A 129159-nucleotide genomic window follows, 5' to 3' on the forward strand; every position below is an offset into this window, starting at 1 on the left:
AAAAAACCTAATTTCTAGGTGGAAACTTTGTATTTGTTACAGATGGAAGGAAATTAGGTATGAAGGAGCGAGTAGAAAGAACAGATTTGAACAAAAGGAGCTTATGCTCTAACATAAATAAATGAATTTATATTCTTTATAGTAATGAATAACTTACCAGTTATATATAGTATATAAAGAATAAAATCAGCACAAGTTAATTAAAATTTACTTTTCCTTGAAGTGTAGATAGGTAGAAGAAGAATTCGAATCAATCTCGAGGTTTTATTGAATTTCTCGAATGGAGTAACACATTTCTTCAAAAACTCGAAAAAAATAAATCTAAAGTGACTACTGTGGAATGTCGAATGGCATGTTATAAGTTCAATTGCATGCAAAAATGGATAATATTTTGAAAAACAATAAAGCAATCTCCAATTATAAATATTTGTTTTCATTTTTCACATGTCAAATCTATACTAGCAACCCACGTAATTGTTTTCAAAACAAAATTTCATGTATAAGAATTTTCTTAATCACAGCGTTTTTTTAATAAATTTTCATTATTCACTATTCATCTTTGTTGTTTCAGTAGAATACAATTTATTAATTAAAACCCACCAAGCATTCTTGACATGACAACATTTTACGATAATCATAATATTAAACAAATTGACAAAAATGACAACTACAATTTTCGTTATAAGGTAATTCTTTCTTCTAATGCAATATCTAATCGAATTCCATATTTTTCAGTTGATTGATAATTTCAATCAAATATCGCCCATCAACGACTCCTATCTATAAACCTCTTAACTATTACATTTTGATATAAATAATTTTTCTTATTACAAAGAAAAATTACGATATACGTGTTGAAGAACGCTCGTTTTCTAATCATATCCACCCACAAAAAAATGTTACTTTTAACGCTTGTATCATAAATAACAACTTCGTATTCTTGTATTCATAATCATGTCTGTACCTACTTCAATTTTGAATAACTGTTTTAGACACTGGTTTGTTTAGATAATATTAAATGATAAATATCATGTAACATTAGTCAGTAGTTTAATTGTGATGATTAGAAGCTACTTTTGAATATATATTACTCCTTGCATGTTTATCAAATTACATACAAATCCAATAAAACAACGAAGTATTTGGTTTCCATGCGGGTTTTTAATTGAAGGAGGTATAATAAATATGCTAGACATAAATCAATAAAATAATTATAAATTATACACTGAAAAACCTTGCGTGTAAATAACCTCGCTTGTTGACTTCTCTATAAATTTCCATCTAATTGTGATAGTCTGAAAAGTTGTCTCGATAGTATAATACCATATAAGTTATGAATTTTTTTTTAATTCACATTGAAGTAACTGCATATGTATTGGCAGTTTTCCCATAAGACAAAACCGCAAAGATACACTAACGATACCGAGAACGATACAGAAACGATATCCGGAAGGAAAAAATTGAATTTGAGGCGTGAAAAACCATTTAAGTGGAGGAATTTAAGGTTCAAAGTGTTGAAAAGCCAGATATTATTTCTCCATTATTTTCGAATGAGCAGACATGAGATCAAAAAGAAAAATACTAAACTTAGACTGAGCTTGCTTAAGACAGTGAAAATATGCTTAAATAACAATGATTAGATGACATCAAGTCACTGTAAATATATAGCATTGTTCATACAAGATTGTGTAGGAGAAATAGTCATTAATTACACCTTTTCATTTAAATTTTCACTAGTTTTTCGTAAGACCAGCCCTAAAAACTAATATATAGGGAAACTCTAAGGGATTGAACAATAATTCTGTAAGTTAGTAAAGACTAACATAAAATTACTGTAACACAAAAAAATAATGAACTGCCACATTTATTTTTAAAGAAAAAGTATACTAGAAATTGAAATTAATAATAAATATGTATACAACCAAATTTATACGCGTTTCGTCTACTAGCAGCATATAAACTCATTTAGTGAGGATTTGTCTTGATTTTAAGTCTATTTTTATAGAAAATCAGTTTAAAATAACATGTAAAAATTTAATGTTTCGGCCTACTTTATGAAAATATGACTTGAAATTGACATTTTGCGTGATTATATTAATCAATACATCACCTACATCATGGATATCATAATAAGCTGGTGTATTCATGTATTTAAATAGAATAACGTTGATTTTTGTAAGATTTAAACAAAATGTTGAATAAAAGTCCATCTACTTACTCGCCAGAGATAAATCCCATTGCAACTTTTGACTCTTTTTGCAAATTAAAAAGAGTGCTAGAAGAGAAACGTTTTGAGCACATTGCTAAGGCCCAAAAGAGCCATTCGGCACCTAGGAGTCAAGATCACAAGCGCCAAAAACTTACAACAAAAGGTTCCCAAGTAGTCGATCGATAGTAAACTACGCATATACAAAACAATCGTGAGAAGTATAGGCAGGAGACACTCGAGCGGACACAACAAAAACGAAGAAAATGTTAAGGGCAGCAGAGTTGCAAACATTGGAAACTATTAAATGAGTCTGAAAGGTCAAATAAGAACTAAAACTATAAGAGAAGATATGAAAATTCAGGTTATAGTACGATCCACGAGATCAAGACTACGATATTGGAGGGACCACATTGACAGAATTATGGTAGATCGATGGACACAGGATGAAAACCCAACTTCAAGGAGACCTCCAAAGAGATGGTACGAAAGAAAAGAGAAAGAAGAAGAAGAATATTAGCAATTAACAAATTAGGCTTTTCTAATTACAATAAGGCTCATATCAAGTTAAAATAGTTTTTTTCTTTTCATTAATTGAAATTTCAACAAGCTTTTAACAATATCTATTAATTTGAATATCATATCACTCTACCATCACTTATCTATAAGATACTTATAACCAAAATTGAACAAGTTCTGAAGTGAATTCGTTGAAGGTTTGATGGATCATGAGTAATTGAGTTTCTTTAATGTTTATATCGGAAAATAAGTCGTCAATCAAGTTTCGTATGCTCAACATCAACCGGTCTATTTTTCTGGAATGACGTGATAAATTCTCCAAGCAAACACTTCATATCGATAAATGAAACATGAAATTAAAAAATAAAACTTGTCTACCGTACCGAAAAACTCGGCTTAGTGGAATCAAAACATATACCCTCTCTACAGAAAGAGATTTTTTACGGGGAAACAAACGAAGTGGATGTAGTTTATGAATAAACCGAGAGGATTAACTTGCGTTTCTCTCTTATTATCATACTTTACACTATGCAGCGATGGAATAGGTATGTTGGTACTTCAATTAACTATTTTCAGTGCAAATAGGTTGAGATAAAACACGCTTGGTTTGTGTAGGGTCAATTTGAAGTCTTGTATAGTTGTCATATTTTACCGTTTAAAACAGAGTTAATAAGAAAAATGACATACATGGAATGGCAACAAGAAACGTACAAATTGAGTCTCAAAATTTCATCCCAATACCTTATAACAATAACCGGCGGCATTTTAATATATGAAAAATAATTACAGACGATTCAAAACAAGAAGTATAACAAAGGATAACAAAGAGAAAGGACTACAACAGCAGACGGTAGATAGAAAAGATAAGAAAAATATATATATACAAGCATGGAATGATTATATCAAAAATAAAAGTGAAGAAAACAAAGAGACATACAAAGTTTTGAGGTGAGGAATAAGGTCAAAAAAAATGATAGATCAAAGAAGAAAACATATAAACTGTAGCATATAACTATGCAGGCAATGATAAAGGCTTCTAAAACAATGCGAAGAAAGAGAAGTGAAGAAAGGAGAAGAATAATAGATGAATGGAACAACAGAAATATTGGAATAAGTTTTTTGAAAATTCAGAGACAAAAATATGACAAGAAGATAAGAGTTGGTGAATGACGAGGAGTTTTACGATGATAGAAAGATAAGAGAGGAGATAACGAAAGTAGAAGAAGAAATACGGGAAAAAATGGAGATTGTGGAGGTTATAACATAGATGCAGAAATAATTAAATAGAGGAGAGAAATAATAATATAGTGAATTGTTCAATCGAATTTTATAGAGCTCATGATTATACCGGATAGTTTTTGTTTTAGGTATATCTACAAAAAAAAATCCAAGTACAGTTAATATTTTCATATCTTTAGACCTTTTCATGTTCAAGATTCGCTTATTTATTATTTAATCCACTTTAAAAAGTCTCAGTGATACATCATCTCAATATGCCCTTTTATAACAAAGGAATGAGCTGAGATCCATCCCTGCGTTCCAATAACATGTTTCTTGCTTCTCTTGGGGCAATAAATTCTTCGTCGAACGCGGTCTAACGACATGAAACGTCTCTTACTTTACCGGATTTATCGGCCCTACAATCATTTACGGTTGTCGAGGACGTTTCGGCCTTTTTTTATCAATGTGCCGATTGATTTGATGATCTGACATCTGGTAATAATGTGTGCTCGACTGAAAAAAATGTAATTCGAAGACTGAGATTGATGAAGTGTGAGCTTAGTAAACAAAATTTCAGTTCTAGATGGGGTATCCGAGAATATCGAAAACTTTTCGTCTTTTCTACAATAAAATTTTCTCAGCCAATATTATCCGGACATATTACTTCTACAGGGTGTTTAGTAGAATTCAGTTTTTTTAATAATTGTAGAGATAGAACCTTCAAAGAGTATAACGTTGGGTGTACTATTGCAAATAAATCTTAGGACACTTGGTTAATTTAATGCATGAATGTCAATGTAGCACCATAGTTGAAGTGTGTTCTTAAGATTATACATATCTTTATTCTAGATAAGTTAGCTCACGCAAAAAACTGGGGGCTTCTTCTTGGATAGTTGATAAATTTCTCTTTGACGAGTTAAGTGTTCTAAATGTTGAGAGCCACTTTACCATTCTATTACTTTTAATGAGCTGTATCAGATCTGAATGGGTCCGGTAGGGAAGATGGAACGTCTGTAGATTTTTCCTAGGTTTGCGAGATCGTCTGCTCTGTCATTTCCTTTAATATGAGAGTGTGCTGGGATCCAGCCGTTTCAAATGTCTTTTTCCAGCTGATACAACAAAAAGCAAGTATTGGAGGATGAAAAATCAGTGAAGAATATAGCATTGGTGATATTGGAATTTGATATTTTTTGTTAAGCAATCATGATAACATAACATTCTACTGAATTTGGAAAGTAGTTGATCACACAAGGATAATAAACTAGAGCACACATCAGTTCAAACTGAAATGTTTTTGAACAGTCAAAACATCGAACTGATTGGTCATACGTCGAGCAGTTCTCGTTTATCATGCAATGATTTCTTCTTATTCCCGCAGATAAAGAAAAAATTGCAAGGTCAACGTTTTTTTACAGCTTGATGCGCTTAAATCATATTTTTGGAGGTAGCTCAATCGTAATAGGAAAAATACTTCAACAACATTTTCAAACGAATACAATACACCAATATCTAATTATAAATATTTGTTTTCATTTATCAATCTCAAATGTTATTATTCATAGAATGAATTTGAAATAAAATCAATCTCTAGAGCCACTAAATCATGACGTTGCATGTCATCCTGATAAAAGAAACAAAAAAAAATAGAACTCGAGAGTACGTATTGATTTCCTGGGAACTGATACTGACGGACCGTCATTTATCACTTATAAAACAATAATCTTCCATATAGAGTACAACATACATCTCTTTTTCATGCCAGTTCCCGTTATTGTATCATATGTATAAATCTACTTCTATGTTTTGGCTGTTACTTCACGACAAAATAAAATACTCGTAAGAGGAATTTTCTGTGCTGTCAGTGTTTACAAGTAGTTTGCATAGTGTTGATCTCGTCTGATGCCTTACACATAATATTAAAAATACTCAACGATACGTAAGTTACAATTTCCTGTTTGCATTTACCTATGGGCGCTAGCCTCACTTAGTTTAGTTGAGAGGTAGTACACTAAATTCAAATTTACTATATATTCATCAACAAAACAATATACACAAAAATATTTACAACGCACGAACTGAGTCTCTGGAAACGGCGTAGTTTCGCTGAGATCTGGGCGTTCGAGATCTGATCGCTTCGCTATCTCGAGATTGAATGAATGTCTCGAATCCAAACGCCTCGCCTGGGTTCGTGTGAGATGGGGCAATGAACAGATATAAGATATTGGTTTTTCACGTCAGATATATCGGGGAGGATTAATTTAATTGTATGCTATTGGGACATTAAGAAGGTTACTTTTTTCCTGGGTCAGGTATCGATCAGTCAGATGTGGACGAATGTTATTGAAGGAACTGGTTCGAAAAATTCTCTCTGTATCAAGTTTTAACTTTCACTTTTCAGAATCCTATTTACAATCAACCTGATGATGTGCCAAGCGTTTAGTAATTTTTTACCAATTACGAAATATTACATAAATAATAAATAAATATAAATTCGGATGAAATTCATTTCATACAGATGATGGAAATCCAAGAATATTAGCTTTGAGTCTTATCCAGCCACATCTTTCGAGAGATCCAAAATTCGAAATTGATCTATGGACATAAAACAGTTTCTTTGTTCATTTACACCCATTGAAGAGGCAATAAACTAATAAACCGACAGGAAGATATATCGTGTGATGAAGAAAAAAAAAGAACGCCAATGATTTGTTGGCTATTTGTTGCAAATAACCAGCATGTAACGAACGTATTGCTTAATCGGCTTAATGAGGAAAACATTTTGGAACTTTAGAGTTTCTTTGTGAATAATATGTATATATTTTCATTTTTATAGATACATAGAAAAATCTGCTTTAATCCTTTTGTAGCGAGTAGTCTACAAACTACACCAAGCAACCAGCTGTATGATTTAAAATGTTGAGACCAATTAAGGGTTAATAACAGAAACCGTTCACGGTGAGTCAGGGTTATGTAGACAACATCCTATTTAATTGAAATAGCTGCTATCCAATTATTGTTTGTTTGAATGATTTAAGAATTGAAAAAATATTCTCCTATCGTTAAGTGATATGATTCAAATGATCACACAGATATTGTATATATTATAAAAGTTATACCAGCAACATATAACAACATTTGAACGTGAAAGAATCTATAGAAAGTACGCATTAAAATCTGACGTTAATTTATTCAGAGAAAATCTATTTAGAGACGAGTCAGTAATACTGATCGATAAAGTATGAATAAATTCAGCCCGCCCATTACTTCGTATTATTTTCCAACGCTCAAATCGGATTGTTTTCGAATGTCGGGTTTATTCAGCGCCATGATAAATGGGTAATTTTTTATTTTTATACTTCAGTAAACATCCTGATAAAATTGCTATAAATCATTACTCAATATCGGATTACAATGGATATTATACGGTATAATTACAAATCGACTATTCACTAATTACAGATGATTTTCAATTTACACAAATACTTGTATATTTTCAAGTGAACAAGCAATTTTGAAAAATGAAACATGTATACAGTTATCTACGGAACCGGCATGAATTTCCATATGAACACCAATAGTAATTTACGTAAAAAGTCCGGAAAATACTGTGCTTTTACAGTACGAGTCAGAAAACACAATTTTCGGTCGTGTTAAGTACATTATTTTTTCGACAACCGTATGGATTAGATATTAACATTAATATGGAAATAAGTAAAACACATTTCTTCATATTATTTATTTATAGAACAAAATTAGAAACATTTTAATCCTTAGAGTTAAATTCTTGTTTATATAAATATCTATATTGAAATTTGAGCAATTGACAATAGATCAGGGTCGATAGTTTTTTTAAACCAAAAATAGTAGGTTGAATACCATTAGAAAAAGAGAAGAATATAATAAAAAATAATTTACGGGCGCTCTGAGGTCGGGAAGAAGGGAGAAAGTTTTTAGAGTCAAAAACGATCTATCTATTTCCGGAAAAACTCCAAGTCCTATGGAAAAAAGTTAAATAGAATTGATAAGGTAATAAAAAGATCTACAACTTTTGTATCCACTTGTTTTTCACATAACCTCAAAATTTATTTGAAAAATTGAAATAACCAAGTATATGGTTTTAATTTTTAACTCATATAAAAAATATCAGCTTTTTTAAAAATGTCGATGAATCTTAATTTCTTCGAGATCTCTACTTTTTGATTTGGAAACAAATATTACCATTACAACTATATTAAGTTTACTCAGAAAAGGCTTTACACTCTAATTACACGAAAAACGTGAGATTCCATGTTAAATTGATAAACATAAGTAATTTTGGACTAAATAATAATAAGTAATAAAAAATTGTATATAATGATAGAGGTAAATATATTATTCTTCCATAGAAACATATCGCCAAATATACTGAATTTATTTCGTCCATTATAATCAAATAAAAACAATTTCTAGCAACCATCCTATAGTCCAAAACATACATGACATCAAACACATTCTCATTGCTCATGATAAAAATATCACAGTCTTTCTTTTTTGGTTGCCTGGAATTACTTTAAACGACTCTGCAGATCGCTACGCTAAAGAATCCTCCAACGATTCTTTAGAAATTCCAACTCAGCTTTATAATAATGTTAAGACTATATTCAAGATTCTTGGATATACGGAGCAACACTATGAAAGCGCTATACGACAAAAATCCATTTACTTCTCTTCTTCCCCTAAAAAGAAACTGTGACAAAAAGAAGACTTCTTCTTCTTCTTCTAATCATAACTTACACATGGTTATTTTATATCTTCTTCATATTTTTTTCGAATACCAATAATATTGATGCAAAGGAGTGGGTAGTTTATAAAAAATATCTTGTATCTACACCATACCATTTTCAATGTTAAAAAAAATATAGATAAATTCATTTTTTCAAATCTCATACGGAGTATTCGACTAATTCTTGTCATAGTTAAATGTTTTGTTAACTGTAATGGTAACGATTGAAAAACTAATGAAGAGGGTTTTATATATACGGTAGACCCTAGCTGTGGTGGAATATATGCAAGAGTTAGACAAGATCGAACAGTATCTAAGATGGAAATAATTTATTTTTAGAAATTACGTGGGTGGTGGCGCCTTCTGGTTCTAATACATAAATGATCTCGTTATAGCTGTAATTAAAATTATGAGTTATCTGTACGATAGGTAATGAAGCATGATTATCTTTCAAAACGTATACGACAGGAAATGAGTTATTATATGTACCTGGTTGTTCAATAAGTTTTGTCGTTCAATAGCCAAATCGAAATGTCAGTGGAGTGAATTTATACCAATGTTATTTTTCACTTACTTTAATTTATTCATTCTCTTACATTGGGCACATTAAACTAACCAATATTTACTAAACTATATACTAAGACTTATCACTTAGATGATACTCAACATATATTTAAACATACCGTCTACTTCTCTATCTCGATGTTTTCGGGATGACAACAGATTATTTCCTTTTGACTAGTGGTGCAAAAAGAATTTCTCGATAATTCGATTCTAGAAAGTGAGCAAACAAAAAGTTTTTCCTAGGATTGATTCTATGAAAACAATATAAACAAATCGCCACTGTAAACAGATCGTAAAAAAACGATATCCAAGGTTTCCGATTATTTCCATTCGTACCCGGCGCGTCCACCATATTTTCCATTATATTAAAATTATCGAACAGTATCTGCTTCACTAACGAATTCATTACATATATCATAATTTGGAAGATTCTTTATATTGTATTTTTATAAATGAGAGAAGAATAAAATTATGAAGCATTTCTAATCCATAGGCATATCACTTCTTTATTGTTTCAAATTATTATACATCGACTATTTTCGTATGAAATAACATACTAGTTATATAGGTATAAGGGTTTAAACTTTGACTTTTAAGCGTTCTGAAAGTATAATGTTAATATAAAAACTCACCAGTCTGCGTAGAGCTACTTCTCATAAATTCAAATCAGAATCCCAATCAGAAGATTAACAATTGCAACCATTATCCACAATGAGTGACTCCATCATTTCATCAACAATATTGTTCGACCTCAACATTTTCTCTGATGATATGATTAACTACTTCTTCCTAGTTTGCAGGCATCATATTATTTACAGCCTCCAAAAACAACGCTTCAACATCACTTATTTTGAGAGAATTATTTTTTATTGTGTTTTATATTGCGTTTATCTGTGCCCATATCAATTCAAACGGGTTCAGTTCACAATGATATGGTGGAGTTATAACCTTCGTAATTCCACGATTTATGGCAATTTTATCAGTTTCATATTTCTGAATTTCTCTTTACGAAGGGAACACAAAGAATACAGGTCTTTTCTCACAGAACCGAATAGAACTTGATATTCTTTGAGCAATTCTGAAATTTTTTCTAAATCACTCATTAATGTCGCAAGGACCGATCTTGTGATGTGGTTATAAGTGCTTGGATTTATTATTTGATCTTCTTTCAAGTTGTGGTAAGCTGTTATTCAAAAATTTATACAGCGTTAGTATGCTTGAGTCTTTTACCATAATTTTACTCTACCATCATCTCTCCTCATTACATATTTAGCCTGCCTTCATCTGCCCTTGTGTGAAGTACCTTGTATGTTCTTGATAATTTCCTTGTCTTACTATATAATTCGTATTTCTATTTCGTTGTTGGTCCAATTCCTATAAATGTCGGTGACTCAATTCTCCTTTTATTTTACTAAATAATGCTCTGTTTCGTTTAGTTAAGAATATTTTCAAATTCAACGAAAATCATAAATCAATCTCCTGATGAAAATAAATATTACAAAAAAAGTAACTGTACTTTCCATAATCATTAATTCGAATAAAATGATTTGTCATCAACATTTCATTTGATGCTATGTTACCTGGATCTCTCCGATTTGTGAAATAGCAGGTGCAAGCTACGTTGAAATATACGAAAAAATAAATAAAGAGAAACCGCGTTTATTTATATCTCATTGTATACAAATACACTATCAACAGCATCTCGTGTCCGTCCAAGCACGTTTCATACTCACTGCCTCTGTTTTTAATATAAACGATGACAACTCAGTAAAAATATGGTTATTTATTATTCTTTATTGTTCCACACAAAATATACAGAATGTAGAGAAACTGAATGGTAAAAATTTGAATAGCGCGCCATGTTTGACAGTCATAAGGTCACATGTTTATGACACGACAAATCGAAAGTTGACAGTTGGTTAGTAAACATTACACTATAAAAAAAAACAAAAATTATCATCAAAATGGTGAAAGTCTAATTGACGCTATTCGTAAATTGCGTCCAATGTTCGGTTAAAATAGTGTGGCTAATTCATCTACTGTGAAAAGAATAATAAAGGAATTCAGAAATACTCGTTCCGTTAGTAATGTGAAACACACGATACGAGCCCGTAGAGGTCGTTCAAAACAAAATATCACGGCAGTTCACGAGAGTGTGATAGAAAGGCCAGAGAGGTCAATTCGCCATCGGGCACTAGAAATGGGCATTTCAACAGCCACTCTTCAGCGAATATTCAGTAAAGATTAATAGCTGCACGTCTACAAAATCCAATTGACTCAACAACTTCTGCCAGTATACCAGGGATGGGGAAACTACGGCCCGCAAAGCGGCCCGCGACCATCAAACAAAAATCAAGTACAGCTTTCTTATTATCAGAAATTACATTCTCTTCAATTGGCAGTAATTGCAGTGCGCATCGTACATAAAACAACATGTGTGTGCGACAGAGGACGGGGATATGAGCGAAAACCAAAAATGAAGCTCGAGTAGGTGCATTTGTCGTCGAACGCACTACCCATTTGAAGCAACTATTTTTGAACATCAGCAAATTGGAATTTTATAAGTCTTTATCTAGGACACAATACCCAAATATAGTTGTCCATGCCCAGAAAATAATGGCTACGTTTGGTACAAGCTATTTGTGCGGAAACAAAAACAGTTCCACATGTCAAATGTTCCCACAAAGAACAGCGCTCCATTACCTTTTACTTCGCAGCTAACTTGAGTTCATTTAAGTGCAATTGAAAATGTTATTTTTTAATATCGCACAATAAATTGGTGTTTCAGAAAAATTACAGTAATACTTTTATTTTAGTAAATAATGTAATGCTACAACTATATATTTCGTTAACAAAAATTGGCACGCGAAGAAAAAAGTTTCCCCATCCCTGCAATAGGCCATAAACCGTGAAGAGAATTCCCCAATTGAATCCTTGAGTAACCAGCTGATTTTGCAAACAGAATCATTTTCAGTTATAAGGCGCAATTTCATCTCAATGTCTTCGTTAATAGGCAAAACTCTCACATTTGGGGCTTAGAACACAGTTTCTTGTGCCTCTTTTGGAAGCTGTTGATCTCGACGACGGTTTCAGCGGGACGGTACCACATGTCGTGTCATTCCCCAATTTTTTTACTACAATTGGCCTCCACGCTCAAGCGATTTAACGCCTTTAGACTGCTGGCTGTGGGCTGTGGGGTTATATACAATAACCATCGTAGCATTGAAAGCTGAAATTAGACATTCTATTCAATAAGGTTATTGAAAATTTCGTCAAAAGGGTACGCATATGCTAGTAAAGCCGTGGCGACCATTCATGGCGGTTCATCTCGAATGCTTTCAAATCAAGAAACTTGTCTATACCCATTTAAACTATTTACCCATTGCTTTTAAGCTACATGAGTCGATAACGACTTTTCTTTGCACTTCTACGTTTGTCCATTCCATATAAAAGCACTGTCTAAACCGTTGTAAATTAAGGTAGTTCTTACAGAGAAACGTTTTCATAAAAGTACTTTCAACCATAGCTAGTCCATGGTTAATCTGCACAAAACTCAAAAATTTTTATGAGAAATTTCTAAATGTTAAAACTTGAACTTATCGTAATAATTTGATGTATAGACTAATGCTGTATCATTTGATATGATTATTTTACTCATAAATGTAGTATATACTTTTTCTTATACGTACAATAATTAATTCAATTGAATTAGTGACTCATTTATTGGCGTGTCGTTTTCAAACTATTTCCTATCAAAAATTATTAAAGAAATTGCCTAATCAAAATGCATTGCGCCTCGTTAATTGACCTAAGCTTATCCTACCATAACGTTCTCCATTGTGAATAATCACAATTTAATTTGATGATTAATGTCGAAAAATAAGGTCATTGAACTCCAAAATGTGTATACCGTGTATAGAGTGTCGAAAGCCGAAATAATTGCTTTTATGTTTGGAGAAATTTTATAGTCCTGGTTTCAGAACGCATTTTCATAAAACGTGTAGACTTATGGCACGTTTGTAATAAATTCCGAAAAAGGCTATGAATAATAACACAATCTGATTTTATTACAAGTTCACTACTTATATTTCATACTGTTTTTTCCTTCTTAAACATCCAAAAGAAATTTATGAGGGCAAAGAAAATATAAGTTTTCAAATAGTTCACATATTGTTGCAGAATTCTGCAGAATTTCAAGTAACAAGAATGAGGAATTTCACATACATTAAATACTAGGATGTGATAATAGTTTACTAACTTTGTTCTGATGTAACTGCTACAAAAGTAACTTAGTGGTCAATGCAGATACTATACAACAAAGTTCAGTAGATTCCTGTCTCAACATAAAGTTATGGAGACACGTTGAAATCAGTTTCCAGATCATTGTTTGGTGTTCCATTTATTTTGTGTTGACGAATGGAACAAGTTAATTGAAATATAGCACAGACTGAATTAACATCGATGGAGTTGATTTCCAGTGACGGGGTGATTATTATATACGTAGTTTAGGGTTTATTTTTTATTTTTGTATAAAAAAGACTAGAATATACGAATTTCATTAGTTTTAACCACACAATACAACTTCTGTAACAAATTCAAAACATTCAAAACAAATTTGATCACTCGAAAAAGCAGAAATAAATATATTTTTAAATTGCTGCCATCATAGACAGCATAGTAGTGCTAAATTCATTCATTTCTGACGATGCCAACTCTACTTATGTATTCACTATGTATACTGCAAATATGACGTCCTAGGTACCATGCCATAGATTGGTTTCTTGATTTTTATTATTATTGTTTGCCATATATTTCTCCCATATTAAGCAAAAATGCATCAAACGTCCGCTCCTGAAGGTAGCTAAATCGAAGATATCATATTACTGACTGTAATCTCTGTGTTGAAAATGGTTAAAATTATCAATTACAAGTTAGTACTCTCAAATTTCTTATTGTAGAAATGTGAGCGTTTTAATTTATGATTTTAATGGATTTAATTCATTGTAACGAAGCTTTGGAAAAAAGGAATAAATTGGATAAGAACTTCTATTTGTATTAGACGATAAGTGAAGAACCAACTCCAGTGATGAACGGGAGGCTACTCCGATTGTAAATAAGTTTAGAGAAAATAAACGGTTTCATTTACCTCATACACACAGTGAAACGTTACCAGGTATTATTTAAAGCCAACCTCGAGATCCAGTATAACGAGGCATGACCACCTGGACCAAGAGGAAACAGCCCCGATAGAAGTTCTAGATTCAAAAAGCCAAGGGAATAGCTAAATAGAAAACTAGTATATATTGGTTTCATCTTCATCGTCATTTATCTTCTTGATATATATTATTTTATACTCTTCTCATTTTTCTTTCCATTTCCAAGTCAAACATTTTAAACCTCCATGCTTTTCATTTTTATTTTAATCATTTTAAATTTTTCGCTTAAGCTTTTGATTTCCTCGGTGTGAAATTCTAAGAAAGAAGTAGGCAGATTGAGTCACTGGAATCAAGCAAAAAGGGGTGATTCGTTAAGTGGATTAGTCAGATTGAGACCACGGAATCGGACCACTTCTTATCAATGAACGAATAATTACTCTATTCCCATACCTCTCATAAAGATGGCTTCAAAGTGGGAGCTGAAACATCGAGACTTTTCAAAATTCCAACGCGGTTCAACGCGTGAACTTAGTTCTTTTGTTCACATATATGTCTGCGACGTTGTCCGATGCCCATTTGGGTTTTCTATTGTTGCAGTCTTCCTCTCCTAGTCTACGCTCGCTTATTGATGTCTTCCATTCGTGTTTTCTTTGGTTTTTCTCTTTTTTGGTGGAATCTACCTCATTACATTTTTGGTAATCTTGCTTCTGTCATTTGGTGGTATTGCTTATATATTAGGAACTTTCTTATCCAAGTCTTTCGTTATTGCTTGCTATCACCACTCCTTCTCACTTTGACTCTCTCACTGGAATTTCTTATTTCAAATAATAGTTTAGAAGTAATTGATAATTTTGTTACTAAGTGTATTTATTAAGTGAGAGAAATTAATACATAATGCGGCACTTTATTTGAACATATTATTTGTAATATAAAATAAGACATAGACACTTATTTATCTGGGTTTTGGAAAATATATTTTATTTTTAACTCATGCTTTAGTCCGGAGAAGTGGTTGACTAGTTGCCAATGACGCAGCCTTGAATGTCAGTTGGGTATATCTCAGATTATTACACATTACATCATTTACCACTTAATATGTTACAGTCTGTAATAATAAGTTTGTTATAGTAAAATATAGTTAATCATTTCGAGCTGTTTTTCAATGAAATTTCACCTAATAACGATCTACAGTTATTATTTTCCCCATATAACAAATGAAATGCCATTCTTGATCGTTGGTAGATGAAGAAATTGCTTCCCCAATGTACAAAGTTATAATGTTTGGATGCTTAGAATTGATTTATATAGTATTGTATATTTATACCACCCCATACATAACAACAGTTTATTATTTCTCAACTCTAATTTATTTAAAATATACTTTTTATCCTAACCTATGTGGTAAATTTGAAACAAACGTTGTATTTTCATTTGATTATACACTTAACTTAATTGTGATTCAATTCGAAAAATGTACATTCGAAATTTAAATAATTTTCGGAGCGTTTTGAAACCGAAACCCAAAGTTTTTTTCAAATTTTCTCCAACTATTGCGAAGAATACTTGATAAGGAACCTATTAACAGAAATTTGTGATATAACTATTTTTAATAACGGCAAAACAAAAATTCATGAAGTTTACGGTTGAGCGCAGACGCGCATCATTATTTTCCAAATCGAAGCCCCGAAATTTTCCCAAATTTTCACCAACTATTGCAAATGACACTCAATAAGGAAACTATTAACACAAAATTGTGATAAAAGTATTTTTTAGAACGACAAAACAATGAATAACATTCTCGTTCTCGACCACTCAAGTATCTTCTGTGGGTGACTGAAAGTCCAACATTTTTCAAACTTTTTTATTGAACATTTAAATAAACGTAAATACAAAATTTTGAATATGAACACAAGAGTTTAAAAAAAAAGCGTTTTGATAAGTTAAATTTGCAGATATATAGTGATCTTAATTCTATTTGAATGGTCTAATTCTTCACGCTATTCTTGAATAGCCTTCAAATAATTTCACAATTCGATGTAAAATATTGTTTCCGTAAAGAAACCTATCAGCTCCGGTTGTTTAAACACGACAAATCTAATAAAGAACTGTCGAAACATAAAAATAATTACGTCATTCCATTAGAACTACAAATAAAAATTACTTGCTTGTATAAATAAATATTTTCACGCCGGATATGGAGTGACTTATTTTCGGATGGAGATTTATTTTCAGACACTTCCGTTGTTGTACTTGATCGGTAAAGTGTAAATTTAGTAATAGTTTTAGAAAAGGGTTTATGTATCGAGTTAGTGATATATTGGTAATGATTTTTTTTCTGGCAGAAAAAAACTAATTGATTGAAATATTTTATTGTAAACACTTCAACCAAGTTTCCTCGGTAATCAGAATCGAAAAGAAACAGAGGGGAATATTTAGGTCAAAAGATTATTTGTTGCCGAACATTTCAAAAACTATTCATCTTCGAATAACAGTTGAAAATTTTTGTTTAAATGATTTGAAAGTTGATAAAAAATGAGAAATTTCAGAAAAAAAGATAGTAAAAGATTAATACAAAGAAGTGAAAATGTATTGAAGAAAATTTATTGAATAATTAACAGTAAAACTTCCCTATTACCATTTATTCATTCAATTCCTTCACTAGTTTTTCTTAGTTATAATCGCATTGACTTACATACATATATCCTAGCTCTTCCTAGAGCAAAATCATCCCCTACTTCAATAAAATTTTGAAACAACTATCGTTAAAATCTATATAAAACCATAAATTCAATACCTGGTACCTTCAAAAATGAGTTTAGCTCAGGATGATCCACAATCAACGCAATCCACACAATAGACCAAATAATCCAAAAAAAAAACATGGGAGCTCAATAGAGAGCTACACATAATCTTTATAGATTTTTGAAACGCGTTCGACTCAATAAATAGACAAACAATGATCGAAGATTTAGAAACACTAAAGGTACCCAGAAAATTACAGATTTAATAGAAGTTATTTTAAAAAACGCGAAAGCCAAAGTAAGATATCTGAGAACACTAACAGAAGAAAAGAATAAACAAAATAAACAAACAAAGCGTCTCGATCTCTGCAGCTCTATTTTATGTGATTATAGCAGTAGCTTACACAGACGATGTAATATTCGCTAATACAATAGAAGAACTAATAAAGGTAATCAACAAACTGGAAATAGAAGCAGAAAAAGTCGAACTAGACATAAACCAAGAAAAAACCAAATACATGTAGATAACATAACGAGATGAAAGGGGAATGGACCATCTAAGGACACAGAAATACGATAACACCATTGATTGCGTACGACTTGGTAATAACTGTCAGAAATAAAAAGGAAGAAGAAGATCTGAAGATAACCGAGAGAAAAATACTGAGAACTATTATAGGAGATGGATAGAGGAGATTAAAGAACAATGAAGAAACAGAAGGAGAACTGGTAAGAAAAAATATAATAAGGTAAATAAAGACTAAATTAGGTAGAACACATCATGAGGAGAAAAGCTATAGAAATGGTGAGAAGGATAACACAATGGATACCTCTATGGCTAAGAGGAAGAGGCAGACCAAGAAATACCTGGAGCAACTAAATTGAAAGATATACCAAAATCCTAAAAATAGTAGACTTGGAAGAAAAATGCAGAAACAGAAAACAATGGAGAAAGCTGAACAACGTAGCCAGGACCAGCAAAAAACTTCAGTAATCCACCCCAATAAGATTGCAAGATGTGTCCCAAAGCAAGTTGTTTATGATTATAATATTCCCAAAAACTGAAACATTGCGAATTGTAAAATCAATGAGAGTCAAGAAATAAAGTATACTTAAGCCCTCGAACGTTGAGTAGTGTTGGGTTATTCATATTTTCCTTGTGTGGAGACCGTTCCAGCAATCCAATGAAATCAATGAAAATTTTCCAAATACCTACAAGGACAGTTGTAGAATCATTACAGAATACCTAAAATTTTTCACCACAAGCAATGACTTGTCAACTTCCTTCCATTTAAAGATTTAGGTTGTATCTGCCTCAGATAGAAAGTTGATAATTTCTTCGGTGAGAAAACTACAAAATGTCTGAAAAAGTTTGAAGTGGTGTTGTATATTCTTGAATTTGTTATAAAGGCTAAATTATAATAGGATTTCATATCAATATGGTTACAGCTTCTTTGACTGCTACTATAATGAACTCATTTGAAGCGTGACTTCATTTTTAAAAATAAAAAAGTCACAGGGGATCATATCGGGAATTTGCACCAGAGCTGTTCATTCGGGTCACTATTTAATCGACAGGAGGTTTGGAGGTCATAATTAGTATTATTTGTTCGGTCTATTTCCATGAAAATAAAAACATTTTTTATTTTATGGGAGTATTAGAACTAATCTATTTGTCAGATGTACGTGAAATTTTCACAAATGAATTTAGAAACTTGACAATATAATTACTAAATCTTTGTTAAACTCCTAGAAATCATTTTTCCATTTCATGAAAAAATATAAATTTCCTTTTTATTGAACCCTTTTGCACTAAAGCTGAAAACTCTTTAATTTTTTACTTACTACCAAATAAATTATTCTAAAAAACTTATTGTTGGCATTTTTCTAACTTAAAAAAATTGCTTTTATTACACGCTTTCATTTGCAATAGATAAAACCGTAAATGTGTCACCTTGTACCTGACTTCAATATAAAGAAGTAACGATTACCATAGTGTTCTAATTTTTTGTTTGATTCAAACCGTCGTGATTTATGGTTTCCTTATATTTTCGCTATGCAAATTTCACACTCGACTTGAATATTAAAAAAATTCGAGTAATCGAGGGTTGAATTTCGCGTTGGGTTCCGGTAATAAATTCTATTGCAATTTTATGTCTTCATTTGTCCAATTCAATGAGGTCATTTAACAACTTCGACAAACTAAGTGACTATCAATTGAGTTAATTATCACCTAAGCGGTTCCCCTTAGGGTTAATTGCAACACGTGAAGAAATACTTGATTATCCAAACAAGTTAACTTTGTTGTTATTAGTTGAAGTAACTTATATTTTCGTATACTAGTTTTCGATTTAATGATTTGACATTTATGCATGAAAACAACTACAAAACAAATCTTAAAAAAAAGAAACTGATGATGGAAAATAGTAATTTTAACAAAATTGGTGTTATTAGTATTTTTTCAATAATTATTGAATGGTATTTAATTTACGAATATATCAACTATTCTGGAATATTGAAAATTGTAGGAAATACACAAAAAATTGGATTTTCGATAAATTTTTCTTTAAAACAACATCAATACACATACCAGGCAGTTGAAAAGAAAAGCATCAAAAACAATAAAATCGAAAATGAAAATGAGTTGTCGCGATGCAATCTAAAAGTAAGCTTCTACTGGATACCTGGATAGTACAAACTGAAATGGTACAACTGATAGAATTATTAATTTATAATATTGACACATGATTAGTAACCAATCAAAATATGTAGTCAAAAAGAAGCGATTGCACAATATCCATAGCGATCTGACCAATGGTTGATAAAGAGAAAACAAAACAAGTAATAAGATTTATAAATACTCCTGAAGTCGATTGAAGTGATCACTGAACATCTGACATTAAAGTGTTGTCACATAGCTCCAGAAATGAAGATGATAACAAAGAACGATTGCAAAGAGTGTAAAGAAAAAAAGGAGACGATAGAGCATTCACTCTACCAATGACCTGGCGTGGGGAAAACGATGTCAAATGCTGGGAGACGATACTGTAGATTGTCTCGAAAAAATAGCAAAATTGAGAGCAAAAATCAAGTTTTAAATTTCATTCATTGGATAATTGATTTGTTTCCATTTTGTGAATTATATAAGGTAACACAATGGGCTTCGGATTTCCAAGTGGACTATGGTCAATCTAGGTTGAGATTAGCGGTACAAACCTCACCTAACATAAAGCTCGATACATGGTAATTACATATGAAAATGAAAAAATGTCGTCTCGGTCCCGTTAATTCTCAAAAAATTAAGTCTTGCTCCCGTCTGTTTGCCAGTTGTCTCACCTCGACTCGTCTAATTCTAAATAATGAGTATAAATATTATATAAACTGAATGATAAATAATTTTTAATGTTATAATTCTCTATAATAGATACGTTACTATAAGAAGCGTTAACAAGTGGAATTAAAAATACGAAAAAATCGGTTATTGCCGAATTTACAAAGAAGTATTTCACAGATGGTCCCAAAATATTTTGATAAAGACTTAAAGAAAAGTCGAAACGTCAAAATTTATCTTTCTTCTAAGAACTATCAAAAAAAAACTAATTTTAGAGGCCTAAAATCAAGAACATTTAGATATACATTCCAAAACGTTTCAAGTGAAGCCATAATGACCATTACCTTGTTTGTGGTGACATATTATTTATTATTATTATTTATCACGTAAAACGGTAAAAAAAATCAAAAAATAATGTTGTTGTTAATGAACAGAATGATAATAACAATAACAACAATAAAATATATTCATCTATCCGAACTATATAAATATGACTCCAATTTGTCAACATTATTGTTTTCGTGCATAGATTTCTAAGTGTCTTTATATTTTATGAAACATTATGTTAAAAAAACAACTAAAAACGGATATAGATGAAGAAAATGATTTTTCTCTAACCCCACTAGAGAAGCTGCTGAAGTTGCCTCATTAGATTTATTACCGGAAAAGTCAAGGAAGTATATAAAATGTCATATGAATCGAAAGGGATTGTTAATAACTATAAATTAATACCATCCTTACCATATTTACTAAATATTTGTTGGAATAAAGTTATAGTGTTTTTAATATATCTCAATAAAAACCAACAAAAATATTCAGTAGTCGTGGATAAAGTATAGTATTCTACTCGCGTATACTGAATATTATGTTTATGTTATCTGCCAGTAAACTTCACCTCTTGAATAATAACCCTTATACACTCCTGAATATACTATTATTAACATATTATTTTCTTTTATGACAGTTTTCCACAAAATAACTTTTATATATTTAATAATAACTTGATTCTATACAGTGATGGTTTACATAATTCGTAAAGGGAATTTGATTCCGAAATAACTTGACTGCATCGGCGATAAGACGTAGGTGAACTTATAATAAATATGATGTCACTGGAATTTATAAATTCAGGTTCCTCCTATAATTTTACGAAAATAGAACAGAAATACTTGGCACACATAATTATGTTGCATATAATGGTTTATGGATCATTACGACATGAAAAACATATTGCCGGAAGAAAGACTTTTACCATAAAATCAGACAGACATTTTATAGTTTCATTGAGTGAACAGTGAACATGAAACTCGCAGTAAAATAAAAATATTTCTACTAATTCAATTTTTAGATGTGACGGTATTTTCTGCGAGTGATTAAAAATATTTTTAACGATTTAGTTTTGTATTATTTTTATTCAGCTACTTCCATAATAGATGCATTTATCTTAATAAGTAGCAGTAAAAATTAATCATAATTTTACTAATACGGCCATGTTCTTTATGCTTACTCGGATAATAAGGAAAGGTTTTAAGCCCATGTACGATTGTTGAATAGTAAAAAAGATGAGAACTATGTACTCATAAATACTTCTATCTTCTGTATATCTCATCAAAGAGGTACTCCACTCAAACAGGCGCGAAATTCGAGTGGTGACTGTCTATGTAAAACTATATCTCCACACTATGGGTATCATCAACGGAATGCCGCTGGTGCATGTAGGAGCAAAAAACTGTAGACCAAGTCATCGATGAGTGTCCAGCACTCACATTTGAGAAGATCAAATATTTGGGCAAGCCTCAAAAGTTCAAGCCAAAGTGCTTGATTGGCAAACCAACTAGCAGCTATGATTATTTTCAGATGTACTGGTACTAACGGATATCCACTTGCAGCTCTTTAAGCATCTTCCGATATTCCATTGCTTTGACGCCTGAAGTCTTACAAATCGCCTGACTTTTGAAACCTCCAGAAAATTGGTCACATAAAAGTTTAGTGCTACTTGTACTTGTGAAAAGCCTAATTACTGTAATAGTTGCAGCATACTCTTCGGGAATAGGAGTATGATTTTGCGATCGATAGGGATCATTTGAAAGTTTAAATTAAGATACAGAACTACCCTCGGTCTATGAATTCGACGCCGGGTTTTTAGCGAACCCAATATATTCAATTTGTATAATAAAATGTTTGTCCAGTGAGCAGAAGTATTCAGATCCTTTGCTTTGTATGCTAATTTTATTGTATTCAGTACATTTGGAAAATATAAAAAACACCACTTTGATATTTTCTATTTAGTAATCTCAGTAATCATATTTTATATTTCCTATTTATTATCATTTCTGTAAGCTTTACCGTATTCAATTTTACATTTTTATCAAACTATTGTATACCTAAATAAAAATATGACGTAAACAATTTCTTGAAGTACTTGAAGTCCAACATTTATTTCAAAGGTGCATGAACTACAATTTATCAAAGAGGTGATAAAAGATTTTTATTTTCTCCTAACTATAGGTGATAAAATCAGAGATGTACTAGCATAATAGTTATATAGTGTGGTTTACGGTTTGTGGTTTTTTAAAGAAGTTGCATACGAGTTGCAAAGGCGGGACAAATATGGGTTACAGCAAACTTCAAAACTGTTCTTTAAGGTTTTTCGACAGGTTTTCGAGCACCAATAGAGAAAGTAAACTAGTATATATAGTCCTTTTCAGAATATAGTATAGAGATAAATTGGGAAATTTCGTCAAGTTCGGCTCAATTTCGGTATCGGCCATAGGTGTAGGGATTACTTGGGTAGTAGATTATACAGTTACGTATTGCGTTTAACAAGTACCGCTCATCCTTCTATTAGTTTTATTCGGTGTTTCTGAATGGATAACAATAGGCTAAGCCCATATATTGACCCCAACCCGGGTGGTACTATCTGCACTTGATAACAAGATGGAATTTTACAATGAAATCAATGCCGTATTATGAAAGTGGCTAAAATATTCGTTGGTTCACTCTGTGATCTCTTTGCATACCTAATGAGGTTTTATTACTCTATACCTTTCTGAAATAAACTATAGTAACGCATATAGTAGAGGACAGTGGATAGAGGAAGATAGCATTACTAGGACAGCGCAGATCATTTCGAACTATGGTGTGATTCCTGCGTCCTGCGATGTGTAGAATCAATCTATTACGGTAATAATTAGAAGTATCAATACTTGTTTAATTCCCTGGTGGAATTGCGGTAGAGCTAAATTGGATCTCGAGATATAGTAGATTTGGTGGCAATGAAATTAATGACAATCAAAATACAACACCAGTTCTTTGACAGCGGCTATTATCTAAAAATAATAATAAAATAATGAGAAGTATCGGAATTTTCTTTATGAAATTATTCCTTTCGATTTGTTGGAATAGTATTCACGTGTATATTTTATTATAATTGTAGTACGATCCTGGGTACTAACGTCTCGATAGTTTGGTAGATATATAACTATAACCAGAAATACTGTTTAACAATAAATTCAGGCTTCCTCTCATATATCAAGCGAATGTATACATGTTTTTATATAGCGGTTATCAATGAGTTTTATCGGTATCATAAATATGCATGTGTATACCCAAACAATGTATTGGTTTAGTTGAAGCTGGCTCGTTATATATTTACTCAATTTTTATTTTCTATCTGTTGTCTAAATAATGTGACAAGAGTATTTAGCAATGTCATATATCTAAAGTATGGTGTTCTTCGCGATAAATTATGTAATTGTTAACTTTGTGCTGCAATATGAATGTGGGTCTCATTTAAAAGAAGATGAGCATAAATCTGGTTACCTACAGAGAGTAGATATTTACAATATATTACGAAATCTACAATGTACAGAGCTTCGTATGAAACAAAAAAGTTAAAACTAGTATTTTTTCAAAATAATTATTCAAAATATGTAATGGAATATCCTCATATTTTTGTTTAAAGTTTAAGTTTAAAAGAAGTACACAACAATTCTTATTGGGTTGGTGTGATACCGTGTGAAACCGTTTAAACCACCACTACACGAACACTCACACTAAACTGTCTGACGTGCGTTTCGATAACCAAGTTATCGTCTTCAGAGACTGAAGGTAAACTAAAATCTAATAACTTAACTTAACCTGTTTTATACTAAATTTTTTCACCAATAAATCTTCTCCCGCGAAAATTAATTCCAGCGGGTAAAAAAATCCTTGGCGGGAATATTCATACTCATTCTTTGACTACTAAACAATAGAGTGGACTATAAGGAATTGGCCCTTTGTCCCTATTTAAGCTACTCTTACATCTAGCAATTTCAATGCTCTCAAATGCATCAGACAATTTATTATTGGATACATTTTTTAACAATTTTACATTATTAATATTTATATCTTAATTGTGACTGGCAGCGTGATCGGCAATACCTGATTTTAAGGTCCATCCATATTTCAATTAAGCTATGTGCTCTTTAAATCGGACAATAACGGATCTCTTAATCTGTCCAATATATTTTCGGTCACAATAACCACAGCTTATTTCATATATACCACTCTTTTCCAAATTTGGTATTTTATCCTTAGGATTGCCCAATAATCGTTTTAATGTATTGTTGGATTTATAAACCAATTTGAAACCCACTCTGATAAATATTCCTTCCAATCCTCTTGTATAAAAAGGATTGTTTCAGAGTATCAGAGCAAATTTTTCTTGTTTTTTACTTTGGGTTTGGAAAAAGTTGTTTCACATAGAAATTTCTTAAACCAATGACGATTAATTAAACTATTTACAATTCTTTTTTCATAACCGTTGAGTACAGCTACATCCTCAATGAAGGACTTTTCCTTATTGTATCTCTCGAAGGTTAGTGGAAAGTGGAGTAACCGATGTACCAGGAAATGGAGACTGGCCATCTTATGTTGGATATGTTATTATTATGTTATTATTCCTAATTACCAAAGTATGTATCTAAAAATGGTAACTGTCCATTATTTTCCATGTCATAGGTGAACTTTATCGATGGATATTTGGAGTTGAGTTCCAAAATGAATTCGTCTACGTTTGCCTTCTTTGTATTGAATATGGCGAAAATATCATCCACATACCTGTACCATACCCTGAGAAAACACTGAAGCTGTTGACTGATTTGCTTCTCAAAATGACTCATGAACAGTTCAGCCATGAACGGTGATAGGCAGTTTCCCATTGCCGTTCCTTCGTCTTGCTTGTAGAATTCGTTATTGTACTGGAAATAGTTTTGTTCCAAATATATTTTTGTTAACTGTAAATATTCTTCTATCACATCAGCTCATTATTAGATCTCAGTAAGTCCTCAAGGTACAAGAAGGTCTGCGGAATCGGCACGTTGGAAAGATTTTAGTTTACCTTTAGTCTTTGAAGAGGATAACTTGGTTAGACAGTGTAATTGTGAGCGTTGGTGTAGTGGTGGTGTAAACAGTGTATCCAGTATGAATTTCGCCAACATTTCCAGAAACTCCAACTTAGTTGGATTGGTGTGAGTTTAGCTACATATTTAGATGTCTCCTAACATGATTGTGCACAGAAATTTGATTTACTTTCTCAATATTTTTTAAAATAAAAATTTACTAGATATATAAGCCGAGGGAAATTATTGATTAAATGTATTTTTATAAATTATATGACAAAAGTGATATTTGGAGTACCAAAAATAATCGATTCGTATTCTAAATGCAATAATAAAATTACACTACTTCCTTATTTTAATGTGTTCTAATGAACTTACATTTCACTCTAAAACTGTGAATTCTACATAATGCATCATAAGTTACGTATCTGATTTTATTTTGGATATAAAGACAGAAAATTATTGAATGAACTTCCTGTTATTCAATATATCTAGAATTTTAAATATAACTGTTAACTAACCTACTAGGTATGCAACTTGCTTACCAGTCGTTTAAAACGGCATGGTCATAAAAATCAATTGAATAATTTCATTTTCAATTTAACTCTCGAGTAATCAAAATTAAATAAAAACTTTTATATTATTAGTGAATGATAGATTGAATAATAAATTGGATATCATTAGTGAATGATAAATAGGGAAAATACATAACATCTATTAAGTAATTGTCATGAACCAAACTTATTTTGGATAATGTATAATTTGCAGGAGATGCTGCTGCCTCAGCATATACTAGTCCTCCTCATCCATTTCTCGGTTGTACCCGGATTCTTTTCTTTTTTGTCAGAGACAACTTGGCTTGTGTTAGCGTCTCTCTGAACTTCTGGAGGTTTCTTCACTGTGATATTTACAGCCACTCGCCTTTTTCTTTTAGATAAGCGAGAGAGAGATTCGTTGGATAACTTTTAGGTAGGATAAGGATCAATCAAACCTAGCTGGTCTCTTAACACACACTTTGATATTTATTATTAATACTGTCTTCTCCAATGTCGTACTCGGAACAAACTTATTTACAATCCACCAGTAGATGTTTATAATTCAAGTTTTAATTATTTGTTGATATACGTCTTACCTGATATTTCAGTAAAGAACCGTCTTAAAGAGGATACATATTCACATGAACAAAAAGCTGAAGGTCAACACGTTCAGAAGATCTAAAAAACCTCAGAATCTAGTGAGATTGTATGATTTCGAAATATAGAGTGGATATATTAGTAAAATATCGTGGGACGTCACTGTATCACAAAGAAGCAGATTGTGACGCTGTTTTTTCTTTTGAGCACCGTGTTAGTAACAAATTTAATTTGTGGTGTAAAGGTCTCTTCAAAGTTATATTCTGTTTCCCGCAGTAGAAGAGACTAAATTAAGTATTGTGTGTCAATTACGAATAATTGGACAAAATATGAGGTAATAATTCTTTCAATATACGTGGTAAAAAGAGGTTTATTCTTTCTTCGTAATTTTCAATATCGACATTAAACTATTATACCACAGAATAGGTGATTAGTTATGGTATTTGTTTCAATATTAATTATGTTTCTTTTGAATATAGTAGGGGAGTTTTGGACTGATAACATTAATTGCATTCTTCAAAATTGATGGAACATTGTACAATCTTATCAGATACATTAAGACAAATCAATAAGTATTCTGAAACTTTGCCTATAAAATCAATTACTTGTAATCAAACCATTCAAATGCAAATATAGTTATCATTTGTGACTTTAATGTTCTTGACGTCAGCTGGTTTGTCAACAGTCATGGACTTACCCCATTTAGTAATAAACCAACCAGTCTCCGATCGAGATGATGACTTTGTTAGCCTCTTAAACCTGTTTCTGACCATGATGTGTACAACTTGACCGTACATGCACCACCCGGAGCGTTAGATCACAAATTAATTACAGCAATGTGTGAACTAGATCAAAACTTAGGATCCACCCAAACCACGTCGAGTTTGTTATTGTAGATCAGTATATAGAAGCATCCAAACGATTTCCTTTTTATGTTTTCTCGGAATGATGTTTGCTTCAACTCCAACTACAATGTGTGCAAACGAGATTTTGGAAGTAATCTTGGCAAGTATGGAGGCCAACAAAAATGCTCTTTATCTCAAATGTCGCTCAAATCGTAGTACCGAAAATCTAATCTTTCTTGTCTCAAGAAATACCTGCAAGCAGACCATAGATGCTTGCAAGAAACGATATAATAAGAGAGTGAAAAGTAAACTTCTCAATTGTCCAAGTGGATCAAGGTCTTTCTGGTTTATAAGAAAAGCGGTTGGACGGAGAAGATAACTTAATAGCAATGACCGTAAAAGAGAAAGCGAACTTGTAGCGTCGCATATTTGCTTCGCGGCAAAAAACTACCAACCAACCTGCCTGAAGTTGGTACATTTCAGAATTTCAGATTTCAGAAGTATAATTTCGACACCAAGACGTGGCAAAAATTTTCAAAGGCTTAAATATCAATAAACTCTCTTGCCCAGATTAAATACCACCAATCGTATTGAAGAAATGCGTAGCTGAACTAACAACTCTTCTCTCTATCATATAAAAGAGGTCTCTTCATTGCAGATTGGAAAATTACTCGGGTACAGCCCATACTAAAAAAAGACAACAACAACTAGCCGATTGCATTAGTCCCAGCCGTTACCAAGATCATGGAAAAAGTCCATAACAAGCAAATCTTGAGATATCTTATAACTGATAACATCACCAGCGACCATCAATGCGGCTTCCGTAAACATCAACCGGGGAACTCCTGTTCCATGCAACCAAAGTATGGACTGAAGCTATAGATAAATATGGGGAGTCCAGAGCAATCACACTGGACATATCGAAAGCTTTTGACACGTTTTGGCATGCCAACCTACTAAGATCGTACGGTTTATCGTCCTCACTTATCAAATAAATTAGTAGCAGTCTCAAATACCGATCCATTTAGTTCGCTATCAGTGGATATGCCTCAGAAAGGCTTACGATCAACGTTGGTGTTCCCCAGGGATGCATTTTGTCACCTACTCTCGTTCTCTTGTACGTCAACGATCTACTTCACAAAACTGAAAACCAGATCTATAGCTTCGCCGACGATAGCATACAGTGTGTCGGCGTTCAAATCAATCACCCCGATAAAATCGACTAACATCCAAATACGTAGGCATTATAGATCACTATTATCAATACAGACCTTCAAAACATTCTTGGAATGGGGTGGAAGCGATTTGATCGAGCAAAGACCCATGCTGCTGGTTTCACAAACAAGGCAGGTACTACTGCTCAGAATTTGGTCCTTTTTGCACATACAATATTATCATCACCGCAAATTCGCTTGTTGGGTGTTTGAGATTGGAAACTATATGTCCTGGCATAGTTAAGTGGCCGATTTAGCCAAGGCAACTTCACAAATACCTGGAACCCTAAACCTAAGAAGATATATACTGTGGAAAACATCCTCCTAAACAGTCTTACGCTAGGAATGGTAGAAATACAAAGAAGAAAGTAGATTTTGATATAAATATAATAGTTACTCACACGAAGTTATCAAAATCTTCATGATGTTTGTGAAATGGAAAGCTTCCGCCAAGTAAATATGACGCCGAACTACTTAGTGCGGTCCATGTGTTCTTAGTCTGACATGGAACGAAAAGTCGTTTTTTTCCAATGTCTTTATTTACTTCCTACACTCTACTTCTAGACTATTATTTAGAGATCCCATTGTTCTGAAACTAACTTTCTCATTCATCATTCATATTTGTTATCAGCTCTCCCAGATCGTCGAAAGACTCAGCTTTTTCAAAATGATTTCTCATTTATGTTCTGAAAGTTCTGTTATACCTCTGATTGGCGGCTTACTTTTGTAAATATAGTTTGAAATATCTAAATTGGTACCATCAATAACCATAAAAATTTAACGATTTCCTGTGAGTCATTTGATTCTGCCAATTATATTAATTATACTTTTAATTGCCAGCTGAAGTAGAAAGAGTGTGTGGGTGTAGCACATTATTTGATTGCAGCCTCTGCAATGAAGTCCTGCTTAAATGCTGCAATTATTAGAAGCACTTTTTATTCAATTAACAAAATATCATTGGAAATTATTTCGTTGTTCATCTATTGTTAAGAGACTTTATTCATGTGTTCATAACATTTAAATACTCAAAAATCATATCGCACACCTCGACCCATTATCATGAAATTTTTTTGAATAGCTAGTAGGTATGAGAATGGGCCGTAAAGTATTTTTCATTCTTCCACCCCCATTTTGTAGACGCGATATTACCAGAATTTTCTACAAATTTAATCGTGATTTATCAGCGGATCGCGTTATTTCGGTCTGTGATCTATCATAAACTATGCAATTTTCATCCAATGGTCCAAAACAGGAACCAAAATCAACTCTAAATAAGCTGCAAAGAGCGGCTAGTTTTGCAATAGCAAGCGCGTCACGGCAACTCTATAAAATTTCTCATTCGAAGACTTTTATAGAAGCTCAAGCAGTAAAGTGGACAATAAAGTCATACAAGGAACAGAACAAAAAGTCCGGCGATTTGGTATTTTCGCATTCTAAAAGAATGTAAGGTGATTGATATGATTAGCGATGCCATGTCTTCCAAACTATGCTTTATCAAAAACTATAAAGTCAGGACAATTCGATTGTAATAGGCAAAGGTAGAGGTTTCATTCCCACTAAACTCAATGGTATTCTCCTTGTTAATCACAGAATCGTCTATGTTCAAGACGGTAACATAAGCCTTTCATATATGTAAGATATTTATTAGTTGAACTGGAAGACAACTTTTGTCACCAGATCTCAACTATTCATAAGGTTTCTAATACGCCATCAAAACCATGGTCATAGAAAAGAAATCAAAAACAATGTAAAACAAGTGAGACCCCAGGTCTAAAACAATTAAAAATAATTCTCTCTTATTCTGAAAACTGATCCCAAAAGGCCATTTCTTCAATTGAAGATGAGCTAAGAAGAAATGGGGATATGCTCCTTGTGGTGAATTACTAACTGAAGAAAATCAGAGAAACATTTCTGCAAGGATCCAAAGGAAGAACCAAACACCTCATTTGAGTCTGTGAGGCTACGGCAGTTACTTCAAGTTTCAAGTAAACAGTCCGGGGTAGATTCACAGCTTTCATGCCTTAGCTCATCAATTCTTATCTAATGTCTCTAACAGCAGAGGACTATCGATTTTGTAGAGTATTGAAAGCTATTGTTTATGCTGATTGTGAACCATCCATTGGTTAGGTTAGATCACGGAATGTCTTTAGAACGTAGCGAGACGAAGACATAAAAAAAAAAGAATTTCGAGAGCGACTATCAGACCTATAATGACCTATACATCAGAAACAAGACCAGAAACATCAGAAACAAATCAATTCTTAGAGATGACAATTCTCAGGAGGATATCGAGAAAAGCACTGCTAGTCCGAGAAAGAAGCGAAAAGATTATGTGACATACAAACATATTGGACTCTATTTTATTGAGGGATACATTAAATGATGATAGATATTTACAACAACAGTACCAGAATTTATTTGTTTGTTTCCCAATCGTATTAACCATTTACAGAAGACATTTGGTTTCAGCACGATGATGATCTACCCCATCATGTTGTTAAGGTTAGACAATACCTGAACACTGTATTTCCATAGATATAGGTGGGCCAAAGAGGTTACGTTGAGGGGTGGCCAAGGCCACCGAATTTATCTCCACTGTTTTGTTTTTCTTTGGGGCTATTTGAAGTCTACAGCTTTAAAGGATGCTACACTCTCCAAGAACTAGAAGATCGCATCAGAGCCTTTGTATAGCATTTGAGTTCTGAAATGATTCGTTGAGGTTATTTGTGGACAGATTCAGATACTATCATAAGCCGAAAGTTTGGACTTTGGACAATTGTTGTAAATAAATGTTGAATTTTTAATAGTTGTTAATTTTTTATTAAATACATATCATTGGATATATAAATGGTAAACTATAATCATTTTGTGACATAAACAGAAAATCTGCAAAAACTATTGCATATTATACGATATAAACAAAAATATGGGATTATTTTTCATAAGTCATGTTAATCTGATTAATTATCTAATATCACGGCCATGGCCATGTCGCCTCCTAAATCCTCACAAAACCACACAGCATATAATTCAATCAAATAATTATGGACCTTAACAAAGATTCAACGGTTCACAACAATAAGTTAATCCATTGAGAAAAGACTAATTGAGAAGATGACTATTTTAAACGTTATAGAAGGACTCTCGGTGCTACGAGTAATTGTTCGACCATTGTGACTAACGTCGGCGGCTATTCTTCACACGGGCTTAGAGGAATTATACTTATTTTTATAATATTTTAAGAAAAATCATTTAAAAAGTTCATTACCAAATATCATTTAGTAGTTTTAAAAAGTTGATTAGTGTGTCACGAAATGGCAAACTGTGAAGGTTTATTTTTAGTATTAGTAGTGGTAATAAGTTCCTGTGTAGGCGATGATATGATAGAATTTAATAGTCCTCCGACGACAGTTAAGGCCAAAGAAAATAACACAGTTCTGCTACCGTGTTATTTAAATACTTTGTCTAATGGTAAGTTGTTTAAATACTAAAAAGCACCATGTACCTAACACAAAATAAATTCATTCAAAAGATGTTTAGAAAATGCCAAATATATCGTATGGGTATAAGATTGTAGATTACAGAAAATTAGCAATATATACAAGCTCTAACGAGACCGCACTATAAGTATATTCGAATAATCTAACAGTATATACACTGGAGATTAAATTAAAATTTAAACTATGGTTTGAACTCTAGATATTTTCTCTTGGTTTATTCTTAGGACATTTTTGTAGCCTCCTTTGTTTTAGTTATGGGAGCTAAATTGTCTGTATATGCAAATATTTGCTGTTTAAGGTAATAAATAAGCTCTGTTGTTTGTATCTGGATATTTCGTAAAAGGTCAAAAGCCACAGTCGATATTGGATCTTATTTTCAACTGTTTGGACCTTTAATTTCTCTTATACAGTCGCTCGTTAGCCTACTGTGTGTTGTCTAATGACGTTTTGACTAGCTTCACAATTTTTTTGGGATTCCTAACAGATTAGAGTCAATAAGGATCCTTATTGACCCTATCTCTATCTATTGTATCAGTCTGGTAGATCTCATCCATACTTTTTTTCGTCTTAAACCTGCTTGGTATTCTTGATACTCGTTCAATCTGTTTTTCACAACTCTAGCAAAACATTGTACACCACATCCAGAAGAGGCATTATCTCCCTTATTAAATTTTATTCCATTATCCACCTCTCAAGCATTTGCTCTTCTTGTTAAATTCTCCGTATTATTCTGCTTATTCTTTTCTTGTATAATTTATACTGGAAGCTCATTCTCTCCTGCACTCAATTTCTAAATTTTTTTTCGGTTGTAAGATTTTTATTGGTTTCTCTACGATATTCACATTTTCTATTTCCTTCTCTATATCTTCTTCCGATTCTTCCTTTTGTCCATTCAGCACCTCTTCAAAGTATTGAGCATATCATTCAACTTCTTGTTTGTAGATCTGCTAAGAGGCTTCCCTCATTGTCCCTTGATAATTAACAGTACCCTCTTGTGATTTTTTTGCCTATGTTATTCTCAGATTTATGGTAAAAGCTCTTGTTTCTTCTGTCTCGCCCCGTTTTCATGTATCATTGATACGTTATACTTTTTTGTTCTATTGATTACTTCGGTATTCTTGGCAGCTGCTGCTTGATGTTTCCTACTACTAAAAAATTATCTCTGTATTTAAAAGTATCAGTTTGAAGATTATCAGTTGTGGTTGAATGTCTTTACGAAATCACGTAAATTTGTTCTGACTACTGACTCAGCCCTGTTTTTCACTTTTATAATATGACTTTGATTTAAATGTGGCTTAAGTTTTCACACTATTTCCTTCACTTTTCTTTATTGTTTGTTCCTTTGTGGGTGAATCCGCAGTCTCGTGGCACAATTCTGATTTAAACTTTCGGGTACTATCTGTTTAAAACTCAAAATATTTACTTAAAATGGATATTCTCTATTTTTAATATTCTCTCTGTTGATTTAAAAAATCACTTCAACCACAATAACTAATTGAAACAATTATATTTCGGGAAAATGATTATTTTTTGGACAAATACACATTTGATATTGAGCTTACATTTAACATTAAATATATGTCATATATTTAATACCAATTTTACTTTAGAAACGCAATATTCTTTCAATTTTTCTCCAAAAATTGAAAAAATTGAAAATCTGTAAATACACAAAAGTATATGTAATTTTTTAGTACAAATTTGTGTTTTTCTGAATAATTTAATATTCTGCTGAATAATACACAATATTCAATGAATTTTTTAATAATATACAAAGCGATTTTGGTTTATTTAACTGACATATATTGAAAGAAAAGGTGTTATTTTTGTAAACAATCAAGTTCTCAATAAGTTTATTTGTCAAAAACATTTAAAACGAAGCATCAAACATATTTTCTCTTAATTCTATGAGACTTGCAGTGCCAACAGGACAGAGTTTCAAATGTATCAATTTGATGCTTTTCAGACAACTAAATTACCCGTATTACTTTAAGTAGAAGACTATTAACAGATTTCTTACTTCCTTATTTAGTTATTTGTTTTGTACTTGTTATAAGCAAACATTAATATCCGATGCAGCAAGGGATCCTTGTATTTCTTGATCAAATATTTTTTTAACAATATATTGTGTACCATTCTAGATAATTTTCTAAAGCGTGGAGTTTAAATAAACAAATTGAAAGGGAATAACTCAACAAAACAATATACTGCTAATAGTACTGCTCTTTAACAGACAGAAAGATATAAACATATTGTTCTTTTGTACAAAATATGATTTAAATCTCCAGGTACTACCTAATCAATTATATCACAAGCGCATAGATTCGATTATATATCGATACTAAGAAAGCCAGTGATAATTTTGAGTGATATAACAATTTGTAAAAACACGCATCTGTTTATTATTATTCGAATTTTTTTTACTAGTTTTTTGGTAGCCTCTCAATCATCGATATAAAATTAGCAGATCGATTGGACGATAATAAGAGGATGGGAGAACATCCTCTACATGGGTGATTCCATTATAACTGTGATATTCAATGTCCTGTATTGTTTTTTTGTACTAGTCATTAATTAATAATCAATTAATAAAAATTTTGTGTTAATTGAATAATTCTTAAGATATTTAAACATTATTTTTATACAATATAACTTGCCACTTAAAGAAAACTTATACTACATCACTTGAATGTCAGTACCGTGTCATGTCCATTCCTAGAATTTACCGATAAATTATTAATTTTTTTTGTCGTAACAAATGATTTAAACTAATTACCTTATAAATTCTAATGTTTATGATCAAACTGAGGAAAATTGATGCACTTGTTGTTTAATATCTTAAGTTACCCAGTACCGTGGATAAATGAGTCAGTACCGTGGAACTCAAAATCCGACATTTGTGTCTTGCTCGTGATACTTTGAAGTTGTAGTAAATTCCTCTTAGAGTTTTATTTTTACTGTAAAATAGATGAATAATATGCATAAAAAAGTTAGAAAAGTTAAATTTTAAAATCTTGAAATTTTGAATACAAAAAATCACAGTTAGAACGGAATCACCCACATGTTGCGGATACAATGAACTTTTTATTATTCAGTTGAACTTAATTTGACAATAGAGAAGAAGAAAATAGAGGTTCTAACTACCCGGAAGAACGACTTGATCATCTCTTATACCCGCTCTTATTACGTGACCTCTATCGCACAATAACTTATGATAGTGATAATTTCATTTGAGTCTGCTTACCGATTGCTGAGAATAACATAATAATGGTTAGGTTAGGTTAGGTTAAGTTAGGTTAGGTTAGGTTAGGTTAGGTTAGGTTAGGTTAAGTTAGGTTAGGTTAGGTTAGGTTAGGTTACAAGTAACAATTTTAGTTGGTTATCATATTATTTTCACTATAATATTTTTTCACTTGTTCAGAACTATCCCGTTTTCAGGAAATTTGCCATTGTTGTTGATGAAAGTTATGAAAAGTATTAAAATTATAATTTTCTTTTTTGGATATAAGAATAGTTGAATTTGCTCAGAATTTTCTCTTTAAATCGAAACAAATTTGACACTTTAAATTTTATTATGATAGTTAGTATTTACAATACTAATAGACTTAAAGAAAATACTAATATTATTGCGATAAAAGCGTGGGGACGCTCTGTCCCATATTTCTTGTACATCGAGTATTATTAGGAAAAAATTGTCGGGCGCTCGATGTACAAGAAATATGGGACAGAGCGTCCGCACGCTTTTCTCGCAATAATATTATTATTTTTCATTCATTATTGTCTTAAGCTTACTTCAAAAAAGAACTGAATTAAACCTTTTAGTTTGATGTTCTTTAGAAACGTGTTTTTTAATTTTTTTAAACTATATTCATATTTAATGAATATATGTGGAAATGATTTTCTATTCATTTATTTTTAGATGCAGCTTATGCGAAGTCCGTTCGATGGTATAAAAACGAAGATCTCATTGCGGATAGTGCTAACGAATCTATGGCACTTCCAGATAGACATATACTATGGGAAAACGGATCACTAGAAATTTTATATGTACAACCAGAAGAAACTGGTGAATATACATGTGAAATAGAAAGACCCGAACCATGGGGACCTGTTAGACAAAAGCATGCTATTGAAGTAATGCGTGAGTAAATATTGAATATTGTTTTATATAATGAAACATGGTCACTTGATCAGTTAGATATATATTACCAAAAAAGGTAATGATTTTTAATGTTTCCATCTCAATTATTAGACAAACTACTGAGAAAGCTGACTCATTGGTGTTTGTTGAACATGCACTAATTGATGCGCCTAGTCTCCATTCTGATATCTTCTTCCGATATTTAATTTCGAAATACCTCAAAGCCCAGTTTTTCGACTGAAGCAACTTGCGATATCACAGCCAGTCATGGAGTGCAGTCTAAGTTGAATATTACATACATTTTTACCAAGAGATTCTGCGGTTGATTGTTCCCAAAAAAAAACGTTTTTTCTTCAGTAACTTCTCCTATCCCCATCAACCTATATTTTCCAGTAGAAACTAAAAATAAAAGTACACACAAGAATATCCGTGTCAGAGTTCAGAATAATTATACTCAATTTTCGCTGCTTTTGATCAAATGGGATATTTGTTTTGCAATTAAAAATATTTTGTGGAGTCGTCAAATAAGACATAGTTAATCTAATTGTTTCAGATCCTCCATCGGTGGAGCCATTTCCACCTAATGGATTTTTACAAGTAAAACTGGGAGAAGAAGTAAAAATCTCTTGTAAGGGAGAAGGCATTCCCTATCCAATTATAACATGGACTGTTAAGGTAAAAAACATTTGATATAATTTTCAGAATTGTACAATTTTCAGTACGGTTTTTATTAATGCGAGATTAGGGGCTCTCTTTCAGTTTAACTATTACATTCACTTACTTGAATTTGATGGTGTGATTGAATGAATGACTCACATTAGAATCGAGATTCAATTTTTCGTGAAAATTATTCACAAAGTTCAATGAAAATGTGTATAAGTAAATGCAAGGTTAGTTCTGGTCTTGAAGTATAATAAGTGATATTAGTCTTTCAGTGTAATATGTGGTCTTGGTCTTGGGTGGGTCCAGTTTTTTGTCTTGATCTCCTCTTGCGAGTCGTTCACTAATTTGTTAGATTTTTATTGGAAACAACTTTTCTACAAGGAAAAAAAAATAAGGATTGGAGTATTTTTGGTGTGAATATTATAGAAAGAATAAACTGTCTTATATAGGAAAATTATAATAGTTTTTTATTAAATCTGTGAAAATATCATCTTCTTTTTTAGATAGTCCTGTAAAAAAAGAGTTACTCAGGGTAGTAGTACAAGAAAAGGAAACAAAAATTTAATAACTATATGAAACCAATAATTTTATCAAATATTCATATTTCGTGTGATTTGGAACATTTGTTCACTACTCCTACAGAAATTATCTATGGAATCCATAACATTACCTAATTTTTTATCTCTGGGAATAGTCATAGGGTTTCGAATTCTTCTATAACTTCAGCTAAATACTATAACTATTTTCAATTTCAAAATATCCACTTTATACCAGGGAGAAGAAATGAAACTCATAAATCATCGGGAAATATTAAAATTCACGGCTTCAGATAGACAAATGGCAGGTGTTTACGAATGCATCGCCTCAAACGGAGTGGGAGAACCTGCAAAAGCTTCGATCGAACTCAACATTATTTGTAAGTATATATTTTGAAAATTAGGTGAAAGGGAAAATTAACAAAACCAAGCGCTCTTTTGGAAAATTGACCATAACGTAGGGGAAAAATATATGACCACGTCACATTTAGGTTTGTTTAATTTTTTCTTTTTCCCAACTTTTTCTAATTTCTAGCTCTATGCATGAATCTTTCACTTTACAATATGAGCCTCAATATTTTTCAATAATCATATAAATGATTATTTGTTTTTAACTAGAAACTCTTTTCTAGCCTTATAACTAAATATATATGTGGGTCATTTTTTCATCCTTCAAATGGCTATAATTTGACAGCAATTTGACACAGGGTTTTCCAATGCCCTTTTCAAAAAAGTATTGCCGCTAATGAATTAAAATAAACGTTTTTTTAGTTTGTTCGCGCTGTCATCCTACAGTTTAACTATTTTCCACACTCATCAATTCATACTAGAACCATTATTATTAGGTGCTTTCCAAGGCGACCTCGTAAGGTAGCCACTAAGGAATGTTTAGACCACATCATATTCTCATTTCTTTTGATTCCTTTGTGACAAAGACTCAGACTAGAGATTACATCTGGATTATTATAGTTCTTTAATTTAGATCCACCAGAAATGATGACTACAAGATCTTGGATACATACAGCACCAGGTCATAGAGTTCAAATTGACTGCAAAGTATCAGCTGATCCTCAAGCTACAATAACATGGCTAAAAGGAGAAGTTCCTGTACATTTGGATACTCGAGTAGTGCCTATGGTAGACGGCGATAAAAATACTTTATTAATAAGAAATGTACAGCGAAGTGATTTTGGAATTTACACTTGCAGAGCTATTAATGAACTTGGACAAGGAGAAATAGCCATACAACTCTCAGGTAAGATTCAAATATTCAGTATACGAGGATGGTATCAGAAATACCTGGCCTAGATATGGCGGTAGTTGCTTGAAAAATACCAGTATCGCAGTGGTCGACCAAATGAGGTGACGTCTACAGAAATGATGAAGAAAATACACAAAGCGGTACTAGATGCGTGAGTTAGCAGACATGTTTGGGGAGGAATTTACTTCGATACTCGTACGGAATTCGTCCCTATACGTACGATGTCCACTAATGCCCAATATTACTTAGACAACATTAATGTTGATCATGTAATATCTTTTGCTGGGTTTGTTGAGCCTATTTTTTTATTCATGCAGGCCACCTTAGAGGATATCAATCCAATAGAACATTCAGGAAACTATTTCAAAAAGAGGATTCGAAGTTATAGTCCCTCTGTTTCTAATCATAACCAACTCATAGAGTTCGCTATTGAAAAATGGGAGAATATACAGCAAGCTCTTGCTGAACATTTGATTTTGTTTGTTTTTCCAGGAGTACCAAACCCTGGTGTTTTCAAGAGAACAGAAGATAAAAACACAAACTCAAAAACTTCCTACACATTAATTTGGGAAGTAGATAGTTACACGCCCATAATAGAATACAATTTATGGTTCAGACCGTATAAAGCCAGAACTACTCATCCTCCAAATTGGACCAAACTAACTATACCAACTGAACATAGTTCGGGACCAGTGTATTCTAAATCATATACCATCAGAGGACTCAAAGAAAGGACAGTGTATGAAGCTCTTTTGGTATCCAGAAATAGGTATGGTTGGTCAAAACCATCTCCGATATTGAGATTTGCTACAGCAGGCGCTGGTAAGATTTTTATTTTAAAAGACAATAATTTTTTACGCATTTTTAATAAATAGGTAAAAAACTTTACGAAAGAAATAGTAAAATATATTCAAGAAACATCAGGATCTTTCTTAGATTAAATCTCTAAGTGAAATAGAAAACAATTCCTGTTATATATTTAATTTTATTCCTTTGAGTATTCTGCTTTGGTTTATTCATGAACCTACCATAAAAAACACAGCATTACAGCAACACTTTAGATTGCGTGACGATAGTATTTAGATTCAATATTTTATTTCTTTAGTTTGTAAATTTGATAATACGTAATTTTTTTCACAGAAAAAATCTGTTGGAGAAATTTAGAAATGGGTTTAAAAGATTACTACAACTATGTTTTCCTTTATCAAAGATTTAAAAGTACTGAGATGGCAAATGAGGTGTCTAGAATCAAAATCCGCCAAGTCCATATTTAAGTTGAGTTTGATATTGTTTCTTATAGATTTTTCCATGGATAAATTCAGTACAACTGTTATTTTGTAACAAATCCCGCCACATCCTAGTGTATTTTGAGATCAGAGTTGAGGTTTAGTTGCAATATCCGCCAAGTCTAAAGGCAGTTACGCCACTTTCAGTTCCAAAATACGCCAAATCCAAAACGGCCAATAGGAGCGCCTAGTTTTATCACGTGACTACCTATGATCTCTGCGAGTTGTTTACCCTTTCTGCTTTATTTTCCACAGGGTGTTTGGATTGATTGGGAGAGATTTGAAAAAGGTTACTATTCTTACTCCAGAAGAGTATGAAGTAGTTCTGGGGAAACATGTATCTGTTCATCATGGTGGAGTCACTGTGCCGATTAAAGACTGGAAGTATGAATCTGAAAAAGTGCAAAAATAACCGAACTGTGGCACTTCAAGTTCAATCCATCAAAAAGGATTATGCTACAAAAGAACAAGAAAAATAACATTCTGGTCTCTTATAGAAATAATACATATATAATATGTATTACATAAACCTAAAAGCCATCAACAAGGGGGTTAGCCTTAAAGCTGCAAAAATAAAGGATGCTAAACTGCTAACAAAGCACTTTGGACAATTTTATCGAGATTTGGAAAACCAAAAAGCCGAAGGTCTCAACAATGAAGAAGATGAAAACATTGTTGATGAGGAAATTAATACAGATATTGTGTGATCTAGTATAACAAAAAATACTTTGTTTACTTTTTACAAAACATTAAATTTTATTTTATGATACTTTGCAATAATTTTTGTAATACTTCAAAAGTCAAGATTTTTTAGTAAAGATTTGATTTACTAAGCCTATACGTTACGTAAGTAAAGTGTAAAACAAGTGAAAATTACAATTAGTATAGCTTTTATAGCTCAACCCCTTTGCAGTCTAAGCTTATTTTTGTTTCAATCCCGCCAAATCCCAATCTTAGTATCAAAATCCGATAAGTCCAAATATTGATTTTAAATATTTGTGAAACTTTTTTGGCGATCTCGATCATACATAAAGTAAAAATTGGTTTTTTGGTTATGTTAGGATAGGTTAGATTAGATTAGGTTGATTGAAATTGATTTTTTGGTAAAAAATAAATAATTACATATGATTGGTCTGTTTGATATATTACATAACTTCATTTTCATAAAGGTAGCTGTAACTTTTTTATTCTGTCTTGTGTTTATACGATTAGATTTGTCACAATCAGTTCAAGAAGTTTTTATTTTGCAGAATTAAATGAAGAAATGATAACAACTGTTCAAGTGAATCTACAAAAAAATGTATACGCTCTCCAAACCAGTTCATCAACAAAAAGCTGCTGCATGGGAATGTACATATTTTTTATGTTTAATGTAATAAAATTATTTGTATAAATTTGTTTTTTTTTTCAACATTTATTTGATATGCTTATGTTTGAACGAAGAATTTTTTATACACTCAATTTTCAATTAATTGTTCACTTTTCTTAAATGTAATGTATACTGAACTTCTGCTGATCTGGTTGATAGAAAGAACCCAACAAACATTGTTGGTACAGGCAACTGCTGGCACAGTTTATGAAGTGCTGGGAAAATAACACTTTACTGGCCCGTTGATGAACCTAAAGCAAGCGGCCAGTTCAGCTTCTTGTTACTAATGAGGCTTTAGTCCAATGTCATTAACCAACCCGAAATTGCAAATTAATGCAGGGTCAATAAAATCCGAATTTCTGAATGAATGAAGTGAAAAGTTTCATTAATCACCAGTAGGTGATTATTATTTTGCTCAAAAAGTGACGATTCTGCGCAATAGATTTTAGATTTTCCAACCGGGCGGTTACCGTTATACGAACGATTTTGTTTTGTGTTCCAACCGACTTAGGTACCGTTTGTGAATCTTTTCAGGAACGGCCTTTTCGATTCTTGGTTGTACTGTTACAAGAACCGTACATAGCCGGAGATTGCGCAGAAAATATCTATAAACGCTTCCAATAACCGTTCCAAGTACGGTCCCGACTAGGAGGTTGGAGGAAACCTAATAATTTCTAATTTTACAAAAATGATTAATAATTAAACATGAACTGAATTAACATAAACGCGCTAAATTTCAATACAATTTCGAAAGATGGTTCAACTTTTCCACTTCGGCATGTCTCCCGTGCTTCCACTACTATAAAGTATCTCAAAAAACATGATAACATATACCACATTATTCCTTTGTGCTTTCAGTTTATACTGACTGACAGGTCTGCATTCACACTGAATTTTGAGAGTTATCAGTGCAGGCCCAGCATACAGTATAAGGGCCAATTTGTAGGCATGGTTTGGCTGGTTCTGAAAGTTCTGTACAGTTGGCCGAAGTAAGCCTAGCCCCGGCCTGGAGAACAAACATTGAGTCATTTTTTGCCCAACATGTTTTGTTTGTTGGGCAAATGATTTGTGAAAAGTATTCTGAAAATAAAGAAAAATATGATCTGGAGGTAAATATATGTGAAATAAAACTAAAAAGTAAGTCATTTGTGTACCCATGGATATTTAATAATTCTTATAAAATACATAAATAGGTGTTTGATAAAAAGAAGTGTTAATTATTACAGAATATATGGAAAATTTATTATTTTTTATTGTTATAGTTGGCTAAAAATATACTCAAGCATGTAAAAGTCACATTAAAAATTGGAGAGGTAAAAAAGAATTAAATAAGTTATAAAAATACGGAGCAAACTCATTATTTCTTCAAATTGCCAATAAATAAAATGTTTAATACAAATCATTGCAGATAGACTAATTGTACCTCTAGTTGATTAAGTTTGGAATTATTTTAGTCTATGCCCAGTTCTGCAGCTTCTTCAGGTGTCAATTCTGCAATATCATTTTTAAGCATTGTTTCTGATTTTGCAGACTCTCTCATAATTCCATATTCCTCAATGTCCAAATCATCATCATCTCCATTACCATTTCTAATGTTTTTGAATATGGTTTTTTTGGTTTCAAGCTGATCTGGAGGTGTTGAAAGGTCACCTTCATAATTGATGACTTCATTTTGTGCTATTCTCCATTCCAACAGTTCAGTTGTGAATTCATCTGTGTTTCCCAACTGGGTAAAACCTACGATTTTATCTACCATAACACCTGAAAAACATTTCAAAGTTCATGACTCAAAAAAAGTCAATCAACCCACAATTATAAAGAAGATGCAGCAATGACAATTAGCATGATAATAACATTAGCATTTACTGTTTTTTAATGGAAAAATTGCCCCTATTAGTATTAAATTAAATGATTGGAATAGTATAATACTAGATTAAAATTGAGTTTACTGAAACTGGCCTAGGCCTTTAATCATCATAATTGCTACAGATAAATGGTTAAGCAGCTATCAAATATATGAGTAATAAGGATTATTTCGGCTTTAGGATGTATCAATTATTACTCACCATTTTGGATTAATGCAATAGTAGGTAAAGTTTTAATTTTCAGTTTTTCAGCCAAAAAGGGGCACTTTTCAGCATTCAATTTTGTAAATCGCGTCTCTATATGCTTAGGTGCAAGTAGTTTTAAATGTTTATCAACAATAGAACATCTAGGACTGCCGTTTCGATAAAAGTGTAAAACTACTTTATCGGACTTCTTGATAACGTCAAAAAACGCTTTTTCTTCCGGCAATTCCTCGTATTTCCCGTGATCTCTACTCAACCATATTCTCTTTTGTTCTTCCAACTTCTTTAGTTCTTTGATTCGGTTCAATTTTAGCTGCTCCAAATCATTGGTATCCAAATTATCTATCTGTTCAATAACTGCGTCAACTTGTTTTTCGATTGCTTTTGTCACTTGTAATAAATTATTTTCCATATTATTCATATTTCAAATATTATCGATGAAGTTTCACTTCTAATTTAAGCACTATTTCGGCAAATTTAATATCAGATGTTTGTGTTGAATTATGGGTTAGATTCAAGAGAAAAAGAAGACATATGATTATAAATTGACAATTGGTTGACAGTAGAAATAATACATTTCTAGATGTAGAGAACCAACATTACTTAAAGCAGTTCGTACCCTTCACAGTCTTATATATATAAGACCGTGGTACCGCTTAATATGATACTTGCATTTTTTAAAAGTATTTATTTTTTGATTTATTCTATAAATTCTTGATATGACATAATGTCAGAAAGTAAAAAAATATCTGAATACTTGATTGGGAATCGCAAAAATATCAACTTTTTAACTACATAAGAAAACGATTTTTATTGGTTTTCAGTTTGACACCATAGGTTTAATAAAGTTGTCCGCTTGATGATCACGAGGTTATCGTTGCCGGCAACATAGCCATAATACTGATTTTATTTATTAGTTACGTATACATAAAACATTTTTTTATATATAAGAATAACGTGAATAAACCTTTTATATGTTGTTTTTACATTATTACATAATTACGTAAAAAATTAAAAACCTAATAAACTTAATTACTACAAAATATTAGAATAAGTTTTATTTGAATATTACATTACTTTAAAATGATGCTTGCAAAAAAAGTAATTACATCTTGCAAGATAGTCAACACGACAACACTTTCAATTATTTTTGTTGTAGTATATTCGAATTTTTTGGTAACATAATACAACTCAAATATCACGTGTGTCACTTACTGCATAGGCAGCTACTGTTTTTATCTGTTTTACATGATCAAGCTCACGAAACGAGCGTTTTGAAAACCAAGTTTTATCTTCAGAAATAATTAGTTTACTTTCAGTCTCTGAAGAAGTTAACTTGTTTATCGAAACGCGCGTCAGGCAGTATAATTATGAGTGTTGGTATAAACAGTGTGCTCAGTATGAATATCCCTAACGGTTCCAAAAATTCCAAATTTGTCGTAGATTCAGTGTCTCTGCCGTTTATATAAAGGCTCTGCAAATTTCCTTAAGCTAGTTTTTCGATTTTGAAAGGATTATTAGATCGTCAGAGTATGAAAGTATTTGAATTGTTCTTGTTCTTAGTGACTCTATTCTGTTCAAACCGATTCTAAGTACTGTCTATTCTTATACTATATTGAACAGCGTAGTGGATAGCAGATCTCCCTATTTCAATCCTGTGTTGGTCTGGAAACATTTTGATATTCTTTGGTTTATATTTGGGCGTCGATTTGGTAGGACTTATTAGCTTTCTTGGAATACTAAGATCATACAAATAATTTTTGTTGACAGTATCGAAAGCTTTTTAGAAATCTATGAAAACTGAGTAAATTGGCAGATCTTATTACCTCATTCTTTGCTTTTGCCTCAGAGTGAAAATAGTAGTTTCTGAATCTTCTTTCCTTTCAATCTATATTATTATAAGAAACAATTGTTTACTTGAAACGTACTTATTTCATAAAAATGCAATGTCGATAGGACAGCTAACGATACAGATACAGATAAACATCTGTTATTAATTGGTTCCTGATCGTCTAAAATTGGCAATAAAGTGAGTGGACCATGAAAGGCCATGTTCCCTTGAATTTCAACTATTAAAAAGTTTATCAAGGGACAAAGAATAGAATAGTTAAAGATCAGGATACTAAACTAAAATTCAAATGTTTGACAACGTTACGTATCTTCAAGACATATAGCGGCTAATTTATGTAATAATGAAATGCCACTTGGTGATTCATCAAAAATTAACCGATATAATTAACAAACTGAAATACTAAGGAATGAGTATATACAGACAATTAACAAAATATTGGTGAATCTATGCAATCGACACTTGCGTTACATCCGAGTTAAAACTATGATAATTCGGGAAGTAAATCTGACGCGTATGATGCTCGGAAGATCTTCAACCAGAATCGGTCCGAATAGGCAACGGCGCTAAAAATACCATAAAAAGTTAGAGTATTATCAGTCAAAATCAATTGTTGACACTTCTAATTACACTGTTTGAAGAGTGTGTAAATAACGAAGTCATCGTCTTTATTAAATTTTACAAATCTCATTTTTCATGATTTATTTAAAAAAGAACAAGCAGGTTAAAGAAGAACAACAAACACAAAGTATGTGATAATAAATAAAATACTAGATTATGTTAATTGAACAACAGAAGGTTGGACATCTTCGACCAATAGTTCTTTATCCTTTGCAGTTATAACTTCTTTCTTGAAATTGTTGTTTATAAAGTCGATAAGTAATTGTACAATTTGGTTAAGGATACCTAAAACAATAAAAGGCTTTTCCCAATTCAATAAATTTAACAAAAAAACTTTGAAAATTATAGAAAATAATTAGGAAGTCTTTTAGAGCTCAATCAATACAACAGCTTTTCATCAATTTTGACTAATATGTAGAGAAACATAAGTTGTATTCCACTAAACGTTCACGGCGTCAGAAATACTCTTTGGGCGTTCCACATTGAGAGTACGAAGGTTGTGGTCGCGGCGAGAGAACTTCCCACATAACATCATGACTAACGTTCACGACTACCCAAAAGGTGGGTCAAAGTGATTGTTGATCGCAACCATAGGAATCTATCTCATTATTTGATATAATATTTGGTATTTGATATTATGAATACTTTCGAAGCATGATGATAAACAAATATTTTACTATCGCCGCTCGAAACGCCTCGTAATTCATTTGGGTTTACATTTATAATGCTTTGGACTAAGTGGAACGGGAAAGATCGTGGTCATGAACGTGATCGTCGTGAGTGCTAATAGTGAACTGTTGTTACGACCCCGTAATTTTAAGAAATATGCTATGCAGTGTATTTAACCATATTGGTGTGTTCGACAGTATTATTTATTACCTGAACAAACAAAAACTCCTCCAATAATAGAACACAATCTGGAGAGAAAAGTTCCCAAATGATCCCTTTCTTGTTTAACAGTTACCCTTAGTGCGGATACGTCATACTTGAAAAACAATCCCGGAAATCCGTGGCTACCAGCATCGTGATCGATGGGTCTGTTTAATGCTTTAACACTGTACTGATAAGTGTTTACAGACGTAAGAAAAGTATTCACTTTAGTTGGTACTACTTCAATAAAGTAGTTAAATAAGGTACGCCCTGAAATTAATATGAAATTACATTAAAAAAAATTGCTATTCCAAACTTACTTTGCAGTTTGGAGTTCTGGAAGAGTTATTGATATTCTGTACAATTTTTACTTTATTATTATTTATTATAAATTAACATATTCATTTGTCATCTCAAACATGATGAAATGATTGAGAGAACTGCGGCAGTTTGTAGTGTTAGTGCCAATCCTCGGGGTGCGCGATACCCCGGCAGGGGACGCGACGCGAGCGCCATCTATTGAACATTCATGACAACAAAGCGTCGGTGATGTTGATGCGTTTCGAGGAGAGAGGACATAGCTGAGTATTGCTATTGATTATGGTTTCATGAAGTATGCTCTTTTGAAGAGATATAGAGAGAAACTAACTCATCATGACCGTCAGCGCTAGCAGAAGAAAGTTCAGGAGTGTGGTTGTGACCATTTTGAACTGCGATTCAAAGATATGGAGGAAGATAAGGACCAGTGGCAAAATGTGACCGTAGGTAAACAGTTTACTTTCAGTCTCTGAAGATGAGAACTTGGTTATCAAAACGCTTCAGGCAGTGTAATTAATTGTGAGTGTTGGTGTAGTGGAAGAGTAAATATTGTATTCAATATTTGTAGTTATAAGCAGTAGCGTCGATACTGAAATGAGGCGGAAGAAAAATTATTCTGCCGCGACTCATATTCAGAGACTTGAGCAGAGGGTGCGAAAAATAAATTGTCAGCCTCCATTCTGTGTTTGATAGATATTTTGCTGAAGAAGCCTCAGCTGAACACCTCCTTTGCAATTATGGAGCTGTCTATCAGATGATAAATAATGTAGGGCAAAATGGATCTTTAGTTTAATGTGATGATAAGGTTTGCATAATTTCATGTTCTCACTTATACTCTATTGTCAATTTAACAAACTGATTTATCTAATACTTATTATGCTTAAACTCACCATACGTTCCTATGACCTCATCTCCTTCCAATGGATGAACAATTCCAGGACTGGGGTCGCCAAAACTAAATTTGTTTATTCTGTGAGAAAAATTGTAGTCTCGGTCTGACATAAAAGCATTCATGTGAACATGTCCTCTAGATAGAGGTAGGCTTTTACCAGCAGTTATATGAAAATTTCCGGCTACTTTATTCAATATGAGATTACCATAAATCCTACAAGCGTCATGAGGTCTGTCTGGAGCGTCATTTCTTGGAGGAAGTTCTCCAAAATGTGTTGAGAATCTGCTTCTCCATAGCAAGTCCTAAACAAGATAATTATCATGAAGATTTTTTGCTCCAGATAACCAATCAGTACATTACATTGAAAACAGATCCCATGGTCTCTTGAAGTTTTGAATATTTAATATTTCAAAATGTCACGATTTGGTTATAACACTGACGAGATTATTAATGAAATTATAGAATCAAAGATACAAAAAAATTGTAAAGTTTATAGTAAAAGATTTGTATGGAAAGCATTTATGAGATGATAGAACATATCAATTAGGTGGAAATCGGACGGCGGAAGAATCGGCGTTGATTTGGAATGATTGGGTTGTGAACATGAGAAGAAAAGATGGTGCAGTGTTTTAAGAAATTAGACATCAAGTTTCGAAGAAATAAGAAAAATTCATGGAATGAAAATACCCCTGAAGAGCAGCAATAGAAATTCTATCGCATAGCTCGGCGAGGTGGGCAAGCTGCTGCTTGTTTGACAGACTTTTTTTATATTGAATCAAACAATGATGATTCTGTAACAAATCAAGTTAAATATAACCCTTATTCAGCAAGACTTGCCAAAGTGGCTCAAGAATGTGTGCAAAAAGCAAATCTTTAATAGAAAACAACAACAGTAAAGTCTTGTCAGATTATTTAAAAAATTGATGTAGAAAAAATTTTATTACTTGCTGCCAGAATGTTCACATGTTTTTTCCGAGAAACCTTTTTATTTGAATAAATTACTAACAAACTGCTTGAATTTTTATTTATAGACTATGATTCTCGATTCTGGAATATCAGCAAGGTTTGTATGTGTTAAAGTGACAGAATGACGACATTAGTGTTTCTCTAGCTTGATTTCTACTTGATATACATACCATAAAAGAACAATTATGGTCATTTCAATCAAACCAAACTTGAGATATTTTATATCTAAACCATATGTGTTTTATATCATTAAGTTGAATGTACATATTTTACTTAAAGATATATATCAAATTAAATTATGTTAAAAAACATTTGAAGTAAAGCTACGAGTAACATCTAATCTATATAATATACTAGTCATTACCTTTACAGCATGATATTCTTCTCGTAGATATGAGTTGAAATGCTTTTTATTATCAAAATGAATTTGTTGATTGGGAGCTAATTCAAACCAGGTATCTTCTTGATCAAGAGCACCAAATTTGAATGTATTTTGATTAGTAGAATCTAGTATATCAGCTCCTAAAACTTCAAATCAATCTATATCAAATATCAGTTCATCTGCTACATGATCATCAGATGTTTTTGTTATTTTATTACCTCCCCGAGCATAAAAAATATGAAGGACACAATAAGTATGTTTTTTAGCAATAGTTTGCCACATAGTGTGAGTTTCTTACAATTCATTTCGTTGTCCAGAGATGTCTTGAATTATTGTTGTTTAAATTTCTCATTACATGCTTGAAAACAAAGTGTACATTTGAATATTTAATAAATGGAAAATGTACAAAATATCTATCAAGTTTATTAAATTTTCGTTTTATTTTGCAAACAAGTAGGACTTAAATTTCAGAAAGATAAAATTATTTCAAAGTATTCACAATAATAAATTAAGATTCCCCCATATATCAGTATTTCTTGAATGAATTTTGTTTATTCTGTGATTGGAAATTCTTTATTGGTTATTTAAATGTGATACAATTTTGTGAATGGTCTTATATAGGAATTGACAAACAAGAAAAAAGATGTTATATATATTTTATATAAACTAGAAATGTTGATGTGTAACAAGTATCTTGAATTAACAAAAGCACAAAATAATTCAGACAAACACTAATTTTATGTTAGGATAACCTGTGTGCAATTGTGAGTATGAACATAAAAGCTTAGAAACTGGATTTTGTAATATTAATTTCTTATAAAAGTTTGGAATTCCAACAATATATTTTGTAATAAAACTAAACATAAATAAATACTTACAATGACAAGGCATAGCTACTGTAATGTCAATATTGATTTTAAGCTGTTCGTCTAATTCGACATCTGGTGAAAATTTGAAGATAAATTTGCTATCTAAATAATATTGAATTTCAGAAAATACAAGCCATATGATGATAAGGAATCCAAAAATGGAAACTGGAAAAATCCATTGATTATAGACATGTGATATAAATTTTATATAGTGTGACTTGTATTTATCACATAGTGATACTTACATGTTCCTCCAACAGAAGAAGTTTCTTTAAAAGTTTCTTCAACTTTTGGAAACATATCCAGTTTTTTCACTTTGCTCAGTTTAGAGCCTCTATAACGCAGCATTGTAACCTTTTCTGCCTCCATTATTTGATTAAATATTTGTGAACTAATTTAGAACATCCATATTGTTTGTATATTATAATAATAGTAAACGTAAATCCATATCTGTGGCTATTGTTAAACTAAGAAATTTGAGGTTATATTATGACATCTCTGTCTTCTTTATTACTTGTACAGTATGCCTACGTTAAAGGTACCATACACAGGGACGCCCGATGGTAAGAAATTTCAAATGAGGTCCGTAATAAGAAAATCGTTTGAAACCGTGAAATTTGGAAATAAAGCTCCTGTAGTGGGAATAAAATTTGAAAATACGAGTAATATTTAATGTCCCTACTTTTATGAAAATATGAACAATAAGTGCTTGAGTAAAATTAACCAAAACTCTAAAACAAAATAAATTTGAAAATATATATTAAATGAATAGTATGTAGATAATGTAAAAATGAGATTTCATAAAATAGATTTATTCAGTCCGAATCTGAATCACTTTTTTGGGTATATATTGCCGTAGAATATAATTCATTTGTTAAATTTGTAGAAAAATTGAAGCTGTAGCAACAATAGCTTTTTAAAACACAGCCTTTTGTTAAAACGAGCCCTTCCAACGTTGTGGTTTTACAGCGATTCCTCATATAAGTTTTGTTTAGATTTATTTCTGAAACTATTCTTCCGGTATTAGCGTTGGAATGCGGTAAATAGTTCACACGTTCAAATGTAGATGTATATTTTGAAAACATGTTGTTATGGGGTTCTATTCTTATTCTTCTATCGAGGAATGGCATTCCCTGAGTGATCTGAATTATTTGCTCTCTGTCAGACAATTTATGACAGCCCGCTTCATCTCTCGTAGCACACCGATAATTCTTGTTCCACGACTTATAAATAGGCCCCATGGACTATTGGATACTGAATTTTTCTCCTTGTACAGATAATTAAATATTTTTAGTTTTGTTTCAATGTTATGTCAGTGGTGCTTAGTATTATGGATATAATATGTATATTTTCAAAAATCGCAAGAATAAGAACAAATATCGTGAGATAGTGAGACTGAACATGAAATCGTGAGATCTTACGATAAATCGTACGGTTTAACATTTCTGACCATAGAGGAGAGTAAAGCACATAAAAATTAAATCTCCATTTGCACCAATATTCAATAACAGATAACAAGTACATAGGGCAATTATTTTTTATTTACACACGTACAAGAGACATATAAATTTTAACAAATAAAAAATTATTACAATGATTTAACTTAATTTGAACTAAATATTACTTTTTTGATTGGTTTTTATCAATAATTAGTTTATTCAATTCATTGATGAGTTTGTTTGTTTTAATTTTTTCTGAAAATAAAAATAAATATGAATTACATTTGAAATTTTATGCGAGTATGTGTAATGTTTCCTCTCTTTGGGCATCGTTAAGTGGGGTGTAATAATAAAGTTTCTTAGAACAAAATTGGGTTTAATTACTTTAGGAACTATATGATAGAAATATGAACTGAAACTTACCTATGTCTTCGTAATTAACATCAGACAAAACTTCCATTTTATAAAAACCTTCGATGAAATTCGCGAATGATTGGGCTTGACAATATTTCATATATTCGTCAATAGGTTCTCTAAACATTATGTCAGATAAATTCGTCTTCTTAGTAAGAAATTTGTATGGGGAATTCGAATAATCATCTTGATTATTACCATGTTTTTGATCACCTTAAATGAAATAATTATTTTTTATACGTATCGCAAGGGTCCAATAACAAAATTAGTTTTAGTTAAAAAATCTATCAAATTTCATTAATTCTATATTCAATAGAGTTTTGTCTCAATTTTATGATTAAAATTACAAACTATCGACACTTTCTTGTCACTTACTATGTTCGAGACTTTGACTTTCCACGTTATCGATATCTTGATGATTTATAGAAACTTCTAAAAGTGACCTAACAATACTTTCAGCTAATTTCTGCTTCTCTTTGTCTTCCAAAGTTTTATTTAAATCATCGATATGCCTGTTTCGACCTACAAATTTAATAACATAAAACACTCAATGCTGCAAAAAAACTCTGCGAAAAAGTAGGCAGTGACATCCGAGGAGACGGATATAAGATCACCATGAGGGGCATATCCGGTTTTCCCCCGCCCAGACTCAGCCTAACCATGAACACCACAGAGAACGTAGTCAAGCACCTATTCCCAGCATATTAAGACGTGATATTTAATTGTGGTAATAGTAATTTAGCTACAGGCAGCAAACAGAAAGCTCAAAATGGTAAGGCACCATGACTAGGTAATATACCGCCCGAAATATCAAAGGCAGCATCGAAGGAAATCCGGAATGCCTTCTAACAGTGTACAATAACCTAGCAGGCTTTGCATACGTCCTGGTGCATAGTGGCAATACATTCTCTATGTGGAACAGCTTGAATGGTGGGCTCTTTAGAATAGAGATGCCACAAGGAATTACTCTAGTTGTCTTTGCTTTAGTGATAACGGCTGTAGCATAACAGCTCCTGATTAACCTGGCTAGCAGTGCACTTGTAGGAAACTGTAAACGTCTAAAGCTAGCGCCAGAAAAAACAGAAGATATCCTCTTGACACTTGAGAAGAAAATTGGGAAAATATGTTTCAATGTACAATGCACGACTGTCACGTTTACTAAAGCAGTAAAGTACCTAGGCGTTTGGTTACCACGAAACTTAGCTTTAAAAAACACGAATAGAGGTCAATACAAAAAGCAGAAAAAACTCTTTGAGCTCTTGCGAGTGTAATGCCAAACATTGGCGGCTCTAGTGAATCTAAGAGGAAAATACTTTCGAGCGTAGTCCGTAGCCTAATAAGGCATACTTTCTACAAAAGAAAAACTTGAATTGGAACAAAATCGAGGAAAACCTCATTAAATGATGTGAATACTTAAATACGAGAAATGCAGTCTTAATTTCACCTTTATCAGAATAACACCGCTTAGGTATTATATGAATATGTTTCTCAGACAATTTAGCAGCCCCTTTCCCACTCTTCATAGATTTATCATCACCTTCACTTTTATTTTCATCTGTAAAATCATGATTTTCATTTTCTGCGTCAATGATATTCTGCGAGACTTCCTTAAATGTATCTCCAATATTTTCTTGTTTGGAATTCGTGGATAAAGTATCGATCTGGTTGGATTCTTTTAAATCGTCACTGTTATATTTATTAGACTTCTTAACCTCAGTTGTTGTGCTGAAGTATTTCCTTTGTACGCTGTTCATAGGATTAGTTTCGTAAGAATAAGCAGCATGGTACTTATTTCGGTTATTTCTTGGTGTCACTGAGCTCATACTCAGTGATCTGTGATGGGAATAGCCTATTAAAATATAAAAATCATTCATTATTGTGTTAATTTGGTAAAGATAGTAAAGATAGTTATTTTTCGAATAGAAAATGAACTTTATTTTGAATTGAACAAACACTCAAATGAAGTCATGAAAGTAAGAATGTTGTATGTATTGGAAATTAATGTAACCACTACACATAGAAGTTTAATTCCAATTTTGGTTCTAAACTCGATTTTTTTAGTAGTAGTTTAACACTGGACATATTGCAAAGTTTATATTCCTATTTATAAAAGCTGTAATACCCTCAAAGTAAACAGGAAATCGATTAAAAACAAAAGGGACTATCAAAAAAGAGATGGATTAGACCAAATAAAGAAAATGAAGACAATAAAACGAGGAATTCGGAAAGATAGTACAAAACAGAAGATAGTAGAACAAAAGGAAATAATAGAGAATAGAGAATCCATTCAACCCATCAGAAAGTAAAATATACTTATTATATAAATAAGACGAAGAATGATGAGATTAGTCAACTAAAATTTGTCAAATTTGAAACGATCCAAATGCAAAGTATACTTGGCAAACTCTAAGGGGTCTGGATGTGCGACTCACGTATTGATGGAAGAGCTTTCACGCATATTAATAATATTGACGTAACTTTTAAAACATAATGTTTACCTATTAACGAAAACAGTTAAAACAAATCTATCTGTCGGTTATATTAGTGAAATTTTAACAGATAACGTAAAAATTATATTGCACTGGTCAATTTACCAAATCTAACTGTTAATTACTAATTGTATGAATCTATTTAGGAAAATGATTTACCTTGGGAAGGATTTTGAGTGGTAACAAACGAAAATGATCTTTTATTTGGTGGTGGACAAGTTATAACTCGTGGAAGATCTTTACATTTCTCCTTAGGACACTCGGATTTGTCACCCGTAGTCTTTTTAGTCGTTTGATTAGAAACTGAGGATTTTGCAGACATCTGGCAGTTTTTCGGTTTCAATTCTCCTGGTTCGCAAAGACAAAGTCCTGCTGCTTTCGCATATCTTTCCGCTTTTTCTCTAGCTGCTTTTTTCTTCCATTCATCTGGTGGTGGGCAGTTTGGTCGAGCTTTGAAATAATCTATTATCCTCCTCCAAATACTAGGCGTTTTTTCAATTTTACATTTTTCTTTTGGAGGAGGTGCGGTTTTTTCGCAGTTATTTGTAGATTTTGACTTCTGAGGGACTTTTTCAGTTTTATTACATTTGGGCTTACAAGAACCAACTAGTGAAGTGTTTTTCTTGGAACCGTCACATATATCTTTCTTTTTCGCAGTTGCACAGTAACCTTCTTGAGGCATTTTTTGTTTCATAGTTTCATTGCGTTCAATTTCTGGTTTTGACGCTTTTTTAATTTTCAATTGGCCTGAAAATACAATATTTAATAACTTCCAAAGTTAATGCCGAATTCTAATAATATATTTGATAAATATTTTATATTAAGAGGAAATAAATTTCAATTTTACCTGAAGCTACCGCATCTTGGAAACTGTCACAATCCAAAGTTACACCAGTTTTTGGAATACCATATTTGTGTCTCATATATTCAACTTTCACACTTGCATTTACTGGTTCGGGAAAAAGAGTTTCATTTGTTGCAACTCTTTCCAACTCTGGTAAAATGGGGTATTGAGGTTGTAATAGTTTTTCTTTTCCATCAACATACGAACATTCATCAGATCCAGCGAATTTAATAGATTTCTTTCGGTATTTTGTAAGATATTTGGAATATTTCTTGTCTACTCGATGCGTAACCGATTTCGTAGATACCAATTGCTTCTGTTGTTTGAATCCTCTCGTTGTGGCGAGCATATCGTTAAATTGCAAATTTCTAGGGAGTTTTTTACTCTCCAGTAATTTATCGTATGCTGTTAAGATATAACTGCTCGATTTACCGGGAACTAAAACTGGCAGAGTAGAAAAACTTTGCGAAACGTCTACATTAGTCATAGAAGAATAATATCGTTTCATTTGATTGTACGGACAATTTGTGAGTTTGTTCAATCTATGCCACTTGTGAAAGTTATTTATTCTCCATTGTAGATTACGTATTTTGGTGAAAGAATTGCCGTCTTCTTCTAATTCGGAAAATTCATTTCTGAAATCTGATTTAAATTCGCTTTGAGGGGTTAGCTTTCGCTCTGCTTTTTTGCATAAAAAGTGATAACTGCGTTCCGAATTTGCATTGACAGGCAACTTTGATGCATCATCATCTTCTTGTGGATTGCACGCCATATTATATAAGAATCTTTGTTGTATTCCAAAAACCAAAAACAGTTGTTTTGGCAGATAAGTACACATATTTTTAATATCCCCAATTCTTTTGGTGAACGTATTCAATGAAATACATCGATTACTATCTAGAGAATAATTTTGTTGTTTAACTGGATTTTCTACTTGATCGGGAGCTTCTTTATTATTAGTATAATGTTCCTCATCATAAACTTCCTTTTTATCAAGTAATTGTGGCTGGCATGTTTTTTGATGGCAACTAGTCTGAAACATAGCGTATTTTTTACTATACTTCGTAGACTTTGATTTCTACAGGGACACACGTTACGGAATCACCCACTTAAATGATTTATATTTGCAAGGTTGGCTGCTTTCATGTTGAATTGGAATTTGGATACCGCTTTTGGCGTGTTTTTTTATTTTATTTTCATAATCAAAGCAATTTATGAAAAACGAATTCATTCCTTTCAAATAATTAGCTGCTAATGAGCCTGAACGAATTATAAATTAGAAACAAAACTGGGAAAAATACTATCAATAAGAAATTGTCGAGAGATCAATTGCCTTATTAATGAGAAAAACTTTTGGTATCGAGTGATTCGGAAATCATTATAATTTTTAAGGTTAAAAATTACACATTCCAACACAAACCTTGTATTCAACATCCAAATCTGATCTAATATTTATAATCTTACTTTCACTCCATAGTTCATCTCTTCCCCAACTTTTTCTGCTCCTTCCGCTAAATCTTCTGTAATGCAGTCATCCAAAAGTGCATACGGAAATTTGATTTCTGAAGATTTTTCTCTTAATGAACCGATTCTTCTGATTGCGGCATTATTCTCTGAACATTTGGCTTTGGAATTGGTTTTCGTAGTGGAAGACATTCGTTTCTGACGTATAATATGTTTACTCTCTAGAATATTAGTTTATTCAATTATAGTGCAAATTTGATGATAAAATTGTTAGCACTAGACTATATATGTTCATTAATTAAATGTGATAGTTTAGCATAAAATAGTTGTGATTCTAGCTTGTTTTCAAGAATGGACTATTAACACGCTTCGATGACGACTGTACCTGCGAACTCCGACTTTTCATTCTTAAAACATGCATCACTTTCAGAATAGCTCTCTGATTTATATTAATTATAGTTCTGGGTAAAGTTATGCGAATAAACCGAACATATCTATTATTACTAAACAATTTAAAAGCTGGTTTAACTAATTAATCCTTATTAAAAGTCATAAACTTCAAAGCCAGATAATAAATATAGATATCTTCTAACTGAAAAATAACATAATTCAATTATGAACATCATAAACCACTTCAACCTTAAAAGAACAAAACTAATCGAACTTTTTCAGATAGCGATCAATAATATATTGAGCCATAACAAAAACTAGATAAAGAACGATTATATACTAACATTCTGGTGATATCCTCCAAGGGCAAGAACATTCATTTAATCCTGAAGCACATCCAAGGAACTTAAGCCAACTCCAAAACTGGTCTAAACTTACGTGACTGCAATTTCCAACTTAGAATACCAAATAGATTTTATTTTATAGATAATCTAATTTTACACTCTCAGAACTAAAACTTAACAACAATCGCTTAAAGTATGTCGCGGAATAAGATTTCTTGGAATGATTTTCGGCAAAAAACATGTCAAAAAATCATGCCAAAGCGATACAAGCAAATTCTGGAAATCTGACTATAACTTTTTAATGCACATATATAAAAGTATATGCAACTGCCAAGTAAAAATTGCAGCAGAAGCATTTCGTTCCAACCAAATAAAAAGCTTACAATGGGAAACCGTGGAACTCCTTTTACATTTCCGAAGAAAATACCTTGCCGCTTCATGAGCACCATTCATCAGTCCAAACCAGAAGAATACAGTTTACTCCAACACACAGAAATTTCCAATACCCTGATTATAAAAGATTTGCCTCTAGACTTGATAATGTTACGAAAAATTTCGCGAAATGGGTCCTTTGGTTGGCACTGTCCAGCTACAATGAAATTTCAAAATTTGGCGAATTCACGCTGTTTTTTAGAAATGGCGGACGCGTCTTTGTTGAACTTTTTGTTATAGAAGGTGGTTTATTATATTTTTTCAAATAGTTTCTAGAAAAGTCTATTTATTTATTTCTTGGGCTTCTTTTTGTTCTAGAGCTTTGTAGAATTTTATTTGTTGTATATGAATTTATAAAGTTTATGTAACGCAGAAAGTTTTAAAATAAATATTCGTAGTAAATAGAACGAATTAGTAAAGTAAACGCAGAAATTATTTAAGCGATATTATCATAAGTTGAGTGTATTGTATAGTTTGTGAATAAATAAATCAAGAACGTAAGAGACAGTGTTTATTATAGAAAGAGTGTAAATCAATACGAAAAACGTTGCAATGAGTTTCCACAATTTTACTTGGCATCTACAGATGCATCCTCTGACCTCTGAAGGCTCAGTAGGCTCGGGAGTGAATGTACAAAACAGCACACAACAATTTGAGATACTTGCAGCGTCTGTACGTTATTCTGCATAAACTGATTCACATGAAAACAAACAACAAATATTTAAAGATTTCTTAGAATGACGGACTACTCTTAACTTAATCCATATGATTAGTCAACTTTATCCCACACACGCAATGGAACTTCAAATTAAAGTTGAATCATCCCATTTACAACAAATGAATAATTGTTTGAAAATACTTTGGGTTCCTTCTCATACTGGCCAACGAGGAAACGAAGCCTACCATAATGCTCGACAAGCAGTGATTAGTGAAATCTTAATCGAAGTGCAAACGATTCTATAAAATAAAAAGTTAAGAAACGAGTGACAAATATCGAAATCGAAACTATGCGATTTGAAATCCCGGTCGCAATCAATTATTGAAAGAGCACTCTAAGTTAGATTAACTTGGTTATGAATAGGCCACGCTAAGCTTACTCACCGTTATTACCAAAATGTGAACTATGCAAGTCACCGTAAAACACCTTACTGCCCAAGACAATAACCTTAATAACACTATTGAAAAAACACTCAACAAAAATTATAATTTCCAAAATCTCTATAACTCATTTATAATTTCTGTCGCTAATTACCCCAGTGATAGATGCGATATGTTTGCAAAATAAAGAAAATATGAATTTCCCATATAAATTAACTGATGCTACAACTTACTCTGTAGATGTTTGGACGTTGCAAAATTCTTGGATGCAGTAGAAAACATTCTTGAATGTAGTGAAGATTGGACTATATAAGTAGGTGAACTGATAGATGTGATTTTATTAGAATTTTTATTATATTTTTCAAAATCCAGATGATTACTTTTTGCGGCTTGTAATTCTGTAAATAAAAATTTAATCGAATTGAAAGGATTTATCATAAATAAATAATAAAGTATAGTATAATCTATATCAATACTTTTCAGAAATTCCATGATATTATAGTGAAGGGTCGAAGTGGTTTAACATTTATATGATATTTTAGAACTAACGATTTTAATTTAATCAGTCATAACAACTTCAAAGTAAATTTATTGTGGGTAGATTGTTTGCATCTTCCGTTTCTAGTAATAAATCAAAGGCAAAACTGTTTTAATGCTTCTCTGAATTTGGTTATATCCAAAAAAGATAATGATATACAGCTCCGTTTAACGTTCGATGATCCATCTTTCATTTTCTACTGCCAGTTGCGGATACCAAGTGCTGTATGTTGAAAACCGTCATAGACACTTCAAGCAGAAAATTTTATTACTAAAGCATCCAAAAAAGGAATATTTTCAAATTTCTAAAATGATTGATTGAAATTAAATGATGAAATGAATTTTGAAATATCATTTTCTTCCATAACGTCGGTGAAATAAATGTAATTCTCGTTTCGATAACCCAGTTATCGTCTTCATAAGCTAAAGAGAATCAGTTGATTCTTGAATAGGGTCTAAGTTATTAGAAAGAAATTGTACAATAAATGTCTCGCCCCTGAGTGAATCCTAATGAAATAAAAAATTTTTAAACTTACTCTTTGATATCACACCATCAAACTGACGATTAGATAGACATTTTAACTGATAATTTTCTCCAATTTAAATAACCAAATTATTGATATGAATTATATTAATTTTCTTAGAACATGAATAATTCGTGAATTGAAATGAAAACTGGCATTTTTGACGTTTTATAATAATTTTGACTTATGAATATTAGTGACACTAGAACTAAGCATGTTTCACAATATTACGGTTTTCAGAATATTTAAAAAATTAAATTTAAAAAAATGGTATAATCATGATAAAATTGGCCAATTAAAATTGATCCTACGATTACGGCAGCGTATAGGTATGCTTGGAGATATGGTTTCTCAAAAAGACAGAAAACGAGAAAATGAAAAAACGACTATCTATATAGTAAGCTTTAACTCATTGACTTGATGCTTCGAAAATAATGTACAATTATGCGCTCAATATTCATAATAAATATAGTTAAAAAAAAAACTAAAAAACACACTTGCGGAGCACATTATACTGATGTAGGTAATATAGAAAATCTACAATTGAGGGCAGACAGTTTTAATATTTGTTTCGATGCAAATTATTTCTAAAAAAATTTTCCGAAAAAAAAAACGGAAGTTGACGCCTTAGCCCGCTCGACTAACGAACGCAATTAATGTAGTGGGATATACTAATAGCCACAAAGGATAGTTACAAACAAACAAACAAACAATCAAGCTCACAAACCCAAATACAAGTGCAGATAATTTAAGCGTGTTAAAAAATGAACGACTTATCATTATCGGTCAATTCGTTATAGAATCTTAATGGATACTACTCGAGCAAATTGAAATAATCGATTATTTTCCTACGCTAACATGATTTATCGCAGATTACGTAACTTTATTCATGATATAATCTATTATTTTCGATTCTCCCGTGATATAATAACTAGAAAAATACCAAATCGAATTTTGTAACATTTGGAACGGAGCTAATTACATAAATTTTTCTACGTCCTATCTTTAAAGTACCTTGTATTTCATCAGTTTGTAGCACGTAAAGCAGTTGTTAATGGTTAGGGTAAACAAAAAGAAAAAGCGTTTGATAAGTAGTGTTAGTTAACTTTTTTTCACTCTTTTCATAAGCTAACGTCAGTGCAATTCGTCCACACTTTTATTTAAAAAAATATCCTTCGATTTTGACAAGAAAGCATGATAGCACATGAATTGATTTGTTTTAATTTAGTAGTGACTCTCTATTATTATTATTGTTAAGATGAAAAGTGAAGATCCCGACTTTGAAATATGTACTTCCAATAAAATCATAGAAAAGGCATGTGGCAGCATCCAGAATAAACTATCTAAAATAATATAACACTTTTTTGAAATGACGGAACCAGAATAATATTCACAGCTGTACAAAACACGTACTATTAGCTTATTTTGAACAAAGGTCTAGTTGAAAGCAACCTTATTTATAAATGAAAATGTAGGTTTAAGTAAATATGCCATATTAAAAGTATTTCTGGAAGGAACCTGAAAAATCTGATACATTCTCAAGAGAGCAAATAAACAAGTTTTAGCAGTATAAAATGAAAATTGATGGGATTGAAAATAAGGGGGGCTTCCACTCATTACGGTTCCAGGTTCAAAAATGCTTACAAGTCGTTTAAACATGAATTTGATACATTTATGCTAATCTGACATCGAAAAACGCAATCAGCAACTACTTTTTCCCATAATATAGAAAAAAAGTTGTTGATATAACCACTTTTTCGAAAATTTCATCGTTAATTGCACAATATTCAAGTTTACCACATCCAGAAGAATGAAGAGGTCATGTTTTGGGGGGAGACATTCTTCAGTTAAAACAACATGGAGGATGGATATCCCCTGCAACTGCCGAAGGATATGTAATAAATTCTCTCCAAAAATAAATGGTGCTTCATGAATTTCAAAGGGAACTAATAACAGAAGTTTATTAAACTAACCTTCTACATCATATGAGAATCGAGAGACCAATTTGACTGTTACAAATATTCAACACTTAAATGAAGCTTTATTTGGTAACAAAACAGACACAAACGTGACTGTATCGAAAATTCACATAAGTCAACCCAACAATTGGGTTTTTAATATTCACATGGAACGAATATCTATAAATTAGGTTTTAGTTTGGCTGAATATCGTTGTCTATAATTAACTTTCAATTCAATAATTTTTATGCGTTAGTTCTCAATTGTAATTTATCGTAGGAGCTTAATTAAAATATCCGAAATTTCTATTCGAATTTTATTTTTTTGTAATGTATGCAACATATGCATAAATAATTTTTTTATTCACTCATGGAGCTGCTATTTTTTCCATATGTAAAAAAAATGCTAGTTTAGGCACTAGTTCATAAATTATTATTTACTACTATCGAGCGTAAAGTACGTACTTTAGATACTTTCGAGTGATTCAAACTTCACTTTAAGCATTAGTGCATAGAGAAACATTCTTAAGCAGTAGTGCGTAAATAAAATTATTATCAAGATCTCTATAACGTAGTGGCTAGAGTAGAAGGCACACATGCGGGAGGTCTCAGGTTCAAGTCGCGTTCATTTTTTTCTCTACTTATGTAATAATTATATTTAGGTGGCATTTATACATGCCTAAGAGAAGAGTTGACAAAGTTAATAACACAAACTCGACTGCTGTTTTGTTAATTTGTTCTAATCTCGATTAAAATGTTCAAAATATTAATAAATATATAAGGTATTTTATAAGGAATTAATAAAAGCGTTATAGTTTCTTCTAACGAAGAATATTACCATTAAATTTTCGTATTTTGAGAAAATTTTCATTAGTATTGTATGAAATTCGTGTGTAAAGGCATTTTTCGATGAGAAAAGGCCACTTAACACACTTGTTACATGAATAACTGTTTTAATACTAGAGAAAATTTTAAAATAATTTTCAGTGGGATGACTGATATACTTGAAAACTGAGTTATATCATGGAACATAAAAATAACAAATTTTCAAAGGAACAATGAAGAGAAATGACCAAGCATGCAAATGGCTTTACTGGAATGGTGAAAAAAGTTAGAAAGAACATTCATCGGTAAAAGTACGACGAAAATTTAATTACATTTCCTTCGAATAAAGTTAAGCCGATCGATTCTTTAGTCGAAATCTTCAATAGTTCACTATTGCAAATCTTTTTTGATCTTTTTGGATAGCTTTGGAATCTACTTAAGCTTAGTCATTCGGAAACTTTAATTGGAACTAAACACAAAGTAATTTTATACTTTCGGCTCTAGAAAATCGAAATATCATCCGATTTTGATTAAATTTTTTTTTCAAAATCTTCGTTTTTACGGCGGATTTATGAGAAAAAATATGGGAAATGTCTCTAACTTCTTTGCATATAACGGTTCATAAAAATTTTTACAAAGCATCAACCGCAATTCATATATATTTTTCGTTAATCTACACAAAAAACGAACATTCTGGGAAAAAATGGAAAATGTTTTTTAGAAAAATCATCGAAATCGGATGATTTTTCGATTTTATAGAGCCAAAAAACGAGGGTACCGCGAAAGAATAAAATTACCCAAAACAATACCATCCAGCACCACTATTCGGTTCGTCTAGTTATATACTCACTAATAGAAGCTTTACGGCGCCATCTCTAATACCAATTTAGAATCAGTGAGGTATTCTAAGCATATACTCAAAAATAATCGTTTTTATTATACAGAAGATTTTTTTGAGCCCATTTTAGTTTTATTGACAATCTGATATATGAATCTATCAAATGAAAATCAAAATACATTTAGTTTCTCAACATTTGAAACTCAATTTTTTTATACCATCGACAAGCAATAACAAATTTAATTTCTTTATTATAAAACGTTAGGAAGATCAAGCTATTGAGCAAATAAAGTGTGAATGAAAAACACTTACCATCTAAATAACTTGTATATTCTGCAGTCTCACAACTCAGACCATTATTATTGTGTCTATGGACATAAGTTTCGAGCTTCGAATCATTTGAGAATTCAGATTTTTCTACACCATTAGAAAAATATTGATGTGGGAATGGTTTCTTCGTATATTTGACGTTCGACATACAATCATCATCGCTATGATAAGTATTCTTGCAATCTTGATCTAAACTTTTCTTATGGTTATTAATATCGTCAAAAGTTGTTTTTGAGCATGAATTATATCCTCTTAATGACATACTTTCCTCATTCAACTTATTCAAAACCAAACTCTCTTGTATAGCTCCTAATTTATAGATACTAGGTGAGCTATCAAGACTCGTCTTCAATTTTTTTATTTGCAGTATGTCATTTGTTCCTGATAATTGTGATTTATCAATGTTTCTCATTAAAAAAGTCTTTTCAGGTTTTAGAAGAGAGCAATTTGTAGGTAGACTCAATTTTTTTCCAAAGCCATCCATTTTTGAACTTGAATAAGAATTTTCTCTATGTGGATACATTTCAAGTGTTAAATCAGAATGAAGTAAAGCGGCTGGGTAGTTTTTATTAGATTCATTTGCAATAGGGAATTCTGTTTTCACCAAACTTTCATTTGCCTCATTTTTCTCATCACTTATTTTAGAATCTGATACTAGTAACACGTCTTGCTGACAATTTTTTGGCGATTCATCTTTTGACTTTTGATTAACGAAATCATCTTTCTCTGTTGGTTCCAACATCTTTGGCGATTCTGAAATTGGATTCAATTTTTCAGATGGAACCGAGGAAGAAATAGTTGCTGTAGTTTGCAATATATGATGCGACATGTGACCAATTTTCTCTTCAAATTCACGAATGACAGAATTCGGTGTTGGTCCTTTGGTAATAGATCCACATGTAGACATTTGATCATTAGTGGAGAAATCTTTACCGTCTTTTAAGGAATTCTGACAAGGAGCTTGCTGTGGTGTTGCCGTTGGTCTATGTTGTTTTGATAGCTCATCAGTATTCACTTCTATTTTTGAAGAATCTATGAATAATGGTTGATATTCGGATATGTAATTCGTAATTTTTTTAGCTGCTCTTGTTAATGTATTTGAAGTAGTACACTGTGCGTCTTCAACTTTTTGTAGCTCACAATCATATGTCGATTTATTATGATTATTAAGGGTTGGTAAATTTTTTGATATCATAATGTTGTGTTGCAAATCACGAATAGCCCCCCCTTGGGGGGCTTGGACTAAAAAATGCTGTTTATTACTCACAGATGTTTCGATGACAGTTGATGGTTCCGAATTTTTTCGTTGCCCCTCATTACTGAGGGGCTGCTCTAAAAAAGACTGACACTCATTATTATAAGCAATTATTTTTTTTGCAGCTTCTGTTAATTGATTGACAACTCTTGTTTCTTGTGTACCAGACTTAGGGGGTGGTTTTTCTATATTCAACTTTGGGAGTTTATTTGAAACATGCTGTTTATCTGCTGTTAATTTCTTCGACGCTTTATACTTTTCAATATCAACTTTTGATGGTAATTCTTGTTTACCTTCCAGCCTGCTTGATTCTGAATGTTGGTAATTATCAAATTTTCTCGACATAGCTTTTTTAAAAGATTTTTCAAATTGATTATTTTGTACATTCTTATTTAGAGTTAATCCTCGCTTTTCTCTTCTTGGGATTGAATCTGACAAAGATTGTTCTCCTGTTTTTTGAGAAATTGTTCTATTATCATAATCGGTTAATTGTTGATTATTTTGGGAATCGTTATTGTAAATTTTTGAATGAGATTCTCTTTTTTGTGGTGATAATTTTTCAGATTTGTACGATATAGATTCTGTTGACAATTGTGTTAGTTTAGTATCTTGAGTATCTATTTTTGGAGGGGATTCTTGTCTATTTCCTTTTGGTATCGAGTTTAGAAAAGTCTGGTTATCAGATTTGTGTGACATATTTTTTTTAACAGCTTCTGTCAACTGTTGTATTCCATTTTGTGATTCCTGCCTACTTTCCTTTAGAGGTGTGTCTAAAAAAGAGTGCGCGTCATATTTGTGAAGCATTATTTTCTTAGCACTTTCGCTAAGTTGTTTTGTGTTTTTGGATACGGAATTATTCACTTTGGTGGATGATTCTTGAATATTTGCTTTTGGATGTAACTGTGGAATATGTTTACGGTCAGACTCAGTTTTATGAGTTAGTAAATTATTTGCCGCCTCTGTTAATTGCTGTATGTTATGAGTGTTCGTTTTTGAAAACTCCTCTCTGGAAACTGGCTCTAAGAGAGGTTTTTTGGAAAAATTATTCACAGTTTGTGAATTGTATGAAAATGATTTAAATGACTTTATGTCGGAAACAACTTTACCCTCACTAATGTTAGGTGTTAGATTGACATCTGTTTTTGATTTATCACCAGATTTCTTATCAGTTGTTGTCAGAATAATTTCTGTCTTTGATGCGTTTTTAGAATTCTTAGTAATGGATTTATTTCTGGTTGCAATAGGTAAATTGGACCATGAAGATTTAGATTTCTCATTTTTTGTGGTGTCCTGAAAATTGATTTTTTCTAAAGGCTTAATCGATGTCGACTTCAACCATCTTTGGTTACTCCTCTCAGAACGCGGGAAAATATGATTGACTATATCCTTGAAATTATGGGATTCAAAGTATGCTTGACATCCAGACTTAGATATCGTCATTTTTTTCTGTAATTCCGGCTTTGTAACTTTATTCACAAGTTTGGGTTCATAGTTTCGATTTTCATGTAGAAATTGAAATTTTGATCTTCTATTTTGAGAGCTTTGAGACACATTTGGTTTACATAACATCGATTTTGGCTTTTTACATTCCTGTGACTGTACTGATGTGAACGTTTGTTGTTTTACAGTTTCAGATGTATTGGTGTTATTGTTGTTTTTTATGTCTGCGCATTCAGTCTCTTGATGCACCGTCAATAGTGACTTTGCTTCTGTTTTAGGTTTTGAAGTTTCCGTAGAATCTATATCGTATGTGAAATTATGGTGTTTTTTCTCCACGTCACCAACAGAATCGTTGGTTGATTTTGATTGTATTGGTATATTCACATTATTAACAGGTACTGTGGTTTTCGAAATTTTTGTTTTCAAATTGTTTGTCTGATTCAACGCTTCTTCATTTGTTGATATTTTACTTGACTTGAAAGTGGGACTTTCAGGCTGAGTCGAACAACCTTCTTGATTATTCTTAAACGTACTAGAATCAACATAATTCTTTTTGAAATCTTGAATAGGCTCAATTAATTCTTTTTCGTTAGCTATTAAAATATCTCTTTGTTCATCGAAAGTATTATGAGTAGTTGTATGTTTTATATTACGTATATTTTGTTCTCGTTTCTGTAAACACAAACTGTGATTGCTTTTTTTCTCGTTCATCTCAAAAAGTTTCGCTGTATTCAATCTATTAATTGAAGGTACATTCAAAACTGATAGAACGGGGGAACTAGAAGGAGTTGTATATTTTGTTGTTTTAGTATTATTAATATTATTAACTTTGTTTGTTAATTGTTTGTTCGTTAATTTGAAATCATTTGATGTTATTCCTTCCAGGTTTTTAACATTTGCTTTAGCTATTTTAGTTTTACGATTTCTCTCAATTCTACCGTTTGAAATAGATTGTTTATTCTTGGCTTTGGATTTCAGTTTATCAAACAATGATGAATTTTTCATCTCGATAGGATTTGAATGAGAAAAGGCTGATGATTTTTCGGTTACCTTCATAATATTTCCATATTTGGGTGATGACGAATTATGTTGGATTATTCCATGCTGTGATTTTTCCTCGATATCTTGTTTTTTTGATGAAGAACTTTTCAATTTGTTTTTTTCTTTATCCAAGCCACTATATTTTTTAATTTTAGATTTATTACTGCTGAATTCTGAATTCAAGGAGATGTGACTTTTTATAGGAATCTTCTTTTTTATTGCAATAACTTTAGGTTGGAACTTCTTACTAGATACAGTTTTATCATCTTTTTTTGAAGGGTGTTCGATTGGGGAAAGTTTGACATTTTTCCCCAATTTTGTTATTAAAGGTAGTTTTGGAAGTGATTTTGAATTTTTATTGACTGTTAGAGCTTTCAAATGCAACTTTCCGATTTGCGGAGGCTGCTTTATATCAAGGTGTTTCTCAAAAGGTGGTTTAATTTGAAAAGTTGCACTTTTACTTTTTGTCACGTTCGATGGATTCGCATTGGCTGCGAAAGAAGACTTCATTCGAACATCAATATTTATATTAGATTGTGCAAAAAATTTTTTTTTCAGACATGGTGGAGGCTTTGTTGCTGTAACTTTATTCGTTTCGGTAGTAGGCGGTTTGAAATTCTGCAGTTTCTTAAGGCTCTCATTGAAAAGATCGTCACTGAAAATATTTGTTGAAGTACTATTTAGCTTCTTTTTGATTCTTTCATTTGCTTCTTTCTCCTCTAATGACACGCTATTAGTTTGATTTTGAAGTTTGAATTTTTTAGGTTTTGGTAGTATTCTACACTTATTATAACCAGCTAGTGGTAAATTGTGGATTAGGAAAAATGGAGTCTGATATTTTTGTTTAAATATTGACGATGTTGAATAATTTCTTCGATCATTCTTATTTTTGTCACACTTTGCGCTTGTTTTTTTCTCTTTCACAATTTTGGGCAGCGTAATCGAATGAAGGCGTTTTGTTTTCAACATAACGGGGCTAAATATTTGTTTTGTACCGAATGGTCTCATATTTCGTGGCTGCAAATATTGGGTAGCCGGTTCACCATTTTCCTTTTCCAGCTTTTTCATCTTTTCGAAAATATTTATTTGCGTATCTATTTGTCGGGGTCGTGCTGCTTCTAGTTCATATTTGTCGCCAGTTTGAAATTTGATGTCAAAATGAGATTCTTCATTGTATTCTGATTTGTCATGTTCGCCTGGTCCTCTACTGTATTTTTTTTCATTTTCTACCCGATTTCCATTCCCATATTTTTTCTGATATTCACTGATTTGGGACACATGACCTGGAAATGTAAATATGTAAATGTTTTGTTAAATTTTGTTAAACAAACTGACTCTCTATTCATCATCGCTAAGATGGTAAAGACCATTGGAGGATATTATTCCTTTGAGTTGGTTAATAGAATTCAAGCAAGCGTCAATTTGAAAAATGAATTTTGAAATTTATGAACTTGATGTTTATAAAAGAATAACACAATTTAAAACCGCCGAATCTTAATTAATTATTTTCCGGACGTTGAATACATAAGTATTCGAAAGCCAGGAATATATTAAAGTTAGTACACTTTGCCCAATACGAAAACGCTCATAATCTAATGATGACAAATGACAAAGACTTCATTCCAATTATGAACAATGATTAGTTAAGATTTGGCGGTTTTGAATTGTATTATATCTAGTAAAAAACATTAAATTCATGGATTTCAATATTGAAGTTGACGCTTGATAGAATTAATTCCTTGAAATTCTGGTTACTATAGAAATTTTCATTGGTTATATTATGAATGCCGTTGAATTTTTATAGGTTATATAAGGTTAGATTGTTGTAAATGATACTGAATTTGAAGGCTGAAACTATATTTTCATAGCGATATCGATCATTTAGAAAAAAAAATTTGGTTGAAGTTTCATCCGACAATAAATTAGAAATCTATTAAAAACTCGAATTCAATCTTCCTTATATTAACATTCGCTGGAGTTTTATACATAATACATAGAAATATTAGTAATTAGCATATATACTTACGTTGCTGATTGCCATTAAGTTTAGATAAGCAACCATCATATAGAGATTGACCACTTTTGGATCGCGTACATGATCGGGATCTTGATATATTTTGATCTACAATCTCTTTTTCTATTCTGTTACTATCGTATCGTATCGCCGGAGATACAGATCTAAACAGGCGTGAACGATATCGATGAGGCGAAACAGCCTAAACAATGAAAAATGTATTGTTTACAATTCCCATAAGCAATTAAAATATTCCTTGTTTTCATTCAACCTATTTGTGAGAATTAAATGTGTTAACTACTATTTACCAAATCTATTTGAATCAAATAAATAGGTTCGTTTGGATTATTGACTTAAAACAGAATAGTAAATCTTCACTCAGGCATTTCTTGTAAATAATCAATGTTGCGGTTTTTTGAAATTATGCCAAAGCACTCTGGCTATCACTAGTAAAAATAAACCTTTCTCATTTTTGTGCGGTTGCAAACTTTTTAGAATTAAGATTGAAATAAATAAATGCCAGGAACAAAAGTCACGAACCAAAAAGGGGATGAGAAACTTGATTTTGTAAAAGTGCTCTAATCGATTAGTTTAGCAAGTGCAATATGTTGCATACATCAATCAGCTGAACTTTATATGTGCGTGCTTTTGATCAAGATGATTTATGCGTTAGTAGTAGCCTTAATTGTCTGTATAAGAGTGTTACATTGTTGGGAAATAAAATGGCATATGCAAGAATACTCATTAATGAAAAAAAAAAATAACTTTATGTTGAAATTTTTTATATTTTACCGTCACAATTATTCAGATAATATATCAATTACATTAGGACTTTAAAGACACTTCTACTTTCTTGAAGCTTCAAGTTTTTCTATAGATACTAAGCCTAAATAGGAGGATAATAATTCGTCAAATCAGATCATGGTTATCAAAAACCTACTATATTCTCAAATACATCTAGAATTAAGTTTTTAACTCATTATTATAGATCGCTAATACCGAATTGACAACATTTTAACCTTATCAAATCTTCAAGAGATATAAGAAATAATTCCTCCTCTCAACTCTCCCACTTAATTTCTCAATTAATTCTTTCCGGTAGATCACATGTTCACAATGTGTACCATTTAGAAATTATTCATAGCACTTCTGGATAAGTTTGTACCGCAAAAAACTCCCGCCTTCAATATTCCCTATGTGATTAGGGTGTCATATACACTGCAATCCAAAAGCAACTATTGTGTCCCCTTCTCTTTGCGCGACACTGGGGATCCTCAGTGTTTATATCGCTACCAAAAAGGTCGTGCCGGCACCTGATTTGATCTGTTTGATAACTCAACTTTTCAGGATTAATAAATATAGTTGACATTGCCTTGTTCAAAGCATCCCCAAAAATCTGTATGTATATGCTGCTAACCTAACCATAAACCGTAATTGAGTAAAGATATTTGACAGATATGGGAAGCTTGATGCGAGACCCTGTATACCCATCTAGTTGTTTCCAGACAAATTTCCGTACGATCGAAAATAATGCTAGATTACAGACACTTTTTCCCAGTGGTTTGATTTATTCTCAACTCTAATATCACATAAAAACGTTCTTTGCACTATTCAAAACACACAACGTTATTACTATTAATTATTAATTTTAAGTCATCGTGGACCGCAATTCAGTGCGTATATGTATATTATCATGTCATAAATTTATTTTATATTATTAAAAATTAAGGTGTACTTACGGTCCTGGTAGAAAAACCTGGTAAATTTTTAATAAAATATCTCAACATAACAGAAATTTTGTGAAGACTATAATTATAAAATACGTCTAATATATTTAACGTACGTCAATTTACATCATTTTGATTTGACACTCCAGTGATAGAACGATAATTATTTACTCCGTTGATTAGAGCCTAGTATGGACCTCAGCGGATATTTTGAGTTCCAATGATGAAAATGAAGATAATATATGGGTGATTCCGTTCTAACTGTGATTTTTTGTATTCAAAATTTCAAGATTTTAAAATTTAACTTTTCTAACTTTTTTATGCATATTATTCATCTATTTTACTGTAAAAATAAAACTCTAAGAGGAATTTACTACAACTTCAAAGTATCACGAGCAAGACACAAATGTCGGATTTTGAGTTCCACGGTACTGACTCATTTATCCACGGTACTGACATGGTAACTTAAGATATTAAACAACAAGTGCATCAATTTTCCTCAGTTTGATCATAAACATTAGAATTTATAAGGTAATTAGTTTAAATCATTTGTTACGACAAAAAAAATTAATAATTTATCGGTAAATTCTAGGAATGGACATGACACGGTACTGACATTCAAGTGATGTAGTATAAGTTTTCTTTAAGTGGCAAGTTATATTGTATAAAAATAATGTTTAAATATCTTAAGAATTATTCAATTAACACAAAATTTTTATTAATTGATTATTAATTAATGACTAGTACAAAAAAACAATACAGGACATTGAATATCACAGTTAGAACGGAATCACCCATATACAGTATTAGGGTTGGTTCAACTTATCCATCTCGACGGCAAGCTGCCGTCCTTCGTGTGTCGTATTCACACTTTCCAATAGTTGACACTCACTTTTTTGGTATACCTAATTTCGTAACCTGGTTTGGATTATTATATGCGAAAATCTATCTAAATTTTGCGACAGTCTAGTATAAATAGTCTGCACTGATAAAGTTGAAAATAAAATCTATTTTTTTTACTTCATGAGAAGTGTTGGAAATTCTTCTCCTTTTCCTTGAGCCCTTTCTTCCTTACATATCCATTTCCTTAAATTGTATCTAAATCTTAGTTCTTACCGAAATTTGTGTCTAAATAAACAATATTGAAGATTTTTTCAAAAGAACTGACTTTGCTAATAAACAATCAAACTTTAAAACTTTAAAATTATTGAAAACCTTAGTAAAACCATATTATTATGGAGATGGATGAAATATAATTCAGAATTTCATAATAAACTTTAAAAATTTAGTATTGTAGAAATGGCTGCACTGGTTATTAGATTCGACTTTTAAGAATCGTAGAGAACAACCGGAACCGCGTAAACAATTAAGAAAAAATTCACACGCTGGGAAGTTTGCACACATCTCCTGCAGCAGTTTTAAGAAGAAGAAGGAAATTTATTGTATCGACCATTCACCAGAAACGCGCAGTATTATAGTAACATCCAAAAAATACGGTAAAACCTGTCTACAGTTCCAAATGATGCGATATTATAATCCGTAGTGTGATATTACTGCAAGACAACTTCTAGACAGCTTCCGATGAAAACATTGAAAAAAATGAGTTGGGAGCACCCTCCTTATAGTACCGATTTGTCACTATGCGACTATTATTTATGTGGTCCATTGCTAGAGGTATTTGGCGGACTGCGATTGGAACGTGACAAGCCGAGAAATTTTTACGACTTAGAACTTTGGTATAAAATTTCTTCAAGAATCAAGACATGATCTATTCTAATTTGTTTTCCTTGCAAATGATACGAAATAAGAATTAGAAAATTTGGCAGTAATTAACAACTTTGCGAACCATATAAAAATGTTTTTTTTTTTGTATCATTATTATTTTATGCTAAAAATCGAGATTGCAATGACTCATTTTTGTTTGATTTTCATAAAAAGTGTTTCGAAATACATCAATTTATTTTGGCTTCATTAACCTTCAACTTTTTCCCCACATGAAATTGGATAGCGTCCACTATTGAAAGTTTTTGATAGAGGTTATGTAATTCTTTGGACATTTTCTTTTTGCTCCTCATTATAAAAATTTTTGTCGCAAATCACCACGATGATTAGTCTGCATTTTTGTATGTTTACTTGGTACTTAGAAATATTTATTATTCCATCTTATCTTCTATGAAAATCATATTCCATCATTTTTGACAATGACAGTTTACTAGTGAGTTTTTTTGGCATTCTTCATCAAAATTATTTGTAAAATGTTGCGGGGTCTTATAGAAAAAATTCCCAGTTTCATAGTTAAAACCGTAAGTATTCATTTCATTACAATAGTTATTTAAAGTAAAGGCCAACGAAAATTAAATTTGAACGTCAGAGAATTACTAATTAAAGTTAGAGATTAGTGGCGATGTAGCTATAACTTCGACAACCAAAAAAATATTAGAATTCTCATACTTCAGCAACAAAACTATAAACGAAAACAACGTCGAAATAACTCGTAATAATCTCATTATTCAACACATATTTCCAAGAAAGCCACATATCCAAATCAATGAAAATATTAAACTTCTTAAATATAAGTAGTCGATAGTAAAAAAACTGCAGGATTATATATCGTAGTCATATCCTGTCCGATCTTATTAAAAATATTTTGTTTTATTAAATCTAATGCTTGGTGTCCTAGTGACTGAACAGACTTTCAACCGTATGGACGATTGGATTATTCGCAAAATCTTAGTTAAGCCGTATTCTCTTGATAATATTCGTGCACGAAATAATCGGAAACCTAACCAAGAAGTTTGCAAATCACACATGGGATATAGAAATATGGAATTAATGGCTCTCTCAGAATGAGCTTTGGAAGGAGATAACGTCGTATTATTACATTATAGACAAATGAAACTCAAAATTGGCAAGTATTATATAAAGATCAATGAGCAAGAAATGGATGAGCAATAAATAGAAGATTAAACATGAGAACTAGCACACGTTTATAAATAGGGGTGGCATGAACGAGACAGTTCATGCCACCAACAGTACAAAACGGAACAAAAAACATATTTGTAATAGTACAAATGAGAATTATTTTTTCTTAAATTATCAATTATTTATTTATATCGTTAATCTTATACATAAAAATCTCGATCCTTGCATAGTCAACAAAATATTTATTTTAAAGAAATGTTTCTTCTGGCTCTTTTATAACATTTCAGTATTTAAAGAGGTAATAAAATTTACACTAAAAGAGTAGAATTACAATACATAGTAATTCTGTTTTATTTTTGAAGGTTTCGAATCCACAAGTGAATCATAACTTTATTAGATCTCTATCTAGAGCCAAGAGAAGCTGTAGCTGTGCAGATGGAGATTTAAGTACAAGAGCTTCAAAATTTTCATTGTCAGAACGAGATAATAATGAACGCAAAGGTGGGAGTATGGATGTTATCAATACTAAAAGTAAGCTCCCCAGATATAAATTGTCATATAATATAATATTAGTGTAAACTAATTGTGAGAGCGTTATTTTGAAATTTACAATATTGGGGAAACCGAAATATTTTCAATGAATAATATCAATTATCTTCCGTATCAATAACAATTTGTCTTGTAGTATGCATATTTTCGATTCCGGGCCAATAGAAATCAATTGATTTTTGAGGAAAATATAGTCGAGATAGCTTTTCCATTTGACTGATTCACTCGATTCAATTATTCCCAATAAAAATCTGCACAGATAGTTTGTCCATATTTCAGCACTTCAAAGTATCAATTTTAGGCATACTTCGCCAAATATACAGAAGTACCTATTTAGAATTTTTTTGAAAATTTTTCGTCTGCAGTCGTCAAGTTGGATACTCACAAATTTGTTCACAGCTTTTTGCGCTGTAATTGATGTTTCTCTATGCTGACATATATTTTTGGCCGCATTTGTTGCGTTACCCCCATTTAATTAGCATAAAATGGTGGATATGGTATCTTATTTCAGATACACCGTAACATTATGATCTGTTTGGTTATTTGTTTCATTACAATTTCTAATTTTCAGGCACTGCATTCAATAGTATTCCATTCTACTCAACCATATCTAGAGACGGTTCAAATAATCAACAATTTAAATTACATAAATCAAGAATAGATGAGGATATTCGTGAGAACAGAAATTGCGAAAGATATCAACTTGAAGCAGCTAGACCGAAACCTCGGTATAAATTTAATGTTGAAGAATGTAACGAATACAGTTTTTCGAAAGATGTTTTACAACCAAAAAATCTTAAACCATTTCGATCACCTCACATGGAACTTGCTTTGACCGTTGGAACAGAACGTTTACCTTTGATAAAGAAGGTATCAATGATTGAAACTATCAACAATTCAAATGCTACAGATATCGATAATAAAATATCTGATGAAATAAAAGGAAACGACTACTCACACAAAGCTATAAATGAGTCCTCCAATTCAAATGATGAGGAAATCCCAAAATACGACTATAAAAAACTTGGATACACCTATTCTAATAACTACATTCCACGCCCTTCTTATTCAGAGTATATCAACTTGAGAACTAATATGACTAATTCACAAAATAAAAACATTTTGAATACCAAACAAGACATTCCTGCTGCACAATGGCGTGGTTATAGTAATATTTCCAATGTAAATGAAAAAAATCCAGACGATCTTAGCTATAAGCAAAATAAAAAGGATTCCTATGAAAATATTTTAGTTGAGAATAGCACCAATAGAAATATTTTCACTAGTGGTATTAAAACTACAAGCAAATCTGTTTTTTCGAGCTCACGCTTGAGGCGATTATATATTAAAAGCGGACAGACAATTCCATCTTATTCCGATTATATAAAATCTCAAACTGCACAACCTATATCAGTTCCAAATGAGCTACCAAATAAATTTGATAATTTGGGTACCGCAACAACTCGCACTCTATTGGTTCAGAATAATACAGATGTTGAACAGAAACGACAATTTTCTAGTACTCCTCATTTGGCCGTAGGAAAAAAAAGTTATACAAATTCGGACTTTAATTCTAATAACTCTTACACACAATCTTCAAACACAGGTACTGCTCTTTTACCATCTGAGAATGCGAACTCTGTGTCTCTAATATCCTCCAGAACATATTTTATGTGTCCATCGTATTCCGATTATTTGAAAACATCTCAAAAACATTCCATCGTTGAAGTTGAACCCAGTAAAGACATTAAACATTTGTTCAGTAGTAAGATTGTTAACACCTCAGATGTAGGTCAAAACCGTCCGTTAAGTACGAAAAAATCAAACAGAAATACTCCAACGGTGCAAACAATAGTAACCTTGAATAAATCACAAAAACGGGAAATATCTTCAAATGAAACCAGTATATTCCACAGAAGGTCCAGCGAGAATAGTAAATATACATCATTAGACGATAATCATTCTGTAGCCGCCAGGAATCCATTGTTGACAACTTATTCAAAACAATATTCATCCAAAAAAAAATGTAAGCCAAAACCAGATCCATGCGAGGTAAGTTTAATTCATTAATTAAATGAATTACTTCAACTTATACCTCATTACCAGTTCCACTTATTCTGAATTATTGCCAGCTGATCCATTGCACCATTTTAATTTCTCTTACATAAGATCATTTAGTGGGAAAATATTATACCTGTGCAGGTTGTGGAGTAAGCAACACTTTTTATTTAAAACTGCTTTTTTGTAGGATACATTGTACCGTTTTTCACCTTGTTATCTTTGATTTAAAGCTTCTAACATTTCATGCATGTGAATCTATTCATATTCTCTCTTCAAATATTTTTATTAATGTTTAAATTCACAGATTTACTTTGTATCTCGTTTCGCTTGCTAATATTCAGTATTAGTGACTGTCCCACGCAATTTTGACCACTATATATCTCGAAAAGGCAAAGGTATCACCAAAAAACAACTACAATGTGTTAGTTATGAGCAGAATCTACAGCTGCACAGCCAAAGCCACAGCCCACACAAAGTTGTGTAAAGCAATAAAATAATTTGGAAGAGAAAGTATGGATGTAAGAAAACGAAATATATGGCAATCAATTGATTAATAAAAGTATACAATGGAAACAAATACTGTTTCAAAGGGGTAACTTAATCACAATATACAGAAATTGAATGTTGGAAAAAATAGTTGAAATGAGAAGCAAGATCTCAGGAGCCACAAAAGCAGCAAAAAACTTCCCAATAATATTGCAATCAGTGAAAACTGTAGTTTACAAAACAATTCTCGTCCAAAAATGATTTACTGCTCCGAGCTATGGATTTTATGAGGCTACGAGTAAACTGGAAATGTATTAGAGAACATATTGAGAAACATTTTTAGAGAAATTCAATCAGATAATGGCCGTTTACGACAGACTATCGATAAGAGCAGTTGAAGAGAAAGGGAAAAATGAAGAACAAAAAAGAAATGAATAGAAGAGGTGGAGAATGATATAAGAAAGAAATAGAAAAATGAGCCATTAGCCGACGCGATGTTTTGGAAGTTTTAAGCCGTAGGTAGTATTTTAAGCGAGCAGTTACTTCGTTACAACTTTCAAGCCGTAATTTTTAGAAAAGTTAATCGTTTACTTTACGTTTTACTTAGGACGAGTACGTCCATATGTTTATTATATGTAAGAATATGGAATAAATCGTTACCCTGACCGAACAAATTTCCCAGCAAAACGTAAAAATCGTAGACGTCAGACAATTTTGCTTGTATACGATTCAATCCCACATTTCAACTCCATGTCTGCAATTGGAATAGAAAGGAGATTCTCTTTAATCACTAAAATTTTAGTTAAAATAGATATTGTGTATACTAGAAAAGCATATTGGTGTGGTTTGTTTAGAATTGCTCAAGCAGGCCGTGTTTTTATGATATAAATTTGACAGGTGAAAGATATATTAATTTTACTGAGAATATTCTTTTCAATTAATGAAAGAGCTACTAAGAATCCAAGACAGATGAATTGAAAGCAAGGGCAAAATACTTTAGCTTGCTCGTTCACCTGATATAACCTCTATTGCTTTGTTTAATGGGGATATTTAAACGGATTAGTTTATGTTACAGTTCCTACCAAAGTAGATGATTTGGAAAACATGATAAGAGCACGTTGCTAATCTTTTATAACAGAGAGCAAGCATAGGAAATTTACTGTGAATGAAGGTGGACATCAATTGAGCATCAACTGCAGTTAATGTGTGATTTTATTCCAATTATCTTAGTTTTTGATCTCTCTCTGCTTTTCAGACGAAAAAAACTATATAAATATTTGTTTGTCCAATCTTCCAGTATATCTTTCGCGATCCTGACACTATAACTTTCACTGTGGGTAGATTTTACGTTCATACATATCAAGCTCGAATAAATATTCAAACAACATTGTAGTTTATGAAGATAAGAATATTATTAAGATAATTTTGATATTTTCTTCTAACAGCCTGAAAAACCAAAAAAATGTTTCCTCCCGTCAACAGTGAGATTGCCCCCATTTTCAAAATGCAGTCCCAAATATAAACCTTGTCCGATACCAGACAAGTGTCCGCCGAGAGCCGATGATTGTATGTGTGTGAAAGCAAAACAGCTGCCAGTCCTCCACCCTGCAGGGTGCATCTGTATTGATCCATATATTCCAGAGAAAGCGCCTGGTTTGAAACGACTTAAATTTGTTGCTCCTGATCCACCCAGGATTTGTCCTCCACCTATATGTGCCGATGCGGTCAGAGCTGACGATAATCTTGTCCAGAAACCGAAGAAATTGAGGCCCATTAAACCCAAGCCTTGTGACTGTATCGAGCCTCCTCCTATGGTGGATGTACCTCTGATTAGACTGAAAAAAATTTGCGAAGATGCAGACGTGAGTATATAAATAAACAGTTCAGTTTTGTTTTTGAATTGAATCAATAAGCTCGGAAATGTAAGGGAATAAAATTCATATATTTAATAGTTGGATCGAACACTTTTGAAATAATTTGAGGCATAGAAATTAATCTATTTCGGTATGCCCGATTGTATTGCAAAAAGAATTGGAGAACGAAAGGAAATACTCAATTTCGGATCGAAATTATGTTGTTTTCAACTAGGTTAGTACATTAACTAATACGAAATACTGGAGATTCTCGAGGATTGGCGAAATAGTGATCAAGTACTAGATCAAATATTATCAGGGGCTAAATCTTCGACGAAGCATATGATGATGTTTCTCGACAATTATTTAAATCCTCCATATATTGTTCCTAGTCCCCAGTTGATAAATACTCAAAAAAAATTCAAAATTCAAGCTTTTTGTTTATCTATATATTGGTTTCCTTCACATAGTAATTTCGAATTAAAACTTAATAATGTTATTTAATTTCCAAATAAGGTTTCGATACTCATTTTTCAAGTACACCAAAGCTGAGAACATCCTCGTACAAGACAAATAGCAATAAAAAGTTTATCGATTTTTCACTGACTCTTCTCTTTGACGTCCGATAATTAATTAGTGGTTAGTGGTACAGTTTCAAACATTTTTTAAATATCGTTGACGCATGAAATTCCAATTAGATTATAAACTTTTTATTCACCAAGATGCAGCATTTTTTCTTTTCAATATTTACTTTATTATTTGAAGGAATATCCGAAAAGTAGTCTAACCCTTGAAATTCACATTAATTTCATTCAATGTACCAAATATATTCCACAAATAGATGGTAGCTGTTCATTCAGAAAAACCAATGCTTCGTCTTTCAGCTTTCTTGCGAAACTCATCATGAATTTCAATACAAAAGAAGATGTTCATGATCACTTCCCATTTCTTTAGTTTGATATGCTATTTGAAGTGTGCTATTCAATGGACGAGATTTGATGTACTTGAAAAAATTTCGAGACATATTAAATTTGGAGAAAAATTTCTTTAGATTTTACAATCTTTGCTATGACTCGAGTTAAATTGTACTGGGACCCAGTGTCTATATTATTCCATAGTATATCTTAGAATGTACCGAGATAATGAAGTAAAATGAATATATATTGAAGTTTATATAAATCATTTTCAGGATATATGTTACCCCCCAAAACCATGCCCTCCACCTCCACCTTGTATACGAGCGGATGATAATCTCTGCGTGAAACCAAAGAAGCTACCCATTCTTGTAAATCCTGTGTGTCCGTGTATAGAAGAAACGGTAAAGGACGCACCACCTTTGAAGAGATTGAATCTCAAATCTCCCGAACCACCAAGAATATGTCCAAGACCTTGTATATGTAAAGTAGATTGTCCTAGAGCAGATGACAATTTAGTGATCAAGGCTAAGCCACTTCCTCCAATTAAACCAGGTATTAAAAGATATCCTTTCATTGTTCTTTATCGTTAGAATTTGTTCTAAGATACTGTGTATTTCTCAAAGATGATCAATTTTAGTATTTATATAAACTAGGTCTTAAAGATTACCCATGTCAAGATAATTTTGTGGTTTGCTCCCAGTAAATACGAGGACTACGTACATTTCCTTACTAGCTTTGACTTATTTTTATAAAAGGGAAGTGCTTTGAGGGCTGCTCTGCTACTCCACCTCAAACGGACAGAATTATCCTCACTCCACCAGACATTGAGGGATTTATTCCAAAAATTTGTAACCTTCCTTCTTGTCAATACAAGGAGGCGCATGCTATTTTTGTAATGTCAATTTTAGTCACCACCTTTTAAGGGGGATATCTCTGAAAGAGGTGGAACTAGGAATTTTTGTTGAAGACACGTACTCCAGCGACTTTTTAGTTTTCAAACCATCCAAAAGTAATATTTTGGAAAGTACGCGTTTTCTTCACCTCTTTATTTGCCTGAAATCGAATTTTTTGAAGCTTGAAAACCGAAAGGAATTGGGGTAGCCAGATCAGGTGGAAATGAATTACTTACATTTATACACTAAGTAAACTCATCTATTCATCGTTCAGTAAACTATACACTAAGACTTAATACCAAACACTTTTCTAATACTTGACATATTAATTTATTTAACACACCGTTTACTTATCTATCTCGAGGTGTTAGGGATGATCAGGTGGTCAGATTATTTCCTAACTTTTTAGCTGATAAGCAATCTAGAATTTACACCCAAAAAGAATTTCTCGAATAATTCGATTCTAGAAAGTAGACAAACAAATAAAAAGGTCTTTCTTGAAATAGAAACATAATCATCATCATTCGGCCTTATCTCGTCCACTGCAGGACAGTTTCCAGTTTTCTTTGGGATGGGACAATGGTTTCCCCCGTATGGTCTTAAGAGATAAACCAAGGCTCGCGTGGGCAGGGGTGCATTCCTGAAGGAGATCGGTCAATTATCGGGACCATAATTGAGTATCTACCCGCGACACTAGAAATATAAACAAAGCGCCGCTATAACCGGTTTCACAGTCTTAGTCGTGGACGAGTTCGTAATAAATTGATAGAACTATATTTTTTTGTAATACTATTAGAAACGATCCCCCATCCATATCAATAATTCAATACGGTAATTAACAAATCAGCAACAACAATGAATAGAGGCTGTTAGCTGTGAAAAACTCTAATTTATATAATTCAAAAATGGTTGAAGTCGATCGATTTTTTAGTAAACGATATCTTGTTGTCGATGATCGATGATTTTTCTAACTTTTCTTTAATATGTATACACTAACACTGTAGTAATTGAGTTTCAATTTATGTGGAAGAAATCACACCCTCGCTATAGTAATTTTGATTTTTAGGTGAATGCCCCTGCATAGAACCTGAAATGGTGGATGTAGAATATAAAAGGTTAAAATGTATAGAGGATCCGGAAGAATGTCATTACACAGATCCTTGTGAAGTACCGCACCCAAGAGCAGATTTTGGATGTTGGGAATATTATGTTCCCGAACCAAAGCCAATATGTCGGGAAGTCGAAATCAAATCTCCGAAGAAACCTTGCAAGAAAAGTAGGAAGAATAAAACGAGGACATAATGTATTGTTCTTATATTTTTTTGTGTTCCAAATTAACTGTTTAAAGAATTTTGAGATATATGATTGCCGCAGACTTATTTTGTTCACTATATGATTTAATCGAAATCGAAATTGTTTCTCAAATGTTGTTAAGTTTATAAATTTAAGATGGATGCTTGTGTGTAGAACAACATAATCAAAGAATTTATTAATAGTAAAGAGCACATTTGATGATAAGTCAAAAAGAATCTTTTGATATATGAATTTGAATAGCGATGGAATTAATTTACTAAGTATGAATTAACTTTGATATACATACTGATAGATCGGCACCATTTAAATTGTTACAGATTACTGTTTATACCAAATGTGAAAGATATGAGGTAGCTATTTGATAGTGTCAACAAAAATTTAAGTTTATCTATAACAATTAAGAAAATTCTTTCTGAGTGATTGTGAGTGCATTAGAAAGATAATTTGATTAGAAAGTGGTATGTTGAATATTTCATTTGATTCTGTTGAATCTGGTGTCTGGTGTGTAGTGAGTCTCCCTTTTCTAGCTAGTGGCATTGTAATGTACAGAATGTGTCGTCATTTTTTTTATTCTAACCACAAAACTTTGTAGTGTCATTTTAGAAGATGAAAAAATATTCTTCTAAAGAAAGAGTTGACATAAGATTAACTATAGGCGATTTTCTAGGATTCTTAGACACAATTCTTGGACGCAAATACCATCCATATCATATTCAGACTTTTACCCCAGATTAGGCTTTTGCTTTTGGGTCATAACTTCCAATCTTCTTATATTCAATAATAAAACAACAAATATGAAGATTGATGATTTGAGTATCCTTAATTATTGTTAAGCATTCCACTTTTCTGAAAATGGGAATTCATAGAACGGAAAAACCTGAGAACATGAAATTTCATTCATCGTTGACCTAATTTGCTATTTAGAATTCAAAATTGTGATCAAATATAGGACACTTTATTTAAAAAATTGTATATTTGTTCCGTTTGTCTCCTTTTGAGACTTATTTTTAATACGATTGATCATAGTGTGTTTTGAGCTATATTTGAAACTAAATCAATTACCTCCTAACAAGTTTTTCCATTCACGCACCAACTAAGAACCATATGGCGCTAAATTCTAATACATAAGTTTGTCCAGTAACAAACAGCCAAGAACTTGAATAAATGACAACATGGTTCTCCGTATTACATTCTATGCATCGATAGAGGAAATAAAATGCATCTCTAAAAAATGATACGTGCTCAGGAGCTCATGAAATATATTTTTTTTTTGAGCAATTGGATGAGAAAACACAGGTAATATCCTTAAAAGGTTAATATTTAGATAGGGTTTGTCGGAAACCATATCATTGGTGCTCTTTTCATTTGGATGGCGACCATCATTTAAAATTATAATTTATATCCTGATCGAAGGAACCGTGTAGTGAATGCGATATCATTCCAACCTCTTAACAATTTTTCTCAATCGGCGAATAATAATAGGGAGGTGTATATAGATATAACGGGCAGCGCCACAACATAATCTTACTAAGCTGGAATTCCTGGAACCTTTAATATTCATAAGATGTATACGGTGAACATTGTGAACATCTACTTTATTACATTCTCAGTCCTTTGCAATGTATCATATTTTATTATATTTCACATTGAATTTTATTTTTTTGATAAGAGAATGAAGAGTAGGGTAGAAATTGAAAACGAGTTATCAAAATATTAGAAATATCATACAATGGATAATTTGTTTATTACATGCGAATGAACTTCCTTCAGGCACCTATTCGAGTATCTTGATGGACAGACTACGAGCTCTAAAGGATTTTCTGGTCCAATAGCAAATTTTAAAAAAAATTAATTGAATTTGCCAAAAATTGATTGGGAAGAGTTAAGCGCTGACCAGAAGTACTTGTATTTGAAATTTGTCAAGCAGTATCAACTGAAGTACTGCCCGAAAACTTAGCAAAAAGAAAATAAGGAAAAGCTGCCCAATTTCGCTGGTTAATATCTGCAAATAAAATTTTACGTTTATATGTCCCGTGTGAAACTCCTCGAAATCTTTTCGCCGCATTTATTATTAAGGTTTTGATAACCAAATAACAGTAGCTGAAGGTAAACGCGCGTCAGATAGTGTAATTGTGAGGGTTGGTGTAAATAGTGTGTTCAGTAGACAAATCTAGCCCAATTTGTTAAGATTTATGTGGTCAACATCTTGCAAGAATGAAGCTATTAATTTTTGGTAAACTATAAAATATACTAGGTACCTACATAATAGAGAAGTCGATGATCCAGTGATTCAAATAAATGCGTTGTTTACCAACTCAGAAAATATTCTTGCAGGAATGGTAACTCACTCTAGGAAATATATTAGGAAACTCAAGTTTAGGAGGATTATAGCGGCTAGATAGATACCTAATAAAAGTTTTATGTGTTTTGAAATATCCCCTTCCTATTTTTATGTATCTGAGTATATGGATTTGATAAATTGGAATCATTGCAAATGCAGTGAACCTCCTATTTTGTTGCGACTGACCAATGAAGGAATTAAGAAAATGGTTCGGACAGGATATGACCCAGAGCTTCCAGCATTTCTCTGCCATTCCCAGGGTGTGTGTCAAAATTGTTACCCAAGCCGCACTAGCTGTATCAGGACATGGTTTTATTTTGGAAAAACTGAAATCAGGAAATAGTATGCCAAAGTATGAGACAAAAAAAGATTTCAAGACGGTAAATTAGACAGGGTGTGTTGGAGCCTCCTTCTCGTGGTGACTTCTTTGGTAATATTTAGCTCAGTATAAGAAAATATGAGTTGAAAGCTTTTTTTGACAAGTTTTGGTATTTTTTTGTTCCATTAACAAATATTGACACCTTTGCGGCATCGAAAAGCGAATTATTTTGCATTGTATATTTAATGTACTAGTTTCAATAACAAAAATGAACTTTTATTTCACTATTACAAGTCAAAACGAAAACATTGTTTATGTTTGTCATAATTAAGTTCCATCCTAATGGACAGTCTTTTCATACGATATATTTCAAGCCTATATTTCCTATTTTAAGAATTATGTGTTGTACCTATTATTTAAAGCAGGCTGAAGGCAGAGATCGCATTTTATGAGTACTTTGACGAATCTCAATTCGTCTTCATTTTTCTATTATATGTATAGCAATCGAAATTAATTTTTCCTACTTCGCTTTCACACGTCGTATTTAATAAGCTCTTTATAAACATTAATATGCCTAGCAGCAAAACTTACCTAATAAGTATACATTGTTTAGTTGATAAATGACTTACAATGTCTAGAAAGGATGTTCATTGTTATCTTAAAAAATATATTATATTATATATAGTACTAGTAATAATTATATTCAATGTTATATTTGAAAAGTTACATAAGAACAACAGTTTAGAATTGGAGCGATATTATAATGGGAAATACAAATGTTGAAGGTACTTATTTCAATATTTTTTATATGTACTTAGTGTAAATTTATTATTCACATAGAAACCTGGAACAGTATTTTTACCTTGATGTACAAAAATAATTTATTACACTTAGAAAAACAATGTTGGCAGTAGAAAAATATTGTAATAATCTACTGATCGTTTTTAAAAATAGGTTATTTTGATTTCCGAAGATCTGATCAATTTCCAAAGGATTCCAATACAATTTTATTTAACACATTACCGCAAGTTGAAGACTATATTCTATTTACGACTATAATAGTAAATAGGTATAATACCGATCATCAAATAGCAAAAATGTTATCAAAGATGATCTCAATTTGTAAAATAATAATCGGCTCACAAACTTAGATAAATAAAGAGCCCATCATTAAGAATTGTTTTATTACAAGCGAAGCTAATTTCAGTAAAATTAAATACAAAGATGAAGATTGTGCAAATTGCTTACAAAATAAATCTGCCGCGGAAATTGCGTGGTGTGGCAATGGATCAACCTGATGTCTATAAGAATTTTTCATTTGCAGTGACTTTACTATTGTATTCAATACAATTCGATATTCTCCAAAACTTCACGGGGCAAAGAAAACCCTATCACTGCATCTAAATTGTTGACATAAATCAACAAGCCAAGACAAGTGTCCAGTTCATCTATTTCAAAAGATGTTCAGGAAAAGAACTCCGAATATTCATACGGATTGATCTCAACTCCTAATCCGGATTGGATGAAGAAAAAAATTTGATTTAAAAATAGTCCAATAGTTCTTCATCTGTACCTAAGCAATTTGACATAGTTTGGAACCAAGGAAGTCAAATAAGTGGTAATTCTTCGACTGAGTCTCTTAAGTCATAGTTGAAGATGAACAAGGAATATCATATCAATCAAAAACTGAACAAAAGCTGCCGTGCACTACCAATAATTGTACGTTCAATATCAACACAAAATAACCGGTTTATTATCATTAGTCTGTTGATTATATAATCATAACGAATACCACTCAAGCAATCGAAAATAATCGATTATTGTCTCACTAGTATCTCGATCTACATTCTGGTTATACATAAATTACTACTGGTGAAATAATCGATTATTTTGAGGCTCTTCTGATATATTACATATTTATTTTCCTTCTACCTTCTGAAGTGTCGGTCAATAATTTCGGTTCCCGGTCTTATAGTATGCAATTTACTCTTTCTTACCTGTATCCTACCAACGTTGTCGTTTTTTCCCATTATTTTGAATACCACAGTTAATACAGTGTGGTATTGATGGTATTATTATCTTCATAAACAAGTAATAGATTGCTATTATTCTTTCCAGCTTCCAGTACATGTTGTCGAACAAGAGACGTCCTCTGGCATCTCGTATTCATCGGTTTCGCCGTGAATTATATGATACGATTGAATTTAAATATAGCTATCGTATCTATGATACGACCGAAACTTAAAGATAATATCTCAGTGACTAGTGAATGTCTTGATGATACTATTCCAAGTAATAATACAATCAATGCTGAATATGAACACAATTACACGTTACCCTTCTATCTAGTGAGTTGAACTTTTGATGAGGTAGTCTTTTGAGCATGAACTCTTGGTTGCTATACCCAGCTACCAGTTAATTTTATTATTAAATTATAGATATAGAAGAATTATTATTTTTTTAAGGTCAACTTCCACTTCTTGGCAATATCTCACTTATTTTATACACTTTACTGTTTTTTTTTGTCGTAAAAAAATCAATTTTTCAGATAACGTCTTGTATAATAGCCAAATAGAATAAATTAATAGTGTCAATCGCAATAGACGAAAATATTATCTTTTCAGGTTAAAACCTTGAGATGGCGCACAGGATTAATTTATGGGACTTTATCATTTCTAATAATATAAACAGTCTGGTTTAGAATTTTTATTCAATTATTTTCAAGGCTCTTAAGTTTCCATTTACTTCACAAAAAGCATATTTAATATACAAAATTTATAACGAAATCAAAAATAATTTTGTAAAGGGCTAGTTTCCGAAAAAATTGGAATGGATGGAATGTCTTGCTTCTGATGCACAAACAGATATTGAATCTTCAGTGACTACAGTGACAATTGAGCGTAATAATCATATTGACTGAATTTATTTCCCGAACAATTTTCACATTCGACCAATTGATTTGGAAGGTACAACTGGCAAACTTTGTTGTTTAAAGCACAAACTTTTTCTTGTTTCTAATACTTTTCAAAAAACCAATTCTCTTATTTCTGATGTACAATTTTGCAGCAAAACCAACTAATATTTTTTGGGTGCGCGAAGAAAGGATGTCTGTACTTAGTTTTCGAAATAATCTCTTAAATATATATGTCTCTTTACCATGCTGCAAACATGAACTAGACCATGCTTACAATATGACTTTTGCTCTGTGTCAAACCATTTATTTTTATAATGAGGAGTGCTAGATGTTCCAGGTTGTCTTCAAGGTTAGTTCAAATTATATTTGCGCCATTAAACCAGAGAGAGAAAGAGTGCAAATTGTACAGGGTCTCTTTCAGCTAAACTTGATGAAACTATTTTTCTACTATTTACTACAAATTTCGTCAAATATATTGCTGACCTAACCAGTGATTATATTTGAGAATAAGAAGCAACCCATTGCAATTTTGTTTTTAAATGGTTTTCCAATGCAGCAATTTTTGAAAGTAGACAAATAAAAACAAAAACATTTAAGTGGATATGGCTTTATTGTTCTACAAAATATCCTTCATTAAGATCAATACAATTTTGCATGCGTTTGAAGCAATTGTTTAAGGATTTTTTACAAACATAAGATTCGAACGCATAAATCGCTTCTTCAGGTGTAGAAAAACGTGGGAATTGTACGGCGTATAACCCATCAATCAATCCCTTTCAATGTTTGAAAAAGTATTCCCTCACTTAAATGTCTTATAGATATTTCAATTATCAAATATTTGACTGCCATCATCCACGCTATGTTTCATGATGATCTCAAGAATGTTTCGATTTGGAAATACTGACACCCAACGAATTAGCTTTAAACGATAGATGTGAAAATACAGGGTGTCATTGTTAAATGTTTCATGAAGTTGATTATCTTGGATAATATATATTAACTATTGTGAAAATTCTCAGAATGCAACGGCGCTTCCAAAACTAGAGAATATAACTTCATCAACAGAAGAATATTTTGATTGGGATGAAAAAGAAGTGGGATATATTTTGGCTAGTTTTTTCTGGGTACACTGGATTACTCAAATACCGGGAGGAATCCTCGCTACCAAGTACGGAACCAAATTTGTATTCGGTGTGTCAAATTTTATTGGAGTTGTAGTGAACTTCGTTATTCCATGGTTCGCTAGAAAAGGAGCTATATATCTAATATTGTTAAGAAGTATCCAAGGCTTCTGTTGCGTAAGTATATACTTTTGTTAAAATCGCAGATCTAATTCAGGGATTAAACGAATCAATTGCACATCGTAGATATACCACTCAATTTAAAAAGAAACTTACCTATTTGTTTGAATCTGCTTACTGTATTATCAATTACATGATAAGTAACAATCCATTCAATTGAGATAATTACAGCGCAAGGGGATCAACTTCACGGCCCATATTGTGGACGAGTTCCTTGTTCTAATTTGTTATATATAATGTCGTCGATGTAACCTTTGGTAACTGCGCTTGATTTCCAGGTTACTATTATTCCACAGCTATGATTTCACAAGCCTCGCTTATACAATAAGTAGGAGCCAACTTATTCATGCCAATTCTTTGTATGGTATATTTATATTGAAGATACACCACTACTACACCAACACTTCGATAACCAAGTTATCGTCTTCAGAGACTGAAGGTAAACTAGGTAAGATAAACAGTTTATCTTCAGTCTTCTGGTTATCGAAACGCGGGTCAGACATTGTAATTGTGAGTGCTGGTAATAAATGATAATGAATAGTTTGTGGCGGCATGGAGTGGTCGTTGTGAAAGATATCTCCTACATATTTATTACAATTTACCATGTAAACTATATAAATGTGTTTTAGTGACAGATGTATTGACTCTAAGATATCCGTTGTAATCTTCTATATTTTCAATTTTCCAGGAATTTAACTATATAGGATGTCTCATAAATAATGAGGGTTTCTAATGTTCAATTTTTTAAAATGTGTAATGGCATAAAGAAAAGTTTCATTATTTGAAGTATAGCCCATCGTATTCTATTGTTTTCACCCAACGTACAGCAACCTCTTTCAGACCGTGTTGAAAACATTCTTCAGGCTTAAATGCAAAAAAAAGCCACACTGGATTGTCGACATCAACATACATTCAAGTTAGTTGTCCACTATATACTTCGATATTGTTATACACAAATATAAGCTTATGATACTTCAAAGAATAACATATAAATTTTAGATAGAGAGTAATGGTATATTTTAACGTATTCAAACGGCAACTTTCCTCAAATATATCTTTAGTTCATGGTCAGACTCACCGAGGAAATTTTAGGCATTCCTAAAATATATTTGGTCTGCTTCCCACTGGTTTTTGAACTAATAATTCGAAAATCACAGTCATTATCGCTTATCTGTGTGACTTACTACTTGGGATTCATTTCGCTTATTTTTCAGACAGTTAGTTTTGATTTTAGTGTGTAACGCAATAACCTAATGTTTCTAGCAACCCAAATGAATTACGAGACTTGATTAAAGTTCAATTTGATATAATTGCAGGGTTTTTCTTTACCTTCAATACACAATCTTGTATCAAAGTGGATTCCTCCGAATGAAAGAAGCAAGTTCGTTACTGCATATACGGGTACGTGAGAATTTCTCATTATTAAAGTTTATATGAGGGATAGGGATAACGATAAAAAAAGCTGAAAACAAATGAAGAGAAAGTTTGTTTCTCCAGAGAGAGAGAGAGAGAGAGAGACCGTAATCAGAAAAAATTCTCAAACGATTTAAGATAATTGACACACAAGGAGTTTAGCAAATTAGTCTAGCCCTGAATTGATGTGTCCAGATCCGATACTCACAATCAAATCGTAGAAGTTCATTGTTAGGAAGCAATGATATTGATTTTTCCAAGGTGTGTGCCCATTGGGATATATCTGATGGACACAAATGTTCACGATTATAATGAAATCCCAAATCCTTTCTGTATGATCATTTTGTCTTTCAATACTTCATAAACCACATCGTTGTAGGGAAGTTGCTAAATTATCGACCGAAATAGTTTTAGTGACAATTTAAAAAAAGTTGTTGCGAAGTCATGCGACGCAAACAACAGAATGCAGGTGCCATCTTACTGTATGACATCAAGCCGCATTGCTATAGCAACGCAGTACACGGTTCTATTAAAACAGTGATATGAAAATGCACTGAGATCAATCTGAATAGAAAGATATTTGATTTCTTCCAGGACTGATAATAGATTATGACGAAAAGTACTATTAGCTGCTATAAATATCCCTGTTGTTCCACTTAATCACTCATCGCATTTTCAAGTTATATTTGGATTATTTTTTTATTTCATATAACGAAAATTGGGGATTACAATTAAATTATGTATACGCAAACAATCATTTTTCTGAAGTAATTTTAATGGAATCTCTACATTTTAGGTAATTCTATTGGTGCAGCTTTGACTTATCCTTTCTGTGGATTCATTATAGAAAGATGGGGCTGGGATAATGTGTTTTATGCTTGTGGAATATTGGGAACCATATGGTTTCTTGCTTGGTGTTTTTTTGTATACGATAGTCCAGCTGAACATCCTCGTGTATCACATGAAGAAAAAGAATACATCGTATCTAGTTTGGGTGAAACTGTTTCTAAAGTAGAGGTGAGAAATTTTTTAATTCGCCAGGTAGAAATATATTTTTTAATTTGGAACAAAATTATGAATAGTAATTACTAAAGCTGATAGTATGCTTAAAGTTGTCTTTAAAGTATACGATGAAGATACATCCAGTGAAAGGATTAAATTGGTAAAATTATAATGCAGAGACAATCTCATTGATATTATTTTCAAATTACTGTCTTTTTATTCTGCGGGTATTTACCTATGGAAACCTAAGAATGACTACATTAGAAACCTTTTAGCCAGATCTTCATCCGACCGCAATAATGATGGATTTGGAAAAGGCATTAATGAGAGTCGTGCATTTTTACTCATTTTAGCCAATGTATCTGAAGGCAAATCCAAAATTGTGAACCACCAAAGCATGTTGACGAAGCTGAATTTTCTACGATCTGGACACTTCTTGCATGATCGGCTTATTCTTAAAAATGAGTACGTTATGTTAGGTTAGGTTTGTATGTGATGAATTGCCGTTACAATGAATTGTCGAAGATTCAATAACGACGCCTGTTGATAAACTTTTAGCTTTCATATTATAATGATCCTTTCTCTATAACTCTTGTTTTGAATAATTATTCTCCGTTAACATCGATTTCTATGCGTCGTATTCTTCTTCTTTTCTTTAGCCAGCGCTACATTTATTTGAGAACTAGGGCCTTTTCAACAGTCGACTACCAGTCCTTTCTGTTTTGAGCATGGTCCCTCCAACATCGAACCCCAGGCCGGATCAAATTCGCCTCAACGTCCTCCAACCAGCGAAGGTGCTGACTTTCTCTCAGTCACCGTCCTCCAGGAACTCCATAGATGGCTCTGCGCGGGTATCGATCAGAAGGCATCCTCTCCATGTGTCCCTGCTACCTCAGATGTACCCCCCGGATGAACGCCTCCAAATCTGGATCGTCATACATCTGTCTCAACTCAGCATTCCTCCGGATCCTCCACGCATCGTTCTCGCAAACAGGGCCAAAAATATTTCGTAGAATATTACGTTCCCAGCAGTTTTTTGATATGTGATTATTCCAATTTCATTCTTTATAGTGATAGGAAGTTATTATACATTATTAGTGTCTACAGTCTTCGGTCTGAAGATGGTTATCGAAACGCTTGTTAATGGAAGTTTCTGATTCATTCATCAAAGTACATATTTTAAAAGTGCAGAAATACTATATTCATATTGTATGACGGGAGAAGCATCATAGTGTATAATGGAGGAAGCTAGTTTTATGTTCCGTAAATTATTCTAGATACCAACACCTTGGAAAAGTCTTTTGACATATTTACCATTCTGGGCAACAGTAGTGGCTCAAATAGGTGCTAACTGGGGATTATTTACAGTCACGTTGAACGGACCTGCTTATATTAAGTTTATTCACGGATGGGACATTCGTTTGGTGAGTACTCTGAATATTTGTTTTGTACGTATATTCTTCAATAATATGATATTTAAGGAAACTCACAGTTACACCATATCATTTAAGAAGTTATTGCTTCCGAGATTCTAAGAATTGGAATCCATTAATATATTTTTTGAGATGGTGAAGTTAATTTCTTTCTTTATTCTCAAACAGCTTTGATACAAGATTTTGTGCATTAGTCAATACTAAGTCAGAACGTCTCATTCTAATTAAATAAATTTTGGTATCGCTAGGTCCTAGCATAATCCTTATCGTTTGAAAGTTTGGCCATAAAATTTATATTGTCAGTTGTATTTGTATGGCATGTATAATTTCTATCTATGAATGTCCTTCAGTTTCATTTATTTGCAGACAGGAGTCCTCTCTGGAATGCCACACTTATTAAGAGTTTTATTTGCTTACTTTTTTTCAATTCTTGGCGACTATTTGATAAGAAATGAGAAAATGAAAAGGACGAATGTCAGGAAATTTGCAACATTCTGGGGTGAGTATCCTTTTTTTAGTCATATTTTTACCTAGGGTGGTTTTTAGTGTAGAAATTTCACTATAACTGAAACAAATTTCGAGTTAAAATGTCAGTCAACTTTAGGCAACTTCTAAACTTAACTTCAACTAAAATCCATTTTTAAATATGAGAATTTACTAAAACTGTTAAAAAAATTGTTGTAGTTCAATATTTTAGGTGACTTGCCACTTTTTTTGGTAAAATGAGAACAGAAATGAAGTAATATTTTGAACAAAGCTCAAGGAAATATTTCTTTTTATAGGATCTGAAAATGAAACTATAGGTATATGTATCTGATTTGATAAGGTATTAAAGGAAAGTGCTCATGATAAAAATATTCAAAATGCTGAACGTTGTAAGGTATCAGAAACTTATTGTATTAAGTGCTGAAGATTATACTTGACGCCAAATTGAAGTGTATACAGAAATATCTTAACGTCGGTGTTAACGCATTCTAAAAAAAAATACCATCCATGAAAAATTCAATAACATAAAGAATTTAAATGATGATCACGATCGCTGTACGCAGTTTCGAAACATTATTCAAGATTTATGTAATCGTATTCCCCGTTTTAATAAAAAATTATGTCTTGTGATGAGGTTTCGATTTTCCTTAATGGATGAGTAAATTGTCAAACTTGTACCACATTTCTTAAAAGGTCTTCGGGATGCGATTCATATATAACCCTCAGGCGTATGCAAACTTAAAATCGACTCAAGACTGCATTAGTTATAGCTCCAAAAAATTTTTGAGATCAACAAGGGTCGGAATTTGGTTTATTACTTAGTGGGCAGTTTTTCTGGAGCAATATAGCCTTACAATATTCATTTATTGAAGTAATTGTATGTTATTTATCTATAGAAATCAGAAGTATTGAACTGAGTGTAGAATTTTTGAAAAATAATTTGATTTAAAGCTTGTTTTTTTCTAAAAATGAGATAGAAACAAAAAACTAATGGTATAATGTACTTTTGATACATGGAAAAGTTTCACTGATCCAAAATACCACTAAAATTATTGACAAAAATAGATTTCAATTTTGTACCTTTTGTACTGTAACTGTTTTGTGAGCTCATTCATATTGAGGTGGGTTATGTTTGTCCTAACAATATGCGGCTCAATGTGAAGCTATTTTTTTATTTCACCCTGGATATATGTCCAGAGTCGAGCATTGTATATGTTATATCATCTATTTTCCAGCAAATGGAGTTCAAGGAGCTTTCATGCTTGGCCTAGCTTACTCAGGTTGTGACAAAATCACTGCAATGGTTATGTTGACGCTTGCAGTTACTGTCAATGGAGCAATGTCTACAGGAGCACTAGCAGGACTTGTGGACATCAGTCCAAATCACTCATGTTAGTAATATATTTCTTGCAAACTCATACAATTTGTAGATAGTTTATTCCAAAAAATAGAAATATAAAGGTTCCAGAGGTGAGAAATTGGAGAAATAATTATTTATAGAATTTAGTTGGGTTTGAAGATAATTGAGTTTAAAAAGCTTTTCAGTCTCCTCTTAATTTGTACTTTGAATGATTGTTAATTGTATATTTGAAAAATTTGGAAAACCACCTGAATAAATGTGATTTGGATATCGCGCTCTCAGAGAAAATTTGTGAATTTTCTATAAGATAATTTATCATATGAAAGCCTTGATAGCAAAATATTTTTCTTGCTTCTCGCTTAATGTTTTATAGGATTTTATCTAAATTCTTTATGCTTCCCTTGGTTTCATTTCCATATATATATATATATATCTCCAGGTTTCCACTTCTTAGACCTTTTTGGATGAATTCTCTTGAATACATCCACTCTACTTTATATAAATAAGGTATTTTCAAGTAATCTAACAATTCCAAAAATAAAAATCTAGATAAATCTCAAACATAAAGTATCATGTAAAATATGTTTCTATTCTTATGAGACTGTCATTTGATGTATGTTTTTTAGCAATATTACTGGGTATAGTAGGTACTGCTGTTGGATTGGTTGGTTTTTGTACACCAGCTGTAGTAGGACACTTTACATTCCAAAACGTGAGTATATTTTTGACGTAGCAACAAATTAGTCATCGGGCTCCACTCAACTTGTATAAACGTGTGCGTGGCGTGTCAAAAAGTTGAGGGTAATCGACCCACATCGGTCGAATTCCCAGTAACTTCGATTTTTTCCCAATTTTTGGGTCGCAAGAAATAAGGTCGCGGCCTAATGCTAAACAGCCTTAATATACTATCTATTACTAATTCAATATATTCTGATCTTCGAACCATTTGAATGTGGATCATTTAATTTGATTTTAGCAAACAGCGGTTCAATGGCAGAAAGTATTCTGGGTGAGTGCAGCCATTCTGTTCATCAGTTGTACCGTCTACTTTATATTTGCAAATTCCGTAATAGCTCCTTGGAATGCATCAAAAGAAATTCCAGAAAGTGAAAATATGGTTGTGAAAGGAAAAAATAATGAAACAATTAATGGTGAAGTTAGTACAGAAAAAGAAGAAATAGAGAAATATTCTGTCTGATGACGAGGCTATAGTTAAGACTATATATAAGAGTCAAGAGCTAGAATAAATATTTATTGTTTTGTTTCTTTCTAAAAAACCATTGTTTACACTTATATTTTGTTCATATTAATGCTCCCACCAACTTCCCCCATCCAAATTAGTTTTTTAGCTTTGTATGTTACAAATTTCAACCAGAGTATGATGAATATTTCATATGCCTTACAGGTACCACTGTATACTAAGATATTTCCTCATATTTTTCCAAAAATGGTACATTATGAGCTCCTTTAAAATACTTAATGGCAAGTTAACGAATGTGCTCCCCAAAAATTCTCTTGGCAAATCTAGTAGTATAACTAAAAAAATAACTTGCGTTTTTTTGCGCTAAAATTAGTTTTCAAGGCACTAAACTTATCAACCTTTACAACACCTTTATATCACCTTTTTCATGTCGTATCTCCAATATGCCCTTCCTTTCTAGGAAACGTTTTGTACGACCCAATTTGAGTGAATCTTCAAACTACAGAAGAGAGCTTTTAGGTATTTGCTCGAGTCGAACTGTAGGACAGGGTCTTTTCTAGAAGAATCAAAATATTTACTTTTCATTCTTTATTTAGTAAGTTAATTGCACTGCTATCTACCTAGGAACGCGGAGGATCTTTACCTATGCCACGTTCAGAATTAGTTGAGGGCTTAATACTGTACATTGAGAAAAAAGCACCATCATTTGCCAATTGAAATCTATAAAATCCATTCCCATTTTTCGCAAATCATTATATATTTTAGGATTGTAGTTTTCGTTTGTATACTGTGAACTTTTTTTATTTTCATAACTATATAGTTATTTGTGTGTTTATTTTCTAGTTATTTATAGGCTCTTGTCTACAAATTGTGAGCAATTTTTGAACATAAAGCATTTTCTCTCTCTCTTTCTCTCTCATAGTTGTATGATTTTTGTACATATATTGACGTCTACGGGGTTATAACTTTATATATTTCTTTCTAAACAATATTTGTTCAACAGCGTTTTAAAATGACATTTCTATTACTCTACTACTTTCTTTTCGTGAGTTTTATTAATCCCAATATGTACATCCTTTTAAACTAGGCTGGAGACACTTCTCAATTCACTTTAGGATTGCATAAAATTTTCTGTCTTCTTTCTTTTCATTTGATCTCTGATCGCGTCCTTTAGACTATTTCTTTCATTCTTCTTCAAGATTCTTCTGGCTTCCCTTTTTAACTCTTTGTATGCTTTACCATCTCGCTTTTCTGGAAAACACGTATAGTTGCGTTTCCTACATGTATCGCCTTCTATTTCTTTTCCAGTTTACGTAATAAGATCTCTGATGTGACTAAATTCCTTTTCAATACTATTAAGTTTGGTGACTTTAGTCCTGCTTTATTGATGCCATTGTTTCTATCTTCACTTCATCACTATCCAGGAACGAGTTACAGTGCTTTCATTCCTGAGATATGCAAGTTTAATAAAAAAAGAAGATAACAAAATACTCGTATATTGGAAAAAACGTTTTCGAAATATTTATAATTGACACATTTATAGGAATTGTAGAAATGATTAGCTGGGAAAAATAACACGAGGAAAGATTATATAAATGACAGAAATTAAGTCACATTACAGAACCTCGAAAATAATTCACATATTTCAGTGTCTGAAGAAAATTAAAAAATACATCATACTTATTTTCAAATGAAACATTTTGTGGATTTTCGACTAAATTACATCTACTCTCTAGCTGGAGTGAACTCAGCCCCTCAAATTTTTAATGAAAAGCATAGTTGACTAATAACTCATTTCAACGTTCATTTAACTACATTTAAAAAAATTTCATTTGAGTTTAGAAAAATTGCGTAGGATCCAGTGAAAATTGTAATTAAGTTTTAGATAGCAAAAACACTTACAGCTCATATATTTTAGCGATTATGTCAGATAAAAAGTTGATGTATGATTTACAGCTGGCCTTTGACTTCATAACATTTTTGTCATAAGTTTCCTGGGCTGCTACTTAAGTTTTAAAATCGAGAAATGAAAACAAATATTTATATTTGGAGATTGCTTTATTGTTTTTCAAAATATTGTCCATTAACACTTTTGCATGCGATTGAACTAATTGTCGAAGCAATTTATTTTTGATCTACGGGAATAAGAAGAAATAATTGAGTGGCAAGCAATCGGTACTGTGTGTGAGAGCTCGCATTGTCGTCTTCCGCGATTGGTTTGTCTGATTTGTTCCTAAATTTCTTCATCATTTTCAGATACTTCGGTTTCAATGACTAAAGTCCAATTCTCGTCATCTTCACTCTCGTTGGATGATCCATTCAGCTTCCATTCATTTTTATCATTAGAAATTAAACCTGTGAAACTTTTACAAAATATTATGAAGCAATTAAATCAAGATGTTCTCAATTGTTCAAATTTTTTTTGATTAAAATATTATCATTTCAATCAATTGCAAAAAATATCTGCACGTACAATACGACATTTCAAAAGAAAAACGAGGTTCATAGAATGAATTTAATTATAAATAAATTACCTGAATGAGTAGATATTTCTCATTGTTGTAATAGCTCCCTTTTTGTTGGTGGAACATTTGATGCATCGAACCCAGCTTTTTTTCCAAATTTTTCCATATTCAATTCTTTAACATTTTTTTCTCAAATAATTCGAATCACACATAATCCTTGTTAGATTTGAACATTTTATTCTATGTATCCAAATATTTCGGCTCCCATTTCAAAAGCTGCGCAAAAGAAACTTGATATGATTTTTTTCTCAATTTCGAATTGTATTTCTTTCTTTTTTGTAAAAAGCCGGATTAAAATTATTACCGATAAATATGGAGCAAATGGTTGGCTAATGCTAAATTTTAACCTAATCCATGGTAAATTTGGTTCATATTCCAATTCTCTGTTTTTTTTTTTTTTGTTGAAACACATATTTACAGTAATCTGAATATCTGCTTTCAACGTTATAATTAATAGACAGTTATAATATTTGGTACATAATCTTGGCATTTAAATGTGAATTTTAAACCTTTCATTGGTCGAAGTCAACAATTTATTTTTGAATTTATATATACAAATTTATAAAATTGGACATTGAAAGTACAGAAATAACTATATATTACATGAAATAATGTGTCAGTCAACTGATTCTATATGTATTACACCTGTAAAGAAACAGTTAAAAAATCAAAATGACATCTATAATAGTTAAATAAAAAATTTACAAGTTTACAATTTTGGTACTTGCCCCGTGAAAATTTTACGACAAGTTACCCCGTTGCTACAATATTTTTTTATCGTAGATTTTATTAAATGTGTAGTAATAAATCTTGGTTTTTCCTAAAACATATTTGGCGTATTCGACACGTCCAGTGACCCATTATTTTTGTCCTACAAATTTGTTTCGCTATATTAAATACAGGGTGCGGCAGCATAACTTCCTTTTTTCAAAAGTTAATAAAACTTATTGTATGAATCAGAAAATTTTTATTCGTTTTTTATAATACAGGCACATACATAAAGTTTTGTTTTACTGAGTTTTGAAGATCAAATCAGTTAGGTGACGTCCCCCATTCTCCATACACTGAGTAAACCGATTTCTGGCGTTTGTCATGACTCTTGCCAGCATAGCAGGCGTTATGTTGGCAATTTCTTCCTGGATGTTCGTCTTCAAATCTTGTAGGGTCCTTGGACGGTTCACATACACACGGGATTTCAAAAAACCCCATAGGAAATAATCACAAGGGGTCAAATCGGGAGAGCGGGCTGGCCACTCCAAATCGCCCCTAATTGAGATAAGGCGCTCTGGGAAGTGTTCCCTCAAAACAGCCATCGATGTTCTTGAAGTGTGTGCCGTTGCTCCGTCTTGTTGGAACCAAGTGTCCCCTAAGTCCAACTCATCTAGCCGTGGGAAAAAAAATTCCTGTAACATGTTTACATACCGGTGCGAATTCACTGTCACTGTGACTTCATTTTCCTCAAAGAACCAGGGACCAATAATTCCACGTGAGTAAATTGCACACCACACTGTGACTTTAGGTGAATGCAAAGGCCGTTGATGCAATTGTCGAGGATTGGTATCAGCCCAGTAGCGCATGTTTTGTTTGTTTACGGATCCACACAAATGAAAATGGGCTTCATCACTAAAAAAAACAATAGCGTCCTCAGGAACGACTTCCAGAAAAACCTCACACGCGTTCCTCCGAGAATTGAAGTCACGTTCAGAAAGTTCCTGCACAATTGCCATCTTGTATGGATGAAAATGAAGATCATCATGAAGTATTCTCCTCACAGAACGATCGGAAAGTCCAAGGGCAGACGCATGTTTGCGCGCAGAACGCCGTGGTGATCGCAACACTGAAGTTCTAACTAACTCAATGTTCTCCGGTGATCTAATGGGCCGAGGGACTCCAGTTCTTCGTCTTGTCACACTTGCAGTTTGTCTGAACGTAGTGACCCACGTAACAATTGATTTCCGGTCCGGGACAGGGGCCAAGGGGGCTAAATTAAAGCGATTCCGAAAGGCGCGCTGGGTTGCGATCACAGAACATCCGCTCGAAAAGTAAACCTCAACGGCAAACGCACGCTCCTCACTGTTCCAACGCATGATGGCGACTGAACTGTGCCGGGACAAAACTTTATAGTCCCCCCTCTCGAACGAGACCACTAGCACTCCGTTACGACATCTACCGACTAAATGGCGAACTTTTTAAAAAAGGAAGTTATGCTGCCGCACCCTGTATTATATGATAAAAACTATTGATTAAAATAAAATTACAAACTTGGTTACAATTTTTTTTCATAAACTTGACAACTTCGTAACGGCTGTGTCAAATTATTTGATCATGAATAAAAAATATGTCGGTGGACCCAAGGTCTATTAGATGTGAACAAGCAAAAGTTAAAAAAAAAAGTCAACTTTTGGGTTGGCATTTTCGAAATATAATTCAAAACATTGCGAAAAAATTATTATATTTACAGGAACAAATATAGAAATATTTCCGAAACAATTCTCGTAATTATAAAACATATTAAAATATATTTGAATAAATGTAATCCCTTAATTTGATATCTTCTTTAAATTAAATAAATTTACATTCTTCTTCTGTAAATATTGAGGTAGCCAGATTATGATAAAAATTCATTGTTGTTCAGATGATGAATGTCTTTCGTCGTATTATAATAAATTAATTTTATCTTTAACATTCACAAACAAAGTGATGTCTTTTTGTATTTAGTTGCAAAAAAAGTTGTGATATTGATATCTAGTGAGAAATTTATTATGATGTTAGACAATATTGGAATATTATACTAGAAACAAGTTGTGGAAGTTCAGGAATAGGGAAATAATTATCAACGATGGAAACTAAAAAAATTAAAGGTGAGTCGAATTGTAGATTATGAAATTTTAAATCATGTTAATTAGTATTGTGGGAAAAAACTATTTTAAATTATAAACATTAGATAAGAATATTAATATTTTACAACAAAGGAACTACATATAATATATTAGCAGATATTTAGGGTGTTACTTGATTCATGCGGTAATCAGGAGGTAATTGCTCGTTTGAAATTAAGACGGTTCCCTTTCTGAGATATCACTCTTAGAAGGTGGTGATTCATATTGAATTTTTAATTTTTTTCCTAAAATTTAAGTAGTTCTAGAAACTTGAAATTCTGTAATTTTCAGACACTCGCAAAGGACTAATCACGAGTATTTTTTCAATATTATTCTCCAAAATGAAGTTTTATGGAATAAAATTATAAATTAAAATCCTTGTTTTATTCAAAAATATTTTCTATTCATAATTTGTTCCCAGAACCAATAGCCGCAGAGAAAAAAAGTGAACAACATACTTTTTATTTATAAAACTAAATAAAATATAAAAACTCAATTTCAAACACCATCTTTTAAAGGTGATATCTCGGAAAGGGATGGGCTGAGGAACTTTGTTACAGGAGACTCATCTTAATTTCATACGAGCAATTACCTCCAGAATTTTGTCGCATGAATTTAGAAGCACGTTCTGAGTACGTTAGCTATTAAAAATGTCAAACTCTATGATGGGAACGTCAGATTTGACATATTCAAATTAGTGCTACCATATCTCAAAACTCAAGAAGAAACCCTCGTAATGGGAAAAATATGATATAATGAGATCTAATATTTTACGAAAGAATCCAAGAAAATCGATTGGAAGAAGTTTTATTGAATGCTCATAAAAATTTTCTGTTTTAACGCCCCTGAATATTTGTTGCGTCATTTTTTACCAATTTGAACGATAATTAAGAACTTACCTATTAAACTGGTTGAGTCTTAAATTCTTCTTAGTGATTATTGTACTATATCCATAACTTATAAATGTTTATTTCTAATTTCCAACTATGTCTTGTTTAAAATTTTATTGTTTTCGAATATATTGTTTTATTAAGATTAGCTTGACCTCATATACTCAAAAATTTGACCGTGGCACAATGATACAATTAAACAGTTTAGAATATTAAAGAATATACATAGTGAATTCGTTACTACATGCTGCAATGTGGATTATTCTTCATGAACATTTCACTAATACCGTTTGGAGAATAGTTTCCACTTGTTCGAATACGACAGAAGTTAAAGGACCAATCATTAAGTAGAAATATAGAAATACAGTAGCACCTGCAAAGTTAACTGTAATAGACGGTACTGTAAAATAATTGATCCGAAGTGAATTGCTTTCATTTTATTTACAAAAAAGATACCTCCGTTTTAGAATGTACCGGAAGTGTCCATTATGTCAGGAAGACTAACAGATATCGAACCATGGATAACTTTGTTCAATAGATCTCATCAAGATCTATCTGTGTGTGAAAAGTCATGATGATTGACGTATGCGCAGAAGAGTTTCTATGGAAAAAGTATGCAAATGCATTATTTTCACGAAAAGTCAATAGATAAAATGAAAATTTAGTAATTTTTGTGAGGTTAGGATAGGTTAGTTTGAGTTAGGTTAGGGTAGGATAGGTTAGGATAGGTTAGGTTAGGTTAGTTTTGTACTAGAAACTGAAATAAAGGTACACAAAAATAATTTTCTTCATCAAATATTTTAATCGGACTTAAATCTATAACTTTTTCATTTGAATTTTTTTTTATTTCTTCTATTAATGATACGAATGGGTCTATTTTTGCAACAAACAAAACAGCTTAATCGTAAACTTTTATGTGACTCCATAAAAAAAATTTTACCAGACAATTGGGAGAAGATGTATCATATTAAAGGAAGCAAAATTCTAAATTTTATTACTAGAAATAATATGACCAATTATTATTCCCTGGGAAGTCATAATGTCAGTGATAACGATGACATAACAAGAGATATTAACTTTTTTATTTAGGTGTGTTAATCTCTATTTAGATTAATAATTATATGGCGGACGTAGCCGAAATACAAAAATTTTTATTTCAAGATTTTTCAGTATAATATTTATTATGGGTACTTTTTGAGGCATAGAATTATTGATCAATACCTTTGGGTTTGCTTATTTATATTTTAAGATGTAATGTAATTGTTTTTGGGGGTTTATATATCAAAATCTAAGTGAAAATTCAGATAACAAGCTAATTATTTTTACTTCACAATCCTGTACTTAAACATTTGTCCTATGCTATCCTGCATTTTTAAGTAAGCTAGTTTCTCGGGGTTATTATATTAAAGTCTAGTGAAAATTCTAATTAAAAGGTATTAATATTTGTTTTCCCCATTTTACAATTCTGAGCACAGACTTTTGTCATATGTTTGTCGCTATAAACCACACAAATTTTGAACCATGTAATACGACCTGGTCAGATATTTTCTGTTTTGCAACCTATAGCAGAATGAAATACTTTATTAAGCGTGTACAATTTTGCATCTCCATTTACTTCTAAAACCTCCTAATGGCATGCTTTTCAAAACTTATAATCACAAAAAGTTGACAGCAAAGTAATTGGATAAATACATCTTTAAATGTAATAATGTTCAAAACGTTCATGACCTTAACAATGTTATGTTTTTATGTTATTTGCCATTTTTAAAAAGTATTTGAATTATATTATATTTATATACTTCTGTTTACTACTTAGTTTTGTCTTTTATATGATCATTCAACTTTGAACATCGAATTGTAATTTCAAAGCATATTTATTTTCTTCTCATTCATTTTTTATTTTAATTTCATTAAATCAATTGTGACTATATTCTGTTTCAGGTACAAAACCGTTTTTCCAAAAGAGAGAAATCCTGTGGTATTTCGTATTCTCGGGTTTTGCAGTTAATTATATGATTCGTATTAATTTGAACTTAGCTGTAGTATCTATGGTGGCACCTAAATCCAAAAACAAAGCGTCGATAACAAGTGAATGTCTTTCAGGCAATATCCCGAACAATAATTCATATATAAATGGATATCAAGAGAATAGTACTTTTACAAATCGTCACGTTCCGTTAGTAAGTTTATAATAGAAAAAAAAAACATTTTGCTTTGTCTATTTAAGTAGCGTATGATTTTCTAGTTATCAATTTTTATTAATTCGCTGTTCCACCAGTTTCATCACAAAATTAGCCACCTCCGATGGTTTCCATTCTCGAATATTCATTCAAGTGACTGAATTTCGTTAAGAAATCTGCGAGAATGCTTGCCCCTTTTCCGAACGTGTATTTGACCATTCTTTATGTATTTCTATGAAAATATGACATGAATTGCTTGAAAAATTGTTGTTGGCTAAGTCTTAATTGCTTCTATAAGTCAGAAACATACTATTGCACTCGCTTAAGTATTGATATGATTCATGGGTTTGTATGTGAAATTTTATACTACTAAAAACAATAAGTGCTGAGTTTGAAACAGTTTTATACTTGTTTTTAAGAAAGTTTCTGATATTATGCTATAACTTAAGCATTCATTCATATTTTGATATATGCTGAAGTTGTTCCACAAATTCATTTGACTGAGATTAACTTAGTTTTATAGGAAACTTTGTTAGTATCACAGCTTTCTCGTAGTAGAAGTTATTTCTCCTAACTTATAGTTTCCTGACAGTTTCAGTGTTTTAAACCTGTTGTAAGAAAAATGAATAGTTGATAAATCCATATTTATGATGAATATTGTCTAAATATTGATATATCAATGATAGAAATTACATTCTGCGCCAGAAAAGTACGATGAACCTCACTAATCTAAAAACAAATATGCACATAATCTATTGAAACAACCCAATTAATCACGAGGCGAAATAAAACGGATCGCGTTTGTCAATAGTACTAATTACAAGAAAAATAAATATTTTTCGATATTGTCTATATTTTAATATAATGATATAACTTTCTATTTTTCTACGAACATAGTTACCCAATAACTTAATTATATATGATCACTCTATTTTCAGAATAAAACACTTTCAGAGCTAGAGATTACAAGTATACCAGATCAGTATTTTGATTGGAATGAAAAAGAATTGGGTGCCATATTGGGAAGTTTCTTTTGGTTACATTGGATAACTCAAATACCCGGTGGAATTCTAGCTGCAAAATATGGAACTAAACTTATATTTGGATTGTCAAATTTCATAGGAGTATTCGCAAACTTTGTAATTCCTTGGTTCGCACATAAAGGAGCTCTGTATCTGATATTTATCAGAAGTATCCAAGGATTATGTGCCGTAAGTATAAATATCCCTAGAATACTCTATGCAGGTAGTTATGAACGAGAATTTCTTCACGATTTCAAATACTCAAATTGTCCGGTTTGGTCTGATAACCTTTGCTTCCCAGATACCTTTAGATAAAGATTCAAAGAAATGAAATCTGGAAATACAATCGACTCACTTGGCTCTAACTAACTCAATTGCCTACAATCTCTACCTAAAAGGTAAATTATTGGACAAGTATAGCTAACCATTAAGCACTATTTGGTATTCAAGAAGAAATAGGATATTTTTGAAGTAAAATTAAGTACACTGGCAGGGAATTTGAAAATTGTGAAATTTTACATATAGTTCGACTTATTTTTAGTTGCACTTTCTTTAATAGCCTTCTAATTCATTTGAAGAAAAACTCCTATATCTCAGCAGAAAAGATAGAAAATCTTACCAAACCGAAATTTCTTAAAGCGACACTCTATTGGTAAATCTTTTTGTTAGAATCAGACCAAATCTTTACTACCGGGAGGCAAAAATTTATATTTAATGGACTACTGATGGAGACGACCCCAGTAACTCAACACATAGACAATCAAAGTTGGTTATAGATAATCGAATGTTATTCATTAACGAGAAAAAAATTTTCAATACGAAGATTCATTATACCAATCAGAATATAATCATGGACGAAAATGACGTTTTTAATGCATTTTTCTAGTAAATATAGTCATACTAGACATTGATATAACTACAGTGTAGTGTCTGGTAGGTTTCGGGAATTCAAGCGAAAATTATTGATGTTTGACTGTTTGTATTAACTGATGTTAGAATGAGTAGTTGAGAATCCGAACACCAGCACCAGAAAAATTGCCCGACATTCAGGTATAAGACAATTCAGTTTTTCCAGGATCCTTACAAAGCACAATCTTACGTATCATATTCAGATGCATCGGTATTTACACGGTGATGGCTTTTACCACAGAATCAAGTTGATCAAGTCGAAGAGAAGTAATATTTTCCCAAATTTGTGTTATCCACAAAAGAATCTACTTTACACTATCATGATCTAGTGAATTTTCATGACCTTTAATTTTATTAGTATTCACTTCAAATGTTATATTTTTTCTCTTTAGACTGAGAACTAAAAAAAAACGAATTTATATATAAAATTTATATCAAGAGTAATCGTGATGGCTCGTAGAAACAAACCCAAACATTCTTTTCACATTTCGTAATGTCTATAAATTTCAGTTTTTAGTAAATTTATTCATAGCTTCAATTTTTTCTGTTATTTAATGTCAGGAGTCTTTTATATAACTGTCTATCAAGTATCTTATTTTTATTATTCTCTGTATTATTATGTGTATGAATTCAATCAATTTTCCATATCCACCAGCGGCAAGAATGACAAAAGCTTTACTCTTTTGGTTTTATTCCCTTTGGATATATGAATGGAAACAACCCAAGTATGGAATAAAATGAGAATAATTTACTCATATGCTTGGATATATACCGAAAGCCTTAGAAACTTTAATGCCGAGTACATAATATTTATTGATGCTAGATGAAATTCCATTTAAAATTACGTAATAATCGTTGAAAACGTAAGGTACAAAATGAAACACTACAAAGATTTTTCATTAAAGTTTTTATTAAAAATAAGGACAGAATACCAGAAGGAATTCATTAGCTACAATACGAAGAATTATCGAAAACTACTCTCAATTCGTCTACTTCAATTTAGTTTTCACATGGATCCGTCTTGAATCACAATCGTACAGGTTGGGACGAACCTTCCAAGTCAGTTTAAAAACATTAAATTTTCCCATAAACCATGAGCGTGATTGTATTTAAGTACATAAATAATGTTTTATAATAAGTTGTATTAGTCTTATTGGATGAAACTTGATAAGAAATATTATCAATTATCGGGATTTTCTATAATGTACTATTAGTTAATTTTTTTATGACAGCATTTTGGTTGGACAGTTGACAGAGTCTGTGAAAATTGACAAAAATAGAAATATATTTTAATTAATTTTATCAATTGATGATGATTATTAAGCATTATATTGTTCATGTTTTAGTTATTAATATTTCACTTTGAAAAACAATCACTATAATTCCCCATTGGACATTTAGTTAATGGTCTACTATGGTAAGATGTATTGTCCATCATAATTCAAGCCTTTTCATCTAACGCTCTTAATCTTCCAACACCTTCGCATTCATATCTTGATGGTGGTCTCCAGCCTACCTTAATTCTATGAGTAACAAACCATCTCTGACAATATCATCTTCATCTGTTATATGTAGAATAACGAAACGATCATCTTTACCGAAAGGATGTTTTTTAATCCAGTCCTTCTAAGCTGGCTACTCTGGGAGTTGTTATGTCCTTCCCTATAATGGGTTATGTTAATCCATGCCTCATCTACGTACCAATTGAGATAATTTGTATATAATATTATTTGATGTGATTAGGAACACTCGCTTGTCCGAGCGTGTTATAACAATTGGATGTATTCCAAATTTCTGTATTTAAATTCCGATGACAATGTAAAATAGTCAATGAACGAAATTTTTGATTAATAATATTTTCAGGGCTTCTGTTGGCCTTCTATGCATCATATGGTTTCCAAATGGATCCCACCAAATGAGAGAAGTAAATTCATAACATCATATTTAGGTACGTAAGACTCAATTGAATTTTACCACTAATGTCTCTGTTAATTCATGAGTGTTTTGAGTAATTATATAATTACAAATTACTGAAATGAAGAAATAGAGGAAAATTTGAAAGCATGTGCTTTAGAGTTTGAGTCCATTTTTTTTATTGTCGACTGTCCTTAGTCGAATGTTGGGATTGATCATTGTCGCTTGTAGATTGTTGATTTTTATTGTCGATTTTTAATTATTATAGATTAAAGATTCTCGATTTTCGATTTTCTGATTTTCTATTGTCGATTGTCGATTGTCGAATGTCGATTATTGGTTTTTCAATAGTGTGAGAGGTAGATAATAAATTAATGTCTTCTATAACTTGAAAATGGAAATAAGAAAGGAGTGACTGCGCTACAATAATAAACGTTTGGCATTATATACGGTGAGAGCTGTACTGAAGTCAATTTAGAGTACATATACATATACAAATTAAAACACATGCCAGCGACGTTCAGAGTTAAACTGATTCCAGCCCTGTTAACCGATACATCAACTGCAGATGTCGAAAGCTTTCCACTTTTACGACCGGACGATCCGGCCATTTACATGACTATCATGTGCTTAGGATTGTTTTTGTCTTTTCTATCTTGAAAATAAATACACTTTAGTTTGTACATCTAATTAAACAATAACAATAAGCTATTTTTTGATTAGTTTCCGTGAACTATTTTTCTAAATAACTATAGAATAAAATTGCAGTTATTCTGTCTGAAAAGTTCATTTTTAATGGTACATCCACAATGTAAAGGTGGGTCCACACGATACAGACTTTTGTTCGTACAGATATCTGTACAGACTATGAAGTCGGTGTAAAAAAATTTCCCCAAATTGGATAGAATCTCTGTACAGAATTTTTATTATTATTAATTTAAATTTCTCACCTACGATAAATACGCAGACTTCCATGCATACTCCGACTTTTGGATCACACCGACATTTGTCTGTACTGTCTAGTTTGCACAGACAAAATTCTATAGAATTTTATGGAAGTCTGTCTCGTGTGGACTCACCACAAGATATGAAAAACGTGTACAGATAGAGAAATAATATTTATTTTAGAAAAATCCACAACTTTTGAACTAATTTTTCTACATTTTGTAGGCACTTTTCTTGGCGTGTCAAAAGTTTTTATATGTCTTCTTCATAGAAGGTTACTGCCTGTCTTTTCAACCTTGAGGTGACATGTTCTTTCAGCTCGTCATCGTTGTTGAAGTTTGGACCACCAAGGAAATATTTGAAGTGTAGGAAGTATTGAATATCGGTAGGAACGAGGTCTGGTCTGATCAAATATATCTCATTCAAATACCTCTAAGAGTTTATTTGTCACGGTTGAAATATGAGATCGGGCATTTTGTGAAAGAAACAACACCTTTTGACAGTAATTCTCGGCGCATATTCTTTGTTGTGAGGCGCAATTTCTTTATGGTCTCGCAATAAAATACCTTTTCTGGGGTGTCGTAAGATACCCAAATTTCATCCCCCGTGAATATCATAGCAGCGTGTCAAAAACTGAAGTACACTGCCTAACCTTTGTTTTTTGTGTTGTTTGTTGTTTTTCAGTGAAAATTTTAGGTAGGATATTTGCGGTTATTTTTTCACAAGAGCGGTTTTACTCAAGCTTCTTTTCAGTTGCGCTAACCAGATCACCAAATCACCAGATAATGTCCTTTATTGAAATATCTGAACCATTTTCTAATCATTGAATCACTCATAGCATTTTGTCCGTAAACCTGGTAGATTTGCCGATAAAATTGACTTGATTTAGTGATTCAGTGATTCGAAAAGGATGTACACTTCAGTCAGAGTAACTGCTGCGTATGCTCGGAGCTGTGATCACAGCGCTGCTTCTGATAGAAATAGAAATGGAGCTTACATTGTGGATATACCTCATATATATTATTTTGTAGTAACGATATAGGCCGTATATCTATCGATTTACGCAGTTGACCTGAATTATTTGGAAAAACCTTTTTGTTTGCAAGCCTAACGAAAATTTCATCAACACATTATTTAATCAATTACACTGTACATTGAATTGAGAGACTTGTCAGTTCGTTCTGATTTGTAATACTGCTTCTGATCCTCTCATATTCAAATAATTTGAGAAAATATACACGAAGATAAATATGCTAACACAATTTAATCATTTATAGGCAGTTCAATAGGAGCAGCTCTAACTTATCTTCTATGTGGTTTTATCATAGAAAGGTGGGGCTGGGAACAAGTATTTTATTCTTGTGGTGTATTAGGAACTATTTGGTTTATAGCTTGGTGGTTCTCAGTTTATGACAGCCCCGCTCAACATCCGAGTATATCACAAGAAGAAAAAGACTATATATCAAGTAGTTTAGGCAAAACAGTTTCTAAAGTAAATGTGAGTATATTTTTGTTAATATATAAGTATAATATCCAGTTACTTTCATTGTTGGTACAATGTGGTCAATTACATAACTGAATTGACTCATTTCCAACAAACACTAAATATGTAATAAGATGTTGATACTTCCTTCATGAGTTGACTATAAAAAAATGACTCACATTTCAATATGCAAACTGTGTTGGAAAAATGAGAAATATACATAAATTCGTTGTCAGCAAAAATTGGAGTATCGAGCCATCATCAAATACCTGTATTTAAAAGGGTTACGAAGATATGCTTAATACCGTGAAAAATTGGACTGTAAGCTTCAAAAGAGATAAATTTTCCATTGAAGATAATGACCGATCGGGAATGCCAGTTTCTGTGTCAGTCCCCAAAAATATCGATGCAGTTCATGACACGATTGTATCAGACCGTCGAATTGGATTAAAACGGACATCTGAAGCACTGAATATTTGAATGTAGACCAAAAGCGTGCAAGAGTAGAAGCATTGCGTTCGATCTGTGCTCGATTTGAAAACTCTGGTTTTCCAAGACCTAAGAAGTTACGTGTGTCCAAAAATCTACTGGAAAAGTTCTTGCTTCAGTTTTTTGGGATTGCCATGGAGTAATCATGATTGTTTTATTGGATAAGGGTAGAACAATAACTGGAGATTACTATTCGACATTACTGACCAATGTATGCGCAAAAATTAAAAAGAAAAGACGCGGAAAGCTGTCCAAAGGTGTTTTGTTTTTGCAGGAAAACGCCCATCCACAAATCTCATGTTGCCATGCAAAAAAATTCGTGATTTAGGGTTTGAATTACTAGAACACCTCCCTTATTCACCAGATTTGGCTGCATCTGACTATCATCTCTTTCCTCAACTGAAAAAAGTTTTAAAATGTCGTGAATTTTTCTCCAACGAGGAGGTAGTAAAAGCTTTGGAGATCTGCTTTACAGAGAAACAAGTGTTTCCAATTAAAAGAAGATGTTGAGTAATAAAATTGAAGCTTTGTTTGGTTCTATAGTAGGCTGAGAATTTTTCAATATATCCTCGTATATCGAAATAATTAATTATTAAGGATTACTCAAGAAATTGGAACAGCAGTCTATAGGCTTAAAATATTAGGAATATATGTGATGACAATTCGAATAAAAAATTAAGCTATTGCCTTTTCAGACCTAAGGTGCTAATTATATTTTGAGGACATACATATTTAAAAAATCGTTGTTTCGGAAAATTGTTGTATATATGGTAGTTTTGGGTTTATAGTCAGTTTTTCTCCTCCTCATATGAGGAGCGCGAAGGACTGGACAGAGAGGAATCATGATGACGTGAACCATTACCTGACGTAATTCCTCATGGGTATTTCCAGTGCTTTCTAAATATACGAAAGTCAAGAGATATCTAATGTTCGACATGATGGTAGGAGGAAGACTCCGCCGGACATACCCCATTCTGATGTGTAACGTGGGTATTGATATCGTCATACATTTGAGGGGACTCACTCCTGAAACAATCTTCTAAAAAATGATCGAGGATGTCGTAAAAACTATAAAATACAATGGACTATATTCCGAATATAAAGGCCTTTCTCTTTATACGATTATTCAATTACGAAGTGTATTGAATTGTCAGCCAAGTAATAATATTTGAACAAAAAAAAACATTATAAAGCCGTGTGGCCGAAAAACTACTAAATTTACTACATGTACAAGAGAATGTCATGTTGTTTCACTGTGTTTTTATATTGTTGAGAATATTTGAGAATTAGCAAAGATTTATCTTCCAAAGTGAAAAACCGCAATCATTCAATTGTACATTATTTGAAATGTTAATTCATTTAATCAAATTAGAAAAGTTTAATCTCATAGATTAAAGTCTCTTTCTAATCGACTATTTTATAGATATCTTTGGCGTATGACTTATTCCCATTAAAATAATCCTGTTCGTTTCTAAAGATGATTAGTCGTGTCATCCGCTTTTTTAAGGAAAATTCAAACCCACTTTTTATATTATTAAATTATCTGTAGATACCAACTCCTTGGAAAAGCATCTTGACCAATATTCCTTTGTGGGCTACAGTCGTGGCGCAAATAGGTGCCTGTTGGGGATTCTTTACCCTCATGGTAAATGGACCTACATATATAAAATTTATTCATGGTTGGGATGTGCGTTTGGTGAGTATTTCCATTTTTTGTTTAGTTTGACATAAATACACATTTGATTATCGAAAATAGACGCACCGAGAAAACTAAAATAACACACTTTATTAGTAAAACAAACTAAAGACAATGCCTATAAAAAAAATACTATTGCGATGGAGTTCTTTTTAAAGTTTTAATTAAAGATTGCACCAGCACAAACATTTTTACGAATAGCCAAATTCAATTTTCTAACCTACTTGTTGTTATATTAAAATATCTTTATAGTGCTCAGTTTCAGTAAAATTTTAAGCTTAAACTTGTTATCAATTACATGTGATTCATTAAATTATTTATTAACTCGATCAAGAATATACAGCACTACAATCTTTTAATGCTCCGATATCTTTTGCTTATAACTAGTTTAATTCTAGATGTGTGGGATACTTTTTTATAACTATAATTCAATATTAAAAGGTTTAGAACTCATTTTTCATTCTAAAGTTCGGCTATATAATGAAACATGTTCTATTTATGTCTTGTAAGAATTCAATAGCTTAGTGTTGTCGTCCCTTTGGTCGCTCTCGCCCTTAAAGGATCTCCAGAATTGGATAATCCTTCGGGCTTTTCTGGCTTTCAATCAAAGCTCTGCCAGTGGGTAAAATTTTTCCTTTCGGGTGTTAATAAGCGGTTGCCAAGGATGTATTCCTTAGTATCTTCCTGTATTACACAAAACTGGAACTTTGGATAGACAAATTATATCTTTATGTTGTTTTTATTGAATTAAATTTTCGATCAAATTCCAGTCTTTATCAGAATAACGCCACACACTTTAATATATAAATCAACAAATCATTTTTACATGTACAATGTTTTTCAACCACACATTGATACATACTTGATTAATAAAATTCAAATTTGAGATTCATAGTCAGTTTGATTACATATAACGCTATAATGCCTATGAATAACTTTTTGTTGAAATGTCTTTGGTTTTCGAAATATGCTATTATACACCACTTAGTACATAGATTGTGTGCGGTTAAGGACCATTGCGCCTTCTTATAGGACCATAGTCCCCCACTTCAAACCAAAGGGCCTTTCAGAAACCAATCAGGCAATTTGGCTTGAACTTTTTGATGTTATTAAGCGCACTGTCAGGCTTGTCTTTGGTTTGCAGATCATAGTCCATCATACTTATAGTACGGAGATAGCATCTTAAATTGCTGTATCTGGTTAAAAGGAGAATCACAAGTCGTCCTTTTAATGGAAGCCGTTGTTAGGTTCCAGAGGGCCAATCTATTTGTGTCTTAACATGCCCCATACATTTTTGCAGAGGCTGCTTTGTGAGAAAACTACTGAGAGATATAACAGTTTTTGTTGCATCAAAATGAGTTCTGAGTTCATCGGCGGTTCTGCTAATCGTAATCTGGCGAACGAACCAGACTCGTCGTTGCCTTTGTTTCCCAGGTGATTGGATACCTAAATCGCTGGACCTACTAGCCATCACTTCCAGTTATTGTGTCCATATTTTCGCATGATCAGTAGATGTAGCCAGCAATTCTATATATACAACATTACAAGCGAGAACTAGCTCTCAATGGCATTAATGATTACCTTCAAATTATGTTTCCACCAGTGCTTTTGATAAAGCATTCATGAAATATCTTGAATTCTCATTCTAATTTTGATGGATACGTTACAGATAAAATGAGCCAAAACTCAATCATTAGTTCCCATTAAAAGTGGGAGTACCTCATTATTTTGGATTAAAATTTTCCTACAATAAGGAGAAGCGTAATAAAATTGATTTGATGAGATGCATTCATCGAAGCATATCCTTTTTGAAATGCACGAACCAAACATCGTGTTAATCATCATTTCAGTCAAGTAAATTGTATTACATCTCCATATACGAGTGGATTCAATTACATGTGAAAGACCTATCTATTTATAAGTGAATGAATATCTATTCCATATGAAACTTAACACGATGGTAATACAGCTGCATAATTTTTTGTAACCTCCTCATATTTCTCAAATTACTTTCTATTTGGAACGACAAAGACCTCGAACCAGATATTTTCATTTCAAAAATTTATTCTTACATTGATTTCATTGAAAATTATAGTATAAATGAAGAGAATAAAATATGTATTATAAATATAAATTGATCGTCTTCAAAATAGAATTTCTTCACAATTCTGGGGAAACTGTAGTTGTTTTAAGACTACATTTTTTCCAATCTTTAAAAAACCTCATTCTCAGGGCATCAATGTTAACTTATTCAGTATTCTTGCGTTGCATATCTAAAGTCTTCTATGTTAAATTAACTATTTTCACTAATTTCTTACAGACGGGACTACTTTGTGGAATGCCACATCTGTTCAGAGTCGTATTTGCCTACATATTTTCGTTGCTAGGTGACTACTTATTACGAACTGAGAAGATGAAGAGGTCACACGTTAGGAAGTTTGCTACATTATGGGGTAATGATCATAATTGATTGATATTTGGTAAATTCAGCTTACTTTTAATCCTGGAAGAAAATAACTTGCTTATCGAATTGATCACCAGAGTGAGTGAAAATCAAAAATGTGCTCAATATTACTTAGAATATTTTATTCCTGCCATTTCAAGCCAAAATGCAATTTCATCCCACTCCATGCACCAGTGGTAGTAAGCATCGTCCATGATGCCCACGGTGTGGAGATGGCGTCTTAGATGACCGTGTCAGATTTGGGGCCTATCTATTTTTAGCAGTTGTTTGTTACGATACGCAAAAGATCCATCTTTGTATGCCTTTGCTTGTCTCATACCAGGTGTCTCTATCCATCTCTGCAGGTAGACCGTTGAGAGACACTATAGCAAAACTTTTAGCTACACCAAGGATGAGTTCTGGGCCCAACGGTGATTTAGCAGATCCCAGTCTGGCGATGGGGTCCGCCTCGTAGTTTCCTTTGTTGACGGATTGACCGGCACCCAAACTAGCTGGATCTTGCAGCCATCATTCACTAGATTTTGTAGAACTTTATTGCACTCCAGCATCAGCCTAGAGCACGCTTTCTCGACCGTTATGTCTTGTATGGCAGCTCGGCTATCTGAGCAGATCGAGATTACTGTATTCCTGTGGCGTCGATTAATTATCGCGCAGCTCTCCCGGTAGCGTGTTCTCCAAGCCAAAGAGATTAGCTTGTTTTGGAGTGTCCTGCACAGAAGCCTGCTCCGGCTAAACCATTTCTTCTGGAGCCATCTGTGTACCAGGTGGCGACTGTGCGACTTTAATATAAACGCTTATTAATATATCAAACATTCTTTTTTTCATTCATTATTTTCAGTATAAAATTTTCGTACCTAATTTTTTACTGATAATAAGTTGGGATTTTCGGAAATAACAAACTCTGGAGAGATTATAAGTGATAACATTCGTTAATTTCTAGCAAATGGTATCCAAGCAGTATTCATGCTTGGCTTAGCTTATTCAGGTTGTGATAAAATGACTGCAGTAGCTATGTTGACACTTGCAGTAACTGTCAATGGCGCGGTGTCCACAGGAGCATTAGCTGGACTTGTAGATATCAGTCCTAATCACTCAGGTAATGTTAATATATTTCTTTATATGATATAACTTTTGTTGTGGATGAGAATTGCGTAAATAAATAATTCTCCATCTATATTGTTTCATTGTGTAATTGAATGACGTTATATTCGATCATTTCTTATTTTTTTTTTATATAAAAATTCAAAAAATAGAAAATATTTCTTCTTGAAACGAATATGTACACAAATAATAATCAAATTTTTAGAACATATGTTGTTCTTCGTAGTTACAGTTTTATACTATATATGATAATTTTAAATTCCATAATTTCTTAACGTTGTCTCAGATAAATTCTTAAGAGCAATGGTAAATAGCAGCTAATAGACGTTTACCAATTTAAAATAAATATTAAACGTTATATGACAATGGGGACAAATCATTCTTTAAACAATTATCTTGACAATATATTTTTATCAAATTTCTGACTAGCTGATTGGTTTGACAAGTTAAAACTCCAATAATCCAATTTTCAAAATACATCGTAACCATTTTAAAGGAGAATCAAATCAACAAAGAACTGATAATAAAGAAATTTATGATATATCTGAAGTTACTCCCTTATTAAAAGTGTAACGTTTTTAGTATTTATTTACACTCTTTTTATTCGTAATGTGAATCAATAAACACTGTCTCTAGCGTTCTTAATTTATAATAATTTACTTATGAATATCACTTAAACAATTTTTGCGATTATTTTCACTAATGGCGCTACATTATGTACTTAAATACCTATCCCAAAAATATTCTCTAGTTTTAGAACAAAAGGAAACGAAACAAATAAATAAATAGACTTTCCTGGAAATTATTTGAAAGAAATACTGTAAATAAACCGCTATAATAAAAAGTTTTAGAAGAAAACGTCAAAGGCGAGTCCGCCATTTATAAAAAGCAGACGTCGCACGAATTCGTCGAATTTTAAAATTCCATTGTAGCCGGACAGGGCCGGCCTAAAGACTGATTTCGTGAACTTGTTCGTAACAATAGTATCAAACAATAACATTGACTGAACTTTCGCAACAGCCTCAGCCCATTTACTTATTTTTACATTGTTGATGCCGATTATGTTTTTATCAATTTTTTTAGCAATATTACTGGGAATATCGAATACCGCTGTTGCATTAGTGGGATTTTGTACACCAGCTGTTATTGGATACTTTACATTTCAAAACGTAAGTAGAACCGCAAAAAAATATTTCTTTCGCGGAAGTTTTCAACAAAGGTTTATTTCCCCTTAATGTCGCACGTATAATATCCAGAGAATATAACCTCCAAATGAGCATTTTGCACAGTTTCTCTGACGGCTGATTTAGCTTGACAAGAGGAAAAATTGATAAAGAATAATATGCATTCACCCAGATCCCTGAAGTCGTTGGGGAAAATTGTTTAACGAGGTGGAAAGGGTGAGATTTTAATGAAAATATAACTTTTTACCCTTCAATTTTACAGACAAAAACATTCTTATTGCATTTGACGACTCGGGAAGTGAAAGTTTTCAACTTTTAAATTATAAAAATGTAAATCTCTCGTTAAATTGTACGAAATATAAGAAAATAATCAAAAGTAGAAAAACGGTTGCATGTATTTTGGAATTGGCTTTTAGCTTAGCTTAGTTATCTGGTCTCCTTAAAATAGATATTTTAAACAGTGAAAGTACTTCGTGTTCCAATCACTAATACTTTTTTCGATGTGCCCTGAAATTTTAACGGTGGTTTTGGAGATAATCTTGACGAAGCTTTGTTTGCATTATGTACGCATAGTATACGAGGTCTGGTTATGGAGGAGGGTTTTATTATAAAAATTATTCTACATTCGAATGCTCCCCTTCAATATACTCCACTTCCCTCGCCACTACATTTTCATGCGTTTTTCCGTTAATGGAAGCAGTGCTGGAAGTCTTCTTTGGTGAAAGCTTTTAGGAGCTATGCCGTTTTTGGCTTCACTGCTTCCATCGACTCAAATCGAGTCCCTTTCAAAGCAAACCTTTCTAACCTTCCAAGGAAATCTGACCAGACCCGTTGACGCAAGAGCTTTTGGTCAGGAGTCAGATTTTTTGGCACCACCTGCGCACAAAACTTTTGAAATGTGTAATTCCTTGTGTAGAATTTTTCTAACCATTTCTTTATCGGCAATTATTAGGATGTAGTGAATTGTCTATATAGGCCTCTTGCAACAATTTATAGCATTAAGTCGAAGTTTTTTCAGTTCAACGAGAAATTTGAGATTGATACGTTGCTCCTGGTTTTCGGCACGAGAAAAAAACACGTTCGTTTCAAACCGCTACTGCACAAATACTATAATAGTGACGAAAAAGTGTTTTGGGACGTGCATAGACAAGATATCTAGATATTCATTGCACTACTCGTTTTTTACCCCACCCATCTAGGGTGCCTTCTAGGCGCGCAGTATCGTTATTTAATAACCAAACCTCGTATAATGCATTTTACAACTAAAACGATTGAAATAATAATTCTTACAGTTGTAGAATGGCATATTTCTGTGAATTTATAACAGTACATGACTTATCATTGTAGAAGCTACCAATAAAACAAACAACTCAAGTAAGGGTGCTGCGCAATGCCGTACATGTCGGAAATCAATTAATTTGTCGGGTTTTAAAATTGTTCATGAATAATATTGTAAATAATGGTTTTTATCTAATATTACACGACTTAATCAATATTTTTTGACGTGCAAAGTGTAGTTTTGTATATCTTGTGAGCAGACATATTTTATTAAACATCTTTCTTCTCGTTAAACATTTTCCGCAAAGATTGGGTTGGGTGAATCAATTTTACCTTCTTGTTAAAGAGAAACAGTGGTCGGAATCCAAGCAACGCTAACAACTCTATAATGTGAACTATAAGAACAACTAAAAATAGTTGACGCTAGTAACTCGGGTACAGCCATCTAATAAATCGTGTACTGGTAAATATCGCAGCTCTCTTGGGCATAAATCCTTCCAGAAATGTAATTGGTTTGAAATATTTGAAACGTCTACATTATTATTGGATCGTAACGTACTTTTAACCAATGACACCGTTCCTGAGAAAAAGCTGCATCGTTTTTTCATCTTCCATTCCATGAATCTTTTAGCTACTTTTACTAATTACGTTAAAAGAGTCAAAGAAACATTGGAATCAGAGATTTTTCACTTTATATAATTGAAAATTACTTCTAAAATCACTAAGTTCACCATTTTTGAATCAAATTAGAAAATTAAATTGACAGGTATTTGATTACTTTAAAAATTTCCTTAGCAACGTATATCTAATTGTCGCTTTAAGTACAACATAGCCTACTGATTCCAAAATTCAAATTTCACATCCATAATTTTCATTGCATATTGTAATTATCTCTTACATTATCATATAATGTTATAATATGAATACATTTTCCAGCAAACTGCAGTACAATGGCAGAAAGTCTTTTGGGTTTGTGCAGGAATACTACTCGCCAGTTGTGCTTTCTACACAATATTTGGAAATTCTACAGTAGCTTCTTGGAATTCGCCAAAAGAAAATTCCGATGGGCCAGAAACTGAGATGATGGTTACCAACGAAAAAAATAAGAAAACCAATGGAAAGGCAGAAGGAAACACGATAATGTACAGTAATGAGGAGGTGTATTGAAATTATGTAGCGCCATAACAAACAAACACTCTACGAATCCACCTCATATCTTTAGAAGTCGAAATTACAATAATTGAATTTACACGATGACAATTGATGTTTGTGAATTTCTTTACCAGTACCACGCAGCGTGAGAGTAATATATGATTCCATGAGTCTATTGCGGCAAATATTAATATCAAATAAATTAATTAATCCAAATTTAATTATTCTTCATAATCTGTAAGCACTTGTTTGAATTTCAATGCCCCAAAAAGTCTAATGGAGTGTGGATCGGTAACAGATTTGGACATTCTGTGGAAATTCGTTGATTACTTCACTACCAATATGTCATTTGTCATAAGAAATTATTGCCTGTTGTGAACTTACCAAATGTAAAGAATCTCACAACTGTTTATATTATTGTATTAAATTTTATCAATTTTGAATGTAACTGGATTCATAATGTACGAATGGATTGTTATCTAGAACTATATGATTTATAATAAAATCTCATGAAACTCACTGATTTTGCTTATTCCTGAATTTTTTCTCTCAACACATTCAATAACTCACATTTAATGTTTGAAAAGTTGTTTCCTAAATAGAGATTTGGATATTGATGAAAACTCAGGCTAAACACGTTTTCTCTACATTAAACCCCATAAGATATTATTTTAGTAATATGAAGTGATATATTTAATATTCAGCATTCAAAACACAAATAATGTAATAGGAAATGGAAATAAGTCCTAAGTTTTGATCTATCCTTAAACCCAGCTTTGCATCTCATTTAAACGAAGGAAAAACGTGATGTGCATACTATATGAAAACGAACATGAAAAATTATACCCTTAATGTCTAGTTAAGGATGTTTTGTATGTAGGAAGTACAAGGTGATCAATAAGCTCATGTCTTTCCAAATTTCGAGCTTCCCAACTATAAATCAGCATCTGTTATTTGATTATTCTCAAAATTTGAGCAAGTTTCATATACTTACTCATAATAAGTATCGTGCTATCAGTTTCAAGTTCTTCAAGAATTCTTGAGTGCGTCAAGTATAAAATTATAATCTTAGAAACTGCAAATAGCAGTGGAAGGAAGACCTCAGTTCGAATTAGTTGTAAACGGGGCGAATTTACAAATATTTCAATTTTTTTCTCCACACATTTATGAATAACAACATTCCCTAGTTTTAAACAGCAAAACTAGGTACATAACTCAGTTTGTGGCTGGAAGAATTCCATACCAATGTTGGGATTGATAAAATAGTATGAGAATTCTGAGCTATCAGTTTCAATGGTAGGAAAAAGTATAGATTAATTTCGTTGCGGCCTCACAAGTACAGAAACTGCCGAATATGTTTGACAATTACCTGGAGTCTCTAGATCCCGTTTAATTGAAAACTTTACTATATATTATGGTATTGGGCGATACGAAGCAAACAGTTAATATTAAAGATAGAGAAAGTGGCATGTAGAATTGTACTATTGGGAGAGAGAGAAACAGCTTTAGTTTACCACTCGCTATTGAGTGGTACTTGCCGTTCCCCTCACTCGAAATATGTCATAGCTATCCAATTAGATATGTCTATCAGTAATTCAGTTCCACTTGAACAAGCTCCTATATCTTGCTCTTTCTATCTTCAATATTAATTCTATGAACAGTGGTGATAAGTGATAGATATTGTGGAAGGCTATAGACATCTGATAAGGCTAGATAGATCCAATTTTGAGTGACCACTTGGATACAAGGAAACTTTCTTAATGGATGTTGCGTTTACTCACGATCAATCACAAATGTTTAGTGTGACAACTTTGTCTGTGAGTATATCCATTGTTGAAGCTCCATTTGGACGAGTATTTACCAGTTCTATAAGTGTGCAAGAATGTTGAATATATCATAACACACCAGAGTCAAAAAAAAGAGTCAAAGCAATGGGTTTCTCCGGGTAAATCGGAGTCACAGAACTTCTTCTTAGGTTAATCAACCTACAGTCAAGATGACCGTTTTTTTAAAGACGCAGTTTAATCTATAGTGAGTATTTTTTAAAAGGTGTAAAAATCAGAATATAATATATGAATACTTATTCTAAAGGAGCATCCGTATGCAATTTTTATTGTAGAACTCGATTAATTAGGTCACGAATTATTAGATCATACACCCTACTATCTAGATGTAACCCTTAGTGACTATTTTTAGAAGGGACGAATAGATTGGTGAAACTTGGACAAAGTGTATAGAACTAAAAGATATGACTTTTAAAAATAAATTAATTTTTTATTTAATAGCTCTTAAAATGTCACAGACTTTACCCGCTCGATGGTACTTCAAAAAGCTTCTCCTTTATGGGTTTGGGGAGATTAACAATCCTTTACTAATCCAATTGAATGAACGTGCTGGAAACAAAATGTAATACTCTCAATAAATATGTTTTATGCTCAATTAGGCATTATTTTTTTGTGTATTTCAGAAAAAAAGATACGGGAAGTAATTATTGTCGATGCTAGTAAAAATTTGTCTACATATTATTATATTTGATACCACATATGCAGCGAACAAGTCGACATTTTATAACTTCTCCTTTTGTATCGAATATAATAAACAATACAAATTTTCATAGAGTGAACAATTTTGTTGTTGCTAGCTCACGCTTATACGAAGCTCCCAATCATAATTTCGTTAGAGTTTTCAGCTACATTAAACAAAATCTGAACTCATGTAATATAATATGAAGTTGAAAGTAATTAAAAGTTTTTCAAATAGAGTTATTTTTGTAAGAACGTTAACGATTTCGGGTAACTTGAAGGCTTCATCGATCCAAAAACTTTCTGATAATCGTAATGTTATCTTTCCACTGACTAAGCTGAAATTTCTGAAGCCGTTGGTGATATTTATACTGAACACACTGCTTAGACCACTACTACATCAACACTCACAATAACACTGTCTGACGCGCGTTTCGATAACCAAGTTATCGTCTTCAGAGACTGAAGGTAAACTAAAAGGTAATTCATGTCATTAGGTTTTAGTTTACCTTAAATCTTTAAAGATGATAACTTGGTTATCGAAACGCGCATCAGACTATGTAATTGTGAGTGTTGGTGTAGTAGTGGTGATACGACGGGGGAAAATCAGTCAAAAAGCTGAAATTACACTCTTATATTTTTTAACAAAACAGTCAAATTTCTGCTTGAAACTTGATCAAGTTTTCGTCTAAATTAGGATCTTTACTTTCCATAAACTCTAAAACTGAGTCCAAAAAGTGAATAAAATCTTGATAAACATTCATCTTCCGACAACCAACGTACAGCACTCGTTAGGAGTCTTTTTCATCCCAAATGTGCAAATGAGGGCGTATTCAATGTATTTATTGCTTCTTATTTTGTGAACTGCTTTACTTAAAAATTGATGCGATTGGTGCCATACCTCGTATTAGTTTGCACATCTGAACAAGAGTTGCGATGGGACGGCGGCCGGCGCGGCTAGGACAAGTCTCGACGCGTTGTACTGATTATGGAATATGTAAGATTTTACAAGTAACAGTCGCTGAATTCCTGGAAATATTATCTGCTTATGGTGATGAGATGTCAAGCCAACATTGTAGTTCTTCACTATCGAAACCAACCACACCCAACGTAGATCTCCGTCAAGTCTCCCGTGGACATCTGGTGGTTCACCTGGACACTTTTGGAAATCACGGTTCTAAATCATGTTTATTTATTGTTTGCTAATTGCTCACAAGCAGTTGATTATCATTATATGAATCGTTAAGAATTAATAAAACATGTCATCTTCATTGAAATAAATATAGGAAGTTGAGTATTCAGTATTCATAATTCCAATCACCAACTTTTCATATATTTTGACTTCGATCTAATTGATAATATAGAAACTCAAAATTATGAACTTTAACAACAAGAAATATAATGAATGATAGTTCAACTTATGAGATTAAAATTGAACCTTCATTCATGGTTGATAAGATGCTTAGCCAAAAAGAAACATATTGACGAACTTTTCTATCGAAAATATCACCAGTTCAGTGACTATAAATGAATTGGAACTAATGATTTTCAACGGAATAAGCTTATAAGAATAACCGTAAACATACATCACAATGATGATAGAAGTATAAATTATATAAGACTAAAAAATGTTAAGTAATTGCTCTTTGTCTTGTCAGTAAATAATAATTTGACGTTCTAACCGTAATTACCATGTTTGAGATGCTGACTCATTACAGTTACTAGTAACAAACAATATTGTTCACACTGGTTACTGTTCATTAAAAGTTTTTGCAGCTTCATAATATTCATCTCACATAATTAGGAACAGTAATGATATCACAGAAGCTGCATTTGAATTAATACAAAAAAATCGGCTCAGCAGGAAAACGTTGAAGGAAACTTCAGTGAACCTGTCTTTTCGTAGATTATGTTTTCTAAAATAAATTTGAGAGCAGGTTTAGATTTGAGTTGACTTAAGAAAATATTTAAAATTTAAAATCTACTAAATAGTAAAAAATTGATATCACAAATCATTCCATTTTTACCATTCCAATTTTTGCTTCGTTCACTACGACTTTTAATTATAAACTAACTCTCGCTGCTAAACAATATATATCAGAAAGGATATTTCTATCAATCTAGGTAACAGAAAAAAACAAATAAATAAAAATATCTTCCTAAAAATTAATATAAACAACTCGCTGTATAAAAAGTAAAAAATTACTTTTGTTGGAAATTTTTCAAAAAACCCTGCTACATCAAATATTCTAAATTTGAAATATATGTAGATATGTAAACAGTAGATATTCAATAACATGTCCTGAATGTACTGAACGATCCTTATTACAAGCTTTTATTGTTGTTTTTTAAGAATCAAAAGTTTGATCTTTATTCCAAGATTTAAATACAAAGTAACGAAGTCTTAAGCGCAGGGAGCTTTAAGCTGGAAACCACCCTTCATTATCAGTATTTTCTTCTCTATTTCAACTGAAATAGATATTTAATTATTATTAAATATCTTTAATTTACCCTTCTTGAATTAGACGATTATCGCTGCTTCCAGTCATTTAGAAACGCTTACTCATTCAAACGTGAATACGACATCTGTGATTGTGATTTCAAGCTGGTTCATCTAATCTGATTTTTATGACATTTGCGTGCTTCGGTTAATCCTATTTTCTTTCGGAGTATCATCACTATCCTTGTCGTTTCAGTTTATTGGCATTCATTACAAAGACAGTAGGAGAATGAGGATTAAGATTAAATAGTAACCGTAATTTTCTGCATAAATGATTAATTCCACAAGATACAGAAATTGCGGAATAATTGATGAATTTCATGCTTATTGTATTGAATTACAGAGGTGTATAATTTTTCTCGGTAGGTTCCCTTCTACTTATACATCTGACTTGAAATATAGTATCATATCCACGACCAGATCTTGGAAAACGCTCCGTCTATATGTCAATATTTTTTCTTGAATTTGTTTGGTATACAGATGATTTAAAGACATAACTAAAACAGCTCCTTGTAGTGATAGGCCGATATCCTATAACAATAGCCTGAATTTTTAAACAGCTCCCAATTTAGACCTGTACACGACATATAATCAACAATTGTACCTAGAAACAAAAGCACCTACCTAGCTTTCGAATCACTTAGGTTATTACCTCTAGATTGGTACAAGTTTGTATTAAGTGCTTGGAAAGCTGTGATCAAAAGCTATTTAAAGCTCTTATGAGTCTGGATGGATCATCTGATCTCTCCAATCGATGACCCGATGGTTTACTCAAAAGTATAATTAACAAGAAAGCTATTGAGCCGTTAACATGTGGTTGGAAATCAACGAAATGCGACACGCCCAAACCCTATTCAAAGATTCATTGAAGATAATCTTGTCCAACTCAAAAAATTAGCTGAGGATGATCACAGGATTGATTACTGACCACTAGTATACGGCAAACCACCTCAAGAAATAAGTATTGTGAAATTTTCGATGCATATCACCATTCTTATATAAACATAGATTCATCAGAAAATATAATGGTTTCTTCATAATATAATTCGTGACTGGTTTCGCAAAACTACAGCCGTTCATTAGGATCTTCTTCCACTAATTATTTTTTAATTGTAGGTTTGTAAGATGCAATTTAGGTCCTTTTAGCGACAGACTAGATATGAAGGTACGACGATTTTTTTGAACCGATAATAATAGAAAATTCTGATGACTTCACTAAGCGCATTTAAAATATTTCTCGGTTCAAATTTTATGATTGAATTTGCTTAACAATATTATCCCCATCAATTTTTACGGACACGTGGAATACTCTAGGATTTTGGTCAAAATAGCTATTGGCAAATTGTCGCTTCACGAAACCAAAAAGTATATATAATAATTATTCGGCCAATTTTCATGGTTTTGTACAAAGTTTCTAGGCTACTTCTACTGATTCAGTTCTAACACTATTTTTACAGTTCTTTGTAAATTCTGTTCCTTACTATTCATTGTTTGTTTGTTTGGAAGTTAATCTGTTACAATATTTACTTGACAATAATACATTATAATAAGTTTTATAAATTCCACGTGAAAATTATTTTTTTTTGCACAAATTTATACTCTAGTCGTTACCTCAAAGCTTCCAACTTTGACTCATTCAACATATTTATAAGATCGATTTTACTTTAAAAATTATTCAATTTATTGAATTGGCACGTTGAAAGACTAGAATGTTTAACTGTATATTTATTTATAAGTTGTGAAGTATGAGTGATGCTCATATTGTTAATACCTAAATTTATTAACTAACAACAAAGTTAAATAAAATGTCTACGTGTGAAATCACTATTTTTTCATAATATTTGTTCTAATTGATTTCAGAAAAAAAGCTAGCAAATCATAAACTTGGTTTTTCATTTTTTGTTGCACTTTTACCAAAAACTTTTCACAAAGTCGATGAAAATATCGAAAAAATATGATATACTCCAACTAAATGTCTTTCCAATGGTATATTCCCCATTTAAAATAATAGGTTTGAGGAAGTTGACAAATGAGAGATGACTTGATGGTACAAACATGTTTTGTGCTTTCCTTTCAAAGCTTGATTATTGTAAAAACTAAATCTTATCTGAAATCATATTGTTGTAAATAAAGTTTACATAATTTCTATTACCTGGAATTTACAAAAATACATCTTGTGAATGAAAATCTTTCAAATAGTGTATTCTCCGGCAAATCCAGAATGGTGCATAGTCCATAGTTATGAGAGCGGGCCTTCAAGAATATTTGAGTACATAGGCCTTCTATGAGGCCCTTCTTGTCTTATACAAAACACACAAAAGCTACAAGGCGCCTTGGCTTGAAACTTTGAACGAGTCCTATATAATTATAACAAGTGTGAATGCTGGGATGCAGTTTCTTTCTCCTGCATGCACTAGGGTATTTCCTGATTTTTGTGTGTCTTTAAAAAACTAGTCATCAGTTTTATCTGACGCCGTTAAAGCGAAGCAGAAGGGTCAACTATGTGTGCCTTAACTTGTATCATGTCCATTTACCTCTGTAAAGAATCTTGCGAGCAGACTTCTTAGATTTTCGTTGGATACACCAAGATTGAGTTCTGGGCCCACTGGTGATGTTGCTGATCCCAGTGTACATTATTACTCATTAGTTCATGTAGAATTTTCGAGAAGCTGGTACAAGACTAGACTACTTCGGCTGTTATGCTTTTTATAGCACATCTGCTGTCTAAGTATATTGAATTACTGTGTTTATTTGGTCACTACATTCCACTATAGCGACTACTTAGGTTTGGAAGGAGATAGTGTGATCACCCTGCTTATTTTTGGTGTTCTAAGCAAAAGTCTTCTCTGGTCGAGTACCAGTTGGCTCTATTATTCAATATTTCAGGCTTGGAATCGCACGTTCATTGTTCCATAACAAAATAATGAAGTGTTTGATATTAAAATCAATTACACTGTTTTTTATGTGGAAAAAGTTTAAGTTGTCTCTATTAACTTTATCTTTATCGACCCTCTTTTTGTTTTCGTTTCGAAAAAATAATGAGCGATTCTTATCTGGGTACTTAATTTATCACTATCGTTTTTTTTGTACTTTTTCGATCCAGTACTTTGAGAACAATCAAAAAACGATAACCTGATGGAGTATTTTTCTTGCTAAGAAAATTCGAGACTAGTTAATGTCTACATCCTATA

At 32.1% G+C, this 129159-nt stretch overlaps 7 protein-coding genes across 9 annotated transcripts; 4 read left to right on the top strand and 3 right to left on the bottom strand.

The window, feature by feature from the left end:
- The first annotated feature begins 32148 nt into the window (after positions 1-32148).
- Positions 32149-41857, top strand: LOC130896989 (limbic system-associated membrane protein-like). Its single transcript, XM_057805441.1, has 7 exons — positions 32149-32547; positions 36496-36717; positions 37271-37392; positions 38155-38296; positions 38899-39171; positions 39670-39999; positions 41714-41857. The coding sequence occupies exons 1-7, from the start codon at positions 32391-32393 to the stop codon at positions 41854-41856; spliced, it is 1389 nt and encodes a 462-aa protein (XP_057661424.1). The 5' UTR covers positions 32149-32390; the 3' UTR covers position 41857.
- Positions 41858-42970: 1113 nt separating this feature from the next.
- Positions 42971-44462, bottom strand: LOC130897044 (thioredoxin domain-containing protein 9). Its single transcript, XM_057805544.1, has 2 exons — positions 43899-44462; positions 42971-43593 (listed from the first exon to the last, which is right to left on the bottom strand). The coding sequence occupies exons 1-2, from the start codon at positions 44320-44322 to the stop codon at positions 43283-43285; spliced, it is 735 nt and encodes a 244-aa protein (XP_057661527.1). The 5' UTR covers positions 44323-44462; the 3' UTR covers positions 42971-43282.
- Positions 44463-46437: 1975 nt separating this feature from the next.
- Positions 46438-51188, bottom strand: LOC130896972 (endoplasmic reticulum-Golgi intermediate compartment protein 2). The gene is made up of 6 exons (XM_057805419.1): positions 50914-51188; positions 50678-50833; positions 49782-49945; positions 48450-48753; positions 47251-47511; positions 46438-46656 (listed from the first exon to the last, which is right to left on the bottom strand). Exons 1-6 carry the CDS (start codon positions 51035-51037, stop codon positions 46526-46528), a joined length of 1140 nt encoding a protein of 379 aa, XP_057661402.1. The 5' UTR covers positions 51038-51188; the 3' UTR covers positions 46438-46525.
- A 999-nt stretch (positions 51189-52187) lies between these two features.
- Positions 52188-72265, bottom strand: LOC130897305 (uncharacterized). 3 transcript variants are annotated; one of them, XM_057806081.1, is made up of 11 exons: positions 72083-72265; positions 70356-70545; positions 64576-69612; positions 59816-59980; positions 57319-57539; positions 55858-56887; positions 55170-55757; positions 53966-54370; positions 52897-53043; positions 52531-52734; positions 52188-52362 (listed from the first exon to the last, which is right to left on the bottom strand). In XM_057806081.1, the coding sequence occupies exons 1-11, from the start codon at positions 72128-72130 to the stop codon at positions 52289-52291; spliced, it is 8109 nt and encodes a 2702-aa protein (XP_057662064.1). In that variant the 5' UTR covers positions 72131-72265; the 3' UTR covers positions 52188-52288. The 3 variants fall into 3 exon arrangements, with proteins under 3 accessions (XP_057662064.1, XP_057662065.1, XP_057662066.1); XM_057806082.1 differs by having other exon boundaries at positions 54059-54370; positions 72083-72222; XM_057806083.1 differs by lacking the exon at positions 59816-59980 and having other exon boundaries at positions 72083-72222.
- Positions 72266-74230: 1965 nt separating this feature from the next.
- On the top strand, positions 74231-83126 carry LOC130897413 (uncharacterized). Its single transcript, XM_057806250.1, has 6 exons — positions 74231-74373; positions 75355-75523; positions 76113-77593; positions 79534-79950; positions 81131-81410; positions 82818-83126. The coding sequence occupies exons 1-6, from the start codon at positions 74326-74328 to the stop codon at positions 83051-83053; spliced, it is 2631 nt and encodes an 876-aa protein (XP_057662233.1). The 5' UTR covers positions 74231-74325; the 3' UTR covers positions 83054-83126.
- Positions 83127-86336: 3210 nt separating this feature from the next.
- Positions 86337-96927, top strand: LOC130897012 (sialin-like). The gene is made up of 10 exons (XM_057805485.1): positions 86337-86510; positions 87844-88073; positions 89659-89937; positions 91257-91341; positions 92150-92370; positions 93633-93779; positions 94155-94287; positions 95510-95665; positions 96261-96346; positions 96611-96927. The coding sequence occupies exons 1-10, from the start codon at positions 86489-86491 to the stop codon at positions 96830-96832; spliced, it is 1581 nt and encodes a 526-aa protein (XP_057661468.1). The 5' UTR covers positions 86337-86488; the 3' UTR covers positions 96833-96927.
- A 5056-nt stretch (positions 96928-101983) lies between these two features.
- On the top strand, positions 101984-121465 carry LOC130897309 (putative inorganic phosphate cotransporter). The gene is made up of 10 exons (XM_057806086.1): positions 101984-102221; positions 105071-105309; positions 106248-106520; positions 109104-109188; positions 111377-111597; positions 113621-113767; positions 116088-116220; positions 117172-117327; positions 118416-118501; positions 120731-121465. The coding sequence occupies exons 1-10, from the start codon at positions 102200-102202 to the stop codon at positions 120959-120961; spliced, it is 1593 nt and encodes a 530-aa protein (XP_057662069.1). The 5' UTR covers positions 101984-102199; the 3' UTR covers positions 120962-121465.
- Positions 121466-129159: the final 7694 nt, after the last annotated feature.

Source organism: Diorhabda carinulata, chromosome 8 (assembly GCF_026250575.1).
Source record: "Diorhabda carinulata isolate Delta chromosome 8, icDioCari1.1, whole genome shotgun sequence".
Classification (NCBI taxonomy): Eukaryota; Metazoa; Arthropoda; class Insecta; order Coleoptera; family Chrysomelidae; genus Diorhabda; species Diorhabda carinulata.

Coding starts and splice junctions, on each gene's coding strand:
- LOC130896989 (XM_057805441.1), top strand. CDS start 32,391: ATGGCAAACTGTGAAGGTTTATTTTTAGTATTAGTAGTGGTAATAAGT. Junction 37,393..38,154: donor TTATAACATGGACTGTTAAG/GTAAAAAACATT, acceptor ACTTTATACCAG/GGAGAAGAAATGAAACTCAT. Junction 38,297..38,898: donor GATCGAACTCAACATTATTT/GTAAGTATATAT, acceptor TCTTTAATTTAG/ATCCACCAGAAATGATGACT.
- LOC130897044 (XM_057805544.1), bottom strand. CDS start 44,322: ATGAATAATATGGAAAATAATTTATTACAAGTGACAAAAGCAATCGAA. Junction 43,594..43,898: donor TATTGCATTAATCCAAAATG/GTGAGTAATAAT, acceptor AATGTTTTTCAG/GTGTTATGGTAGATAAAATC.
- LOC130896972 (XM_057805419.1), bottom strand. CDS start 51,037: ATGGAGGCAGAAAAGGTTACAATGCTGCGTTATAGAGGCTCTAAACTG. Junction 48,754..49,781: donor AAGAATATCATGCTGTAAAG/GTAATGACTAGT, acceptor TATCTTGTTTAG/GACTTGCTATGGAGAAGCAG. Junction 46,657..47,250: donor AGGAGTTTTTGTTTGTTCAG/GTAATAAATAAT, acceptor TTATTGTTTTAG/GTATCCTTAACCAAATTGTA.
- LOC130897305 (XM_057806081.1), bottom strand. CDS start 72,130: ATGTTGAGATATTTTATTAAAAATTTACCAGGTTTTTCTACCAGGACC. Junction 56,888..57,318: donor AGATGAACTATGGAGTGAAA/GTAAGATTATAA, acceptor GCTATGTTTCAG/ACTAGTTGCCATCAAAAAAC. Junction 55,758..55,857: donor CCAAGATGCGGTAGCTTCAG/GTAAAATTGAAA, acceptor TTGTATTTTCAG/GCCAATTGAAAATTAAAAAA.
- LOC130897413 (XM_057806250.1), top strand. CDS start 74,326: ATGTTGCGGGGTCTTATAGAAAAAATTCCCAGTTTCATAGTTAAAACC. Junction 74,374..75,354: donor CCAGTTTCATAGTTAAAACC/GTAAGTATTCAT, acceptor TTATTTTTGAAG/GTTTCGAATCCACAAGTGAA. Junction 77,594..79,533: donor CAAAACCAGATCCATGCGAG/GTAAGTTTAATT, acceptor TTCTTCTAACAG/CCTGAAAAACCAAAAAAATG.
- LOC130897012 (XM_057805485.1), top strand. CDS start 86,489: ATGGGAAATACAAATGTTGAAG. Junction 86,511..87,843: donor GGGAAATACAAATGTTGAAG/GTACTTATTTCA, acceptor TATTCTTTCCAG/CTTCCAGTACATGTTGTCGA. Junction 95,666..96,260: donor CATCAGTCCAAATCACTCAT/GTTAGTAATATA, acceptor TATGTTTTTTAG/CAATATTACTGGGTATAGTA.
- LOC130897309 (XM_057806086.1), top strand. CDS start 102,200: ATGGAAACTAAAAAAATTAAAG. Junction 102,222..105,070: donor GGAAACTAAAAAAATTAAAG/GTGAGTCGAATT, acceptor ATTCTGTTTCAG/GTACAAAACCGTTTTTCCAA. Junction 113,768..116,087: donor ATGGTTGGGATGTGCGTTTG/GTGAGTATTTCC, acceptor AATTTCTTACAG/ACGGGACTACTTTGTGGAAT.